Below are 121896 nucleotides of genomic sequence, written 5' to 3' on the forward strand. Positions count from 1 at the left end.
TGACAAAAATTGTGACAAAAACTCAACAAAAAAGTGACAAAAATTCAACAAAAATGTGACAAAAACTCAACAAAAATGTGACAAAAACTCAACAAAAATGTGACTATCATTTTTTGTTGTGTTTTTCTCAAGTTTTTGTTGACTTTTCATCTTCTTTTTCTCGCTACTTTGATGCTTTTCTTTTCAGCTTTTAGATTTGGGTAAAGCTCGGTTGAGGCGGGACCGGTGGCCCTTCTGTGCTCTTCCAGGATGGACCCATGGCCCCTGGTTTTCTCCTGTGCTCTCCTGTGCAGCGGAGCCTGATGACGAGCTGTGAGGGGGCTGCTGAGGGGCAGATCTTTCACAGGGGCAACACCTCCACCCACTCAGTCATCTAACTTCATCCAGAGGTGTGATCAACATCTGTCCACCAAACCGCTTTTGCTCACAGCTAGAAGGTCCTGGGTTCGATTCCCACCTGGGCCTTTCAGTGTGGAGCTTGCATGTTCTCCCCGCATCTTTGTACGTTTCCTCCGGTTTCACCTAGCACTACAAACATGTACAATAGGTTCATCCTAATCGAATGCAGATAACGATTTTCCCAGGGATTAATAAAGTATAAACTAGCTTCATGTTGATGTTTTCCGGCCACATCCCCCCATAGAGGGTCATCGATCACACCATCTTTATCCATCACCATGGAAACGAATGTCACAGGGTTGGGATTTAGTTTTACAGTTGCGGTTTTAAAATTGTTGCGAGAGGTTGAATTTTCATTTTATTTTATTGGTTCATTAGGTCGGGACAGTGCATGTTAATGAACATACATGGGTCTCATGCATGTAAACAAGCCACACCGGATTGTAGCCGTCATCCCCCATGCGCACTCTCAAACATCCTGGCCTATTGTACATGTTTTTAGTGGTAGAGGTAAAATGGTCTCAACTTGTATAGCGCTAGATGAAGCACTCAAAGCGCTTTACAGCAAGGATCCACTCACCCATTCTTACACCAATGCACACAGACACCGGGGGCAATGTGGGTGAAGTGTCTTGCCCAAGGACAGTGCACACTTTCGGGAGGTGGGATTCGAACCCCCGACCTTCCGATTATGAGACGACCCGCTCTACCATCTGCACCTCTGTCGCCCCAAACCGGAGTACCCGGATGAAACCTACGCAGACACGGGGAGAACATGCAAACTCCACACAGAAAGGCCCCGTCCAGGTGGGAATCGAACCCGGGACCTTCTAGCTGTGAAGCACGAGCGCTAACTGCTAAGTTATTAAGAGGCCGTTGTGGATTTTCTTGCTTAATAAAGCTTATGAGATGTTTGTCTAGTCAAGATGTGAAGTTTATTACACAATGCATCGCGGAGAAGTTACACATGACACGGGTTCATGGTGAGCTCTGCCCGAGTCAGCTTTGGCATCACCTTTTTATAGGTGAGTTCACCAAAGACACCAAAGGCACACAACAAGGGAAGCACAGAAACACATAGAAATGGTAATACAGCTGCAGGCCACCGAAAAGGCGCTTTGCCTGGTAATGCATCATGGTGGCGTTTGGAGGCAGAAGGAGATCTTTGTCATGTTGAGGAGACGGGCCATTTGGGCCCTATTGTCCAGAAGTGTGAGGGTCTCGTCTGGAGCACAGGAAGAAGCCGGTCTACCTGGTTTAGTCAGAGGCCCCAGCAGGTGATCCAGCGACCAGAAGCCAGTGTGGTTACTCGCTTAACTTTAACTAAACTTGTCACAACAAGGCTAAGAAGGAAAACAATTAAGACGCATTTGAAGGTCCTTAGTGGGCAGTTTGAGCCGCTTGTAGTCCATGGCTGTATCCGAATGTCCACACTATTCCCTATATAGTGACTATATAGTGACTATATAGTGACTATATAGTGACTATATAGTGCTCACGCCATTTTGTAGGGGTGTCCGAATGTCCAGAGAGAAAAAAGTAGTGCACTCGAAATTTCCCACAATGCATCTGGAAAAGTAGTGAGCATCGATGGTCACCTAAATATAAACGGTTACGGTGAAAAGATGCTAACGTTAGCTGCTAACCTTTAGCTTGAGCTGTTAAATGACCGACAGCTTCCTCTCGGATAATCCAAGCCATTCACGTAAAATCCATGTGAAGTAAAAGCGTATCTGACTCGTGTTAATCCATAAATATTCCAGTGTCTCATGAGTCTGGTTGGTCTTTATCGTAGAAATACTTTATTCCCGGAGTTTTGCGAACTTTTAGCAGATGTAGTCGCTCAATCTGCTGGCGCTTCGGACACCTGCCTGTGACCTACTTTCGGGTCTCTGAGCTCACGCTGGGGTGACTTTTTTTTATTTTTTTTTGCTTTTTTGTGATGATAGTAACGCCTGTAAAAGTGCCAAAACAGTCGTTCTCTTTCATACAATAAACGTTTGTAACAATAAATAAATTCAAATAAAAAAAATAAAAAAAAACATATCTGCAGCCGCAGCGCCCGTGACGTCACGCAGCGCGGAGAAAGTAGTGGCTTGTGTCCGAATCGCCAAGCGCTGTGTTGCTCTCCGTCACCCATCTGTCCGTCCCCTCGGTCCACCAGCTCAAACACCAGAGGCTTCTCGGCACACACGATGCAATCCAACGTGTGCCTCATAATGTAGAAATCACACACTCTTTCATTGAGTCTTCCTCCAGCGTGTGAAACAGTGAAACATTCACATTTCAGAAGGAGGGACTGCAGTGTCTGTAAAATGAGCCGTTACACCTAAAAAATGAATCATTGGACCTTTTCAGGTTTGTTCTTTACTGTCATGTCCATTCCTGTAGCAGGTTCCCTCTGTTCCCTGTAGATGGTCTCACTGGGCTGGATCTTCCACGGAAACTTTCTAAAATGTACATTGTCTATCAAAGGGAGAGCGGTCGATTACAAGCAATGTCCAGTGTCCAGAATAATGGACTCTGTAACGGCCCTGACTGCAGGTGTGAACAGTTATACTGGAAAAAATAAAGGTTCAATGCTGCTGCTTGGTCCCTTAGCTGCATTTAACTTAATCTACATTTAAGGCACAAAGACGACCTGCTTGGGTTTATTTATTCATTTTTCAGAAAAAGTGATACTGCACTTTTTAGCCCAGGGGAAAAATCAGGATTATCCATTCGAGGTGTCAAACAATAGAGACTGGGATTATTGGAAGTGTAATTGGTAATTTTTCAAAGCTGCTTTGATATAAATTTGCCCCCAAGCTTTGTGACTCGCTGCAAAATCGTCTTTTTCAAGCTTTACATCATGTTATTATGTCATTCCCTCATTAAAAACATGCCTGAAGTGTTGCCTTGGCACATTCACGTTCATTTCTGAGTCATCTGTAAAAACTCTGATGGCGGCCATTTTAGGGACAGGTTTGCCTGAGTCCTCCTAGGAACGCCCCCACCTCCTGGAGACGCCTCCGAGCTTTCGTCACCAGCTGAGTAACCAACCACTGCTCCTCAGCAGAACCCCCTCCCCACTGATGCCACAGACAGCGTGTGGAGGGGGCGTGTCTAAAGGCTCAGAGGTTCTTAAAGAGACAGAGGCCTATTTCAAGACATTCACTACAGCCATTTTGAGAGAGACATTTTATACAAGGCAGTTATTCTAATTTACTGCATTTACAAACCAACAGAAGATTTGTCATCATTGTAGTGTGATATAGACTGGTGCTATGTGATTGAAAAAAGCACAACACCCCCTCTTTAACGTGTTGTTCAAACTTCTGTTGCCTGAATGTGGTATTGACAGCGGTCTTACCCACATCAGAGCAACACGACAGAGCTAAAGCTAAAGTAGTTATTCTTTTCACTGGGGCACACTTTCTTGGAGAGACTGTTCCGTGCAAACTCCAGGGATTTCTAATGTAGCAGTTAATAATTCATCTCTAAACAAAATGTCCCTCTCACGCTGCAGCCCAGTGTCAGAGCCGGGCTCTGTGGCGATGCATTAGAGAAGCTCTTACTCAGCGTTCTGTCAGGCCTCCGCTGTTCCAACAGTGTTGAGGTAAGGCGCCAGTTAGCGCAGTGGAGCACTTCTGTACTTCTGTAAACTAACAGGTAATGTAAATGCTTTTGCACTTACATTAGGCACTCACAGAACAACTCACCTGTTCACTCTCTCATTCATGCATTCATGTACACAAGCACTGCAGGTACGGACATTTAAAACTCTTATTGTAATGTATAAAGCAAGCCGAAATCTTCTCCCTAGAAACATCCAAAAATTGTTCAACAGTAGAGAAGGGCATTATAATTTAAGAGGAGAATTTGTGATGAGAAAACATTGTGTTCACATCACCTTTAAAAGTCTGTGTATCTCCCAAGCAGGAAACACACTGTGGAATGAGTTCGACAAAGAGGCTAAACGGAGCAAAACACTCGGACACTTTAAAAGAACATGTAAAGACGTTATCTTTAAAAAGTATGCTAGCGAAGTATCATAATTACTATTACATTCTTAGACAGGCAGACACTTGCGTTTTTGTGTGTATTTGCCTGGATATGAATATCAAAATATAAAGAAAGTTAAGACCCTAAAGCATTATTTTGCATCGACTACAGTACGTTTTTGTTTGTTTGGAAATCCTTTTGTGTGAAAGTGAGGTCAGCTTGTTAGTTCAAGTTTACATGACAATGGACAAAACACATGTTTCCAATATGTTCATAGATCACATATACGTATGTAAACTTCAAGGATGTTTACATGTCTTTTTCTTTCCCTGTCAATCTTAAGTGAATGACTATGGACAGATAGTTTCTATTTCTACATGGTTATACGGAGCTTGTACATTTGGGTATAGTTGGTATAGCAGGGCTGAGCGATATTATATATATTTTTGTGTGATCAGAACGAAAGAGAGATGTGCCTTGGCATAACTCTTATGTACCATATGGTGTATTTATTTACTTACGACTGTAAATGATGAATCCTTTATTTTTATTTTTTTGGTAGACTGTAAATGATGAAATTCTTTGACATTTTGTACGATCATAAACAATGTATATCAACATGTAAGCCCAGACTCATGCATCGGTTTCCTGCATGAGTCTAGCGGAAAATGAATGTGATGATTACTTGAATGAGAGATAAGGGGCAGGTTTACTATAAGTTCTTTGAACTTCTTCCTACTCCTTTTGAGCACACAGTCTTGTTTTGTATGTTTTCTTTCTGTAAATGTTGGCATACTTTTTCTGCTCAAATGAATAAATAAATGAAAAATGAAATGAAGGAGGGGGAAGTGTCTGGCCCAAGGACACTGTGCACCTTCAGGATTCGAACCCTCGACCTTCTGATCATGAGACGACCCGCTCTACCAACTGCACCACTGTCACTAACATTTAGTGCTGCGTGTCCAATGAATGTAGTAAAAAGTACAAAAGTCATCTACTGTCGCTCACTCGCCCATGGGCCGTCTGTGGATTGTTATTGAGGAGTTTCGTGTCTCAAGGTGACGCTGCTCACGAACAACACATGGCGACAAATAAACCAATGTGATCCCTTTAAGTTTGGGGGGAAGGCGGCGTCCTGCCTAGACTGATAATCAATCAACCCTTTATTGTCATCATTTAAATAACAACTCAATTCTGTTGGAGTATTCGCCTTATTCCGACCCGCCCACTTTTGCCTCTTTTTGCTTTGTCTCGGCACTTCCGTTGTCTTGACACTTCCAGTAGAGCGTGAACCAGGGAAAATGTTCTCCGCTCAAATCTGATGTTTAGTAGATTGACTTGTGAAAAATGTCCAATGTTCACTTCCACCAACATGTCAACACTGCAACGTTTCTCTTTCTTTTCGTGTAGTAACTGATTTTATCTGGACTTCTCCAGCCCTACGTTAACTGACAGGAAAAAAAGGGCGGGCACAATTCATGGCGGCGCCCACGAGAACCTCCGGAATAAGGTGAATACAACAGTATGTGCCCTGATGGATGCTCTTGTTACATCCCTGTGTAAAGAGGGAGCTGCACTAACCCCTGTGGAGATAGACATCGCTTGCATGCGGCACTCGCTCCGATAAACACACGCCGTCTGCTCCTGAAGCTCACGATGACAACGATGACCTTTTTTTTGTGACATTGGGGCGAAGGTGGCGCAGTTGGTAGAGCGAGTAAGTTGAGACCATTTAAGAATAAAAATAATAATGCATCAGTTTTATATAGCGCTTCCCTGCTGAGCTTCCAAGGTCTGACGGGATCGGTCATCGCAAAGGCGGTCTGACCACATACATTTAAACAAAATCCCATCCACACCACTACAGGAGACACGGGGCGACGGCGTCAGGTCACATGACCTCACATGCTGCAGGCTCCGCCCCTCTCTCCCCCTTGAGCGCTCCAGTCTGAGCAACTGACTGCCATATCACAGTCAGGGACTTCTTCTTTTCTCAGGACTGTTTTCAATACTGTAGTGTGTGAACGCAGAAAGCATGTTGATGAACAGACGTGCAGACGGCGCTGTTTGTGAAAATCATCTGGATGATCAGAGGAGGAGGAGAGCGGGCGCTTTGGGGAAAGTCATGCTCACGATGACACTCCTGAATATTGTGAACTGTCAACAGCTGAAAGGAACAGGCCCCCGTTTTGACATACTGAAATATGTTCTTACCTGAGCGTACCTGTTGTTAGCGTTTGGCCTCTCCCAATGTATTCCTTTAGCTCCACACGGGATAAAGTTAGAAGCTGCCACGCTCTTCCACGGGCACAAAGACCAGACATGTATGGATCAACTCGTCTAAGCTCAGGTCAGAACATATCTCAGTGTGGAAGAACGGTGGCCTGTTCCTTTTTTTCTTTTTTACTTCTTGCTTATTGACAAGTCAGAACAACAAGTTACAACAAAGGTCATGGATTTTTTTTTCCTTCTCCCCAACAAAACAACAAAAAACAGAAAAGAAGAAAAAGAAAAGAAAAATTAAAAGACATGAAAGAAAAAAAATTAGTAATAATAATTAATAAAAATGTTTTTTTTTAAATGTGGTCCTATAAACAAGCTCATGAGAACTTATCTCCACTATTTAACAATAGCCCTCCATCTGAAATGGGACCCAAAATCATCATAGCATTACATCGCCACATCATTAAAGTCCTCATCAGACATGGATCGACAAAAACAGAGAGAAATAAATAAATAATAATCATTTAAAAAAGTGTTGGATTTATAAATGTCTGGAATTTTTTTTTTTTTTTCACTTACTTTTAGTACTACAGGTTACACACTACAGATGCTGATGTATTGTTATTCAAGTCTTATTATGTTTGGTGAGCGAGAGAAAACAAAACAACAACAAAACCTTCACCCACAATTTGTCCTTAATTCCTTTAATATAACCTGTCAATCATCCCATTTTCCAATACTTATTTTCTTACTTATCGACATTACTTTACACTTTTATGACTAAAACTTGACTAAAAACATCACGTTTAGAAATGACTAAAATGTGACTAAAACTAAAAGCCTTTTCATCCAAAAGACTGCGGGTGAATCAGTTCAGTCTTGAGTGAGCTCCTCTCAGACGTCCCGCTGTGCACGGGGCTGTAGACGGTCACGGCCCTGTGTTCCGTACACTACCATTATTCTGAGTTGTGTTTAGTGAACATGTATTTAAAGCCTGTATACGGCATAAGAAGGGCCTTTAAGTGACCAATGCTTTTCACTTATTCATGACTGACGCTTTATGAAATGCGCTTTGTTTGAACAGATTCATAAAACATTAACAATACACACCACCGTACGGTCAGATTTCCTTTATGCATTATTTCCTATACGCCTTTGTAAACAGCCGCTGACCACAGAGGCGTTCGGAATCCCGAGAATGAATAATGGAGGCGTTTGATCAAACACTGACGAGGCTCCTCTGGGACTGTCCGACACGTCCCCTGTTTGATTAGACGATTATGGATTATTGATTAGGAGCATCAATTATGAAGAACGGGTTTAAAAATTCACGTCGCCGCCGGGAAGCCCGCTCACTAAATATACAATTTTACTAACGCTGGAAACATTATGTGCTTCATGTTCGGCATGTGTGGGGGTCAAAACATCAGACAATCACTGTCAAATCAAAAGAACATGGAACTGTTGCCGTAGCTGGAGAGGACAGAAGCAAAGAAGAAAGGATGAAGTAATCCATCAGTCGCAGGTCGTCTCCACTCCAAAATATATCTCCCAGATGTAGGATCTCAGACATGGCTGCATTGTTTTACCGCTGCCATACTAGTCAACTCTCCTGGTTCCAACGGGAGACTCACCATTTATTTTCCCATGAATCTCCTGATTTTACAATGAAGGAAACAATACGGTTGTGGGGGATGTATTTGTCACAGTGTCTGGCAACCCTGGCCTGGGGAACAAGCTCGCCCTCAGCGATGTTGGCTCTACTCGCCGCCATGGGACACAACCTCCACCCTTTCCTCCAGCAGGTGATTCTGACCAGCGCTCGCACACTGGGGCATCGAAGGATGGGTCAAGCACTGCTAAGGCTCACAGCGGTGGCTCAGTGCGGTCTGACAGCACAGAGCACCTCAGAGGGAAGACCTGACAATCATTAGATGATCAAATGTCAATTCTTATTTAGGCTAATGATATTTTCTGTTCCTATGCAACAATATTGATGCTTTGTACATTTTAACCCCTCCTGGAACCGCCACCTTCACTTTGTTGTTGGGGGCTTCGTGCCCCTGGTAGGGTCTCCCAGGGCAAACAGGTCATAGGTGACGGGTCAGACAAAGAGCGGTTCAGAAGCCCCTTATGAGAGACCAACAGGCCCGGTTAGAACCATGAGGCCGTCCTTCTGTGGACCCACCACCTGCAGGAGGAGCCAGAGCTAGTGCAATGTGATTTGGGCAGCTCGATCAGTTGCCCCCATGACCCCCCATGAGGATGGATGGATGGATGGATGGATGGATGGATGGATGGATGGATGGATGGATGGATGGATGGATGGATGGATGGATGGATGGATGGATGGATGGATGGATGGATGGATGGACATTTTTATTTAATGTAACATTGTTGGCTATGTGTCCTCACTTCTGAACTTAAATGTCCTACTTTTCAGTCTTATAGAACTGGTCTCTGTACTTCTGGTACCTCATGTTGACAACTAAAAGTTTTATCTTTTGCCTCAAACAAGTATTGAATATCAAAGAACAACATTTTCAGAACAAGTTTCCTTCTTCAGGTAAATACAAGGCAAGGGTCTGAGTTACAGACTGGTTACTTTAACCAATCACAGTGTGATAAAACAAAACCATGATATAAAACTTTGCTGTTTGTCCAATACTTGTACCATACATAGCGCTGTAGCACCTACAGCACAGGCGCACACACTGTCCCATTGTCCCACTGTCACACACACACGACCGGCTCATCAAAGAGGACGTGTCTGCCCCTTACTTTGTTTGTTGTTGTTGTCTGCAGAGGCCATTTTCTCATTTTGACTAATTAGCTAAGCTGTAATAAAGAAGCGGGTAAATGAGGACCTGAGACAGGGTTATATCTTGCTGCCCAATCAAATGCACGGCTGCAGCCAAGGCAGGAGGATATGCAATAGTGGAACTGTGAAACTGATCCAGGGACAGTCGCTCCTTCTGACAGCAGATATTATACCTAAGTGAATACGGAGGATAAGTCTGAGTCCAGATCAAAGCGAAAGCAAAGTGCTGCTGAGAGGGGACAGGCCTAGCCTGGCCTTAGCCATCCGTAAGCTCTGGTCAATTATCATTTCCCTACATGTCCTCTCTCAGTGGCCGCGTTACATCGGTTTAATTTTAACCTGCGGGGGTTGTACAAATAGGCCAGGATGAATGTGAGTGAATGTATGGTGGTGGTCAGAGGGACTATTGGCGACTATTGGCGTGTTATGATAGAGCTATGATAGAGTTATGATAGAGCTATGATAGTGTTATGATAGTGTTATGATAGTGTTATGATAGTGTTATGATAGAGATATGATAGTGTTATGATAGAGATATGATAGTGTTATGATAGTGTTATGATAGAGTTATGATAGTGTTATGATAGAGTTATGATAGAGTTATGATAGTGTTATGATAGAGTTATGATAGTGTTATGATAGTGTTATGATAGAGTTATGATAGTGTTATGATAGTGTTATGATAGTGTTATGATAGAGTAATGATAGAGTTATGATAGAGATATGATAGAGCTATGATAGTGTTATGATAGTGTTATGATAGAGTTATGATAGAGTTATGATAGTGTTATGATAGAGATATGATAGTGTTATGATAGTGTTATGATAGTGTTATGATAGAGTTATGATAGTGTTATGATAGAGTTATGATAGTGTTATGATAGTGTTATGATAGAGTTATGATAGTGTTATGATAGTGTTATGATAGTGTTATGATAGAGTAATGATAGAGTTATGATAGAGATATGATAGAGCTATGATAGTGTTATGATAGTGTTATGATAGAGTTATGATAGTGTTATGATAGTGTTATGATAGAGTTATGATAGAGTTATGATAGAGTTATGATAGAGTTATGATAGAGTTATGATAGTGTTATGATAGAGTTATGATAGAGTTATGATAGTGTTATGATAGTGTTATGATAGAGTTATGATAGAGTTATGATAGAGTTATGATAGAGTTATGATAGAGTTATGATAGTGTTATGATAGAGTTATGATGGAGTTATGATAGTGTTATGATAGAGTTATGATAGAGTTATGATAGAGCTATGATAGAGCTATAATAGAGTTATGATAGTGTTATGATAGAGTTATGATAGTGTTATGATAGAGTTATGATAGTGTTATGATAGTGTTATGATAGTGTTATGATAGAGTAATGATAGAGTTATGATAGAGATATGATAGAGCTATGATAGTGTTATGATAGTGTTATGATAGAGTTATGATAGTGTTATGATAGTGTTATGATAGAGTTATGATAGAGTTATGATAGAGTTATGATAGTGTTATGATAGAGTTATGATAGAGTTATGATAGTGTTATGATAGTGTTTTGATAGAGTTATGATAGAGTTATGATAGAGTTATGATAGAGTTATGATAGTGTTATGATAGAGTTATGATGGAGTTATGATAGTGCTATGATAGAGTTATGATAGTGTTATGATAGAGTTATGATGGAGTTATGATAGTGTTATGATAGAGTTATGATAGAGTTATGATAGTGTTATGATAGAGTTATGATAGTTTTATGATAGTGTTATGATAGTGTTATGATAGAGCCATGATAGTGTTATGATAGAGTTATGATAGTGTTATGATAGAGTGCATTTAACCAGCCTTTATCTGGCGATCTGTAGTTATCGTACATTCAGGGCTATTTTTAATTATTGATCGTACTGGGGTCATAATTATTGTACATCTGGCAACCCTGCTGAGCTTTTCATTTTTCTACATTTCCGTAAATTCATGGGGAATTTTCCGCACCTTCGTAACCCCTGTTTAAACATGCTTTTAACAGAGAGAAAAGTCTATTTGGCATTGTACGTCTCCTTTAACGTTCTCTGGTTCAAATTAATCTATAACTACACTGCTTAAAGGTAAGGCTAGGTTTGTAAATGTGTGCAGCCTTATTGTTGACGTGGCGTGTTCCTCACAGCGGCGATGGCTCCGGTGGCGCTGACCCGCTTAAAGCCGCTGTTTCCTACCGTTTGCCGGAGGGACCTGATGTGCCACTTTTTTTTGCCGAGGAGCGTGAAGTCGGCAGAATCTGGGTGATACAGGTTAATGGGCTAAGGCTGATGTCACACGCGGCAGAGCCAACACTCTCCCCCACACAGCTGCACCATTACTCACCCTCCCCCATTATTCAGGTAACGGAACGTGTCGCCCTGGGGTTTCATTACGTCTCAAAGCTCTGGGGTTTAGAGCTTTACAAACAGTTTATATTTCAGTCTAAGCTCTATAAATCTGCTATTGTGGCACATAAAACACAAACCTATTCCCAATGAATTACAAGAAATAAATCAATCATAAAAGTAAACCCACAGGCCATGGTTGCAGACAGTACAGAGCAGAGAGACTATAATGCGTTACTTGCATCTGTTTGGTCGCTGGAAACACAATAAGTCGCATGTGTTCACTCACTTTGTTCCTCCGACACTTTACGCAAACCTCGCCTCTTTCCTCCCTCGTGCTTCTCCCGGACACTCGGACATGCCCTGTCTGTCCCTCCCCGGCTTTATAACCTCCTGCCCCTTTGCTTGACCACAAACCCAACTATGGTGTTAGATTTATGCCATAAGTCCACACCATAGACTGTACATAAATGGACAGCTTCTGCTCACTCCTCCCCGTTTACCATAATGACTGAATGAGCTCAGAAGAAGCATGATCCTAAAAAGGACATAAGGGCGGGATCTTCACTGTAGACTCCGCCCTTGCGTGACGTGTAGCTCGCGCTGCTCCAATGCTAACAGTCCGACCCTCATTAAGTACGAGATTTCTAAAATTCTTCTTACAAAAACCATCCTGGTTTCTTAAATTGTGACAAACCCAGTGTTATCACAGGAGGAATATCAGCCTAGTCTAGTGTTGAAACAATTGAAACCAGGCGTTTAAGTTGTTTTTAAGGTGTCTAAACTACAATGCTTTTCAATGGGGCATGTTGTGGATTTTCTTGCTTAATAAAGCTTAAGAGAAGTTTGTCTAGTCAACATGTGAAGTTTATTACACAATGCATCGCGGAGAAGTTACCCATAACGCTGAGTTATGTTTAAGCTCTACCTGCTCAGCTTTGGCCTCCTCTTTTATAAGGTGGGCACCACAGACAGAGCAGGTAGACAGGGGTCATACACAACAAAGGGAAGCCCAGAAACACAGAGAAATGGTAATACAGTTGGAGATGTTAATGCAGCCACCACAAGGCACTTTGCATGGTAATGAAATCATGGTGGCGTTTGGAGGCAGAAGGAGATCTTTTGCTGTTGGGGAGATGGGCCATTTGGGACCTTTGTCTAAAGGTGCGAGGGCCTCGTCTGGGGTCCAGGAAAGGCCGGTCTCTCTACCTGGTTTAGTCAAAGGCCCAGCAGGGGACCCAAGACAGGACGCCACCTATCTGGTGTGGTCACCTATCTAACTAACTAAATACTAATACTAAAATGCCATAACAGGCATTAGCGGCGATATGGAGGTACTACAGCAATGGCAAGTGTCGTGGGCATAAAGCAGAGCAGCCAGCGGCCATTGGTCCACACGCGCAAGAAATGGGTCGGCCCATTAGTCCGACGTCTCATTATTCCCAAAATGTCCCATTGAGTAGGGTTGAAGAATAAAACCTGGTTCAGGCAAGAGTCCACAGACCTGAAGGTCAGGGCCAGTGGTTGTATATGGCTCTGTAATCCACAACACAACTGGGTTAGAGATGTCGGACTGATGGCACCTCTGCTCAATGGGACATTTTCAGAATAATGAGACGGCAGACTGATGGCATGGCACCTCAAGAAATGAGTTTACGTGCGTGTCAATTAAATTGAACTGCTCATATGTCTCTCTCCACGTGCACTTTGAACGTCCTACATGTGTAGACTCATATAAATGGTAACTTTATACAGCACTTTTCTACCCCTAGTGCTTTACAGTAAGGAACCAGTCACCCATTCACACTCTCATTCATTCACCAGTGTACGTAGACACTGGAGGCAAGGAGGGTGAAGTGTCTTGCCCAAGGACACGACAACAGTGTGCATTTGCGGTAGCTGGGATATATAATTATATATATATATATATATATATATATATATATATATATATATATATATATATATATATATATATATATATATATATATATATATAAAATGATTGCACTTATTACAATAAATGCATGGTTTTCTTTGCAAATATATTGATCAAATCTAATGTAATATTTATTCATATATTTATTTAAACATATATTTATTGTTTTGGCCACGCACACTAATACACGGGAGGGCGCCAGCCTGACGACCAGACCAGAAGAAGATAGGCGTGAACTTATATTATATTATACTTTAGTGACCCCGGGAGGTCATGGGACACTAAAGTGGGGGCCCCAAGATTATTTTGAGATTTTTACATTTCTGACATAATTTTGTAGTATTTTTGATTGTTAACAGCACATCATAGTTTAAATTAAGCCGAATATCACAATACAGTATCCAAACTGACATCACCAGATTTGAAATAAATGCTAATTACATTAACTATCCCCATACAAAAGGAATGGTGAAGCCAGGCACAATACTTAAGTATGGGGAGGTATGTTTTGTCAGATTCCTGGCATTTATATAATTTCTGTGGTTTCTTTATCATTCACATCTTATGAGATGATGGATGGATGTGTATCTGACCCACAAAAAGCAGAAACTTCACTGAATTTGAGCTAGCATTTAGCTCAGAGGACACGTTTACACACTAAAGTCAAATCTCCAAAGGACTGTTTATTCATTAATGATTTCTTTACACGATCCAAGTCTAGTTACACAAAATTAAACATGTGGATTTTCTAAGCGGATTAAAAGGGCAACTATATTGTAAAGCGTAATAACATAGGAGCATTTACGGCGCGGATGTCAAAGTGCTCCTTAGTACGCCTTACAATATAGTTCCCCTTTTTATCCATTTTAGAAAATCCACATGTTTGATTTTGTGTAACTAGACTTGGATCGTGTTATAACTGTACTTAAAGGGGGAAAACGTGGAACAGCTTGGCAGTTTCTAACTTCACCCCAGTTTGGAGTGACTGAGCGCACGCACAAAGACCGGACAGGTACGCATCAACTCGTCTAAGCTCAGGTAAGAACATATCTCAGTATGTAAAAAGGGTGGCCTGTTCCTTTAAAGCTCCGGACTGAAACGAGGTCTTTGCGGTCCCCTCCAGCAGGTTCACTGTCACTCTGAGGTTCCTGAAAGAATGTTCTTGAGCCTCGGTTATGCAGGATACGCCTGGTTTCTTCTCTTTCTTGTTTTACACCTGTCACCTGCCCCGCTCATGCACCAGGCCGTCCAATTACCCGCCTGCGCCCCGTCACCCTTAGCGCCGCGTCGGCCGGCGTTCTGCCCACCTCAGCACCACCGCGCTCTGCAAGCACAACAAACGTCTGCACTTTCTCCTGACTCGCCGCTTCTGCCCCAGAGCCTCTGACAGTAAACAAAGCCGTCGTTCAGCGGCTGTTTTGACTTCTCCGCGCCGCCGTTACTCTGAAGTTTAGCTCCGGCAGAAGAAAACGCACCGGTGTCGCGGCACTTTTGGCACCCCCTGACAGCGGAGACGTTGCCGAGACGTGGCATTGTGCTTTCCTTCGCAAATCGAAACTGCTGTGTTGCTCGGCACGTCAACAAATACGTACTGCTATAGGGGATGAAAACATACAGTAGGTATTAGGAAAAGTTCAGTTTAAGGCGAGACTTTGCAGGTGAACAGGGAAAAGAAAATTTAAAAGTTATCTTTTCATAGCCTTGTCGATATTTTTTGTCAAAATCTGATGTAAGTTTTAATATATGTTTAAATGTATGTTTAAATGTATGGTTTTATTTTGCTGACACCCGTCCGTCCATTTTCTTCCTCTTTATCCGGGGCCGGTCACGGAGGCAGCAGCCTGAGCGGAGATGCACAGACTTCCCGCTCCACGCAGCTCTCCCGCTGTGCAGAGTTATCATCATGTTTTTCATTTTTTACTCCTAATGAGCTCGACACTCTGGAGGCGACAGATGACAGCGACTGGCGAAACTCAGCGCCTCCGAGGTGAAAAGCAACACACGGGACGCGACAGAACTGCAGCGGCTAACGGACGTGACTCACATCACTGTCCCAGCACGGATCACAGGTTTACACACATTTGTTGAACTATGAAAGTAGATGGTGTTTTACATGGTGTGGACATGAAGGAACCCTTTACATATCATTGATGATCGTTTTAAACTGGGAAAACATTGAAGTTGAAGACGATTTGGCTGGATTATCAACAGACTGACTGTTATTTCATCAATTAAACCCCCCCTGATTGGTTGTAGTGTCGGCGACAGCAACAAAAGTTGAACATTTCTCAACGTTCTTGTATCGTGTGTGTTGCAAGCCCACGTGTGCACGTCTACGTGGACGAGCATGAAAGTTCATGTGCACGAATGTCGCTTGACGCGTAGCGGGAGGATGATTTTCCCTTGTTGTGCTGAGCTCCATTGGAAATGAACTGAGGAGCAGCAAGATCGCCTCCCGTGTGTCTGCACTCGAGTTGCCTCCTCTAACCTCTAGCCTGGGCTGACTTAACCTACCCATAAGCCCCTGGGTTAACCATGAAACATAGGTGATTTTGAGGCCAAAACTGGCTGTTTGTTTGTAACTCAGTAATTACATTGTCCAGTAATGAGTAACTTATCTGTTACTCAGTTACCAATGCAGTAACTTTTGCAGAGAAGTAATGAGTAACCTGTAACTTGTTAGTTTTTTAAAGTAATCTTTCCAACACTAAAACACCTCACTTAGACACATAACAGAAGCATATGTTAAAAATGTAAATGAATGAAGTGTTGAGTACCACCTGAAGAGGCCGCTGTGAGTCACACAGGCCGGTAGAACTAGTGCTCCATGTGCTCTGGTTTTGCCTGTGTATCTCCTGTCATTTAATGCTGATGTTTTGACTGATAAAGCAAAGCAAACAAAGTGTGTGTAAGGTCACTTTGCAGCTCAAAGTTCTGCTTCCACTCTAAAGATTAGGTGAAAGCATCAAATAGAAAACATGAAGACTTAAGTTAGCGTTAGCGTAGCCTCATGACTCACATTGTGGGAAAAGCACAGTCTGGTGTGTGATCGGTGATTCGGTTTAGGCCAGAGGTGCCCAGACGTTTTGTCTCCGAGGGCCAAAATGAAAAAGTGCTGGTGAGTCGCGGGCCAAACACGGCCATGTCAAGCACGAAACACATATAACTGCAAATGACATTTGCATTTGATTCTATCTATGCAAATAACATGCTATATTAAAACAAATGGTAACTATGGCAAAAGCCTAGTTTCGTAGCAATTTAGTGCAATTTTTTTTTTTAACATATACTGTTGTTGATGTAACAACCTTTGCAATAACAGTTGGAAAACTGAAAGTTGATGCTACAATGATCTGTGATTAATAAATACCATTTTCGTGCTCCCTGTACTTTCTCTGTCATCATATTTACTTGTTGTTGTCTTCCTTGCATTCCAGTTAGTGCTATGGCAGATATCATTTCCTAACAATCCCCCTGTTGACCTGTGGCATCTTCCACAGGTCACAAACATGTCTTTAAACTAAGAGTCAAAGTTTGACCCTCCACCAGGTCATTCCTAAACCTCGCTCCCAAGTGTGTGTTTCTACCTTTAAGGTGTGTGCGTTACAACTTTAGTTCTATATGTGACTTATACAGTTACTTTATACCTCTGCGATGTGAGTCAGGCTAGAGTAACTTAGATTACATTTGTGTTCTGATAGTAATTGGTGCAGCTCACTAGGGCCTTGATTGGTAATGATATCATGTAGTTGTCTCTCTGTGGAAAAACCTGGAATACAAAGTAGGATGGGCTCAATGGGGAAAAAATGCTTATCATTAGTTCATAATCATGTGTTTCAAAGAGGAATGTGAGGAGTGTTGTGATGTGCTGCTGGAGCACTTTGTTTTCTGACTTTGGCCTGATTAGAGCACCTTTCAGATACAACCGAAACAATGCCACTGTGCTTTCTGGAAGCGGCCTGTTACATTACAATATCCCAGGCGCTTCATTTTCATGTTTAAACTACGTGAAAGTGACCCCTACAACCTCAAACATAAAATAAAAAAGCTTTTTTAGTACAAAACCGTTTATTCACCAACCACACAAGTTATCCAACATCCCCTCTCAAATAATCATGTCACAGAATGATATTATAAATGTCCATTATTCAGAGTATGGTCCATACAAAGCCATGCATTATAATGTCAGTGATCTGTGACTGTTCTAAAGTGATGTGTCTGTTTGTCACCTGACTGTCCACATGCACACACAGAGCCTCCGCAGCAGCACAAGTGACTAAGGCAGTAATATTATTCCAAATGACGCATTTTCCTGCCTGCCTTTCCTTGGGCTGTGTTCATGAAATCATATCAAAGCGATTAGAGTTTGCCCCGAGCAGATATGAATAATGAGTGTGTTCCTCCAGTTGGTGTCAGACTGCGGCGAAATCTGAGGCGCCACAAAAACACATTCTTAGGACTTTATTTACATCGTCAGATTGAAAACATCTCTCAAACCGAGCGCTCTGTGGTTTATTTGGCACTGGAGTTCAAACCTTAGCTCCGGATTCTCCGAGTTTATGTGGACAGAACATAAATGTGAGCAACAGTGTATGAATGTGATGTTACGCCTCTCTCTTTATGTCCGTCCATGGACTTTAACCCCTTAACCCCCACCTGAACCGAGGGAATTTTTCATGCAGTTTGGTTTTACCCAAATCTAAAAGCTTCTTCGAAAAAAAGTGTCAAAATATCAACAAACATGAGATGAAAATAAGGATGACAACGCAGCAAAAAAGCATCGCAAGACAAAACAGAAACGTGACAAATAAAACAGACAAAAATGTGACCAAAAAATGAATTAAAGGTCCTCTATCATCTATCATTTTGGTTTCATTCACACAGTTCTCAGCAATCCTCCTGAATCCTGCTCTCTGAGCAGCTGCTCCGCCCTCTGCTGGAAAACCACTGAGTTGTGACACTGACGGTTTTTTTTTACGTCATAGTGTCAAACAGGAAGAGCCCGACTGTAATGTAATGCCTCACGGTCTGATTTTAATTTATAAAACAGCATTTTCATTATTTCTGAGGAAGTGCCCGACGCGTCCCTTCTGCCCCTGCAGAGAAAACAAACGCACCCCTGAGCGTCTGAACAGATGTCATGTTTGCGCTGAAGGTTGTGATGAAGGAGCTCTTTCTAACCTACTCTGGACACGCCTGTTCTTTTTTCTTACCTAACGATAATGTCACAGAGAAAAGTGCATTTGGCTACGAGAGGACAGGACTTTATACAACCTTCCTAAAGAAGAGGACACTCACCAGAAGTTGGAATTTGTTTCCTGGATTCAGCGACTATCAGCCAAAATAGTGTTTTTCTGTGACTGTCTCTGATGGATGTTTGGTGAACCTTCACCTGAATCAAAGTGGATTCACTTTTATGACCAGTGACGGAGCGGCCAGAGCGATGGTGAGTCATGTTACCCATTTATGAAGCTGTGCTGCAGATGTCAACTCCTTATAACTGCATCGTGAAGTAACTTCATTTATTGCTGATATTTATATTTCTCCTGCTGCAAAAGTTGCATCGACTGCATCAACTCAAGTTATATAAATGCCTATAATGTACTTTGGAATGGCTAAAATAGCATGATACAGATCCTTTACAACAACAACTAAAAAGGGTAAAGAAGTGTCAAAAACAGGTCAAAAAAGCGTTAAAAATAATATTTTATGCTTTTAATCTTCATTTGAATTGGGACAGTGCACATTAATCAACATGTGTTTTTTCAACCTGTAAATGTGCCGGAGTTAGCCATATAAGCTATATATATATATATATATATAATAGGCCATCATTTTTATCCGTAGTCCCATGGCAGGCGGATGTCAGAGAAGTGCCGACAGCGCAGCAACAATGAGAGCAAACAGGCGTTTGTTTATATAAGCTCCAGTCAAGAAGCTTTTAGATTTGGGTAAAGCCGAACTGGGGAAATGTGCTCGTTCAGGCGGGGGTTAAGAGGTTAATCACATCCTCGTCTCTCTGTTGCCTCTGCTTTTACAAGATAACGCAGTCAATTATCATTTTGGCAGGAAGTTGGTCAACAGAAGTTTGGCTTCCTGACGTCTCAGCGTGCGGGATGAGGCAGCGCGAGGCGACGGGCTGCTCAAAGTGTTGGCTTTAGATTCGTCTGGAGCCTATGTCCTACAGACGGATCAGGACGGATAAATATAACAAATAATAAAAGTAGCAAAGCAGCCATAACAAAAGAGTGTTGCTATAATAAACAAAGTTTGTTTCTTTGTTTAAGTCAGTGGTTCTCAACCAATTTTTTGTCTCCAGTACCTCTCGAGCCGTTCATTTATACGCCGAGTACCCCTTACATCAAGGATCTTGCCATTACGGAGGAAGAGAGCACCTCCCGAACGAAACCCTGGAAGAACCAAAACACACACGGCCCCAGAGCAGAAAAGCCCAAACGAAGACTTGAAGAGTTTGAGGATGCGGACGAGAACGACACAAGACGACAATCCAGGAGACACTAAGAAAAGAGCTGCCTAAAGAGACAAGCTACGACTGCCAGTGATGTGTGAGGCTGGCAGGTGAAGAGTGAGGGCCACCACCTCGTGACATCATCAGGTGGAACCGTGTTTTGAGTTCTTGAGAAGGAGACAGGATTACGCAAACATCATTACCGCAGCTACAGCCGCGCTTCCCATTACAAGGTCCTTTACAAATGGTGTTTTTGTAGCATAAAATCAAGAGTCAAGTCAAGTGTGAACAATCCGGGCCCTCCAAATGCGTCGGGACAAAAACTGCTCTGGCATTTGGAGCCCTGGGAGAAATGTCACGCCTCGGATTCCTCTTCAGTCGATCAGTCTGATCTAAATTCCCCAAAAGCCCCGGAGTTGGATGATCATGCAGAGTCAGACTGACTCAGGCATGACAAACCAAATGGTCTAAATAATGCTAAATAAAGCTAAACCCTCTTCTTCTTTAACTCGAGCGCCCAAGGTTTTAACAGTGACCGTGGAAAATGGCTAAAAGACTTCTAGAGTTGGCACCAAAGGACAACAGCAGCTAAATTATTTGGACCTATTTGGGTTGAGAAAGCGCTTTACATGACACAATTGTAACATTCAGTCCACACTCGGTGGTGCTAAGCTCCTGTTGTAGCTTCAGTTTCCCCTGGGACAGACTGACAGAAGCGCTGTCGCGACTTCACACATCTGTGCTGTTACGGGGTCATTTTCACGTAGTTTAATGTGTAGAAACGAGGCATCTGAGACGATTGTAAAGTAGCAGACTGCTTCCAGTAGTAAACAGTGGCACTGTCCCTGTTGCATCTGAAGAGCAGCTGCTGATAAGAGTTTCAAAGCTCTCGCTCCTGCAAGTGGTAGCAAAAGATAAAGACGCATCTCGTCATAGAAGGGGCGTGGCTTCGCCGAGGGGAAAAATACAATCTTCAGGGAAACACAGTTTTTCACACTTTTTAGCCATTTTCTGGTGAAATATTAACTTATTTAGTACATACAAATAAAGTGAAGTCTGAATCAGGTCCATATGCAGTTCAGTAGAAGTGAAAAATGGGCCATTGTAGCTAGTGCTAGCTAACGTTAGCATTAGCACGATGCTAACGTCGTTACACTATGGCTGTATCCGAATGTCCAAACTAGTCCCTAACCCCTCATTCACTACACAGGCCCGCACTATATAGTCGACTATATAGTCACTGATTCTGTTGGCGATTCGGACACAAGCCACGACTTTCTCCGCGCTGCGTGACGTCACGCGCTGCGGCTGCAGATATTTTTTTCTGTTTTTTTTAATCTGAATTTATTTATTGTTACAAACGTTTATTTTATGAAACAGAACGACTGTTTTGTCATTTTTACAGGCGTTACTATCATCACAAAAAAGCACAAAAAAACAAACAAAAAAAGACGCCAAAGTCGGTCAGAGCCCGGTGTCCGAAGCGCCAGCAGATTGAGTCACTACATCTGCTAAAAGTTCGCTAAACTCCGGGAATAAAGTATTTCTGTGATAAAAACCAACCAGACTCATGAGACAGTGGAATATTTATGGATAAATACAAGTCAGATACGCTTTTACTTCACATGGATTTTACATGAATGTCTTGGATTATTCGAGAGGAAGCTGTCAGTCATTTAACAGCTCCAGCTAAAGGTTAGCAGCTAGCGTTAGCATCTTTTCACCGTAACCGGTTATATTTTGGTCGTTTATTCATGACAAATACGCAACACACGACTGAAACAGCTGATTTCATTCAGTCGTGTTGTTTAGTTCAAAGACCTGTCGCTGTCAGGCTCTTCTCCGACTCTCCCAGTGCATTGTGGTCTATATTGACCCGTTAAGTGACCATCAATGCTCACTACTTTTCCAGATGCATTGTGGGAAATTTCGAGTGCACTACTTTTTTCTCTCTGGACATTCGGAGACCCCTACAACATGGCGTGAGCACTATATAGTCACTATGTAGTCACTATATAGTCACTATATAGTCACTATATAGTCACTATATAGTCAATAGGGAATAGTGTGGACATTCGGATACAGCCTGTGTCCATTATGAACATCACTATGGCCCAACATACACATATAGCAACAACATACACGTAACATGACATGACAGTGGGGATCTTTAGGGGGGTGGCGTATCTAAATGAGATGTAAAAGAGGCCTTCAGAGGGGTTTTCCTGCCCTTTGGGCTTTTTGGAGTTGTTACATTCAAATCGCCGTCTCCAAATATGACCAGATGTGAAAAGCTCAAAATGCCCAAGAACCGACTTGTCCCTGGTTCCTGTGACTGGGCACATATTGTCCTTAACCTGCACACACAGCTTACGACCAAAAACAAAACGAAAACAAATCCAATCAACTGGACACACCACGTTAGCTTACAGCACAACAATAATGACCTCAAAGCAAAGAGACACCAGTGAAAATAAACAAATGTGGAAATATGTGTCTTCTTGTGTTCTATTTTGAAAATTATATGTGTTCTTAGCTTAAAGTGAAATAAGCAATAAAGCTAGCTTGCAGTTGTTCACTTGTTGTTACCGCTGTCTGCATGGCATCTGTTTAAAGACGTCTATTTGGTGTCCTGGTAAAGAATGCCTTGTTGTAAACCCTGTGGTATATAAGCTGGTTGTTCTGTTAAACTGCAGACTCTCTGTGACTCTCATCATGCTGTCCTCTTGTGCTAATAAAGGCTCTAAGAACTACTTTGCTTGTAGCATTTTTCTTAGTGTTGCCCCCTCGAAATCACCAGGGAGAATCAGTTGGCTTTTCAAAGTTTATTTCGAGCTCGAATAGTACAGAAAAGAAAAGGGTAAACATAGGTCCCACGTCCCAGATGTAACAAGGCTTAGGCCACGGCCCGACTACTGCGCCACAGCTTCTGCCCTGAGGCTGTGGGCCTAGCTCTTTAAACTAGCATAAACCGGTCACGTGATGGACGCGCTTCCGGTTTCAATTAATAAAAGACAGTGTTTAATTTAGCGAAAAGATTAATACTGTTATTTACAGTGAACCACTTACCAACAATAATAAAAAGTGCTTAAATACTTTGTTGAAAATGGGCGGACAACACCCTCCCCCACTAAAAATAATGTTAAGCCAACATTCCCTTAATCCTACTGGGGGGCCTGACTCACCATAAACTGTAGCAAATAAACACCTTGAAACACAACAATACTTCACAAAAGAGTCCAGGCTAAATGAATAGTGTCCGTTATCCAAGAGTCCTTTGGCACGGCGGTACACACAGGTTTAAAGGTCCATTTCCGTATTTGGGTAGATAGTCCGTTGAAGCATTGGTGGGCCCCAGAATCTTCAGAATTGACTCAAGGAAAATACCTTCTACCCAAGATTTTGTAGCAGCATAGCAAACCAACTAAACAAATGGCATGTACTACTGAAACAATAATTAAAGTACATTTACTACTATTGCACATATCTCTATTGCACACAAGCCACATACTTTAAAGTGCAAAGTGCAAAGTGCAACTCAATTAGCAGGTACATAAAGTGCATGTTACTACTGCATTACGACTGGGAATTAAAAAGGATATAGGTTGGCCGAGGTGCTGAAGAAGCCGTCTCGGACCCTCGCTGGTTTGGACACACCGACAGGACAGGTCTGCACTTCCAGGACCGTGGGCTCACCGAGCTGGTCGTAGGTGTACAAGCGCCTGGGCCGTCTGGTCCTGACAGGTCTTGCAGGTCGCTCCGAGGAGTCAGAGGAGGATGCCTCTCGCTCAGATGAATCCGCTTCCTGTACTGGCTCTGGCTCCGGCTCAGGGTCAACCTCTGGGATCAGGATCACCACTTCAGCTCTCTCCTCAGCAGGTGCAGCTCCCTGTTCCGGCTGTCTTGGAGTGGGGACTCTCGGTTGGAACTCTCTGGCAGTTGGATTGAGCGGCTGAAAAACGGGTTGGGGTGGCATGACGAGATGGTAGTCTTCCTCACTAGAGCTCTCTGTACCTGCAGGCTGGATGTTGCACTTAACACTTGTCCCTCTTCCTGGCGACGTTCTGGTTCTCCTGCTTCTCCTTTTAGGGTTGGGGACGACAGGCGCTGGTTCAACCAGGTAAGGACAAGGTAAGAGTAAGTTTCTGTGCAGCACACGTCTTCTCCCTACAGCATTCAGAGGCTCAACCACATAGACAGGGCTTCCAGGGCCTTTGCTCTCCCTCACCACATGGACAGTTTCCTCCCAGTGACTGCGGAGCTTCCCCGGACCACCTCGAGGCGTGAGATTTCTCACCAATACATGGTCACCCGGGTTCAGTGTGGAGCTCCAGGCGCGCTGATTGTAATAATCTTGGCCCTTTTTTGCAGACTTCCTCATGTTCGTCAGGGCAATGGAATAGGCTTCCTGCATTGCCTCTCTCCACTTCTCCGCATAGCCAGCAGGGGTCCGTTTCTCTGCGTCACCGAGCTTCTTGGGAAACAAGAGGTCAACTGGGAGGGTTGGTTCACGTCCAAAAAGCAAGAAGAAAGGGGAGTACCCTGTCGCCTCGTGGATGGTGGAGTTGTAGGCATGAACTACTTTGTTGAGGTGCTCCTTCCATCTGGCCTTTTGTGTCTCCTCCAGTGTCCGCAGCATACTCAACAGAGTCCTGTTAAAACGTTCGGCAGGGTTAGCTTGGGGGTGGTAAGGTGTAGTGCGAGAGTGTTGAATACCACCATATTCCTGGAGCTTCCGAAACAGCTGGTTCTCAAACTCTCTCCCTTGGTCGTGGTGGATCCTGGATGGAAACCCAAAGCGTGGGATAAATTCGTCAAACAGCTTTCTGGCAGCAGTTTTCCCGGCCTTGTCTTTGGTTGCGTAGGCCTGAGCGTATTTAGTGAAATGGTCCACTAAAACCAGGATATACTCTTCCCCTCCGTTGCTTTTCTCCAGATGTAAAAAGTCTATTGAGACCATCTCGAATGGTGCAGAAGTTTCAATGCTTTGAAGTGGTGTCCTTGTGACTCTGTTGGGCCTTTTGTTTTTGATGCAGCTGCAGACACGTGTAACGTAGTGCTCCATCTCCTGCCTCATTTTTGGCCAGAAGAAGCGCTCTCGGGCCAGGGCCACCATCCGGTCAGCACCCAAGTGTCCCATCTCCTCATGGAGGTACTTGTACACCAGGGGCTTCAAGGGCTCTGGCACCACCAGTTGCAGCCTGTTGTTGGTCTTCCTCCACAGGAGTCCATCTTCACCCAGCTGCAGCTTTGGCCATTCTCTCAGGAGAACCCGGACTTGCTCACTCTCTGCAGCTTTGTCTCTGTACTTCAGGTAAGTGTTTTCTCTTTTCAGGTTGGAGACCCTCTGGATGGCTGGATCTGCATTCTGCTGGGCCTGGATGTCTTGGATGGAGAAGGGCTGAAGGGGTGGTACAGCACTGCCATCTGGTGGTAAGACATCCACATTACAGGTGACAGCAGAAATCCAGTTGATCTCACCTGTTTGGCTGCTTTTGACTGCTTTACAGATGCTGTCCATGACCTCCGGCTCACACTCTTCCGTGCACTCCTGCATGATGGTTTTGATGGGCTTAGGTCTGCGAGAGAGAAAGTCAGCATCTGTGTTAGCTGTTCCAGGTCTGTACTTGAGTGTGAATCTATAGTCTGCCAGCTCTGCAACCCAGCGGTGACCCGTGGCGTTAAGTTTTGCCGACTTGGTAACGTAAGTGAGTGGGTTATTGTCACTGTAGACTGTGAAGTGTGGCGCGTGGAACAGGTAGTCACGGAAACGCTCTGTGATGGCCCATTTCAGTGCGAGGAATTCCAGTTTTCCTGAGTGCAGCTTGTAGTTCTTCTCTGCAGGCGTCAGGGTTCTGGATCCGTAGCCAATGACTCTCAGTGCGCCATCTTGTCGCTGGTACAGCACAGCACCGAGCCCTTGCTCTGAGGCGTCAACATGAAGAATGAAAGGCTGCTCGAGGTCTGGATATGCCATAACAGGTGGATTTGTAAGTTGGTTCACAAGCTTTTCTAAAACTGCTCTGTGTATTTCTGTCCACTGAACCGGAGAGGAGGGTGGGAGCTGAGCACCTGAATGTTTTGTCCCCTTTTTGTGGCAGTGTTTTGGCTCACCTTTGGGCTTTGCCAGCAGCTCATACAGTGGCTTTGCAGTCCTGGAGAAGTCCTGGATGTAAGCTCTGTAGTAGCTCAAGAATCCCAGGAGCTTCCTCACCTCTCTCACTGTAGCTGGGGTCTGGTACGTGAGCGCCTTTACTGCCTCCACCTCTCTTGGGTTCATCCTGTATCCTTCTGCAGAGATCACACGACCAACATACGTTACTTGTGGCTTAAACAACTCACATTTTTCGGCTCTCAGCTTCATCCCACAGGCTCTCTGTCGCCGCAGGACTTGTCTGACGTTTTCCACATGTCGGTCAAATGTGCGGCTGAAAACAAGGACATCATCCAGATAGGGCACACAGACTTCATCCCTCAGATCTCCCAGGCATCCCTCCATGTGGCGTTGAAAAGCAGCCGGGGCATTTGAGAGGCCAAATGGGATCCTGGTCCACTCATAGAGTCCCCATGGTGTAATAAAGGCTGTGTATGGTCTGCTCTTCTCGCTCATGAAGCCTTGGTGGTATGCTTTGCCCTGGTCCAGGACGGTGAACCAGGAGTTTCCACCCAGGTTTTCCAGGATTTCTTGGATCCTGGGGATGGGATGACGGTCTGGCCAGGTCTTCTCATTCAGCAGCCTGTAATCAATGCATAACCGGAGAGTGCCGTCCTTTTTCCTGACGCAGACTACCGGTGAAGAGTAAGAGGAATAGGACTTTTGAACCCAACCTCTACTCAACAAATCCTGAATGTGAGCCTTGACTTCCTGATACAGGTGTCGGGGTATGGCATTGTATGTTCTCTGGACAGGAACAGAGTCTTTCAAATTAATGTCCATTTGCAAACCAGTGACACAACCAGCATCCCACTCATCTCTGGCAAACACGTCACCCTCCTCCACCAGCATCTGACGAACTCTGTGCTGCTGCTCTGCCGAGAGGTGACTCAGATCTACAGGCGGGACCCAGGGCTCCCTCTGTGGTGCTTGACTGGGCTGCTCCGGTGAGGATGTGGCACTGCCCTCTGGTGACTTGGGCTCTAGTGGATAAACTGCATCAACACTGTGTAACCAGCCAAGCGTTGTGCGGCCACAAAGAGTAATATCACAGTCTGTTGTGTTTTCAACAGTTACCTTAATCCTCGTATTCTCTTGATGTTGAATGAGCTGCTCTCTTACTTTGAGTCCTGTGGGCCACGGTGTCTCCGGGTTAGGCTCCAACACGACGTGAGTTCCACAGAGCAACCCTTGCTGTAGATAGTTGCATTGCACTTGGATGGCGTTCCTCTTTGGGACAGTAACTGGCATTCTTCCCAGACGAGCAATGTGGGGGTTGTTTTCAGGTGACGGCTTCTGTAAAACAGTTAGAACAGCCCTCGCAGTTTCCTGACCCACATCAAGTGCTGAACAAAATCTCCTTACCATGTGACCAGAAGGAAAACAGCTCCCAAGACCCTCATTTGCCAAAGCCAGCTCCTCAATTACATTAAATCCAATAATAGGACGTTCCAGATCTGTAGAGGCAACTAAGATGGGAACAACTACTGGTTCATCACTCATCCCAGCAACAGCATCTTGTGACAGTGCAAAGTTCACTTCAATCCAGCCCTGATATGGAATCTTTGTCCCATTTGCTGCGGACAGATCCAGCCCTCCTTCTTCCAGTAACTCTTCCACAGGCCTCACAGTAACATAGGGTAAGTGTCTCTGCTTCCACTCATCTCCAATAATGGACACTTGTGAGCCAGTGTCCCACAGCACTTTGGTGTCGACATTGTTCATTGTGGCTCGAACAAGGCACCTCCTCCCCACCAGCTTAGCAGTTTGATGTTGTTTACCAGTGAGGGGCGCTGTGGTGCAGAATATGTCTGTGTTCTTACCAAGATGTACGCTGGTTTCGATCTTGTTGGTGGAGGCTGTGGTGTTCCTAGGCGCTCTGCGGCAACCAACGGCCCAGTGGTCTATGCTCCCACACTTGTAGCAGTGGTCGCATTTCCCCCCTGGATTGGTCCGCTGGCACTGGTGACACTGCCGGTTGGGGCGTGTCCTTGGTGGTGGTCTGTTGTAGCTGTGGCTGGCTTGTCCCCATGGTGGTGGTTGTCCGGGTGGCTGGTGCAGGCTTGACAGCTGAGTGGTGAGATTCTGAATGGCTTCACAGATTGCTTTGTTCCCCTGGTCTACTTTCTCCATCAATGCGTCACGTTTTTCAAACTTTTGCTTTTTATGACTGGTAGAGTTACTGTCATAACTGCTGCTCTCTGAATCAGTGAAATGTGGATTACTCACCGCTAACACCTTGGCTCTGGATTTGCTTGACAGCTTGCCCTTCCTCTCCATCTCCAGGTTGTAGGCGGCGGTCATTTTCTCCAGCAGAACTTCATCAGTTACTTTTGGATTTTGCAAATGTGACTTTATGTCAATACGGATGGTGTCATCTTGGAGTCCGGTAAGTATGGTTTGCAAAAACTGATTTTGGATGAGCTCTGGGCTGTACTTCAAGCCAGTGTCTGCTCTTTCTGAAGCAAAGAGTATCTGTTGCCTCAAGTCCATAGCTCGAACTAAAAACTGGACTGGAGTCTCTCCGTGATCTTGTGCAGCACGAGTTAAGGAGTGGTACAGCTCATTAGCATCTTTTTCAACAAAATGAGTCCGCAATATTTGTTTCAGAGCTTGCAATGACAAATCATCTCTACTTTCCAGATAACTTCGCAGTTTTGTTCCTGGAATAATAGCTTGAAGGACTGCATCAATAATTTCGCATTCATCATATCCCTTCTTTAATGCTTTTGTAATTTGTCTTTCTAAACTTGCATATCCCAGCTTATCCGTTTGATTATGTTCACCAATTTGTCCATTAATTTTAAAGTCTTTTCTATACATTGGGTGAACAACAGTTTGAGTTCTTTCAGTCAAATTATTAACGGCAGTAAGCGTGGTGGCAGAGGTGCGTGGTCTTACCACAGGTTCCGTGTTGCTGGGCGCAGTACCAGCTGTGTCCGCCAGAGGGCGGCGTGGCGACGTGGGACCAGACGTAGACAGCGTTTTTCTCAGTTCATCAATTCTGTCATTTATTTTCAATAACAATGACATTCCTCCATCTTCAAGCGACGTGACATCCTCACACTCCAAATGCCGCAGAATTAGCCTTCTCAATTTGCGAGGTGAGTTTTTATCTTCATCTTCAACATTTCTTTCAAGTGTAGTGCATATTTTAAGAAGTTCCGAAGCAGGTAAGGCAATTAGCTTTCCCTCGATTTCTTCCAGCATATTTTCCCATTCAGACACTTGTTCGTTAAAGTCTGGCATGGTTGGAAAGTCTTTTACCTTGGATTTGATCGTGACTTGCGGTGGGTTGTGTCGTCTTCCTTGACCTCGCTCCCGTTAGCATTAGCTCCGTGATAGCTTCGTGTTGGCGTCTCTCGTAGCGTATTCCACTCACGAATATAGTCCACACACGCGCTCCGGTAGCCACAATCCACGGTAGCGGTCCAGGTCATCCACAAACTTAATCCAACCGGGCAGAAACACCAAGATTTTGTTGCCCCCTCGAAATCACCAGGGAGAATCAGTTGGCTTTTCAAAGTTTATTTCGAGCTCGAATAGTACAGAAAAGAAAAGGGTAAACATAGGTCCCACGTCCCAGATGTAACAAGGCTTAGGCCACGGCCCGACTACTGCGCCACAGCTTCTGCCCTGAGGCTGTGGGCCTAGCTCTTTTAAACTAGCATAAACCGGTCACGTGATGGACGCGCTTCCGGTTTCAATTAATAAAAGACAGTGTTTAATTTAGCGAAAAGATTAATACTGTTATTTACAGTGAACCACTTACCAACAATAATAAAAAGTGCTTAAATACTTTGTTGAAAATGGGCGGACAACATTAGCATTATTGTTAGCTACAACATCCACACAAACTTTCACTCCCCCGTCTGAAGTAACCTTTGCTGGTCTTCTGCTCAGCAAACTCGTTCACTATTGTGGTAAATCAATTTTCTGCCTCGGAAGGGGGCAGAAAATTGAAAATTTTCTTCTTTTTTTTAGTCGGTGTTGTGTAGTGAACAGCTGTAAACCCGACACTTCTCTCGCTCTCTGGAGCGCGTTTGAAACGAGCCACAGCACGTGTCCATAGCTATAAAGGTCTATCTTATCTTATCTTATAACACAGAATATGCTGTGGTGCTACAAATGTCATGAAAAACGGTCTGGATTGTTGGCACTCAACAGCTAAATCCCCCAAACAGCGCAGCACTCACTGTGTAAAATGCTATTGTGGATTGTTTTGACATTTTTCTGAAAATAAAAATTTCAAGTTTCAAGTGCATTTTGTCACAAATGTCTCAAACTGTAATAAGTTATAACTTATGACATAAAGCAGCAAAATGTATTACATGATGCATTGGGGATGTTTATTACAAAATGCTGTATTTTATTACATAATGTGACTTAACAGCGGCAGAAACTTTTTATTTTTTATTTTTCACAGATGCAGAAAAATTCCCCAGAGCATTGGCCATCATTCCAGTTTTGGATCCGGTCATCATAGTTCAGTGAACCACAATATTCATTTAAATCAGCGTTGTTCGGCTCATCGGGATGCCAAAAGCTGAAAGGAAAACAATTATTGAGAAAATGATTTGTTGAGCGTGAGTGAATATTTATGACCGTCTGCAGGAACCTTGTGTTAAGCAAAGAGCCGTCCACCCATGTCCAAACACCCTCCTGCTCCAAGTCACTCAGTCCAATCCATCTGACCCCATGGAACGTTGTACGTGCAAATTCCTGAGTAAGAGAGAAGCTGTTAGACGATATGTGCAGTTGTTACATGAGGGTCCATGTCTGCAGACCTGCTCCTCAGTGCTGGTGATGATTATGAGGTCTGCTCCTTTCTCCTGACAGAACTTCCTGCTCTCGTTCCAGCTCCGCTTTGTGTTTGAGCCCAGATACCAACCACCTTCAAAATACTGCCAGCCCCCAGAGGTGTGATTCTCTGAAAATATAAACATTAAAATTGTACTTACTTAACTTGGGACTTGTCGTCCCCCGATCAGAGGGCTTGGGTTAGGGCTCGGAACAGCAAATGTAAGTTAAGTTTCACTCACACAGATCTCATACATATTTTTATAAATTAGAAAGTTTTGGCTTTCAAATGAGGCATCACACTGGCATATAGGCTGAAAGCTATCAATACACTTTGAGATTTAGATATATATAATTACTAACAATAACCCTAACCCTCGATGGCAGGTAACAGGCTGAAGTGAATAAATTAAGAGTCTAAAGTAAAGTACACTTGCAATTAGAGATGTACGATTACATCATATATTACAATTCCGCTCTGAGCCTCATGTTTTCTGCCACACGATGCATAAATGCACAAATCTTGCTTTGGTGCTATTATATCTACCTGGATTTGGCATCACTTCTCTCTCATATCAGCGGCAGGCTACAGCAGCACAGGACACAACGACAGACACGCCTCTAGACTCAGTGAAATATGTCTATATTCCACCAGAAGTAATCTGCATGATGTCAACAAAAATACTACAAAGGAAGTAATATTTCATTTTGGAGGGGTAGGGCCTTATAAGTTATAACTAACTTCTTCCTACTCCCTTTGAGCAGCACTAATACCTCTTTTGTTGTGAAAAATTCTGTATCTTATATGTATACTGTACCTGTATATACCAATATTTTCCTTCTGAAACTGCATGGAAATACTTGGGGAGTTTGTTAAAATGAATGGTATTGGGTTTTTTGATCATAATTTCAGTCTTAAAGGCTTTTCTACTACTTGTTCAATAAAAACCTGTCTGGAAAATACAGTATTTTATGTGCTATATGACAAGTAACATGAAGATGAATAGTGTGTGCGCGTGTGAGTGCGTGCCCAGGGCGGCTACTTTACCACCGCCGAGTATAGAGTGAATGAATAATGCACAGAATTGTAAAGCGCTTTATAAAGCATTATGTGTATTTTTCTCTCAACTAAAGAGTGCACAAATAGTGTTATTGTTGTATACAGAACAAATTATAATATACATTATACATAATACATTACAATGTGCAACTATTACATGCAGCTCACGAGCCAACTACACATATGTATGTACACACCATCAAATACTGATCAGTTTGAATCCAACGAAGAATAATGAGAAATTCTGTTTTTTTAAGATTACTGTTCATTTAATCAATCATTTTAACCTTCAAAGCTGAAATCAATATCAAAACCACAATTTTACCCGTTTCAGGTCATTTTTATTTTGTAGAACCATTGAAATAATACTTATTTTTACTTTATAGCAAACTTTGACTCACCCATGTCCTGCAGTTTCTGCTCGAGTGTGTCCCTTTGTTGCTTCAGCGCGTCTCTTTCCTGAAGAATTTGTCGGTTTTTGGTCTCCATAACTGAAAATAAGTCAATGCTTTTGTTTATTTTTTGTTGCTTCTGTGAGCACGACTGATTTAAAACTCACAGATGTGGAGATAAAGGCTGAGAGCTTGTGTAACGCAAAACAGGCCAAATCCAAGGAAGACCAGAGGAATCCATGTCCCTTTAAAAGATATAACTAAGAATGATTAAGACACCGTACCGAGTGCAATTCCATTGTTCAAATTCTCTTACTTTTTCTCCTGACCTGAGGCTCCTCCATCGTTGGCTCACTGCAGCCCCACAGTCGGGGACTAAACTGAGCAGTACGAGTGTAGTAGATGTTACACAGCCTGATCACGATCTGTGTCGCTTTATCTTTCAGCAAAGGAAATGTATTTTTTTAAACACAGATAACTATCTATTTCACACAAGCGCATGCAAATACATACAGGAAGTAGTAGTCAGGGACCCAAACTCTCAAAAGCTCTTTAAATTGGGTTGAACCTGACATGGTCTGCTATATGTTTTATTTGTGTTTTTTCTGTTAACTTTGACCCTAAAGACCAATAATTGGAGGGTCCAAGATAATTCCAACAGTGTGTCTTTGTAGACACCACATGGTTATGCCTAAAATACTACACATTTGTTATACATTAGATAGTAATGTGGTTGGTAATGTATTTGCTGAGGAAAGCTGTGCTCTGAAGTTGGATTTTCCATAAACCACATGTTTACAATGAACAAGAGCCTTTTTACTGTTTAGTAAAATAATAAAGTCAATAATTTGATGTAGTCCGTTCACTAAAGTTGATTTATTACATCACTAATGCACGACGAGTCACCACAAAACTAAAGCTTAGGGCTCGTCCAGGACTAAATCACAGTGGTCGTCTGAACAAAACAGTCCATACTGGATTAAACCATTTCTCTTCGCTTTTCTGAAGTTGTTTAAGTTCTTTGTACATGTTAAAATTGTCACACTTTTTAAAAAATATATATATTCATGTATTTCAGTTTTGGTTATAAAGGACCTGCATCATGCTATTTTACTCATTCCAAAGTAAACTATAAACATTTATATGATATATTGTATCTCTATTTGTGAGAAATTAAGTATTTTCTGGGGTTATATTTCCAACCCGGAAGACAAGACACTTGGACTCAATTAACTCCGCCCCCTGTCTGCGCTCATGCAACATTAGCAGTAAAATAAATATAAATATCACAGCAGTAAGTGAAGTTACTTCATAATGCAGTTATAAGGAGTTGACATCTGCCTGACATTATCGTTAGGTAAGAAAAAAGAACAGGCGAGTCCAGAGTAGGTTAGAAAGAGTTCCTTTTTCACATCCTTCAGTGCAAGCATGACGTCTGGTCAGACGCTCAGGGGGTGCGTTTGTTTTCTCCGCAGGGCCAGCGCGGACGTGTCAAGCACTTCCTTTTCTTTCTTTCTTTTTTAAATTAATTAACTTTTTTTACGTTTTTGATTAGGAAATAGCACAACAAAGTCGATTTTGCATGATATAGCCCCTTTAATGTTGTGTAAATTATTTATTTTATTCGCTGGCACATTGAATCTGTACTACCCACAAGAAATGTGCTTTATGAATGATTAAATAAAAAGTAACTTTTATGACCAGAATTTCTAGGCGCAGCCAGGGACCGGAGGGTTGCTGGTTTTGAAACCTCAGGATCTCATCTCTGCTGTTTGCAGATGATGTTGTTCTGTTGGACCTTCAGCTGCTCTGGTTTGCAGCCGAGTGTGAAGCGGACAAAATTAGTTACCTTCACAAGATGGCTTGGGGTAGCGATCGATGCGCGTCCTGTTCCTCTGGCAGCTCCTCACGTGTTTCTGTTTTGCCCTTTAGACGAGTTAGCGCAACTACACGTAAAATCACCAGGTCCTCATGCTGCCGCGTGTATCATCCTTGCTTCCTGTTTGTTTGGGCTGCATGTTTCCCTGGGATTGACCTGACAGGTGCTGCAGCATTACGGCGTCCATATTTTTTTCCAGAATGCGACAGGATTGGCCAATTCTCCTCGATTAAAACGCACAACGCTATTATCGTGATCGACCTTTATTAAAATCTCGATTAGATTAAAATTCAATTAATTGCCCAGCCCTAGGTGACACCCCATGAGCCGCAGACCTCAGACCTTGGACCACAAGATTGAGATTAGGACTTTGCGATGGCCACTTCAAAACATTGACTTTGTTTTCCTTAAAGGAATAGTTCACTGTTTTTCCATACTGAGATATGTTCTTACCTGCGCTTAGACGAGTTGATACTTTGTGCCTATGGAAGAGCTTGGTCGCTTCCAACACCCCCATTTGGAGATATAGGAATATACTCGGAGAGGCCAAATGCTAACAACATCTTTGTTCTTTTGCGTGACTGAGGGCACGCATTAAGACCAGACAGGTACACATCAACTCGTCTATGATCAGGTAAGAACATATCTCAGTATGGAAAAAAAGGTGAACTATTTCCATAAGCCACTTTGTAACCAGTATTGGCCAAAAATGCATCAGAATACAGTAAATCAAATATGATTTTTCAAATTTTCCTGGGTGGATCTCCCTGCTAGCGTCCCAGGCCACTGCTCACCTACCTCAAAAAGTCAATGCATTTTATTTTTGTACTGAGCATGCTGAACACAATCTGCAAACATTTAAGTCAAAATCTGAGAATATAAGGAAAAAACTCAAATCATTTTCTAAATATCTTAAATGTCTTTAAAGCAAGACGGCTCTCCGACGTTTTTGTTGTGCAACAGTAGCAGCCGGGTAAAAAAGGCTGGAGACCCCTGCTTTAGAGATGTTTGTCAGAGGATAAAGACAAACTGACCCCAACCTTGTAATTGGCCAAATAAGCAGCTCATCTATTTCATCAAATCAAGAGTCTCATTTCAAGTCGTTTCAAGCCTTGTCCTCCGTGTCCTTCCAGGAAACACGCCTAAAACATGTCGTTAATCTGATACATCTGCTCATAAACACAGCTTCTGTTTTGGCCTTGATTAGCGGCATTAGAGGGAAATGCGTCTGGACTGTGCGTTCCCTCCCGCTCAGCCCTCGGTCCTCTCTGCCCGTTGCGTTCCTGGACTTCTTCTTGGAGTATATAGTATTTTTCGTACAGTATTCCCGCCCGGGGCGAGGCGCGTCCTCCTCAGATGTTGGGAGCGATCAGTTCTCGTTGCGTGAACTTCCACGTCTCCTGCTCTCCGCGGCCTCAGGGCGCTCAGCTGCTTTCAGCAGGAGGAGGAGCTTTCACCCAGAGCCTGAGCAGGACACACAAAACCAGGGCGGACAATGTGGAGAAAAACATGTCTCTTCTATGGACCAGGTTTTTACTCACTATTCTGGAAAATAAATTGAAATCTAATCGAAATGGCAATTTGAGTGGCTGCAATTAACAAATCACAGACTGCACAATATGAACAAATGTGATTCATATTAGCTTAGCAGTTCTGCCTTTTATCAGATGTTAGCCTGTTTAACTGATTGCAGTTCAGCATGACTAGGGATGGGCACCGTTAAACGGTTCCTACTTGGAACCGACCGAAAAGCTTCGGTCGGAGGCGGTATCGAAAAATTGTAATTCTTTCGGCGCCAACTTCCGGTTCTTTTTCTCTCCAAACGTCAATATATGACCCTCAGCGAGTCTTAAAAAAGCAACATGAACGTGTGCAGGTACTGAGCGGCTTCAGCGCAAATGGAGCGAAGCAAAGATATATTTCATAGATGTAGCCTAACTTATAGCGAAGCAAAGCTATAACTTGCTAAACTTCTGTAATAGAGATGGCAGAGCCGGTCTGCGTCAGGACTGAGCAGGACTGAGCCAGAAAAAGAGCAGTGACAATAAGAAAGACGTCTTTACCTTTAGCGACAGACCCGGAGGCTGAGCTTATGTGCTCTTGTTTACAACTTTACAGCAGCTGCAGCGTCAGGAATATCAAAGATTGTTTGTTGTTTGTTGAAAGTGAGCGCTCACTCTGTATTAGACATTGTTGGTCCAGTTTTGGTAAATTGTCAGTGGCAGAGTGAGGCTCACACCATGTAAGGATCTTTGACGTGTGAAGTTGCTTTCGCTTCGTCGAACAGCGCAGTGTGTTTAGAAAAGTTTAGCTGAAAGAAAACCATGTCCTGATGTGGATCTGTCCTGTCTCTGCAGCTTAAGAGGTAATAACGTCCTTTCTTTCTTTTTATCTCTGCTTAAGTGGAAATTGTGCTCAAAACACAAAGTCACAGGCGACACTGCTGCTCCTGTGTAGCTTCTGCTGTGCCGTTTTAGGATTTTTTCCTGAACTATACTTTTAATACACGTTATTTTTATTGAATTAAAATAACATAGGTATCGAAAAAAGTACCGTTAAGGCACCGGAACCGAAAAGCAGGTATCGTTAAAGTACTTGGTATCGAAAAAAAACGAACGGTACCCATCCCTAAGCATGACCCAAATCTTAGTGTAACGCCTCATTTGAAAGCTAAGACCTACAAAAAGATCAACACGGATCTTTGTCCTTTTTTTTCTCCATCACTTTTTGTTGCTCTTTAGTGGCTTTTTTTGTCATATTGTTTAAATGTGACAAATCCTCACTATTTAGACACTTTTTTCAAGAAGCATTTCAATTTGGGCAATAGCAAACTGGAGAAAAGTGCTCAGTTAAGGTGGGGGTTAACGAGGGGGTATTCTGCTTTTTTCAGTCACATAGCACCAGTCTATATCACACTACAATGATGACAAACCTTCTGTTGGTCTGTAAATGCAGTAAATTAGAATAACTGCCTTGTATAAAATGTCTCTCTCAAAATGGCTGTAGTGAATGTCTTGAAATAGGCCTCTGTCTCTTTAAGAACCTCTGAGCCTTTCCACGTTCCTAGGAGGACTCAGGCAAACCTATCCCTAAAATGGCCGCCATCAGAGTTTTTACAGATTACTCAGAAATACGTGAATGTGCCAAGGCAACACTTCAGGCATGTTTTTAATGAGGGAATGACATAATAACATGATGTAAGCTTGAAAAAGTCGATTTTGCATAATACCCCCCCTTTTAGAGGTTGATATGCATCATCAAATCAATCTGGACTTTCGAACCTGAATGGCAAACATACTAACTGTAATCTCAAAACTGACAATAAGAAACTGTGTATTTTTTAAACTCATTCGGCTTGACAACATGAAACTCTCTGAAATGCAATTTGCTTTTGTGAAATTGTTCAAATATTGCAAAATAGGATTAAAAAAATGAGGAAAAGACTTTAATGTTTAAATCTAAATGTACTGAGGATAAATACTGAGTCGATATAGTAACTATTGTGCCAGGCCTTAGTCTACAATAAGACTTTCCTGTGTGAGTGAGTAATAACAGTTATCTCTCATGTCCAGCCCAGTCCTGTTTATCATGAAGGCTCCTCTCCAAACCACCTCCTGTCCATAAGCTCTGAACCAGTTCGTAAATGCAAAAACAAATGCAAGTGTCCGATAAGTCTGTCTTCTGGACACGCTCCAGACTCCAGCTTCCTATTCGCTCACAGAACACTCCCACTCTAAAGGAACACGTCTGTATTTTCTTATTTCCCAAGCCTTGAAGGCGGCCTGGGATGGCTAACCGAACATCCAGCCACGTCACTGAATAAGTCCAACAGTGTTTTAATCCCTGCCTTTGAGTTGTATCTGGTTTACATACAGTTATCAAAGTGTGGAACTTAAGCAATTTTCCTCTATCAGAATCTGGATATTTTGGGAAAACATTTGTGTCTTTATAAAGAGTAAGTGTAAGCAAGTGTTTTATTTGTCATGTACAAGCGTACGATGAAATAGTGTGTTAGTCCTGAGCCGCTGCGACTGAGCCGTGCTGCCACTGTGGGTCAACCTGACCAGCATGAGTTTGGAGGTCGGGGAAAACGTAAGCACCCAGAGGAAACCAGGCTGCCTTCAGTCTCCTCTGAAACGCTACAGCACCTCCTGGGTTTGTCCCTGTTTCAGAGCGTGGTGTCCTGCACTGGTCAGCTCCTCCACCTCCGTCCTAGAAAGTAAGAGAGGTTGGGGGTGAGTGCAGTATCGTGGTTCACACACAGACAGAGTGGAGCCTGTAGATCAAACCCCCTCTTCTCTCCTCCTCCCACTCTCTGGACGCTCTGTGACCGGCAGGTTGTTCTCACGTCACAAAAGAGCTCCGAGTTCAGATTTTTCAACTCGAGCGAGGAGGGCGATGGAGGTGAAATTGCTGAATCTCTTTCCCAGATGCAGGTCAAATGGCCATGTTAACAACAGGAAGTGCACTGTTGGTCACAGCGCCGCTCAGTGGATGAGATTTTGGGAGAGCAGAATTGCCCCAATTGTATTTAAAGACGTAACTGACAAGTCACCAGTGGGTGACAATCATTCAATTAAACTGAAATGGGAATCAGTTTACAGAGGAAAACTGGCAGACAAAGTGAGTGTCGACTAAACGTTGGCAAATTCAATTTGATATTTTACATGAGTGCCGACTGAACGCATTATACCCCACGTAGATGAAGAAAATTTGTTGGTGGTGTTTCAGTGTCAAAGATGTATGACGTCGGTTGGAGACCTGGTCCATGTTCTGGCAGTGTGACTGTTTGAAACAGTTCTGGATGTGATAACCTCACAAGTCTGTGGGACATGGAATCTGACCCCAGGGTCGAGTGACCACCTGTCCCTCCTTTGGTCACACTGCACAGTCATCAGACCTTTGTCGCCTGTCCCACCTGTTTAGACAATGTCCCACTTTTTCAAGAATTTTCACCCAGTTTTTGAGGCATTAACCTCCTACTGCCCACCTGAACCGAGAGCATTCTCTCCAGTTCGGCTTTACCCAAATCTAAAAGCTTCTTGACTGGAGAGCATCAGTGTGCCTCATTTGAAAGACCTACCAAAGGGATTGTAACTTTGTTGTCACATTGTCGGCATATTTTTGTCACATTTGTGGCCGTTTTGTTGCCTTTTCATTGCTTATTTTGTCACATTTTTTTTACTTTTTCATCATGTTTTGGTGTCACTTTTTTTATCACTGTTTCGTCGCTATTTCGATGCATTTTTTTAAGCTTTCAGATTCAGGTAAAGCCAAACTGGAGAGATTGCGCTCGGTCAGGTGGGGGTTAAGGGCTGAACATTTAATTGCATTAGCAATTTTATCACCATATTACACAACCAGATTTTGGCCCATGTCGGTGGCCGTGGCCTATAGAAATGAGCAGAACACTCCGAGAACCGCACTCAGTTTTTCCAGTTTTTACCCAAATCCTGAAAAAGTCAAAATAGCAGCGAAAACGAGACGTAAACAAGGATAAAAACGACACAAAAACGTGACAAAATGTGTTGAAAATACAGCAAACGTGTCGACAACATAAGAAAAAGCTCTTCACTGATCACTGTTGTAGGTCTTAGCTTTCAAATGAGGCGCTACACTAGCCTTTAGGCTGTGAGCTCCAGCCGAGAAGCTTTTAGATTTGGGCGAAGCCAAACTGAAGAAAATGTGTTCAGTTAAAGTGGAGAAGCTTATAGGCCTCATTTGAAAACTAAGACCTTCAAAACCGGTCTGAGATTTTTGTCTTGTGTTGTTGTCACTCTTTCGCTGCAAATTTGGTGTGCTTTCACTTTTTTTGTTGCCTGTTTTTTGTGTTTTTGATACTTTTTTGCTGTGTTTTCATCCTCACCTGCTTTTAGATTTGGGTAAAGTCGAACTGGAGAAAATGTGCTCGGTCTAAGAGGTTAAGTTCTATTTGTTCTTATAAAAAAATGTGGATAAAGCTGAAACCGTTATCCTGTGGTTCAAAAATCGTGATTTTCTATTTTTACCGTGTACATGTTTGATGGAAACCCACCCAGACTCAGGGAATTGAACCTGGGACCTTCTTCTCCTCCACTGCCCTTATGGAAGTGTTTAATCTGAAATGACAGTAAGAGACTGAGCCGTGTTTAATGTGCCGCCGGCCCACAGTCACGCACCGACATCATGTAAACCTCCAGGGAATCGAACCCACAACTGTCCTGTGCGGCTCCGCTCCCCGGGGCCCGACCCGGTTCAGTCCCTGAGGAGATTTCACACGCTCATCACTCCACACCTCAGAGCGGACAGCAGAGTTCTGTTACAACACATTCTCTCACTGTTTGTTGCCAACAGAATCAAAGAGATTTCCCAACGGACAAATGTGTTTGACTTATATCCATCTCATCCATTCCCAAAGTCCAGGACATCACAGCCCACTTATTCATCTGGAAATCTCCAACTAATTCCTCTACTCAAAGGAATTAGTTCAAAATTACCGTAAATGCCCTTATATAGGCCGGGGCCTTTATTTACTCAAGGGCATCTAGGACCAGACCTTTATTGGAACCAGGCCACAATTAGAGACAGGCCTTTATTTCTATTTGAGCAAAACCGACGACCAGGAAAATGAAGAAAAACGAGATTTGTGTCCATTTGCACCTAAAATATTATTAATATTATTATATTAAATTCCTAACATGGGGAATATTTCGACCACTATAGTTTCTAATAAAAGCCCCGGCCTGTTTTAGAGACCGGCTTTAATTTGCCTCCGCCAGCTGCGAACCCGACCTCTGTCAGAGACCCGGCCTCTGTCAGAGACCCGGCCTCTGTCAGAGACCCGGCCGCTAATGGAATACAGGCCAGTATTAGAGAATTTACGGTATATAAAAAGCAACATCTAGCAGCGACTACTGGTTAAAAACTGGCACATACACTACCGGTCAAAGGTTTGTGGTCACCCAGGCCAGTTGTATGGCACCTCTATATTTCTGATTCATTTAATGTTATCCTCATTAACAAAAGCAGTCAAAAATAAAGACATTTTAAAGAGACTAGATGCAAGTTCATCCAACTTTGTCATTTTTATGCTCACTACTGCCACCTCAGGTCTTATGTGTAACTGCAGTCTCTATATTAAGCTCGTGCATGGCGGCACTACTGACCCGAAGTAACAATTTTCTGAGTGCAGGATTTTAGAGGCAGTTGTGGTGAACAGGTCTGAGCTCATTCGGACATGGCTGGAACATGGAGGGGGAGGAAACTCCGTATAGTCCCTTTAAGTGACCCCACACTTTTGAGCTGTAGTTTATGTGCAAATAAATATATGTGTCCTTTAAAAATGAATTTATTTCAATGTACTTATTTTGAATACATGCTTTGGTGACCCCCCCTAGTGTGTCTGAGCCCCCCACTTTGGGAACCACTGATAATTCATCTCAATATGTAGTTTGTTTTTTAATAAATCGAGACGCTAAATATAAATAAGCTGGTTGTTGATTCTTTTCATGAGCAGCGTAGAGTAGTCCTGTATTACCTCTTCAATACAAAAAGAAAATATGACAAAATGCTTTTATAACTTTGCGGCTTTTAAAGGTTTTCGGTGAATCTTCAGTTTAATGTGGTGTGTTTTATTGTAACAGAGGTCCACCGATATACAGGTGCTCGTCATAAAATCAGAATATCATGAAAACGTCCGTTGTATTGACACACGGGAGTATCCGAGCATGGGATGGCCTCTGACATACAGGCGTAGGGGGGGGGTATGGAGGTGTGTGAGGCGGGGGAAACAAGCCGCACATGTGCCCAGACCGAGGAGCGTCTGGAGGGGGAGGGAGCGCAGGAGCCTGGGTCCCTGTGGAGGGTCCACTGTAGTAAATCCCTCTGGACTTACACTGTTTACACCCACACCAGGGCGGAGCATTCTGGAAAACATGTCACTGTGTGTTTCTGAAACAAGTCTGGCATGTTTGGTTTTAAAGAGGACACTTTAGGGGGTGCTGGGATAGGTAGAGCAAGAGAGAGTTCCTTCATGTTCTCAGCGGAGTTTAGCTGGCCCCATTCTGCTTTCTGATTGGATAATTATCTTGAGAACCAAAACATAAATAACATCTACATAATGTATACTGTATGTGTTTCTAATTGTGAACCAAAAAAAAAAAGATAATATGTCTGGAGGTCACAGGTCATATCTACTGAAGTGGTGCAAACACAACAACACGATGGAGCCTTTTGAGGATTTTGTTCAAAAAAACTGATTTTTTTCTGCCTGACACAAATGTTTACAGTTGCTTTTGCAAATAAAAGGTAAATGAGTGGGCTTATGTCGCGATGTGATTCTCATACTGATGCATATTTTTTTCTCTCAGTTAGTGGTTGTGTGAAGCCATTAAAGCAGTACTAAGTAACTCTTCCCCCTAGAGCCCATAAGCGCAACTGCAGGTGTAGTAGCAAGTTACGCTTTTTTAACGTATTAATTGTCTTGGAGAGTAAATACTACGCTGACAGGAAAGGCGAAGGGAGAGAGGGATACTGTGCATCCAATTATACAATGGAAATATTTCTTTTCACTCAAACTTGGCTGTAAATACTGTTTAAAGTCACGTTAGCCCGCAGTTAGCTTTGCCCGTTATTATGTTAGCTTCTTCTTCGTGATTTCATTAGTTCTAGTTTCTGGTTAGAGACACCAGGGGGAGATGAAAGACCCTCCAATCATCCCATAAACACTTGTATTGCCCCCACAGGGACTACGGAAAGGATTTATTAAGGTAAACACGTTACTTAGTACTGCTTTAATGGTCAAACAAGTGAGTTTACTCTTTTTAAATCATAATGACAAAAGAAAGTACCAAAATGACCCTGATCAAAAGTTTACATACCCCAGTTCTTAATACTATTGCCTAATATTGCCCTTTTTTATATTAAAAATAATAATAGTAATAATAACAATTAAAGCCGCGCGCGGCGATAAAGGCCCTCGCCCCTGGCGCACTCCCCGCTCGCTCTCGTCTCTTGCGACCACCCCGCTCGCTCTCGTCCCTTGCGACCACTCTTCATCACACTAGGTCCTTGCGAGCTCCATGATTGAACTCGCTCATTTTGACGCGAAAATCCCTATGAAGTTGCATTACAGTGCATTATATGCGAAAGTCCCTTTAAGTTGCATTACAGTGCATTATATGCGAAAGTGCCTTTAAGGTGCATTACAGTGCATTATATGCGAAAGTCCCTTTAAGTTGCATTACAGTGCATTATATGCGAAAGTGCCTTTAAGTTGCATTACAGTTTATTATATGCGAAAGTCCCTTTAAGTTGCATTACAGTGCATTATATGCGAAAGTCCGTTTAAGTTGCATTACAGTGCATTATATGCGAAAGTCCCTTTAAGTTGCATTACAGTGCATTATATGCGAAAGTCCCTTTAAGTTGCATTACAGTGCATTATATGCGAAAGTCCCTTTAAGTTGCATTACAGTGCATTATATGCGAAAGTCCCTTTAATTGCATTATAGTGCTATTGTGAAAATCCCTATGTAGTGGCATAATTGTGTTGTAATTGCAAAAATCCCTATTTTGTTGCAGAAACTGTAAGAACTGTTGAAATTGCAGAAACTCTTAACACTGTATAAACTGCTAAAATCACAGACAGACTTCACTGTATCATAATCCTATTAAAATGCCGGCAAGAAAAGAGAAAGCATTAGAAAAGTGTCACAGCCATATTTGAACCAGCAACCTCCTACACCAGAGACAAGCACACTATCACTGAGCTGCAGCTCCATGGTACTTGGACTGTGATGTGGGCTAGTTTTGTCTAAGTTATCGAGCAGAAGTTAGTTCCCAGCATCCCACTGGAGGAGAGAGGTAGCTTAAAGTCATGCCCCCCCCATACATTTCCTCGATTGTTTTCGACATTTTCCCTAGTGTTGCCTCAATTGTTTTCCTACGATCCCCCCATTTCTAGCTCTTTAGTGACGCATATGAAAGCGTTTTTCATGAGAGTGGGACCGTAGGTGCGGTTAAAAAAAAAAAAAAAAAAGAGCAAAGGTCAAAATTGACCCAGCAATCTCATGGTTGGAAACCCAATGCACAAGCAATAACGCTACACGGGCACAGCAAATCTTATGAAACGTGCTGTACTCATGTGACAATGTGTGCAGTGGCCCATGTAAAAGGTGAAAGCAATAGAAAAGTGTCAAGGCTGTGTTTGGACTAGCAACCTCCTTCACTTGAAACATGGGCCTGTTGACAGCTTGGCTTATTTAAATTCCCAGGCTGCAATTTTGTACCAGCAACACACTGGAGGAGAGTTTTTTTTTCCGTTTTTAATGAGTGTGGAACCATAGGCAATGATTCATGTTCTTACCGGAAGGTGCTGAGTCCAAAAGAAAAAGGAAATAAAAAACAGTTTAGGTTGGGAATTGATCCAGCATCCTCCTGCACACTAGCTCAGCACTCTACCAATGGAGCTACTCAAGTTGAGTGAATAAATCAGCAGATGTAAAGTTAATGTCATGAGAGATCCCGTACTTGAGTGCTTGCAAGAAACGGATTTACAGTTTAGAATTCTTCAGGTCATGTCCCCCCCCCCCCCACCGCCAACCCCCCACCTCACACCCCCCGACACTTCCCCAATTGTTTTGGACATTTTCCCCAGTGTTGCCTCAATTGTCTCCCTACTATCCCCACATTTCTTTCTCTTTAGTGACGCATATTTTGACAGCGTTCTTCATGAGGGTGGGACCATAAGCGCGGTAAAAAAAAAAAGAAAAAAGTTAAGTCAGATTTGATCCAGCAACCTAATGGTTGGGAATCCAACACTAAAGCTACGATGCCACACAGGCACAGGAACTTCTGGGAAACGTCCCGCAATCATGTGTTTTAAGCTGTGACAATGTGTGCTGCGGGCAATGGAAAAGGTGAAGACAATATTAAAGTGTCAAGGTTGTGTTTGGACTAGCTACCTCCTTCACTTGAGACAACCATGAGCTGAGCTGTAATTCCATGCAAACATGGGCCTGATGACTGCTTGGGTTTTCTAAATTCACAGGCTGAAATTTGATCCCAGCAACACACTGGAGGGGTCATTTCCCTGTTTTTAATGAGTGTGGAACCATCGGCGACGATGCATGTTCTAACCAGAAAGTGCTGAGTCCAAAAGAAAAAAAAAATGAAAAAGAGTCAAAGTCAGGATTTGATCCAGCAACCTCCTGTACACTAACCCAGCTCTCTACCAACGGAGCTACTTCGGCTGAAAAAAAAAACAGCGGATGTGAAATAAATGTCATGAGAGACTCCGCACTTGTGTGTTTGCAGGAAACGGATTAACAGTTTAGAAAATAATATATTGTATCATTTTGTAATTGGGGTACATTCCTGGCTGCCCAAAGAATCGTTGAGAGGGGGTTTCAGCCCTGCAGCACCCTCGATATTGAAGCAATTATTTGGTAAGACCCATATAGTATGAGGAACACACAGAGAGACGGACAGGAAACAGTCAAATTGGACTTCCTGTGATTGTACGGTTGAGAGAAACGTGAATTTGGAGGCAAAAACGTCCAAATTAAAGCTGATGTCTGTGACAGAGGGGTAGTATAAGTATATACAAGTCCAAAAGTGTAGATTTTGTGAAGAAAGGGGGAAATTTGGAAAACTGGCGAATTTCAGGAGAGACCTCTGACAGAGGCCAGCATACTGCTAGGCTAAGACCTCTGGCGATTTTCACGGAGGATGGGCGGGCCACTTACAAGCCACTTAAAAGCCAATTAAACGCATTTTTGGCGATAGGGGCTGCGTGTGCACACCATTAGGTCCAGGTGGGGAATGTGCACGCGCGCCGGATTGGGTCCTTTCCAATCCGGCCGAGTCTGTGAAAGATATGAGGCTTTGAAATTTGCTGAAAATGGCCTCTCAGTTGCGGCCTTGTCATGACCACGCCCAATAATGGAACAAAATTTGAATTGATGATTTTGAAAGCCACATGGGTTGGGGACATGTTGGCCAAAATTGGAGGCTTTCCATAGAAAACTCGAGGATCAGGGACCAGAAGTTCAAGAGGTACGATTTTGAAGGTTTGAGGTTCGGGCCAAGATGGCCGACTTCCTGTAGCATTTAGGGCGGGGTCGTAATATCATTTTTGACATGTCTTGACGTGGTCTATGTCCCTGGCCAATGTCACTTTTGTACCATGATTTTTTTTGCCACCGGGCTCTCATTGACTCAATGTAAACTGCGTGCTTGAGGGGGCGCCACTGAGCCATATTTTATTATTTTCTCTCGCGAACCCCACCCAAAATTAGAGCTTGCGGAGCACTACGTTTTGACCCCTGTTACTTGCGAATCGGTTCACGTTTGCTACGTGAATTCTTGCATTTTCGTCCCCCGTTAACGGTTTTAATTAGTCCCTCGCGGGACACTGCGTGTCCGTTGCTCGGGCCTAATTATACAGAAAATTAAGCGAGATAGAGGCATGTTGTAATAGACTTTTTTGATCAGTGCGACGTGCCGAATCAGGATATCACCTTTGTTTTCACTTTCGTGCAAGTGTAATTTTGAAGGTATAGGTAGGGGGCGCTATTTTTGTGAAAATTGTACAATTATCAAGGGTAATCAGTACGATCCACAGAGGGGCTTATGTGATCCAAAGATGAGTGTGATCTGAATTTGCATGCCCTTGTGAGTTGTCGTCAAAGAGGCGCGGAAAAAGCATGTTTTTTAGCAGAGCGGTAGAGACACACCGTAACAGATATCTGAACAAAAGAGCTTGATTATTGTAGCTCTACGCCTCTAGATTGCACTCACCAAGTTAAATGTCATTTGGTCCAAAATCCTGGGAGTGACTTGAAAAAATGTCAGGCGAAGAAATGCTGGGTAAAATTTTCAATCCAATATGGCCGACTTCCGGTTTGTCAGAGGAAGTAGCTATAATGACGTTTTACGTTTGTCTTGATGTGCTCTATCACTGTACCGAATAACATAGGTTTAGGCCAAAAACTCATGCCTCCATTTGAATAGGGGTCAGACTTGAGGGGGCGCCACTGAGGCATTATGCACAGTGTGATTTTGCAGACTTCAAAATATTGAATTTTTCACCAACTTTGATCATTTAGTCAAATAAAATTGAGTTTTCGTTAATATTCAGGGGGTCAAAATTGGGGTCAAAGGCGCACCAAAATAATAATAATAATAATAATAATAATAATAATAATAATGGAAATGATTTTTCGGCTATTATTTCTCTCCCACAAAGACATTACTCAGAGAGCCGTGGCTTTGATATGTTGTTCCCCATCACTGACAAGGTCTGTATGATTTTTTCCACACCTCCATGCCATCCCGATTTTTTTATACGAATTTTTAAAGTCAAAACTTTGAGGGGGCGCCAGTGGGTCATTTTTGGCGATAGGGGCTGCGTGTGCACACCATTAGGTCCAGGTGGGGAATGTGCACGCGCGCCGGATTGGGTCCTTTCCAATCCGGCCGAGTCTGTGAAAGATATGAGGCTTTGAAATTTGCTGAAAATGGCCTCTCAGTTGCGGCCTTGTCATGACCACGCCCAATAATGGAACAAAATTTGAATTGATGATTTTGAAAGCCACATGGGTTGGGGACATGTTGGCCAAAATTGGAGGCTTTCCATAGAAAACTCGAGGATCAGGGACCAGAAGTTCAAGAGGTACGATTTTGAAGGTTTGAGGTTCGGGCCAAGATGGCCGACTTCCTGTAGCATTTAGGGCGGGGTCGTAATATCATTTTTGACATGTCTTGACGTGGTCTATGTCCCTGGCCAATGTCACTTTTGTACCATGATTTTTTTTGCCACCGGGCTCTCATTGACTCAATGTAAACTGCGTGCTTGAGGGGGCGCCACTGAGCCATATTTTATTATTTTCTCTCGCGAACCCCACCCAAAATTAGAGCTTGCGGAGCACTACGTTTTGACCCCTGTTACTTGCGAATCGGTTCACGTTTGCTACGTGAATTCTTGCATTTTCGTCCCCCGTTAACGGTTTTAATTAGTCCCTCGCGGGACACTGCGTGTCCGTTGCTCGGGCCTAATTATACAGAAAATTAAGCGAGATAGAGGCATGTTGTAATAGACTTTTTTGATCAGTGCGACGTGCCGAATCAGGATATCACCTTTGTTTTCACTTTCGTGCAAGTGTAATTTTGAAGGTATAGGTAGGGGGCGCTATTTTTGTGAAAATTGTACAATTATCAAGGGTAATCAGTACGATCCACAGAGGGGCTTATGTGATCCAAAGATGAGTGTGATCTGAATTTGCATGCCCTTGTGAGTTGTCGTCAAAGAGGCGCGGAAAAAGCATGTTTTTTAGCAGAGCGGTAGAGACACACCGTAACAGATATCTGAACAAAAGAGCTTGATTATTGTAGCTCTACGCCTCTAGATTGCACTCACCAAGTTAAATGTCATTTGGTCCAAAATCCTGGGAGTGACTTGAAAAAATGTCAGGCGAAGAAATGCTGGGTAAAATTTTCAATCCAATATGGCCGACTTCCGGTTTGTCAGAGGAAGTAGCTATTATGACGTTTTACGTTTGTCTTGATGTGCTCTATCACTGTACCGAATAACATAGGTTTAGGTCAAAAACTCATGCCTCCATTTGAATAGGGGTCAGACTTGAGGGGGCGCCACTGAGGCATTATGCACAGTGTGATTTTGCAGACTTCAAAATATTGAATTTTTCACCAACTTTGATCATTTAGTCAAATAAAATTGAGTTTTCGTTAATATTCAGGGGGTCAAAATTGGGGTCAAAGGCGCACCAAAATAATAATAATAATAATAATAATAATAATAATAATAATGGAAATGATTTTTCGGCTATTATTTCTCTCCCACAAAGACATTACTCAGAGAGCCGTGGCTTTGATATGTTGTTCCCCATCACTGACAAGGTCTGTATGATTTTTTCCACACCTCCATGCCATCCCGATTTTTTTATACGAATTTTTAAAGTCAAAACTTTGAGGGGGCGCCAGTGGGTCATTTTTGGCGATAGGGGCTGCGTGTGCACACCATTAGGTCCAGGTGGGGAATGTGCACGCGCGCCGGATTGGGTCCTTTCCAATCCGGCCGAGTCTGTGAAAGATATGAGGCTTTGAAATTTGCTGAAAATGGCCTCTCAGTTGCGGCCTTGTCATGACCACGCCCAATAATGGAACAAAATTTGAATTGATGATTTTGAAAGCCACATGGGTTGGGGACATGTTGGCCAAAATTGGAGGCTTTCCATAGAAAACTCGAGGATCAGGGACCAGAAGTTCAAGAGGTACGATTTTGAAGGTTTGAGGTTCGGGCCAAGATGGCCGACTTCCTGTAGCATTTAGGGCGGGGTCGTAATATCATTTTTGACATGTCTTGACGTGGTCTATGTCCCTGGCCAATGTCACTTTTGTACCATGATTTTTTTTGCCACCGGGCTCTCATTGACTCAATGTAAACTGCGTGCTTGAGGGGGCGCCACTGAGCCATATTTTATTATTTTCTCTCGCGAACCCCACCCAAAATTAGAGCTTGCGGAGCACTACGTTTTGACCCCTGTTACTTGCGAATCGGTTCACGTTTGCTACGTGAATTCTTGCATTTTCGTCCCCCGTTAACGGTTTTAATTAGTCCCTCGCGGGACACTGCGTGTCCGTTGCTCGGGCCTAATAATAATACATTTTATTTGAGGCGCCTTTTAAGACACTCAGGGCCACCGTACAACACAATATGAAAGGAATTAGAACATTCAAATCCCCAAATCACAACATATAAAAGATAAAAGCCTAAAATACAGTGTAGGGTGTAGACTCACGAGGGGCCTCGATCTGTCTGAACAGCTCAGTTTTAAGAAGGGTTTTGAAGTGACTTAACATCAATGACAGCTTAGATTCTTTAGTGGCAGTTGTGGATGAGCCTCTTTATTTCCTCGGATGGTAAAACTGTTCATTCTTTTTGGCAAAAGTCTCCAGTTCCTGTAAATTCCTGGGCTGTCTTCATGAACTGCACGTTTGAGATCTCCCCACAGTGGCTCACTGATCCTGAGGTCAGGAGACTGATCCACCGCCGTGTTTCACTGTAGGAGAACGGTGCTGTGTCGACTCCTCCAAATGTAATGTTAATGGATGTGGCCAAAAAAGTCCAGTGGTGGAGGGGTTTGAGCACCTGAATGATCCTGGAGCTCTGTTGTCGGGGGCTTCGTACCCCTGGTAGGGTCTCCCAGGGCAAACAGATCCTCGGTGACGGGTCAGACAAAGAGCGGTTCAGAAGCCCCTCATGAGAGACCAACAGGCCAGGTCAGAACCACGAGGCCGTCATTCTGTGGACCCACCACCTGCAGGAGGAGCCATACAGGGCGGGTGCAATGTGATTTGGGCAGCGCCAACAGCGACCCGGAAACGGACAAGTGGAAGAAAATGGATGGATGGCATTCCAAATGACATTGTTTCAGAAATGTTGAGGATGTTCTTCTGGTGACTTGGCCTCCTTATTGTGCCTCTTGAAACACGTCTTTTTCGAGAGTCCTGTATTCCAGGTGAAGTTATCTCTTGGTTTTTCTTTTCATCCACAATTTTCCTGTCAGTTGTTGCTGAATTCTTTGTCGGTCGACCTGACCATGGTTTTGGTTTCAACAGAATCCTGCATTTTCCACTTAGAGTTTGAACACTGCTGATTGACACTCTCAGTACCTTGGATTTCTTCTTTTTTATATCCCTTTCCTGTTTTATACAGTTCAACAGCCTTTTCTTGCAGATCCTCTGACAATTGTTTTGCTTTCCTCGTGACTACGAAACCAGAAATGCCAGTCCAGCAGATGAAGGGTCTGTCAGGAGCTGAAAACCTCACTGACCTTTTATACACACACAATAATCACAAACACAGGTCACAGGTCACAGGTGAGGATGCTGACCTTTAATAGACATTCAAACCTGCTTGTGTCGACTCGTGTGCATATTATCAGGCCCAGATCACCAGGGCATGTCAACTTTCGATCAGGGTCATTTTGGTACTTTCTTTTTTTCAGCATGATTTAAAAAGAGCAAACTCTGATGTCTTTTTGTGCTATCACATATTCTCTGAAAAATAGTCCAAATATCTAAAACTCTGCCGGGGTATGTAAACATTTCAGCACAACTACTGTATCTATGGGTGCCTTTTTACCGTGTAGTCTTGCGGCGTTTTGAGAAACACAGCAGAAGTTCACTATGGAGGAGGTTGGAGAAGGAGTTATGAGATGCTCCGGGCACTTTGAAAACTCCACATTGGCTTTTACAGCAAAGGTGGACCTGGATCATTATAAAGCCACCACCTTTGCGCATGTGTTGCTTTTGCGCTGTGATCCTCTCACTTTCTCCCCTTCACCGTCGCGTTCTGGCGTGTTGGTTTAACCACACAACACGAAACATTAATTTATCTTCGTAGCATTTAATTACGGCATTAAAGCCGAGGGGAAACTGAACACAGCAGGCTCGTGTTAAACTCGTGTTAAAGTTGTGTTAAAGTTGCGTCCGGTTCGTGTGAACACATCAAGATAACGAAGACAGAGAGCTCTATACTTCGTTGTCACGGTGATGCACATGTTGTCATCATGTCCCTGATCTAATGCACAGATGAGCCACACCCATATATTTTGATGGGTGAAACAGACTCAGTTCTGTTATTACTGATCACTAAGGACCCAACTATACAAATGCTAGAAAACGTGCATCCCCAGTTTAGTTGGTTTCATTCACTGATCTTCACCCAAGAAATCTGTTTTCCGTTCAAAGTTACATAACCAGCATACAACACCACAGTCACATGCACATTAGTTGAGGGAAAAAAGCATTTGTAGCATGTTATACACAGTATAGAGAGATATAGAGAGAGCGATAGATGTTTCCAAAGTAGTAAAAAAAAAAAAAAATCCCAATAATCTTCTAATACTTCACAATCAGGATTGTATTGGGACCTATAATTGTATTGCCAGAGACTAGGCAATACACACCTAATACACACACCTAAGGTAAATTATAGGTTACACTGACACAATGTACTGTGCGTGCATTGCAGTTGGAAATAAATAAAGAAACAAAACACTGAACTTTCTGAAACCGCCCCAGGCAGTAACTTAGTAACACCAGTCTGCAGTCTTTCTGGCATAACAAATAACACTACTGCACAATTACATAATCAGGAAAATGATTCTGGAACAACACTGACACTGCTTTAGAGGAATCGGCGTCCAGTGACCTGCTGATGTTGCATCACAGAGAACTTTTACCGCCAGATCTGAACAAAAAGGGCAGTCTAGCTTCTCTTTCAAGAGGCTCCACTGGGCTCACACTGCAGACTAGTAAGAACATCTTCAGCTTAGAGCTCACACAGAGGCTCAGATCAGCCCAGAGTTGTTCCCATGTGGAAAGGGTGCCTTGTCTTGTTTAATAATGTGTTTTATCTTTGTAACCTAAAAGCCCCTTATGGACAGGTGCACATGTGTTATAAACTCTAACCAAGCAGTAGGATACACGCTGCATTTCATATTTATATATACTTATGTACTGACATGTAGCCATGGGTTCTGAACAGTATATAGTATTCATACTGCACAATACAAGGTAATTGACACTGTAATTCTTTTATTTTCCAATGTTTTTTAAGGAATTTAATTATTTTTAGATATCCTTTAGAAGGTTTTAACAATCATAAATGATTGAGGGTCTGTGTGATTTACTAAATGAACAAATTCTGCTTTTGCCAGATCCACTCAGTTTATCTGTTTCCATAATCTGTTCAGCTCCATGTGGTCTGTAGTCCTACGTCTAAGAAGAACATGTTTGTCAGGATCCACTTATTTAAAGGAGGCCCAACCAAAGATATGAACATGAGTGCTGAAACATTACTTATTAACCATTTTGGCTTGTTATTATGTTGTTTATCTAGGGCTGAATGATTAATCGCATTTGCGATTTTATCGCGATATTACACAACGCGATTTCGAAATCGCACAGACACGCGTTTTTGGCCCATGCAGCTGATGCCGCTGCCCATAGCAGTGAGTGTAGTAGCGAGAGACGCCACAGACGTCCGGCTCCGGGCTCCACCGCGTGCTTTTGTTTACTTTCTCTGTCTACCTAAGGTGCGCATCGTGGATATACTGTGAAGGACAATTGCTGATGCAGCTGATGCCGCGGTCCATAAAAGTGAGTGTAGCGGCGAGAGACGCCACCGACGTCCGCTCTGCGCTCCACCGCTTTCTTTTATTTACTTCTCCGTCTACATAAGGAGATCGTGGATGTACTGTGAAAATATCAGCGCATATAAAGCAGCCACCGCTCAGGACTATTGCTGTTGCTCCATTAGCATTGCGTTAGCTGCAGCGCTACACGGTGTCATGCTCTGATCACAGAAACTTTCCTCCGGATTCACACGTCTCGGCTCCACACAGATGAAGCTGAGCCTGAGCTGCTTGTTCAGAGTCCTTTGCGGCTCACTTTTCAAGGCTTATGTTTGGGAATGTTTTGGATAAAGATAAGAACTTATCTCACAACCACTGATTAAAACACAAGAGCAAATAGCAAGAAATTATTTAGGCTATATACAAAAAAAAAAAAATTCAATACAAGCTTATTGGAAATGATGTAGGCTAAATGACTATGTGGACTACCTGGAATTATCTTCATGTGATTATAAAGGACTTAAGAGTGAGTAATACTTTATTAAATCAATAGTAAATATTTAATTGTATTGCAACAAAAAGTTATTAGCGGAAAATCGCAATAAAATCGAAATCGCAATATTGATTGAAAAAAATCGCAATATTCATTTTTGGCAAAATCGTTCAGCCCTACGTTTATCTGAGAAAATCCTCTTTCACAGTCAGTGGTGCTTACAGCAGGGCTCTTGCAGTGGCGTGCACAGACATTTTGAGGGGCAGGTGCTCAACCAAGACAAAAGGGCAAGGGCATCTGCCGCGGCCCGCGAAGAGTCCTGCTTCTGCACGGGAAAATCCCAGCAAAAAAACACGATTCACACTGTCCTTGTGCTCGGGTCAGTCCGTCCAACGATGAGCCTCCTGTTTTCTCTGTTTACCGTTTTACAGAGCCATGTTTTCATTTGAGCCCAGATGATGGTACCGGAGCCACACTGCTACGCAAAGTGGCGCGAACTCGCAAATGTGGCGCGGATAATGCCAAAAAAAAAAAATATATATGGAAAATGAGGCGCGGATCAGATTTTATTGTCTGGCCCCCGGGACGCATATTGAGTGGCCCAACCTAGTATTTTTATTGCATTGATTTATCTCACAGGTAGGATTTCATGAATAACAAAGTTGCAATCATTAACTTTTGGTGTGGAAGCGCCGTTCCCGCCCACTTTAACCCCTGGTTATAACACTTTAAACAGTGCATCTGGTTCGTCAATGTTATTGCTATGTCCATATGAAATAAATACATAGTTCTGTGCTGAGCAGTGGGTTACCTCCTCCCAGACAGCAAACAGAAAGCTTTAAAGGCCCTATACCTGATTATTTTTTATTACAAAGGGTTTCATGCACTTTAACTTCAATTTTATGTATGTTTTGTGAACGGCACTTTGATCAAATGTAGTTTTTAAAGTGCTTTATAAATAATATTGGTATGGCACAAACAATGACAGAGGGTCCACTCAATGAAAATGTTAGCTGTGGCCCAAACTCTTTCCTCATTGAACTCGTTGAAGCTGCACAGAGGTTGGTTATTTGGACTGTAAAATCAATCTGGCTCTTGAGAAAAGAGAGTGAGCAGATATTAGCGTTAGCAAAGGGGCTATAGTGGCTACATTTGACCAGAGCACAACAGCAAATCACCCCTGTTTAAAGGAACATGCCACCGTTTTTACATACTGAAATAAGTCTTACCTGAGCTTAGACGAGTTGATTTGTATCTGTCTGGTCTTTGTGCGTGCACTCAGTCACGCAAAACGACTAAAGATGTTGTTAGAATTTGGTCTCTCCCAATGTATTCCTATAGCTCCGAACGGGGGGTAAGGTGGAAACTACCACGCTCTTCCACCATACCATACCATACCAACTTTATTTATAAAGCACTTTAAAAACTTTAAAAACAATTTGCGTTAAACGCCAGAGAAAAAAGGTGCGTTTTTAGGAGAGATTTAAAAACAGGAAGGGACTGGGCCTGTCTAATCTCTAATGGAGCTGGTTCCACAGCCACGGGTCAGCACCAGAGAAGGCCCGATCTCCCCGAAGTTTGCGCTTGGTTTTTGGAACAACCAGTTGCAGCTGATCCGCTGACCTGAGAGCACGAGAGGGGGCGTGAGGCTGAATCAGGTCAGACAGATAAGAGGGGGCGAGACCATTCAGACTTTTAAAAGTAAAGAGAAGAATTTTGAAATCAACTCTAAATCTGACTGGGAGCCAATGGCGAGAAGCTAAAACCGGTGAGATCTGGTCATGTTTCCGTGTCCCTGTTAAAAGCCGAGCTGCAGTCGAGAGAGCGCCCCCTGGCTCACACCAGCATAAAGGCCGTTACAGTAATCCAACCTGGTCGTTACAAAGGCATGTAACAGTCTCAAAATGCTGCCTTGATAAAATGGACTTCAATTTCGCCAGTTTTCTCAAGTGGAAAAAACTGGACTTAACGACTGCGTTGATTTGTTTCTCAAATTTGAGTTCAGGATCCACTCTTACACCCAAATTGGAAACAACCGGCTTGACAAAATCAGACAAAAAGCCAAGGTCATGAGGGGTGCAATTAGGGCCACTAGGGTCAAAAACCATGACTTCAGTTTTGTCCTGATTTAGGCATAAAAAGTTAAGGGTCATCCATGCTTTGATATCGCTGATGCAGTCGAAAAGGGGCCTAGCAGCATGTGGATCACCCTTCTTTAAAGGCAGATAGATTTGACTGTCATCAGCATAACAGTGAAAAGTCATGCCATGTTTTCTCAGAATGGAACCAAGTGGGAGCACTTGGTTCCACGGGCACAAAGACCAGACAGGTACGTATCAACTCGTCTAAGCTCAGGTAAGAACATATCTCAGTATGGAAGACCTGTGTGCCCTCATTCATGCAAAAAGACCAAAGATGTTGTTAGCATTTGGCCACTCCCAGTATATTCCTATAGCTCCAAACGGGGTGAAATGAGATGAGACCAAGCTCTTCCACGGGCACGCACACGGACCAGACAGGTACGCATCAACTCGTCTAAGCTCAGGTAAGAACATATCTCAGAGTGGAAAAACACTGGCCTGTTCCTTTAAAGGCAGACAAGAGGCTAATGGGCCAAATGCTGTTTTGGCCCATTAGATTTATAATAACAACACATTGATAGTTCTAGTCCTGATCATAATAATCAGAACACACAGAGCTCTTAACTACAAGGTTAGCATGGAGACACAGAGGGACACAGGGCTCTGCAATCTTACTTCTCAGATTGCATCTTCAATTCCGATGAATTTTCCAGCCCTATAGGTGAAGAGTTGAGCTAAATAATGCAGCCCACAGCGCACAGCAGAGAGTCTCGAACCAGTCTATGCACTGCTTCATATACCGAGAGGACACATTAGATCCATCACACACACACAAACTGAGTTACACTGTCAGCCAGTCAACACAAACATCATTTCACCAAGAGAGGGGGAGGGAGCGCTAAGCCCCCCACACAGAAGCCACCACAGGCAGATCGTGATCCCAGGTACAAGGAACTCAGGCGGGTTCGTATCGTGGTTCAGTCAGTACAGTGTGGGGCCCCTCTCTGAGATGGAGCAGGAGCCACTATTCTATATCATCCATTCTCCGTGGAGTAATGGCGCCATCCAGTGGACATACGGCTCACTACAGGTTTGGCTGATTATTACTTTAAACAGGCTTTAGCTTTTAGCTCTGCCTTTGTAGCGTTCAGAATGTTGCAGTTTATTCTTCTCAATTCAATCTATGTGCGTGCAAATGAACGGAGAAGCCAGGCCCTACATTAAAGTATGGCGAGGTATGTGAAAGTAAAAAACAAAACAAAAAACACATTTACTCCCAATTAAATATAGGCTTATTGAATGTCATTTATTTTAAAGCTTCTGTTAAAAAGCACAAAGTTGTTTCCGCCCGGTTTCGAACCGGGGACCTTTCGCGTGTGAGGCGAACGTGATAACCACTACACTACGGAAACATTGAAATAGCAACAAAATGAGCTGAAAATGAGGAATAAAACAACAAAAGAGCCACAAAAACATGACAAAAATGTGTGACGAAGATGCAACAAGAAAGAGCAACAGTAAAATGGCAAAAAAGTGACAATAAGCAATGAAAATGAGGCAAAAATATGACAACTGTTGCTGTTTATGCCATGTTTTTGTTAATTTTTCCTTATGTTATTGTCGCTTTTTGTCACTTTTTTGTTGCGTTTTCATTCTCGTTTTTAAACGCTATTTTGATGCTTATTGAATGTAATTTATTTTAAAGCGTCTCGTTCACATCGATAAAAAGCATAAAGTTGTTTCCGCCCGGTTTCGAACCGGGGACCTTTCGCGTGTGAGGCGAACGTGATAACCACTACACTACGGAAACTGTGTGTGTATGTGGAGTTCACGGACACTATGTAAATCTGAGTGCTCACAACACTAGTGGTCACACAACACAACACAAGGGTTCACCCTTCAGATTTACATAGTGTCCCTGAAAGCATCGTACTCATGTGGTTTCCGTAGTGTAGTGGTTATCACGTTCGCCTAACACGCGAAAGGTCCCCGGTTCGAAACCGGGCGGAAACAGTATTTTTAATCAAGTTTACGTACTTATTATGTATCCCACCATAGCCCTTTATTCATATCTGCACATATTCTCCATGAAAGAAAACATGTTACTTACCCTTTAATATGACAATAAAAAAGGAGATTCTCAGTCGCCCTTTAATATCGATATAGGTGCCCATCTAATCTTTGAAATGGAAAGCAGTTTTCTTAAATGAAACATAACATAAATGACATGCCCCCATTTTAAATGTCCTGTGTCCCGGGGAAAAATAAACTCAACTTCAGCTGCAACAGAACAGTTAAAATGATACATATTTAATAGACTGACATCCCATTGCAAATAAACAAAATGTAACACTGAGAAATACGAAACAACTGGGGTGATTTTTAACATATGTCATGGCACCGTGCAGACATCACTGTGGCCCGTGTCCCAGTGTAACAAACGCCCCTGAGCTGAGGGCTTCAAAGTTTAATGCGTTATTAAAAACTATGATGCAACGCTCCAGAATTCAGAAGTATTCTACAAATAACATATACATGAGAGGATAAAGCGCACTCTTAGTTAGATACTACACAAAGTTAACGAGCCTTAGTTAGGAAGTTTATCGCGGTGGGAAAAATAAGCAGTGCTTAATTTGTAAAGGAGTATTTTCAGGAACACTTTTGGTCTGATGGATTGGGGGAACAGGCCAAAACATTTGCCGGAACACTCTCATTAAACACCATTGTATCAGATACATTTTTTTTGCCGGATCCTTTACCCTGAAAATGTTTTAATGCGTTCCCCCAAACGGGAGATCACATTAAGGACTGAAAATAAGTAAATAACAACACTAAAACTGCACACACTTTCTCTCTCAAATGTAACCCATAAACACAGTCATACTTCAATTCTGTTACTCACTTTATCTCGATGTTTTCCGTCGTTTCATCGCGTCAACAGCTGAAGTTTCTCTGCACAAAGCTGCGGCAAACGCGCCCTTGTCGCCCGCCCCCTGGACTGAGCGCGGCAAAGTGCAGTGGGTTCACCTCTGACCTCTAACCTCTTAACCCTCACCTGAACCGAGCACATTTTCTACAGTTTGGCATAATCGAAATCTACAGGCAAACAAGTGGCACAAGAGCGACAAAAACGTCCCGGAAAAGGAACAAAACCACGACTAAAGAGTGACGAAAACACGCAACAAAAAAGTGATTAAAAAAGACGAGAACAGAACAAAAACACTTCCAAAATGTGACAAAAACACTTCCAAAAGAGCGACAAAAACGGTCATGGAAAATAACAAATAACACAACAAGAAAAGGGACAGAGCCATGGAAAAAGCAACAACAAAAAACAACAAAAAAGCCACGAAAGAGCGTCAAAAAAGTGACTAAAACACAAGAAAAAAAAGGCTCAATTTCTCTTCGGAAACTAGAATAAAACGCTTTTGCAAATATTTTAAGCTTCTTAATCATAAGTCTAAAAGTAACCTTTCCACGCAAACGTTGGGGGAAAAAAATAAATAAATATTAGCATGATGCTGCATCACAGGTAAAAGAGGCGAAAAGAGAAAACAAAAACAAATAAATAAGGATACGGATAAACATTCTACATAGGCTACTGTATATATATTTTTTTTACCTTGATTTGTGCAGTAGGCAGAATTCCCGTGCGCCCTGAATTAGTCCCATGTGGTGTTTCTATTCTGCGCATGCGCACCAAACAGATCCAACCCTTCGAGAAACAGCTTTCTTTCCATGTGAGTGCATCGTCCTTTGACTTTATCGTCCAGAACTTTCGCCGAATCTTCCTTACGATGTTTGGTTAAAGCTCGTTTTCATGATCTGTTCTTTCTTCGTTCGGTGTTTTTTTCCCCCCGAAGTAAGTGTCCATTTTATTCACAACGTAGCATTTAAGTCCCGATATGCACTCTGCAGCTCGCACCCCACGCTAACCAAGCTTCTCGTCAAAGAAAAGATCCCCCAAAAGCAAAAGTTAATCGTGTGTGTTAGTAATTTAATGTAAGCCGCCATGTTGGTTTACCATAACAAACCATTGCACAGAGAGAGAGAGAGAGAGAGAGAGTTGTTTTGTAATCTACGACTGCTCAAAAACAAGCATTTGCATCTCAAATATTCTCAATAAATGTGCTGATCCAAAGTCTCCATTCAAATGCGTCTTTATCTTGAAAATAAAGCGTTTTAAACTCGTTGCAGACTCTTATGTTGCCCAACATTGCCATCTACAGGATGAAAGCGGTAACTGCAGGCAAAACTTATTAGGATTTCTCCACATTGTGGTTTTGGGTTAGTTTGATTATTACCATGTAACTTTGGCCTGATTCATACTCACTACGAGCTGCGAAATATTCCACTGATTCTGATTCTTATTCCATAGAAAGAAATGGCACTTTTAGAGGACGTTTTCTCACACTGCGTATTTGTACATTGTGGTGACAACAATCGAGTACATTTTATCCAGTTTGGCTCTACTTAAAAAAAAAGGGAAAAAGTGTCAAAATAACAAGAAAATGAGACGAAAAAGAGGAAGAAAACGCAACAAAAGAGCGACAAAAATGTGACGAAAATGTGACAATAAGCAATGAAAATGGCACAAATCTGATAACTGATAGTAATTTTTTGTTGTGTTGTCGCCGTTTGTCATGTTTTTGTTACTATTTCCTTGTGTTTTTTTTGGTTGCGTTTTCATTCTTGTTTTCATCGCTATTTTGATGCTTTTTTCGCTAAACTTTTTGGTAAAGCCAAACTGGAGAAAATGTGCTCGGTTCAGGTTAACAATATTTTTGACTGATTTGGTCGGTTTGAACTTCAAAAAACAAGGAGGCAAAATCTGATCATCGTTGTTCACCAGTGAAAGGGAATGTTTAGAAGGAAATACAAGTCACAACCTTTACATGAAGATATAGTGCAAGTATTTAACAGTTTCCATTTTTCCAGTTGAAAATATTTAGACCTTTTTAGTAAAGTTTCAGTCCAAAACACAGCAAGAGGAAAATCTTCATTAATTGCTGATAATAGCCGATATCCTCAGGACTGAAAGAGATGGAGACTTTGCGTTTTTTGCATTGGAAAGAGCCAAGTCAGGGCTTTAAAGCGTGTCCTCACACAACTAAACTCGCTGAGTTAGTTTTAAACTCTGCAATTGTATTTTTGATCACTGTACAAAATCCCACAGCTAGCAACAGTATGCTAAGGCTAATGGCAGCATGCTAATTTTAGCGGCAACTAATCAAAGCTGGGACAGAAACTATGATTGAATCACCTAAAGTAATCAAATAAAACCGGCCTCTGCTGGAGTGGCCAAGCATTTCTCTTTTTACAGGATTATACACCAGGCAGTTGTAATAATCGGCATCGGTTTATTTAGTTGTTCAACCCTAATTGTTATATACTGTTTTAAACTTAAAAAAAAAATTGTAAACAGTGTAATTTTCTTATTTCATCAGTTTTCTTGCATTAACTTAGCTTTTCACATTTCATTCATTTGCAAAGTTAATGAATATTCAAGTACAAACAAACCTACATAACTTGCCTTGTCTTGTTTTTGCAGACTAATAAAAGACATCCGAGTGTTTGAGAAGACCAGCAGGGTGTCCATGTTTCCCAGCCAGGTGTGCTGAGTAAGTATCGGTACATCAAAGTATTGGTACATTGCACCACAAAAGCAGTATTGCAACATTTGTAAAAAGATACATCACCAATTTTGTTCACACTATAAGTTTAGTTTAGCCGATTAGTCGGGTTCAGACTTTTCATTTCGTTTTTTAAATTCCATTAAGGTCTGCGTCCCAAAGGTCCCAAACTTACCTGTAAGGACACATGGTGATTTTTGTCCAAGTGAGCTAGAATGCTTGCGTTTTGGGCAGCAATTTGAACTATCAAGTTGATTTAATCTCATAAATGATGCAGCATAGAAAAAAGTGATTGGTGAGTGATCAGGATTGGTTCTGAAATTCGTTATTTTGTGTCATTACAAATTTTCATATAACTGATGCAAGAATATTGGCTTCTGCGTCACAGACACTAGGGCTGCACGACTTTGTCAAAACACCTAATTGCAATTTTTATGACACACATTGTGATTCGATTTGTAATTTTAATGTTTTCGATATTTTGTATGCATTGAGCTACAGTTAAACTTCTAAAACTGTTGTTAAACATAGTACTCAGTTTTTACATTTCAGCTTCATCAGCAACAAGATGCGAAACTGTGAGAGGAAAAGGGGCATTTTTTTCTGCATTTATAAAGATTCTATTTCTAATTCTATTTCTCCCTATTCAGCTACAAAACGCTGCTAGTTTTATGAAAATTGTCAAACACTGGCTGTAAAGATGTTACAATTAGACACAGCTCATTAGAGTACAGTGATACACGTCGTCGATGAGCTTTTGTGACCATCTCATGAAATGGTCATTCAGCGGTGAGAATAGTTGTGCCAGACACAAGTGGACTTTGTGCACAGCGACTACAGCGTAGACAAACATGAAGCCTTCTGAAGCCACTTCTGATTGGCAGTGAGGCTCGATCATTCTGATTGGAGAACATGTCTATCACTCAAAAGCTGGGGGTGCCAGGCAGAAAAAGAAAAATAACTCAGCGCCTTGATGTTATCGCAGTAGCTAAAACCTCCATTTGGATTGGGTAAAGGTTAATGGTGCAGCCCTACAACATACAGTCTTTAATTTTGGCCAGTGTTGGTAACACACTTGTTTATTTTCTACAGGCACATGATGGACTCCCATCCAGGACAATGTGAATAGACATCAGTGTGAAACAATGACGTCTCAACTTCAACAAAGACACTCTCCAAAGCTGCATTGGATATAAGAAATATTAAAACGCTTTTTCAACATTTTCTTACAATGGATATCGACATTGACTACATCGATAAAAACTATGTTTGGCAGCGCCGCATCCAAACTGTCTTCAAAAATCGCAAAACTCCAGTGCCTTTCCCGGACGCTGCAGCCATCGGCGTGGAATACAACCCCGCGTTTGAAAGAAGCGACAAAATTGACGTGGAGTCCATCACCAACGGCGCCATCTTGGACATTAACGACTTCTTAAAATGCGTCACTAAAACCGCCTCTTTCCATTTGCTGGATATATTGAGTTTTAATTTTGATCTCGGGTTGGATGCGGACAGCCCACTCTGCTGCGCCTATGGCTCCAAAGTTTACAGCGCAGCAAAGAGTTTCAAGGACCAGTTCAAGACTCGTCCGCTGCAGCTTCATGCAACCCTGCAAGAGGCCTTCCCTCTTCCAGATAAGACTTTGGAAAACACAGATTTGTTAGTGCAAAAATCCAAACTTGAAATTCCATTTGATCTTGAGTTAAATGACGAAAGAAAAGGCGACCCAATCAGTATAAACAAAGGTGCTGGGCGAACTGTTCAGCTCAGCATGGACTACTATCCGCTGTGCAAAAAAGGAGGAGTCGCGTTCGTCCTGTGGCCGTCGAACGCACCTGCGCAGAAACTCAGCACAGCCCTCCTGACCGGCGGGATGATGTTGGAAATGCTAGACTTTGCTCGAATTTTGAGCGGCTCGTACTCTCAAATGCTAAAAGAAGTCATTTCGCACAACTTTGGGGAGGTTTATGAACCATGTTACCTGAGCGCGCAAGTGAAAACGCTTTCCGAAAAGAAGGTACACCTACCGTCGAGGGAGCTCAAGGAGTCTTTTTGCAAGGAACCGTTCAAATTTATGCTCCGCAAAGTAAATAGGCAGGAAAAGATTCACAAAAGACCTCACGATTTGGACGGCGATGTTGAGATCGTGCCGGAAAAACGTCCGGCGGATATGGCACAATCCAGCACTGACTTCGTTCAAGACGAGGAGATAAACGAGGCCTCCTACATGTGTCCGGTGGAATTCGAGCCAGATGCGCAGCCAAATGCAAGTCAAGAGAACGAGACAAACGAAGATGTGTTGTTGGATGTTGTGGATGTGGTTGTTTCGGAGGAAATTCCACCAAGAGAGAAGCCCCCGCAGAAGAAAACGGCAAAACCGCGCTACTTTGGCTTCCACTACATACGAAAACGGAAAAACACTCCCACGGTACCGATTTCAAAGATATTCTGCGAAGATACTTTACCCCTGCACCAGAAAACAGTCAAGCAAAGAGAGTGGACCAGGCGCACAACTCGCATCATAGACGTTTTCAACAAAGGCATCCAGGACCTGTTTTGCCGCTGCAGCGAGATCGGCCTCGATTTCAACGTCGGGTCGGGACGAAAGCAGAACTTGGACATGAACCTCATGACCAATCACACGCTGTACGAAGTGAATCGCTTCTCGGTGCATTTGTACAAGAGCGTGAGCGTCTTCTTGATGGACATCATGGAATGCAACTTCAACCTGTGTTTCCGGGACGAGGCGCATGAACGGAACTTCATGTCGTACCTCCTCGGCAAAGAGAGGACCCTGTACAACCAGGCGCACGATCAAACCTTCATGAGCACGGCGATCTCGTTTCCCGAAGGGTACAACGTCGTAGACCTTACCGAAGAGCATGGCGACAAAGGACAGTCAGACAATGTGCCGGGGGAAGATATATCTGACGAATTTCCATATTGCAAAGACATCAACTTGAATCTGTGGTCGCTCGACGGAAAGCCGGTGGACAGAAAGCTGGATTTGACGGCAATGACTTGCGGCGCATTGCTGGAAACGATCGCTTTTGTGAGGAGACTGGCGAGCAATCCACGAGACCTGTTCAATGACGTCTTAGAGCACAATTTTGACGTGGATTTGCAAGATCCCGCGACCGAAGACTCAAATGGCCTCGACAAGTGGTTTGCCGCGAACAAGTTGCTGCTCAAAAAGTCATTTTGCTTACTGAAAGCGAACGTTTGGCTGACAGAGGAGGTTAGCTTAAAGCAGTACTCGTTACCCAAACAAGAGCTTTTAATCTCCGAAACGATGACGCCCGTCCCGGTACGGAAAGCGCAGGAATATACATATAAAACTTGTGAAGATATCGGTCTGGAGCTTAATGTGAGTCGCAAGTCGCCGTCGAAACAGAAGCTCGATGCGTGCCTGCTGACGAGGGGTGCGCTTTTCGAGGTGCACAACTTCGTCAAAACCAAATGCAACCGCTACGTGCCGGCTCTGTACGAGATACTGGACTACAACTTTGACTTGAGCTCACAGAAGCATCGGAAGGTGGAGTTGGCGTGGTCGATCGGGGCGCAGGTGTTGGCCATGGTGCGAAATGGCGAGCGGAAGGGGCAGTACATGCAGCAAGTGTTCGAGCTCCCCTTCGAGTCGAAGGCAGAGGTCTGCAAAGAGGAGCCGCAGGAGGCCCAGATCGAGGAGACTGAGCCCGCCGGAGACGACGTGGTGTTCGTTCAGAAACTTATCCCCGTGGATATAGCCGTGGAGATCGAATAAACGGTCAAAAGGCCAACGCGCATTGAGCCGCACTGGGACTAAATCTAGGGCTTGTGTCGAGATACTTTTCAATAAATCTCTAAATAACAATATATTTTTTACCGATATGTATTGTCTGTATTTCATTATGTTTTGCAGCTTGTGTGTTATTTAAGATACGGTTAAAGGAACAGGCCACCATTTTTCCATAGGGTTAGGGTTAGGGTTAGAGATATCTTCTTACCTGAGCTTAGACGAGTTGATGTGTACCTGTCTTCGCTTCTAATTTCACCCCGTTTAGAACTATAGGAATATACTGGGAGAGGCCAAATGCTAGCAACATCTTTGGTCTTTTTGTGTGACTGAGGGCATGCACAGAGACCAGACAGGTACGTATCAACTCGTCTAAGCTCAGGTAAGAACATATCTCATAAAACGGTGGCCTGTTCCTTTAAGAATAGGGCTGGGTACTGTTCCATTTTTCTCCCGACACCGGTACTTTAACAATACTTTTTTATTCATTTCGTATCCTTAATAATCCTTAATTTTCAGACCCCAATTTTTTTTTCTTTTTTTTTTTTTTGTGTGCTTTTTGTTCACTTTTTTCCTCCCCAATTTAGCAAATGTTTTCCCCATTTTTTCTTTCCCAATTCCCTCTCCACACAATTCCTAATTTTTTCCTCAAATTTTGATGACCAACGGCATCAAAACTTGGATCTACCTGCTTTTCAACACTGTTACTACCTTTTCATGGTACCCAGCCCTAGTTAAGAACATTTTGAGAGTTTCTGGCATCTTCATGCTTTAGGTTTACCTGACATAAAATGGTCATCAATGAAGCTCAACCGTCCAAGCTCCTCATGCCAGAAGTAAAAATCCCATTGAAGAAAATCTACAGTGTGTGGTTGTTAATTTGGAAACACTTTTCATGTTTTGTTTTTACTTTTATTTTCAACACTTTTTTCCATTGTGTGATTCTCACTGAAAACATTAACCTCTTTCCCCCCACTTTGACTGAGCGCACTTCCTCCAGTTCGGCTTTACCCAAATCCAAAAGCTTCTCGACTGGAGCTTATAGACTATAGAGTAGTGCCTCTTTTGAAAGCTAAGACCTACAAAACTTATCTAAGCTTCTTCCTCGTCACGTTTTTGTTGCTTTTTTACATTTTTGTGGCTTGATCACAAACAACAAATGCAGCCAAAATGCAACAAAAAGGTGACAGAAATGTGATGGAAAACGTGACGGAAACATGCAACAAAGACGACTAAAACGCAACAAAAATAAGGAAAAATCTTAGCCCTTTTTTGTAGGTCTTAGCTTTCAAATGTCGAGAAGCTTTTAGAAAATAGGCCCGGTTAAGGTGGGAGTTGAGGTGTTTTAAACTATGACTGAACTTATGGGATTATGTAGGAAAACAAAATGGATAAATGAAGGCCTTCAGTGAAAATTTACAATGGACACAGTCTTTAAATAAAAGAAAATAATACAGACATGTTTCCAAACGTTTGTACTGTATATATTACTTCAGAAGAATGAGCAGCTGTGGTAACATAAATGATCCAAAACTTGAAGCAGAACTAGTAACTTGTTTACCTTAAATCCTTTCCGTAGTCCCTCTGGGGGTAATACAAGTCTTTCATCTTCCCCTGGTGTCTCTGGCCAGAAAACCACAATTGCATCTTTCCTGCTTACGGGTCGGAGTCACCAATACACACTGTTCACGAAGAAGCAGCTAGCAGGCTAACGGGCAAAGCTAACTGCGGTGCTAGCCCCACTTAAACGATTTACTTCCAAGTTTGAGTGAAAAAAATGATCTCCATTGTGTAATTGGATGTACAATATCCCTCTGTCCTTTTGTCTTTTTTGTCAGTGTAGTATTTACTCTCATGGACAATTAACAAGTAAAAAACTGCACCATGCTACGACACCTGCAGCGGTGCTAATGGCCACTAGGGGCAAGAGTTACCACTGCTGTAAAGGTGCATTATAAAGGGGTTAGCCTTTACTTTCCATCCTGGTGGCCTCTAGGATTCTGCAGGATCAATTTAATTTTGTTTAAATGTTTAGGGTTTTCTGGTAGGTTTTCTGGATGGAACGTATACATAACTATGGAGAAAGTTACATCAGCGTCTCAAACCTACCAGAAATCCTGAAAAACCTGAAATAAAATTGAACATGGAGCTTAGAGGCCACCGGGATGGAAAGCCAACCACCTGCATACAGCTGCGGGGTCACTGAAAGGGCAAATACAAACTAATATCTACTTTTTCCCCCATAAAAAGTTACATAAACGCACCTTTAATAATAGCTATAAAAGCATTTGACCTTGTTTTCTATTATTTAGTATTTTCTTTTGCTACCTTTGAGTCGTTATATTGCAATTCTAATTTCAGCTCACGTTGGCCTAATGCTTCTTTACTACAACAATGTTCTGAAGTATTACTAAATACTCAAATACCTTTGTTTAGCTCCTGAAGGGTTGTTGACAGAGATGTAAAAATGAGTTTGTCCAGTAGATGGCGCAAGAGTCACCCAGTGTCTGTGGAGAATCAACCTTTATTTGTATAGCGCTTGACCTATACCTATGTTGGACCTCCAGCAGGTGTTGTCCTGCAGACTCAGCCTCTACTGAGCTGATGTGCAACGAGCAGTTCACATAAATAGGAAGGAAGTCCATGAATGGATTTAAAAACAAACATTAAAAGTTTAAAATGAACCCTGGCATGTACGGGGAGCAGCATTGGAGTGATGTGAGTGTTTGAGCAGACGAGCTGCAGCGTTTTGCACTAATTGTAGCCGGTTTAAAGTGCTCTGGTTCACACCCACATAAAGTGCATTACAATAGTCAATGCAGGAGCTGATAAAAGCGTCACATATCTGTCATTCTGGCCAAGAAGACGGAGCTGGAAAAACAACAGTCAAGAGGTCGTCAAACTTAATCCCTAAATTTCTCACCACTGTTTGAGAAAACGTGGCAAGAGCTCCAGAAGGCGCTCACTTTAAGAACACACTTGAGATTATATGCATGATATTTACCTTGAATATGCGATAAAGACGGCAACATTTAGTCTTTTTGTAACATCTGTAAATATGCAACAGGGAGAAACCAATATGTCTGAAATAATCACTGTGGTCTGATGCACGACGGTGTCTGATGTCTGCCGGGCAGACCTGGGAGCAGAAATCACAAACATGAAATAATATCATGTTTTATTGATTGGTTTTATTTTGAAGCAATAGTCCAAAACCCGGGGTGTATTCTTGGTATTCAGTGAAACATTTAAACGTATGTACTTAAACTACAGTATATAAAACAGTTATTCATACAGTTCGTACACATCATGCACACTGGTGGTGCGGTGGCTTATGGGATGGGACATTCTGTGGCTCCTAATCGCCGGTGAGGAACCCCATGATAGGAAGCATTTCCTACCTCCGTCTTCACTGTCAGCACTATTCGGACGCTTCTTGTCATGGCGGACACATCCGGTTAACCAATTTACTGGTTTCGGATTTGTAACCTTAAACTCCTCCACTTGAAGCAAAAATGCCCCTAATCCCGGCTCACTGTCCCGGGGCACGTTTCCAAATGTCAGGTATCTGCGCGATGGTTTGGCTCCGTCCCGGTCCATAATGTGGTTTTCTGTGAGGCTTTTTCGCTTCCACACACTACCTGAGGCTGTAGTGAAGAAATCTGACTGCAGATGGCGCTGTTTTCCTACCTCTGCTGGCAGGAAACATCTGTAAATCAGTATTGTATTGATGGAGTGACCCTCGAGAAGTGCCATCATGGATCTATTATAATGTGTGCCGGCCGGGGTCCATAATCAGCTGACGGGACACGTCACGGTAACGTCATGTGACCATCTCTGAGGAACAGAGCAGACAGTGAGCCGGCCAGACTGTAATCACACTACAGCCTTATGCAATAGAAATGTAACCACTTATCCCCTACTTTTTCTCCAGTTCGCCTTTACCCAAATCTAAAAGCTTCTTGACTGGAGTTTACTAGCCTGATAAACCACACCCACCTTCTTTCTGCACGAAAGAAGGTGGGTCTGGCCACGCACGGTAGACAAGTTGTTGATTGGCGGCTAAGGCCGAGCCGAACCAATCACGACCGTCACAGAGAAATGAGAAGGTTACGTCACTCGCTGCACCTCTATGTTTTTAGTTCAATTAACGTTAACATTAGCCAAAACTAATCATTGGATGAAGTAGTCAAGGATTTTGCCTCGCGTTCTCCGCGTGAGTTTATATTCACTTCATATTTTTTAAATTGGACACAGCTGTCGTCACGTCCGCTAATCGCTAATTGGTTTATTTCACTGACAATCTGTGCGCGTTAGGCCCGCCCATTCAAACTGCTCCAATTGCTCCGTGACCAGACTAACTCCCTGCATGGAATGAACAGGGAAGAGTATGGCAGAGCCAGGCAAGGAGTTTACAGCCTATAGGTCAGTGTCATTTCTCATTTGTAAGGCACCTACAAAACTGATCTCAAAGGATCTTTTTCCGTGCGTTGTTGCCGTCACTTTTGGGTTTTTTAAAATGACTTTTTTAGTAACTTTTCTGTTGCTCTTTTGTTGCTTTTTCTCTGTCACTTTGTCAACGCTTTGACTTTTTTCCAAGAAGCTTTTAGATGTGGGTTACATTTGGACAGATTCTTCAATTAATGAACGCTGAAGATCCAAAATCCCCTCTGAAAGAGTCTTTGTAACTAATGCGTCACAAAGCACACAAACGCACACACACACACAAACACACGCACACACGCACACGCGCACACACACGCACACACAATCTTGTACCTCTATCTTAGTGAGGACCCTCATAGACATGTTTTACCCAGACCCTAATCTAAACCCAATTCTAACCCTAAAACCACATCTTGACCCTCAAACAGTCCTTCAAATAAGTGAGGATCACCCAAAATGTCCTCACTTTACAAAAATGTCCTCACTCTGTTGGTAAAAACTCAAACTGTTCCTCACAATGTCGTAAGTACAAGAACACACACACACACAAACATTTAAACCTGGCTCTGTGGCCAAAAGGATGGGAAATTGTGGGCCTTTTGAGGCGTGAAAGGACATATTTCTACATGAAAACATAAAATGACGGAAACCTTGCAACACATTTTCTTCCTCATATTTATGTCGGTGATTTTCAGCAGAAGTTTCAAATTGATATCACTATTTTTTCACTGTAAGTTTCCCGATTCACCTGCAGCACATAGTTCCCCCAGAGCAGGACGGGAGGGCATCTGACGTGCTGCAGATTGCTGAGATGGTTGACTTGTGCAGTAACCTGTTTCCCGGTCCAACAGGTTAAGTCATGAGACGCAGGTGAGCGCCGCCGCCGCCGCAGGTAAGACACGCTCAGCTCACACACATTTATGATTAACTTTACTGTGATTTACACGCGAGTATCAATCACATTTACTTACGTACATGTACCTGAGTAACCTTTTCAACTCACTCTACTTCATGGAGTTCTTTTTACTTGTACATGAGGTCATACTGTTTTGAAGTAATTATACTCTGACAAAAGCTTCACATCGATGAGCAAAAATGCGTCACAGAACTGTCTTGTAGCTTATCTTGAAAATGATTAGTTGTATGACTGAAATTATAAACAAAACTGAACATTTGCACATTTTCAGTTCAATACCTGTTTGATTTCTTTGAAAAACATGCTTTCCGCCTGGTATTAAAGGGATATTTCTGGATTTTTGACATAGAGCCTCATTTTCTAGTTATCCAGAGTGTTGCTGATTTCTGGAGATATATTTTTATCAATTTCATGCAGTTGCTAGGCTAGTGCTAAGCTAGCAAATGTCTATGGTAGCTAGTGGCCTGCATTAAAACAGTCTGATCCACTCCACACAGCAGGGGCGTAGCACCAAATTCTGGGCCCTGGGTACAAACCATCTTGGTGGACCCCCCTTCCCCCCCATATAAAATTCACATTTCATATTCTATGTTCTTTAACCACATAACAGTGGTTTAGTGGTTTGACAGTGCAGTTCATTTATTTTCAATTATAACTTTATTATATATACCTTAACTAAGGGAAAAATGGGTTGGCCAAAAAAAAGTGCTTCATATAAAAACACACATCCAATGAGTACTTAGTTCATGGTTTGTTTGTTTGTTTCAAGTCAGTGTTTGACTTGAAATTGCATCTGATTTGGCTTCAGTTACAGAAAATTAATAACTTTTAATCCTGTAGTGACATAGATATTTAGATTAGGATGAAATATTCTGCTTTCATTGGGCCAGTTGAAATGGCTAGTTTTAGGTAGAGCATAATGATTAATAGCATCACATTAAACAGAACGGCTGCACCAGGGACATGGGATATTTGGGCTGAGAATAACACATTTGTGACTTTAAAATAGGCATTAAAATGCTATTTTAGATAAAATTATGGTACTATATGATGTCTCTGTGGCCACAGGCCTGAACAAAAAACTCAAGGCTTCAGTCTGATTTAGTCTCTCACCATATTTGAAGCCTATACCTAAGTGTATTGTCAGTAAATTGTTGTATAAAGTTACGTTGGAATCATAGGCTAAACGCCGTGTGTGGGCTGAACCATTTGGCACATTTTTAAAGGGGTGTCCGGGCCCTGAGATATTGTCCATCATTATTGTTTGTGCAAAATTCTGTGTAGCAACCATTGTATTTTAGCCGGTTGTTCAGTTCTTATAGTATCAATTGTGAGGAAACTTAGAAAGTACAATACAGAACGCTTTCTGCAGCATTTTTGAGGGCCCCTACCCTGCTCTGGGCCCTGGCCCCTTTACCCCCCCCAGTCCGACGCCCCTGCCACACAGTGCACCTGAGGCTAATCACTTGGCGATAGAATCATTTTAACCATTTTGCATTTAAAATAACTTCTATTTGAGCAGTATCAGCTTCGTGGTTGTATAAGCTACGCAGCGGCGGAGTGATCTGCTAGAAAATAGTCCCTCTAAGTGCGATAACTCATGTGATACAAGGTCAGTTATATTTAAAAAATGATGGACACAAACATTTATATGGTTAGTCTGGTGTTGTAAGTGATTTGCCTCAGGTGCTCTGTGGAGCGGGTCACACTCGTTTTAATGCAGGCTAGCTGATACCATAGACATGCGCTAGCCTAGTATATAAGGAATGCAAAAATAAAAATGAAAAAATATCTCCAGAAATTTAAATGACATTAAATGAACTGTGCCAAAAATCAAGGCCTTTGAATGTCATTAACCCCTTAACTCCCACCTGAACCGAGCACATTTTCTCCAATTTGGCTTTACCCCAATCCAAAAGCTTCTGGAAAAAAGGTGTGAAAATAGCGACAGAACTGAGACGAAAACAAGGATGAAAATGTGACAAAAAAAGTGAGAAAATTGACAAAAAGTGACGAAAAATCGCCGAAAAAATGACAGAAATTGGACAAAAGAATGACAAATGTGACAAAAATTTATGAAAAAGTGCCAAAAATTTCACACAAAAAATACAAAAATGTGACAAAAAATTGACGGAAAAATTGACGGAAAAATGACGAAAAAATAACAAAAAAAATGACAAAAATGTGACAAAATTTGAAAAAAAAATGAAGAATTTTTTTTACTAAAATGAGTTGAATACCCCAAAAAAATGATGTGAGGAAAAAGATCCATTTAGATGAGTTTTGTAGATCTTAGCTTTCAAATGAGGCGTTACACTGGCCTACAGGATTTGGGTAAAGCTGAACTGGAGAAAATGATCTCGGTTCAGGCGGGAGTTAAGAGGTCTATCTATAAATCTAGGTTTATTGGAAAATTCGAACATGGCTCAACAATGTTTACTGTATAAACACAGAAGTACATGCTCAGTTGCAGTTCCATGTTTTTGCTAAAATGTTGCCCATTTTGTCCAGTTCTCTTTCCTCTGTTTAATCAAATGTTTACAAATCTTAACAAATTAAATATGCACTGATCTTTCTTCTGCGATTGTGGCATGAAAACATAGCATTTGGTCATTAAAAAGCATTACATTTGACTTAGGAACCCTGAAAGAACGACGGTTCATGAAAGAATCAGTTGGAGGTTTGATTCCCTCTGTTATCGTGGTGTCTCATGTCCCTCCTCAGATCCAAACCAAGTCCTCGTCCAGACCGGGTTTAGTCCAGATGAACCAGTCCATCTCGGTCCAGCCCCAGTCCAGGGTTTACCAGCAGGACGCCTCAAAGTGGTCCACGGGGATCTGCCACTGCTGCCGGACCTGCAAACAATGTAAGACCTGCTTTAGCCCTGGTTCTCCACTTAAAGGGATATTTCAGGATTTTTGACATAGGGCCTCATTTCCTAGTTATCCAGAGTGTTGCTGATTTCTGGAGATATATATTTTTTTGTAATTCATGCAGTTCTTATATTTGAAGAGTTTCGTGGCGCTAGGCTTGTGCTAGGCTAGTGCATTTCTATGGTATCAGCTAGCCTGCATTAAAAACAGTGTGACCCGCTCCACAGAGCACCTGAGGCAAATCACTTATAACACCAGACTAACCATATAAATGTCTGTGTCCATAGAATCATTTTTTTTTTTAAATATAACTGACCTGCATCACATGAGTTTGCATTTTGAGGGACTATTTTCTAGCAGATCACTCTATAGCAGATCCAGAGTGTTGTTGATTACTGGAGGTATTTTTATATTTTATTCAGCTTTGTGTTATACAACCACAAAGCTGATGCTGCTCAAATATCCATCCATCCATCCATCCATCCATCCATTTTCTTCCGCTTTATCCGGGGCCGGGTCTGCTCAAATATAAGTTATTTTAAATGCAAAATGGTTTAAATTACTCTATGGACACAGACATTTATATGGTTAGTCTGGTGTTATAAGTGATTTGCCTCAGGTGCTCTGTGGAGCGGGTCACACTGTTTTTAATGCAGGCTAGCTGATACCATAGAAATGCATTAGCCTAGCGCCACGAAACTCTTCAAATATAAGAACTGCATGAATTAAAAATATATAAATACCTCCAGTAATCAACAACACTCTGGATAACTAGGAAATGAGGCCCTATGTCAAAAATCCTGAAACATCCCTTTAATATCACAATCCCTGAGAATGACAATTTGAGCAAATCAGGATAAACGGAGTCCAAATAGGCTGTAAAACTTACCTCCACTGGACTAAATTTAGTCTAAACTGGGTATAAGCCTAGCTATATGTCCGATGAAAAAAACAGCTATAATAAAAGCATAAAGCACAGATGACAGTTTGTTACAGATGAAGGAGCTCCTGTAGAAGCCCAACTTTAGTTACAGTGTTTACCAGAACATCATGAAAAACAATCATGTGTTAAAGGGGCTAGATGCATGTCAGCCATTTTATGCTCACTACTGCCACCTCAGGTCATACGTGTAACTGCACCTTCTATATTAAGCTCGTGCATGATGGCACTTCAGATCCGAAGTAACACCTTTCTGAGTGACAGTGCAGGATTTTAGAGGCAGTTGTGGTGAACAGGTCTGAGCTCATTCTACACATGAGGACATGGCTGGAACATGTAGGAGAGGAAAATACTTCAATACTTTCAATACTTTCACTAGAGTATGCTACTTTTGACTTATTAATGTTTATGTTTATTACAGACGTCACATACACATTGGACTAACCAGATTTTCGGCACCTGTCCATGACAATATCACTCAAGGAGAAGTATCCTTGAGTAGTATTCTAATGAAGTATCTGTACTCTTACTTCAGTAAAGAAAATAGTCACTCATTCCACAGTAAGTAAATGTTCAAGTGGAAAAGTTTCATGGGACTCATAATAATGTGTTTCATGTACTTCCTGTATTTCTCTGCTCTTTTCTTCGGAAATACTCCAACATCAGTTCATGTCTTGTTTCTCATCATTAACGACTCAATTATAAATCTTTTACGCAGTATCACAGAACTCAAGTAGCACTTCCCCCTGGTACTTTCAAAATTTAAAACTATTTCAAAGTAAAGTTATTCTGTGCCACCTCGTCAGGCCCTTGTAAAGGTCCAGTCGACACACATGAAGCAGGACTCTCCTTGGGGGCCTTTGGGACAGAGCTTTCCTTTGGGGCCCCTCAGTTGGGGCCCTTGGTGGCTGCCTGTACCTTCCCGTCGGTAAAGCGCCCCTGTCCACAGGCTGCCGGTCCGTGTGGTGTTTCCCGTGTATCGCGTGTCGAACGGCGCAGCGTCACGGCGAGTGTCTCTGTCTCCCCCTGGTGGACATCTGCAGCATCATCAACCCCATCGCCATGTCACTGAGGGCCACCACCAGGGAGCGCTACAGCATCCAGGTCAGTCTGACAGGTCAGAAGTGCTGAAAAGGTTTCTCGCTGCGTCTTTGACCTTTCAGTGACCCCGCGGTGGTCACCATGCCGCCTTTACTTTCTATCCCGGTGCCCTCCAGGACGCTCCAGGACAGACTGTTTTTTAGAGCTGAGTTGGTTTTCACTGCTGATGAATGGAGACATGGAGACTGCATGGTTACGCACACGTTCCATCCAGAAACCCTGCAAATCTAGTTGGTCCTGCAGTGTCCATGTTACATCATCTGTATCTGGCTAAACATGCTGTGGGACACAGACAACACTCAGATGCCAGCTCTGATGGTAATTATAATACACATCTGTGCACATCTGTACATTACAGTAGTTCTGCTTTATCCAGCACCTCCCCTCTTTAGTCACAAACCTCCACACTTTTCAAAATCAGCATGGCCGTGCACATTTATTTTCTTTTTAACAATTTTTCAACATGCGAAACATCCATAATAAACCTGGACTTCTTTTTTTGTAAAACGTTTCTTTTCAGTGAACGCCTTTACCACTTTTATGAGTAACATATTATGTTCTTTTGCCGTGAACTTACAGATTTAAACATTTCAGTGCACGGGACACTCGTCCTGAGGCTGTCACATAAGGTGTACTTGTACATGTGTTACTGTGTGACTGCTTGTTTGTGTGTGTGAGGACTAATAATAATAGTAATGCATTCATTTATATAGATATATTTCCAGACGCTTAAAGTCACTTTACAATGTGTGACCTGTAGGAGCAGTGAGCTGCCAGCATGGACTCATCTTATAAAGCGCTTTTCCACCTTCATCAGGCACTCAAAGTGCTTTCCACCAATGAACCACTCACCCTTTCACACACCAGTGCACGCAGACACTGGAGGCAAGGTGGGTGAAGTGTCTTGCCCAAGGACACAACGACAGTGTGCACCTACAGCACCAATCAGGCCCTTCCTGCTGACCTGCAGAGGTCAGACGGGGCCGGGCAGAGCAAAGGCAGTAGTTCTGCTGTAGTAACTGATGTTACTGTTGTGTTTCAGGGAGGCAGTATCTGCCTGGCAGTATATGCAGTATGTGCCTGTAGTACCTTGTTCTGTTGTAGTAACTGATGTTACTGTTGTGTTTCAGGGAGGGAGTACATGCCTGGCAGTATATGCAGTATATGCCTGTAGTACCGTGTTCTGCTGTAGTAGCTGATGTTTCTGTTGTGTTCCAGGGAGACTTCTGCGTGGACTGCCTCCTCGCCGTGTTCTGCTGTAGTAACTGCTGTCACTGTTGTGTTCCAGGGAGACTTCTGCGTGGACTGCCTCCTCGCCGTGTTCTGTTGTAGTAACTGCTGTCACTGTTGTGTTCCAGGGAGACTTCTGCGTGGACTGCCTCCTCGCCATGTTCTGTTGTAGTAGCTGATGTTTCTGTTGTGTTCCAGGGAGACTTCTGCGTGGACTGCCTCCTCGCCGTGTTCTGTTGTAGTAACTGATGATACTGTTGTGTTCCAGGGAGACTTCTGCGTGGACTGCCTCCTCGCCGTGTTCTGCTGCCCCTGTGTGTACTGTCAGATCCAGCGGGAGATCCAACACCGACAGCTGCCCATCACGCTCGGCGACCTCGTGCAGAGGAAGTGACATCATCCACCGTCTCAAACACCTACTTTCCTAACGCTGTGTTACCTAACTTGTTTACAAAACGTCTCAAATAAGAAATCGGCCAAAACGCTTGATTCACTACAATCACTAAACCTGTCTATGTAATTATAAATCTTGTAGACACCTTTATTTGCACCCGTATGTGATTATGTGTTATGTTTCTGTAACTGAACCTCTGTAAATGAATTATTGTTTTGCCTCGGAAGGGGAAAAAAAACAAAGAAACATACTGTTTAGGTGGCGTTCACAATGTAGAATGTGATGATTTCACAAAGAGAAAGAGAAATGCCGTTTTTGTAAGAAATCACAAAAGTCAAATGACAAATATTTTTCCTCTTGTGTAACTGTGACTGGATTCTCGGGCCTATGATGTTTCGGCGTCTGAAAGTTCATTCTGTTGGACAAGATCACGGTCATGTTTTCATACACTGTCACCTCCTTTTGACGTTTTACTGAAGAAAAAAAAAATCCTAACGTTGTGTTTTGTGACTTTTCGAAAACATTTATTCCTGTGTCCGTCCCTTTAGACCATAGATTTTTCAAGCTAATATTGCAATTTAATTTGACTTCATTTAGTTTGTATTTGATACATTTAAATGCATAAACTGCTAAAATGATGAGTGATGGAAGTCGTGTCACTTTTAGACTTTAGTTAAACACTATGTTCAAACTACCCCACATTAGAACAATAAACAATCTACTGGTTTATGTGGACAGCGCCCTCTTCTGGGAGAGTTTCCCCAACACTCAAAGTACCTCTGGGGGACAGCCACGTGACTGAAACAAGTCTGGGATGGAGTCCCAGAGTCTAAACACTTTAGAATCTGCCTTAGGGAAACTCAGACAAACCTGAGATCAGAGGCTCCACATTCAGTCGTCAGAGACAGAAGAAAACAAAAGCCCTCAGTCTCTTGACGTTATTGGAGTTCAGCTAATGCTAAACTGGAAACAAATAATTGGCACGTCATAACATGAGTGTTTAACTGATCCCCGAGACACTGTTTGGCCATAGAATGGTAATTGTAACTTTGCCCTTTGTAGCTTGACCCCAACAATTTTCTGATCTAGTACTTAAAAGTGCATTATGCAACTTGATGTTTGTGTGTATTAGACCTTGTGGTGACCCAGTGGATGTATGAGTGGTCAGCATGGCGCCTTTATCTTCCAGCACAGTGGTCTCTAGGATCAATTGTTTTGTAGGTTTTCTGGTGAGAGGTCAGCCGTGAAAACCTTCCCAACAGCTGATCCTAGAGACCACTGTGATGGGTACCCAGTACCCAGTATACAGACACTGTAAACTGGGTACTCTCCCAGTTTACAGTGAATACAATTGCCTACATGTACATCATGTGGTGACAGAAGCAGCTCAACATTTCCAGTGTTTTGTGTCATGTTGGACACTGAACTTATTTACCTGTGCTTTCTGAAATATGTACAATCCCCATTTTTCATTATAAAACCTTTCCCACACACTGGAAACCATCCAGTCACTCAGATTTGTCCATAACTTTTGGAAACGCTGACAAAAAAATTAACATCTGAACCAGTCCGACTTCTATTCTCTCAAACATTCTGAAACTGTTGATCTTCCTTGTGTTTTCTATTACAACCTCTTTTTGTCCCATCACCGTTTCCAGAGTGAGTTACTTTGTTCCACAGTTAAAAATGACTCAGATCCATTTGGACTTTATTTACAAAAACTCAAGTTACATTTTTAACAATTAAACATTTTTAAAGAAATAACTGCAGTTTCTCGTCTTAATAAAAAACTCAAAGTATCTGTTCAAAAGATGTACGATCCATAAAATCATCAAATTAAACTGGAGCAAAGTTCAGACCCGGCTTACGCCCAGGTTAAGTCTTGGTTTATTCACAGAGGTTTGGGCAGTGTGGACACCTCGTCACAGAGGTTTGGGCAGTGTGGACACCTCGTCACAGAGGTTTGGGCAGTGTGGACACCTCGTCACAGAGGTTTGGGCAGTGTGGACACCTCCTCCAGCACCTCGTCATACTGCTCCTGGTAGTCTTCGTGAGGTTTTATCAGAATCACACACGTCGGCCTCTTGGATCCAGCGGAAGAGCCCAAATCCTGCACGGAGCCACAAGCAAACCTCGTCAGTGATAAAGTAGGTTTCTGTATGAGTGGTAACCATGACGCCTTTACTTTGCGTCACGGAGGTCTCTACAACGCTCCAGGATCATTTGTTTTGTAGGTTTTCTGGTGAGGGTCAGCAGTGAAAACCTACCAGAAAAATGTTTTTTTTCTTTTTTTCCTGGAGCATCAGAGGCCACTGTGGTGTAAATAAAAGGAGCCATGCTGACCACTCACACAGTCAACACTTTTCTCCCACATAAAAAGTTGCATAATGCACTAGGGCTGCAACTAACGATTATTTTGTAATCGATTAATCTATCGATCATTTTTACGATTAATCAATTAATCGCTTGGCTGTGAATGGTGTAGGAAAATTTCATTTTTTAATTTTTTTTTAATCACATTATAGCTTAAGTGGCGCTGTTTGAGGGTGTGTTGATGGATTAAACTAAAAGGAAATGTTTTTTGAAGGTTCTATTAATGAAATTTACAACGTACAAAACACTACAGACCCTAAATATAAAATCAAAGTAGGTTTTCATCAAAAATACTACATTTTTTATGTCATTTTTGCTTCATTTTAGCCTGTGTGAACCAGAAAACGATTAATCGATTACTAAAATAGTTGTCGACTATTTCAATAATCGATTAGTCGTCGATTAATCGATTAGTCGTTTCAGCCCTATAATGCACCTTTAATGCCTTCATGCTAGGGCTGCAACTAATGATTATTTCGGTAGTTGATTTATCTATTGATTATTTTAAAGAATTAAGGTGCATGGAAACAGTATACTCTCAATGTTTTCTACCACATAAAGCTAAAGTGGCGCTGCTTGAGGACATGTTGATAAAGTAAACTTGAAGTGAACGTTTGTAGGAGACTCTTTGTGCAAATTCTGCTTGTAACTTGTAAGTTGTAACTTGTAATCTGGCATAGAATTGAAACAACTTTGTATTCAAAGTTGTTACAACTTGCAATCAAATCAACTGTCTTGTAAAAGAGCACAAAACAAGTATGTGCTTATTATACTTTTAGCTTATGAATCAAAACCAAATCAAAGTTATACAGTTCAACTTAATACAGAAACAGCTTGGTTTAATTTGAAAGTGACAGTCTGTTGGGAGTGCAGGAACAGAATTTTCAGAAGTAAATGATCAAGCTCCTCCCCCTATCTATCTTCTAATCTATCTAAATCTATCTAAATAGATAGATCTATCTATCTTACATCAAAATGCAAGACCAAGTGATCAGTTTTGGACATTCTTATAAAACATGTGAAACATTAACACTTCCAGACTGTCACTTTAATGTCGATCCACAGAACCAACAGCAGCAGGAGTGCAGCTCTCACCAGTTTGGACGGGATGTAGGCGTACGGCAGGCTGCGGTCCTCACACATCACAGGCAGGTGGCAGTATACGTCGATGGGCAGCGTGTCTCCGGCCAGAACCACGATCCTGAAATAACAAAGACTTTGACTACACCACAACATTGGAAAGTGTGTATTTGTCGCCTGCCTAGGGACTCCAGAAACTAGCATCTCTGCTATAATGAGTGCACAAGTGCAACTGGTCATTAAGATGCACTGTCCCCATCAAACAAATAAATACAATTAAAATAAAGAAACAAAGAACATGGATACCTGATACCTGAAAGCCGGTCTAAACTTGGACCAATGAATAAAAAAACATACTTTGAAACAAAAATGTATTCGAATTATAATTACATGATCCTAAAGCTTTACCCTTTCTCTCCTTTGTTGATGAACTTCTGCACTTCCTTCACTCCGCGGCGGATCTGCTTCACTTTAGACGCTGTGGAAGAAAACAGTTACGTTTAGTTAGACAATCTTCCCTTCACCAAAATATATATAATCTGAAGTATTTCCAAGTATTTCTCGCGTACCCCCGCCCCGGTCAAGGCAGCCAATGCGCAGACTATGCAGCTGAAAATACGCAAGTGACCCAGCTCCCTGAAGTGCCCTAAGCACGCTACTGTTCAAACTATCTCTAGTACAAGTTGAACTAAAAATGACCTTAAAACAGAGCGAACGCACTGGGCTACGAGGCGAACCACCAGAGGACGCTTGTTTTCTTAAACATGAGCATATCAGAAGGATAAAGTAAAGTCTTTTCATGTTGTTTGGAGCTGAAAAGGACTGCCTGCCTGTGAGTCAGTGAGGCTAATAATGTTTCTGTTGTTGACTTATTTAGTTATCTAGGAATATAGCTTGAATTAGGTCATAAACAGACTTTCTAACCCGGCTCATTAAAATACGCATTGCTACCACATTAATGCTTTTAATCACCCGCTAATTATCCCTCCTAACGTGAGGAGCAAACAGTGTTTAGTGGCTTAAGTTGATGTGGACCCTTTATTGGCTATAGAAGAATCCCTCAGAATACAGAACATTATTTGGAAATGTATTTTATGGGTAGGTCAAATAAACATACACACTTGACCCAACAGTTATATTATAAACTCACCACCGAATGTTTTATCCCTTACTGTACATTAGGCCTAGTTGACCTTGTGCCTTATTGATGGTGTTTTGTAAGGGGAGATGGTGACAGCTGTGGTGTATACTATAGAATGTGCTCATCAATTGTTAAATCTGTGCGATGCTGACGCCATGAGGGCCCCCCAGTGAAATAGTGCTTAAGGCCCCGGTTGGGGAACACTGGTCTAGATCAGCAGATCCCAACTTTTTTTGTCTTGTGTACCCCTTGAATCCTTCATTCCTACTCAAAGCACCCCTTGTCTTGAAGGTGCCTCCGATTATTTAGAAAATGATCAAATACACTCAGATGTATGAGTATGTAGCAGTGTGTTGGGTTAAATAAGGCTCTGAAAAATATGACTAAAATTATTTCACCCCCTGCCAAGCGCTCGCATTTAACTTTTAATCCTTTTTATGGGCCAGTGTTTGTTTATATCGTCAACTTTTAAACAGTTCTATTTTATAATGTAACATCTGTCAGAAAATAATCAGTCTTAACCTCTTACCACCCGCCTAAACCAAATGCATTCTGTCCTCTTTGGCCATTATATAGGCCTGTGTAACACCTCATTTGAAAGCTAAGACCCACACAACTGATCTTTTTCCTTGTGTTGTTGCTGTGTTGTGTCACCTTTTTGGGTTTTTTTTTATATTCTTTTTGGCACATTTTTGTTTTTGTCACTTTTTGTTGATTTTTTTTGTCACTTTTTGGTTGATTTTTTGTCACATTTTTATTGATTTTTTTGTCACTTTTTGTTGATTTTTTTGTCACTTTTTGGTTGATTTTTTGTCACATTTTGTTGAATTTTTGTCACATTTTTATTGATTTTTTTGTCACTTTTTGTTGATTTTTTTTGTCACTTTTTGGTTAATTTTTTGTCACATTTGTGTTGAATTTTTGTCACTCTTTGGTTGAGTTTTTGTCACATCTTTGTTTTCTTCTCATTTTTTGTGGCTGTTTTGGTGCTTTTTTCCCCAAGAAGCTTTGATTTTGATTAGGGTAAAGCCAAACTGGAGAAAATGGGATCCGTTCAGGTGGGAGTTAAGAGGTTAAAACGTGTCAAACTCAGCCTAAGATCCTCTTTCTGCATTTGTCGTGTCTGTTTACCCCTGATGCTAACACGTGGTTAGCATACCGCTCTGCATTTAGAAACTTTACGTTCTCTATTTTCAACAAGTGCGCCAAGTAACGTAGAATTAAATCAACCGGAATCCTCAACAATCTCATGTTAGGTCGGAATATTAAGTGTTATATATATATAACGTTACTTTACTGCGTGATTAAAAGATTTACATTTCTAATACGCGCTTTTCTAAACGATGTTCAGGGTCCTATAATGAAGATGGATTTAAACGCTGTAACAATGCTCAGTGACGGCTGTAATGAAATAAAACCACAAACTGTTCCTGTGCAGATGGTTTGTGTCTGTGTCGAGTCAGATCTTACCCTTTTTCACGCATTTGTAGAGCTTTTTGCTGAGTTTCTTGGAGGCTAAGGGCTGAGCTATGGGGTTGATGTTAGCGATGAGCTCGCTGTAGCTCCTCTCCGCGGGAGCAGCCGCTTCCTCCTCCACCTCCGCGGGCTTCTCCTTCTTTACTTTGGTCATTTTGGGACAGAGATTGGAGAGAAATCGAAGAAATGAAGTTTGAGTTCCCGAATGTCTGTGCCCTGAGCGAAAACAGCAGCTCCACGCCGTGTAAAGGAAGGAAGGAAGATACACGTGTTTACGGAGAGTGAGCCCACGAAACAGCGACTCCAGCGGACAGGAGGAGAAGTGCAACACGGTAAAAAGATCTTTCAGGGTGCGGGCTGATGGATAAATAATAAAATGAGTGAACTTGAACTATTTACAATTGAAGAAATTATTATCTATAATTCTAAACTGACGAGGGACATTTCACTCTCACATAAATAGATAAAACAGCTGCCAAATGTAAACTGTTTTAAAAATGAATTTCGTAGTGTTTCCTCCTTGCAGTATCCTCCTGGAATTTTGTGAAAAAATAAATAAAAATCCATTCAAACTATGGAGGCAATTTGCCAACACTTTTTTTATTTGAAAAAAAAAAGCCTTATTTTCTTCCATCCATGATCCATTTTCTTCCACTCTTCCGTTGCTGGGTCGTGGGGGCCAGTGTTAATTTAGTCGACTAAAATATTTAGTCTTAATTTTAGTCAAAGTGATATTTTTGTGACTAAAATTGGACTAAAACTAAATTAAAAGTTTTTCATGAGACTAAAACTATGACTAAAATGTCCAGATGTTTTAGTCGACTAAAATAAGACTAAATAAAAATGAAAAGGAGAGACTAAAATCATCCAAACTTCTATTGAGCGTCTGAAAGAGCCTCAGATCATGTAAATTCTCTGCCAAAGGACCAGCTCTGAGCTTTGTTCATGAGGAGCAGCTCCATGAAGCAGAGGAACAACATTAAATATGATTATAATGAATATTATCAATGCAAAGTCCACTAAATTAGTCTTAAATTTAGTCGACTAAATTGACATTCAATTTTAGTCGACTAAAACTAGACTAAGATTGAAAAGATTTTATGATTACATGACATTTTAGTCAAAAGACTAAGATTAAAACTAAAATAAAATATGTTGTCAAAATGAACACTGGTGGGGGCAGCTGTTGAAACTGCCCAAATCACATTGGGTCAGGTGTGTTACTCTATGCCTTTGAGAAGTTTAACACCTTCACTGAGCGCATTTTCTCCAGTTCAGCTTTATCCAAATCTAAAAGCTTCTCGACTGGAGCTTAAAGTATAGGCCAGAGTAAGTCTCATTTGAAAACTGAGAACCACAAAACTTATCAAAAGTGTAACTTCACTTTTTTCGTCGCTTTTTAAATTGTGTTATTGTTGCTTTTCCAGCATGTTTTTGTTCCTCTTTCGTCACGTTTTTGACGCGCTTGCATCCACGGTTTTGTTGCTATTTTCAGTTCAGGTGGGTGTCAAGAGGTTAAAGTGTGGGCCGAAACATGGTAAACCCAGATTAAACTGGCATTGATTGATGATAAATTCAATTTTCCCTATGATTTATTACCCTTTACTATGGATGCTATACATGTCTGTTATACAAATCTTTAGTATTTTTGTCATAAAGTTCATATTTAATGCCCTACAAAAGCTTGTAACTTCATATCAAACACAAAGATCAAATGATTAGTGTATTGATTTGTATTTTTCCAAGTTGTGGGGATCCAAAAACAGAAAAACAAACTTAATTTTTCCACACAATTATACTAGATTGGATTTAACATTTTAAAATTGTAAACTGGATATGGCAACAATAAAAACATTACAGGGAGAAGCGGTCCTGTTTACTGAGGTCCAGGTTTGTTCTGGGTCAAGACCGGGTTTGGTCTGGGTTGTGCCGGGTTTAGGTCAGGTATAGGAGTAGCCCAGGCCGTGTAAAAGTGTAGTTCTGAGGAGGAACTGTCCATCCATCCATCAGACTGAAAAAACTGAAATTACTGAAATAACCGGAAAAACAATTCAACCAGGTCTGAGTCCAGAACTAACCAGGATGACTTACCCGGATGCTGTAGCGTTGGCGTACAGCGGCCCGGAGAGTCATGGTCATGGTCATGGTCAGGGCCCCCCCCCCAGCCCCCACCATCGAGTGATTCATGCGCAACCGCTGTTGATTGACAGGTGCACATTTAATAATAACAAATATGGAATACGATTCTGCAAACTTTATAAACGTGGCAAAATACATGTTAGTTTATTTATTTGGACACTATGTTGTTTCATATGCAATACAGTCGGTGGCGGCATGTGCTTTTGTTTGTCAGCAGCCAATAAGAACAGAAGCTGTTGGTGATGTCACTTCCCCTTCCCCTGGGTAAGGACGGTCAAATTGGACAAATGCTGCTGAAGCTCTAGTTCACTAATTGCATAGAGATCAAACAGTTGACCCCATGAAAGGTTAAGGATCAGGAGCTAGAGTTAGGACAGAGGTTATAATTTGATGGTTTCGGATGCAGCCTATATCTCAGCGCAGGCTCAGGGGACTGCCTGTATTATTGACATGGAGCTGTTAGCAGCTAGTTATGATAAATAACCAATCAAATTGCTCCTCAGGGTGATTTTTCAGGCTTTCCTGTGGCCTGAAACATTGGGGAAGTCCGTTAGCATTTACCAACCGCTAGAATTTTGTGGACGTTAGCATTTTGCGGACGTTAAGTTGCGGTGACCACTAAAAAATAACTCACCGATTCTCTCCAAAATGTGCAACTGTTCAACTGTTGGCTTTACTCAAGGCAGAAGCGAGGGGGAGGGGGGAGCAATGAACTGAACCTGACGTTTTGTTTGTTGCTGAGTATTTTACTCACTCCTCGGTGAGTCTTGGTTTAGTCCTGCTTCAGTCCTGGCTCAGGTGGCAGAGCAGTTGCCTTATAACTGAAGAGTTGGCAGTTCTGCAGCACTGTTTTCTCGTTATTATTACATTATTACAGTACCTATAATTGAGCAGGAAAGTTCCACTGATTTTCCAAATCTATTATTCAGGACACCTGCACCGACACAAGGAGAACGTGATTGTGGCACTCTAAACTACAGGGTTGGCAGCTTTTATACACCAGAAGGCCTAACTGAAACTAGACATGTCAGCGTTTTCGAAACATAATGCACTGCGTACACTGCGTTCCAAATTATTATGCAAATTGTATTTCAGTGTCATAAAGGTAAAAAAAAAAAAAAAGGTTTTCAATGAAACTCACAGATGGTTTTGTGTCTCACTGACAATAATATCAGAGACCTGTGATGATTAGTTCTCAGGTTAAGCCCAGTTAAAGGAAAAACGACTGAAAAAGAACGCTCCACTTTATTATGCAGATCATCATTTTCAAGCAATATGGTAAAGAAAAAGGGTCTTTCTGCTGATGAAAAGTGTGAAATAGTTGAATGCCTTGGTCTGGGTATGAAAACCTTCGATATTTCATGAAAGATTAAGTGTAATCATCATACTGATAAGAGATTTGTGGATGATTCAGACACACTCGGGTTTGTGCAGATAAAGGCACAATATGGACGGTTTCTGCCAGACAAATACATCAGGTTAAGAGAACAGCTGCTACAAAGCAGCAAACAGGTATTTGAAGCTGCTGGTGCCTCTGGAGTCTCCTGAACATCAAGGTGTAGGACCCTCCAGAGGCTGCAGTTGTGCATAAACCTTCTATCCGGGCCTCCCCTAAACTGTTCATTGAAGCTCATGAACAGAAACGGCTGCAGTGGCTCAGAAATACATGAGGACTCATTTTCAAACGGTCTTGTTCACTGATGAGGCCGTGTGACCCTGGATGGTCAGATGGATGGAGTGGTGGGGAATTGTTGGTGAATGGCCACAATGTCCCAACAAGGCTGTGACGTCAGCAAGGAGGGGGCGGAGTCATGTTTTGGGCCAGAATCATGGTGAGAGAGCTGGTCGGCCCCTTTAGGCTCTTTTAGGCTCCCTGAAGGTGTGAAAATGACCTCTGAAAAATATGTGGAGTTTCTGACTGACCACTGTCTTCTATGCTGAAGAGCCGTGCTTTCCCGAACAAAATCATCTTCATCATGACAACGCACCATGTAGCGGCCAGGATTTGCCCTGTGCAAAGTTCCGCTCTAGCTACAGTAATTAGGCGTCTTGGACGCGTGTCTTCCAAACAAATCGTCGTAAATACAGTCTTTTCAAAGGTTTATTTGGCGTTCCTCATCAGCCTTCCTCGCCCCTTATATAGGGCAGGTAATTATGTAAACACACACACAGCGCCACACGGTGGCAGGAGGCTCAAACGTGGCTGAAATGGCTCCAACACACCGGCCCCTTAATTGCTGAAGCCAGATGTGAAAGCAATTACCAATACAAATACACAACTAAAAACGGAGCCATAACAAATACATTTCATACATTTACATTTTCAACAGTTTACTTTATACAGACATCAATCCAAATTCCAAAATCATGTCAGTAGTTTTCACATTAGCGTGGAGTTTTGCATCCTAATTATCTTAGTAAATGAATTTCCATTTCTTCCTTTTGAAGGTTTTGTATTGCTTAACTTGGACTAGTTTGTGGGTCTGTCCAACAAGCAAGAACATAGAACGGGTCAACATGGAAACGGTACAGATTTCAGAGTTCATTGAGCAACCCTTCACACATGTGGGTTCTACAGGAGTTTGTGCGAACATCATAGCTACAAACACCAACATTTTCTCTGCGTTGAAACAGTCCTTGTTCACGATGTTCTTTTCTGGCTCCTTATCCTTGAGCCAGCAGCAACCACCTCAGCAGTAGGTTGGTCGACCAGTGATCCATTTTCCCAGTCCAATCTGACCAGAGTGTCCTTCTGATCAACATCAGGAAGTGAAGGTTGTAATTCAGTGGAGTTAGCGGCCGCTGTATCATCGCAGGCAACACACTGTGGAACAAATATCTCCGGCCCTTCCCAGTCCACCTCATCAAAGCCATCACTGGCCCCTGTGTCTTCACAGACAGCCATTAAAGGGACAAAGATAGCTGGCCCCTCCCAATCCACTTCATATTCTTCAAACAGAAAGTGTGCATTTTTTGCAGTGTTCAATTTTACAGTGCACTCACTGTCCCGTTCACAAAACTCATACAATTTTCCATGCGCCATCATTAGGAAACTGTGCTTCCACGATCGAACTCACGAAGTTGCATACCAGGTGTGTGATCTGCCTTTGCTTCGTGTAGTCTCCGAAATGCGTGGCGTGGCAGGCTTCCACTGCGGGCCGCTCCCTCGTGTTCCAAGCTCCCGCGCAGAGCCCGTCCCGCGCCAGTCGCCACCACCGCTCCTGGTAGAGGACGCACATACAGTCCCCTTCCTTCCTCTTCCTCCTCCCGCCAACAGTCCGCCGGTTCGCCGTAGACCTCGCGACGATCACCGCCACGGTAGTTGGTGGGTCCACTCCACTCCAGGAAACCGCGCTGTGCCACTCACAGCCGGCGCAAGCTCTGTACGCCCGGTGCCCGAGGCTATCTTTTTGACAAATGTAGCGGCCAGGATTTGTCCTGTGCAAAGTTCCGCTCTAGCTACAGTAATTAGGCGTCTTGGACGCGTGTCTTCCAAACAAATCGTCGTAAATACAGTCTTTTCAAAGGTTTATTTGGCGTTCCTCACAGCCATCAACAAGTACGCAGATTTCCGACTCCATAGACACGGTCAAAAAGATGTATGCCTCCATACTGCAACACCTGAGTGCGCCTTCCTCGCCCCTTATATAGGGCAGGTAATTATGTAAACACACACACAGCGCCACACGGTGGCAGGAGGCTCAAACGTGGCTGAAATGGCTCCAACACACCATGTCCTGCTGTAAAGAATACCTCTGCATCACAGGCTGCTTGCTATGGGCATAAAAGGAGAGAAGAAGAATAAGATCTTTATTTATATAGCGCCTTTCACAGACATAGTCACAAAGCGCTTTACATGAGACAATTGTACATTCACTCCATACTCGGTGGTGTAAACTACGTTTGTAGCTTCAGTTTCCCCTGGGGGAGACTGACAGAAGCGCTTTCGCGACTACACACGTCTGCGCCAACGGACCCTCTGACACCACCATACATTCACTCACACACATCATTCATCCTGGCCTATTGTGCATGTTTTTAGTGGTAGGGGAAACCGGAGTACCCAGAGGAAACCTACGCAGACACGGGGAGAACATGCAAACTCCACACAGAAAGGCCCGTCCAGGTGGGAATCGAACCCGGACCTTCTAGCTGTGAAGCGAGAGCACTAACCGCTGCGCTACCGTGCCGCAAACTGAGAGAAACCCTCAACCTGTGGACCCTCAACCATATTGAGAACCTTTGGAGCATTGACAAGGGTGGGAGGCAGTTTTCATCCAAACAGCAGCTCTGGAAGGCTATTCTGACGTCCTGCAAAGAAATCCAAGAAAAGAAATAAAAAAAACTCACAAGTTTAATGGATTTAAGAAGCTCTTAATGAAGCTCTTATCAAAGAAGGGCTCCTATGTTAAAATATAACTTGACCCGTTATATTTTGGATTGAAATAGCTTTTGATTTCAGTAAATAAGACCTCCTAATGCTACAAATTCAACAAATGACCATTTTCAGTTAAATACGAGCTTTAAAATGTATTGAAACTACTGTATGAGTTGCATAATACATTTTTACAATATTTATTTTTGAAAAAAATACTGTTATCACTGGGACGTTTTTTCAACCACATTCAAATGATCCTCTAACAGTGTTAAGGCTTGAAAATTATGCTGAGTCTCATTTGAGTTGATAGTTTAGAAAATCAGAGAAAAATATCATTTGCATAATAATTTGGAACGCAGTATAAGTAATTGTAGTGTTTGTGTGTAACGCCCCCTCTGGGTCCATCACCAGGGCACAAGGAGACCGAGACCAGGAGAAAGTTTTAGGTTTGTTTATTTCGTAAAACCACTACTAAAATTGATGAGGAGCAGGTTAGGCAGATGGGGTTCAGCTGATGCCCTCAGGAGTAGGAGGAGCTTGGTGGGGACATGGTTGGAAGGAACTTGAATGGGCTTTGTGAAGGGCTCTTTTCCAGGGGTCCAGGCTGAACGGTCGGCATACTCCGCAACATGGCTCCTGGTCTCTGTGCTGGTCAGGTACTATGACCCCAGCAACCACACGCCGTCCCAGCGGAGCAGCCGACTTGCCCTCAGACTGGCCTGGACCCCTGGTGGACAAGACCAAACAGAACAATGAGGCAATGTTAAGAAATAAAACATTCAACGAATACATCTTCATTTATGAACAAGCATGAGTGAGGCTACTGACCTGGTGGACAAGACCGAACAGAACAATGAGGGAGAACAAAAGGTGCACAGGTGTTTTTATGATTAAAGTCCCGCCCCTACTAACTGCCCACTTAACTTAAGACGTGGCCATTGGCCCACTGCAAATAAAGAAACACCCACAAAAGAAAATCACACCCAACTTAAAGTGGTAGTAAGGGAGATAAGGGAGACAACCCGTTACATGTGATTTGCTAATTGAGACCTTTCAAGGCACGAATACAATTCAGTGTTCAATGCTGCCTGTGACTGAAGGCTTTTGAGAAGATTGTCACAGTTTGTCAGCCCATGCCCATGCCGTAATTATGAATGCTTTGAGGATCTTGAAAAGGGCTCAGGTCCTGCCGTCATCCGCCTCTGTGTCAGTTTGGGTTACAGATTGAATTTAATCCACAGTTTGGCCTTGGTTTAGTGCTCTGGCCTGGGTCCGTCCTGGTTCAGGTCTCTTACATAAGCTTGTGCAGTGCAGTGTACAGGAGTTAAGCCAATCTCATTAACACCGGTTTATTTTGGTTTGACTTTTGTCTCTAAGAGGGTAATACTCCACTGGCCGTGTCCTGCTTCTCTGCAGCCGCCGCGGCCGCTTCACCACGAGGAGTGAAGCAAAATTCTTACCAAATTCCGAGACAGTTCGACAAAAGAAGCCAATAAACATCTTTGTGACCAACCGCAGACCGCCACAGCATCGGGATTTTGCAGCAAGACTCGGAGAACAAGCAACTGTGGCAAAGGAATGGACTCATTACAATCAAAGAGCTGGAATAGGCTTTTGCAAACTTTCCAATCAGTGAACGCGAACGAGAAAAACTTACTGCAAAAGATCGAGGTATCTACAATTGAAGTAGCCGCCATTTTGTAAATCGCTTTATTTTGAAGCTTATATTGCAAACGTTCAAATCACTGGCTGCCATCGAGAAAGACGACTTTTACAAGATACATTCAAGAAAAAAATATTTGAAATCATCAAGAAACTTTGGGGAAAATTCAACATCGCTGCATGAAATTTCAACTCTGCAACAAAAGGACTGACACCTGCAGTGGACATTTACATTTTTCTTTTCCAAATCATTAGCCATTTGAAACTGCATAGCTGTCGTGAGAATAGAGCAGAGGAAGCAGAGCTGTGGGATCACGCCGGCTAACGCGCAAAGCTGGGAAATCCACTTAAAACTAAACTGAATCCTCAGGGGAAAAGACCCGCGGCTGCACACCGCAACTGAGAAGACGCCGGCAAAAGCAACAGAATCGATCAAAAACGCCGGAAACAGCTGCACAAGGGATACCAGGATTGCTAGTTGCAATTTCAATTCGAAATTTGTTTGAAAAATCTCTGAAATATCTGCAGAAGGGCTGGAATTGTCCGATCGATCAGTAAGTGAAGGAAAAATGTTTAAAATCCGGCTTAAATGTTGACAAGGCTAGTTGCGGCTATGTAGCTAATGAAGCTCTACCTGCAAGAGCCAGGGAAAAGTTTCAAAAATTAATTGAATTGAAATCATTTTTACTGGTTTCAAAAGCTACTCCAAAGCTGAACAGTTTTTAAAGACTGCTAACTGCTGATGCTAAGCTAACAGACAATGGTGGACGTTTGAGGGGGTTTGTGAGAGGAAGCTAATTGAAGCTAGCGAGCCGGCAGAAGGATCCTGTAGGGGGCCGCCGCGATGGGGAACCACGGCTCCAACCTGGAAGAGATCTTGTCCGAGGACATGCACCACTGGTACAACAAGTTCATGAAGGAGAGTCCGTCTGGGCTCATCACGCTGTTCGAGCTCAAGGCCATCCTCGGACTCAAAGGCATGAGCGAGAACGCCAGCAGCTACGTAGACCAGGTCTTCTACACCTTCGACATGGACGGGGTGAGTGTTGGAAATACTGTACTTCACTACTACTACTACTGTAACAAACATAAAGTCAGCAGCTCCGTAGACCCGGCCTGTGTCCGAATGTCCTCACTATTCCCTATATTGTGGTCACGCCATTTTGTAGTGGCGTCCGAATGTCCAAAGAGAAAAAAAGCAGTGCACTTAAAACTTCCCACAATGCATTCTGAAAAGTAGCGAGCAGCAATGGTCGCTAGACAGGTCAATATAGAGCACAATGCATTGTGAGAGTCGAAGGAGAACAGACAGAGACAGGTCTTTGAACTAAACACAACACAAAAGACAGAAAATTGCTGTTTCATTCACGTGTTGCGTAAAATCGTTACGGGGAAAAGTTAACGTTAGCTGCTGACCTTTAGCTTGAGCTGCTAAATCAGGGGTCCTCAGTCTTTTTTCTCTGGGGGCCGGACCGGGTTGGCTATTACATATAATTGTATGACCCAGACCAAAAGGCCTCATTGTAAAGTAGAGATGACTCGCCTGCACAGTCCCCACGACTATATCCACAAGATCAACACTTGATTCAGGCTCATGTTTGTTTCACTGTAGTGGTTTGCAAAAATAGTTATCAAGTCTTCGCACTTTGTTTTAGTTTCCATTTATTTTTATTTTCAAATAAAACATCATTATGTAATGTGACCAAAGTAATAACTTCTTACACTTGTGCTTTACAAGCCTGTTCACAAGTTTCTCAAAGTACTGTAGTCATTATTCATTCTCTCCGCACTCTGTGGTGTTAAGCTTCATTTACCACGTGGCTCTAATGTGTTTATATTCTGATCTCTTATGTAGGTGCCCTCTGCTGGAGGAGTGAGTAAACTGGTTATTTAGTTAAAATATCCTAACTCCGCACAGGAATGGGCCCGCTGGCCGCAGTTTGAGGACCCCTTTGTTAAATGATCGATAGCTTCCTCTCTCAAATCCATGTGAAATCCAGCGTTTCTGACTAATATTCATCCGTAGATATTCCAGTGCGTCTTGAACTTGGCCGGTCTTTATCACGGGAATACATCATTCTTGGAGTTATTCTGCAGGCGCTCCGGTCACCGGGCTCGCTACTTTCTGCACACTGCACCGCACGCGATGTCCCAAACGCCAACAGAATCAGTGCATAAAGTATATAGTCTACGGTATAGTGCGGGGTCAGTGCTGCACATACTGTACTACTACTACTGCTACTACTACTACTGCTATATCTGCTGCTGCTACTACCTCCACAACTGTTACAACTAACATTCTTATCATATAAAATGTGGACTTGGCCATTTTGACCTTTGACATGGATGGTGTCAGTGCCACAAATACCACAATTGCTGGAATTACTGTTATCACAAATACTATATCTATATATAACAGAAAACAGCTACGTTGACCAATTCTTCGTCACCTTCAACACGAACACTGAACAGGGTCAGTACTACTACTGCTACTATACTACTACAACGGCTTACACTTGCATTGTACTGTAACAGTTTCTCAAAGAGCTACACTACAGTCCTTTAGTCCTTCCATGCTCAGTGGTAAGCTAACTATTGTAGCCACAGACACAGACAGACACAGCACTACACATACTAGTGTGTGCAAATGCAATTTCTCCATCTGTGAGATCAATAAAGTACCATCTTATCTTATCTTACTGCTTCTAAACTAAGGCTTACTATTACTGCTACAATACCATACAAAACATTCAAGAATGCATAGGAGCGCTACAACTACTAATCCCACTATTACTGCTACTGGGTCAGCTTTGATGTTCTTACTTATTTATTTAGTCCCTTTGGCTTAGATCATTCTTTACAAAAACAGTGTGGTAGTTATTGCCAGAGGTGGGTGGGAGTAACCTTTCTATAAAATAATGATACCTAAGTAGAAGAAAAAAATGAAACGTTTGTGACCCAAATAATTGGGTACTTGGGAAAAAGGCTACTTGAGTAATGTGAGTTCTGAATTCTGAACTGTTCATGCGTAAAAGTCAAAAGGTGTGAGAAACAAAATGTGAACATCTATGTCCAAAGAAGAATGCCATAAGAACATAAACACAAGAATACTTCTGAATGATATTAGAAGAGCCGCATTTGGTCCCGGGGCCTTGCTTTGCCCACCTCTGCTGTAGGGTGAGGTTTGGAGCTACTGCTACACCTGCGAGTGGTTGGCTCCATAAAAATAAAAAAGGAGAAGCAGCATTTTGATCCTAACAAGTCGGCTAGTCCAGTAGACTTTTCAGAGAGGGATTTCCCTATAGCTGTTCAGCCTGGCTAATGCCAGACTAAATAGCACAAGTGATATCTAGTCTGGGAACCACTAATTCACTTTCTCGGAGAGGTGTGGTTTACGATTGTCCATAGTCGTTTATTGGGCGCTGCAAATGTCCATCATATGTGTCTGCATGCAGCCATAGCCAATCATATCAGTGTTACCCGATTATGTGTGTCAGCCAAACGCTGTTCTTCTTTTAAAATAAACTTTTGAGCTAAACTATTTAGCACGATCTAAGGCTTGTTTGAAAGATGGCGTCTGCTGCTGTCATGTTGGATCCGTAAACAAAGTCCAAGCTTCTGTGTGTCGAATAGTGCGTCTTGCCGTCCCTCCTCGTTCTGGGATTGGTCCCCAAATGAGCACTTTCTTTCTTTCTTTCTTTCTTTCTTTCTTTCTTTCTTTCTTTCTTTCTTTCTTTCTTTCTTTCTTTCTTTCTTTCTTTCTTTCTTTCTTTCTATTGAACATTGGGGATCAAAATGGGGATTCCCAGGCTAATAGCCCTTAGCATTAGCCACCAAACATAGCAAATGAACGATACAGAGGTTTTCAGCTGTTGTCAACCATAGACCACATTTAGGTCAAAGCCTCGTTAGAAATCATTAATGAATGTACAAACTCCAGACTGCAGTTTATCGTGACGATATTTGGTGAGAAAATAATATATTTGCATATTTTCAAATGTTATTTTCTAGGAGGCACTGACTTTAGCTCCATTTGTTCATGGATTTTCCAGCGTCAAACTCTTCAATTCGGTTTATATCAAAGATAACATTTGTTTCCTGCTTTAAAAGAGTGTTTCTGTACTTTTTAACACCACATGACTAATATTGAACATGGGACAGTGATACAGTGAAAACTGAACCCGGGGAATGAATGAAGTAAACAAAGCTAATACGGCAACAACACAACGTTTCAAAGAAATGAGCTGATCCTGACTGAGATACGAGACTTGGTAATATAAACCAACACGTCCGATCTAGAGTTTTATTGAAGATCTTTGGTACCAACTTCAGATACAAATTAGCATCTAAAGGTGTCCTCTTAGCTGAATGCTAACTGAAATTCAGCTACGTTTCTGTTTTTTGTGGGTCAAATACAAATCCAGTGGTCACTAAACATCATCATATAATATGCTCATGATAAAGAAATCACCTAGTCTGTATTGGGATGGAACGTTCAATCTAAATCTGGTCTGGGAGCCGTTGCCTAACAAAATGTGCACAGACTCAGAGCTAAAGGCATTTCTGGGATTCCTATAGTTGGCTCTTTTGACAAGGTAATCACAGCTTTTAGTGGATATTTGAGCTGAGTCACTGTTGCTGTGAACTGATCAAACCTGATCCTGGCATAAATACTCTCCTCGATTTAACCATTCCCCCGGGAGCGGTTCCAGAGACCTCGTTAACTTGGCCTTGGTTCGCTTTGACCTTGTTAGCGCTGCGATATCAGTCCGGATTTGGACAAAGAGTGGACTTTTTGATCTCATCAGATCTGTGCCCAGTGGATTAACGTAATGGAGACTTTTAGATTATTGGATTATTCAGCTCAACCGAGTTCACCCAGGACACAAGTACAGCTGTAGAACTGACTCAGGACTGAACCTGCAGTCATGAAGCCTTCATGAAGCCTTCATGACTGCAGGTTCTATAATACTATTTGATCCTTTCCAGTCGAGTGGAGATTTTGAAGCAAAGTGAAACATTTAAAACACACATAAGTCTGTAAACAAGTAAAATCATGTAAGAAAGGTGGCCACTAAGCTGCACCTGCTCTCTGCTCCATAAAACACAAGTGACGCTAAGTGGAAAATAACGGATGACATGCTAAGAGCGTCGCTAAATAAATAGCGCTGGCTTTATATAACAATCTCATCCCGGGAACTCGGGTATGAACATGAATTCCCAGTTTCCCAGAGGAAAATCCAAGAGGAAGAGGCGTTCATGTGCAACTTACTGTTATCTACGTTCAGGCATATTAATACTGTATCACAGCAGCATCATTATTGGGCTGCAGTGATACAGTAACGGCCTTCATTTGGGTCCAGGATCCTCCAGCTCATTTAAACAAATTCAATAAGCATTGCTCTCTTAGTGTCTGACAGTAGAGTTGGGTTTTAGGAACTGTGTGCAAAGCCTAAATATTGTTCAGTTCAGTTTGGACAAGTAAGTTGTGTTTTTGTAAAAGAAGTTGCAGAGAATGTGGTTTAGTGACTGACTATCAATGGGATTGTTTAGTAATTCATGTCAGCCGTCTATCCACCCTATTCACTCTGGGATTTAGCTGATTTTAACTCAAATTTACTTTTTGAACATTTCAGATTTGCTGTGTTTGTCTACAGAACTCTCAACAGTTTGGAGGCAGAATTAGCTGTGTTATGGAGTGGAGTGTCACACTAACCCTATTGTCATTGCCCAACCACTCTCTGGATCTCCTGCCATAGAAACAGTGGAGTGCTGAGTGTTATTCCCTCTCAAAGCCAAAAACAAAGCAGGAGCAGTGCCTGCTAACTTGTAAGCCAATGTAAGACACATTTACCACACGTCTTGTCGTTTGCCAAGAGTTTCATGAGCTGTCGTTGCTGGAGGCCGCTGGAATATCTGACAGAAGCATTTAGTTGCTCAGAGCTTTGAGCTTTCAGCCGCGGTTTGTTTTGTCTTGTCCGCGCTGATGGCACATGACGCGAGTTCAAAGAATAATCCAGGGATGTCCAGACTTTTGTCATATCAAAGTGTTTACGGCTGGAGGGCCACAGATGTTCAGTCAGTGCAGTGAAACATTCACACGGGTGCATTTAAGAGAAGTTCAAACCGTGCTCCACACTTTTATTGAGGCGTGGAACCTTAATCTCAGCTCTGTCTCGCAATAAAATGTGACTTTTTGAGGTCTTAATTGTGTGGAATTAGAAAACATGCAGTAAAAAGTACCATCTTTGGAGATCTGAGCCAGTTCACCAAGACGGTTGATTGGCCTGATGGCCGCATATGGCCCCCGGGCCGCATGTTGGGCACCCCTGGAATAATCTATTTGATTAACTTTGAAGTTCTTAACACATTTTTTGTAAAAGTAAATAGGTTGAAATATTTGACAGAGAGAAAAGTGTAGTATTTCCAGTATCCGCGTCCATCAGCGTGGACACCAGTGCGGTCTATATACAGTATGTACAATCCTTTGTTTCTTTTGAAATGTAGTTGGTGAAGCTTAATTTCAGGTGTGGTCAATTGTCCGAACATTACGTTACTACAGACATTTTCCAGTCTCGGATTTAAAAACACTCTGAAGGTGACCCGCTCAGAGCCATCCAAAGATTCTTATTAAGATGTGGACTCTTTGGCAGCCGATCCATTGAATGATTTATTGAGTTTTGTGCCCTGCTACAGAATATTTTTGTGTGAATGTTTTCAAAGACAATATATTTAAGGCTGTAATCTACAGTAAAAGGACAGGTCACCCACATCTGAGCTCAGATGTAAGGTGAATGTCTGCACAGCGTGTTTCATTGAGCCGTCCGTTGGAAAGGTCAGGTGTGGACGTCCAACATTGTGTAACCGCAGCAGTTTAAAAGGATGAGGTCTTCTTTTAGGGATTTGGCTCCGGTACACGCTTCACTTTTGGAGATCAGACCTTCTCCTTCAGGACACTCCACGCACTGTGCCAAAATGACCTTTCCAAAATAGCCCCGCCCGCATGAAGCGCGTTAGTCTTTTTGGTGCAATACCAGCGCGATCTCCTCTAGATCGAAGCTAAATGGGATGGAAAGTGCAGTGAAGGAATATTGTATGAAAACATGCAACAAGGACCAGCCTCATGTGGAATCAGAAAAAGCCTGGAGCTCCTTAAATGTAAAGTGTGTGGGCTAGTCCTGCTCTGGCTCTACCGGGTCAATACTCTTCTTATGTCAGTCCAGCATTGATTTAATAAGAGCATTATTGTTAAGTTAGCTGCTAGCTAAACCTACAGAGGCAGAGTGCATCAGATGCTCATAGACTGCGGTGGCTCTGTCTCCCCCGCGGAAGCCGTGATGTCCCGTCGCGTGTGTTCAGTCAAACTGAAGCATGACGCAGAACCTCTTGGCTGAATTTAGAGCCGCCCTCCTCGGCCCGTCGGCGGACACTGCTCAGGAGTTTCCTGGGGAAGGCTGTGGTGGGTCTGTGGTGAATCGTTCAAGGCTGACTTTGGATGAATCGAAAAAGACTAGATGAAAGTTTACATTTTTATACTCACCACTGCCACCTCAGGTCTTACGCTGAACTGCAGTTTCTGGTGCATCATCTCGTGAGCTCTACATCGTCTCAACGGCAAATCTTTACGTTTGTATGTGGAGCTGTTATTGTGTCTTCCTCACATCGGAGTTCTTTCATTTTAGAACTCAGGGGTGTTGTTGATAACATGACACAATATTCACTATGACCTGCCGCTGTATAAGCCATAGGATTCAAAGCTCATGAAAAAAGTAGCGGCTTGTAGTTTATAGTTTAAACAACTGTCACTGGACTAAATGTTGTCAGCACAATGACGGACATTAAGACTGACCGTAGCAGTAAAACACCTTTGGGAAGATCCGTTTTGATCAAACTTCCCCAAACTTTAAACCTGTGTCGCTGCAGTGTCTCTGGTTCTGACCTGTCACGGGGCTGACTCCTGGATCTGGCTGAGTAGGGTGTGTTACTGTGTTGGGGATTGTAGGTTTGACTCCTGACCTCTCTCTCTCTCTCCTTTGCAGGACGGATACATAGACTTCGTGGAGTACATCGCGGCGATCAGTCTGCTGCTGAAGGGAGAGATCAACCAGAAACTCAAGTGGTACTTCAAACTGTTCGATCAAGACGGCAACGGAAAGATCGACCGCGACGAGCTGGAGACCATCTTCACTGTGAGCCAACTCTGACCCTCACAGGGGTTTCTGAATAACATCTTGTTTTTTTTTATTTGGGTGCAAGGGCATTAGCCCGTGCAGCTATAACACATACCTTCCCTATTCTTTCTATTGGAGAAACATATAGGAGAAGTCAATAGTCAATAGTTTCAATTTGAGGTGGAAGGTAGGTCAAAATGCTGACTTTTTGTCTTGGTTTTTGCTAATATCTACGGTCACAGTGTTCAAAGTCTACTCTGTCACTTCTAACCTCCTAAACGGTGCAGAGAAATATCAGACTGGCTTGAACCATTGTCAGGGGCCTCACCTCGGCTCTTTCAAAACAGTTTCTCCAGTTCGGCAACAAGCATGAAAGCACAACTAAAAAGCAACAAGGTTTTTTTTTTTTAAAACATAACAAAATCTTAGCTCAGTTTTGCAGGTCTTAGCTTTTTAGATTTGGGTAGATTTGAACAGATGTGCTCAGTTAAGGTTGAGATTCTTTATCCAGATGAAACCAAAGCTCTAAATGTATTGTTTGTTGTGGAGAAAAGGGTACAGAGTGGAAGCAGTTAGTGCTCATTCTTCACAGCAACAAGGTCCCGGGTTCGATTCCTGGACGGGGCCTTCCTGTGTGGAGTTTGCATGTTCTCCCCATGTCGGCGCAGGTTTCTTCTGGGTACTCTGGTTTCCCCAACAACTAAAAACAGGCAGGAGTCTCATATGTTAACATGCACTGTCCTGAAATCAACAATAAACAGAGTGTGTCCAAATGGTGGAATAATGAATAGTAGCCAATCGGTCAAATGAAGACACGTGACCACCGACTCACCTCGAGGTCGCCATTTCGGCTGCGTGTCATATGACAATCGTTGTGTTGACTGTTGGCATGGAGAGAAGGTCATCATTGCGCTCACAGCTGAGGTCCAGGATATCTGCGTCCTCTGCTAATTTGCTCGACCTGCTCTCCAGGGCAACAACTGTTCACCATTCTCTCTCTGCACACTCTTCTGTTTAGCGGTAGCTAACGTAAAGCCTCCACAATGGCGCTCTCCTGGGCCGAATGCCCACATTTTTTTGACCGATAAACAGAAAGTAATCTAGGAAAAGCTCAATAGTGCACCTAGTAGGTTAGGGCCTGCCACTTCTTCCTCAGTGCCCGGTGACACTTCACTGTAGAGCTAACTTGAATCCATTCCAGGAGAACCTACAGGTGCTTTAATGAAGCCCTGCAGTGGAGCGTGACTCAGGTCAGATGTGTCACGGTCGATGCTTGACCGTCCTGCCTCCCCCTTAATCCTACAGCCAGCCCCTGACCTTAACCCCATGTCACACACCATTAGCCTTAGCCACTATGTCACACAGGCAGTATCCCTGATGCAGAAACCCCTCGGCCTTAAAAGTCATTAAAAAGCATTCATTTGGATTCAAACTGGCCTACAATCTACATTTCTTAGATAATAGGATTTTTCTTTAGAGACAGAACCCACAGCACTGACACTGTTTAACTCTTTTTACTGCATAGATTTGTCAAACACACAAAAACTTTGGTCTAAAACTAATCCAGCTGCAGTTCGGACTGAAATTTGCACAATCTTCATTCAGTTTTTTTAAATTCAGTTTTGAATATCAGAATTTCTCATTTCATTGTTTGAATTCTTACAAATCTTAAGAAATGAAAAACGTCTTGATGTTATGCATTTACGGCATCAAAAACATAGTATGTAGGGCATTACAAAGCGTTCCATTGGACCTGCAGCCGCCTGTAGAAACCCTGTAAAGGTGTGAGTCAGGCGGAGGCGTCGTGACAGAGCAGGGCAGGACGCCGGGTTTAACGCTCAGATTAGCTCCAGGATAATCTGCTGACGAGCACATTCTGTCTCCGCTCTTCAGGCCTCCCACTGGGACCAAACTGGGGCATTGGTTCTCCATCGACGACTGATCTGCAGGTCCAGATACATGGGGCGGATAATGAGGAAATGGCTCCAGTTGTAGAATGTGATAATGTCAGATAGATGCATCATCTTTGGGATCGCTCGTAATCGTAAATGGTCATGTTCGAAGCAGCTGCAGAGAGCAGACATGTCCACAGAGGAGCTTCAAGATGAGGCTGGAAGGGGCCTTTCGACTAACAGGGAGCGTGCTAATCTGTGGAACTTGTTCCCCCAATGTCACACTCAAATGTTTGACAAGACTTACAAGTTACAGTCTGTTACAGTATGTCTATGTTTTTCTGTCCTTCCAAATAAACCAAATGAAACCACGAGTAAAGACTAAACTAAACCAGGTTTAAATTCATTTGAATGTATGTGTCTATCTAGACAGTGTTTGAAAGCAGAGATGTTTGTAGACTGAACCTCCTCCTCTCCATCTGAATACTATAAGTGAAGACAAACTTAACAAATTGCCAAATTAAATGAATTTTACTTCGCAAATTCAGCTATTAAATGTCATGATAAACCCACCAGAGTGTGTTAAATTGTTAATAAGGTGTTTCTGTGTGGTCTTCCCTGTGGTCTCCCCAGGGCCAGCCCTAGGCAGGATTAAACTTTGTCCTCTTGGGCACTTTTTGGATATGGTTTAGGTTTTCAACACAAAAGCCTGCAAGTCTCCATCACTTTCTGTTCCAATAATATGTCAGAAAATCAGCACTGTTGTAGATGGCGGGAGTATGGGGTTCAAAAATTCAGACACAATTCGGCGACCCCTGCAGCAGATGGCGCTCTAGGCGGCCGCCTGGGTCGCCTATGCCTAGGGTCAGCCCTGGGTCTCCCTGTCCCTCCAACCCAGTGTTGGTCCCTCAGAGCTGCTCCTCCTGATGCTCCTCAGTGACTGTGAGAGCAGCATTAGCTTTAGCTTTAGCTTTAGCTTTAGCATTAGCATTAGCATTAGCATTAGCATTAGCATTAGCATTAGCATTAGCTGAACGGAAGCTGGTGAGTCCAACATGACAGAGATGAACTATATTTCAGTCATGGCCGACATGACTGACACTTTGAAAATGTACTTTTGTGGATAAAAGGCTTCTGTGGAGTGTTTCTGGTGTTAGCTCCTCCTGATGTAGCTTCTGTTAGCCACATACAGCTACATCCTGACACAAGCACAACAGCTCTAGTTAGCCCTAATATGGACCTGGTTTCAGTCTTTAGTCCCAGTTTGGACCTGGTTTAGTTCTGGTTTAGTCCCAGGTTTTCTTCTTAGTCCAAGTATTGTTTACTTCACTTTAAACCTTGTTAGCATGTCCTAAACCAAGTCCTACTGTTTGGACTTGTTTAGCGCTGATGTAGGAAAACTACATTTTCCTAGCCTGGCTAACACCAGACTAAAATCACAAGTGATATTTAGTCTGGGGACACCAATTCATTTTCTCGTAGGAGAGGTGTGGTTTACGATCGTCCATAGTCGTTTATTGGGCGATACGGAAAAAAAAAAAAAGTCTATCATGCGTCTGCACGTGGCCACAGCCAATCGTATCATCGTATGAGATGACGTATGACGTACCCGCTGTAAACTTTTGAGCTAAATTATTTAGAACAAGGTCTAAAGCTTGATCGAAAAACACCATCGTGTCTGCTGCTGTCACGTTGGATCCGTAAATACACTTTTTTTTTTTATCCGTAAATAAACTACAAGCTTCCGTATATCGAATAGCGCGTCATCGTCTTGCCGTCCCTCCTCGCTCTGTGATTGGTTCCCAAATCCACCGGAAAATTTGGGCCATGGTCCCCAGGCTGCTGTGCAGTTCGAAATAATTCGAGCGCACACAGCAGCATGGTGTTAGCCAGGTTAACATTTTCCCTGAAATGTTCGGCATAATTCAGTTGTTGAAATGCAACATTTTGATTTGAACTATGAGTCTACAGTCTTAATAGATCCTGTTTGCACAAAAGGCTGTGTGTAAAAATGTAAGGTTTATGTAATGGATGTTTTATATGTTGCTGCAGGTTTATGCAGGTGTGTGATAAAGAGTAACGAAACATATAATGAGCATTGTTTGAAACACCACCGGCCGCCACTAGCTGAACGTCACCATAGAAATCTGCCATTTTAGGGGTTGCTATAGCAAATATTGTCCATAGCTAAAACAATATCAAAAAGTAGAGAAACGAGCCTGTCGGTACTGGTCACTGCAGTGTCCACATCAGGCATGGGGAAACTCTGTGGCTGGAGCAGAGCTGATCTGGGACGTTTCAAACAGTCCTCAAATAAACTCCTAAACAAGTTCCCAGTTATATTATTTAATATTATGGAATGCACCAAAATCCCACAAGTCTTGATTTGACGACTCAGTCCTGCGCTCTGTTGAAAAGTGTGTTTTGTTGTTTTACAGGCGATTCAGGACATCACGAGGAACAGAGACATCGACCCAGAGGAGATCGTCACCCTCATCTACGAGAAGATCGACGTCAAAGGAGAAGGTACAGCCGCACACAGAGTAGGACGAGGATTCTGTCGCACATAATCTAAACACCTGCTACACACTTGAAAAATAATATCGCAAATTCCTTAAAACACATGCCGTTTAATCTTTACAGGGAGCCCACAGTGTACAGTGAACAGAAATGTAAATCCTTTTTCATGGGGTGAACTTAAAGACATGAAACTTTTTCTAGAAACACAACAGACCCATTTATGTCAGAATAGCCTCCCAGAGCTGCTGTTTGGATGTGAACTGCCTCCCACCCTCATAGATGTTTTGCTCGAGGCGCCAAAGGTTCTCAGTAGGATTGAGGTCAGGGGAGGATGGGGGCAATGTGACACCTAAAAATCAGTTCACACCAGCCATAAGACAGCATCCTGATCTGTTGAAATAGAACTTAATGATCAGACCAGGCTGTCGACAAAAGCCACAGAGGGAGGATTATGACGAATCCCAATTTTCGATATTCAAGCACTTTTCCAATCCCTTTTGGTCGGCACATATTATTGCAGAGGACAGCGGACTTTTATTGGTATATTTAAATACCAATCCAGTAACATAAGTGGACCCCCTTGCCCCACCCTGTGAAAAATTCCTGGCTACGCCCCTGGCCACACCTGTGAGGGTGGATGGATTCTCTGGCAAAGGAGAAGTGCTCTCTAATACAGATTGGTGGACAATATTTGGGAGAAATTGGTCTGTTGTGTTTAAAGAAAAAGTTGTGTGTCTTTGAGTTCACCCCCTGAAAGAGGAGAGCAAAAACTAAAGTGTTGTGTCTACATTTTGGTTCAGTGTATGTACATTGCACTACTTAAGTTTGGGTTGAGGTTTGGCCCCATCTCTGGACTAGGACAATAGTTTGTGTTTATAGGTTTTTCAGCCTTTTCTGTGATTGGACCGCACCCTTCTCCAGGTGGGACCCTTGTCAAACCTGTGCCTGTTGTATGACTCTGTGTATGTGTGTGTGTTTCAGGGGAGCTGACGCTGGAGGAGTTCATCGAAGGAGCCAGGGGCCATCCGGACATCATGGACATGCTGAAGAACCTGATGGACCTCACGCCGGTGTTAGTCATCATCGTCAACGGGAGAGGCTCCTGAGACGCACACACCCCCGATCTCCACAGGACTGGGATGAAACTTACCTCAGACTCACCAGAAAACTCAGCCCTGCGGGATTTAGGTGTTTTAAAATGCTTTGAACCACGTCTTTTCCACCATTAAGTCCTGGAAGTCGCCAAAAAAAAAGAGATTGGATCTATCCGGGCGCCATTTCCAAATCTGAATATTTCTGACCTGAACAGACTTGTTTGAAATTTTAAAAAACTGCAAAACGCCACCGATGTTTCCCTCCTTTTGGCCAAAGACACTGCGCTCAACCGTGATTGGCCAATTTATCTGTAAAGGCGGGTCTTGACTGTGATTGGCTGGATGTCGCTGTCAATCGAGTTTATGTTTTCTACTCAGGAGGAGGATTACGGGGGGTACACGGAGTACTTCGAACTGTACTCGGGTAAATGTATTGTTACTTTAAAATGATTAGTGCTACCATGAAGTAAGAGTAGCTGGAAAAGTACTGAATACTGAGGTCAAAGTTGTGTGTTCAAGTTTTACGTTCAAGTACTTACAATCAACATACTACCATACTACTACAGATACCTAATACTGTTGTTATTAGTGCTACAACTACTGCTACTACTACTACTATTTAGAATTATAGTGCAGTATAGTTTAGAAACTATACTGCACTAAAAAGTATGAGTATACATTTGAACGTAGTAGTAGCACAAGAAGTATTCTGTGACATACTTTCACTGGAGCCTGAAGGTGAAATCCTCTTTGGTTCAGTGATCTGTAACGGATCACATGGGCTTAACCTGACTGTTACTGTGGCAGAGTGGTGAGCCTAAGCTACTGCCATGACTGTAACTACTACTACTGCCAATGTATTCATGAGTGGGCGGGGCTGGTTGTCCCACTGCCCACACTAGGCATAGAAATCATAGAAATGCATTTAGCGATCGGACCCTCTGCTTACAAATGTCCCAGTTTACAGTGAATGTTCTATCCCCACACAAATGCATGGTGAAGTCAGGCGCAATACTCATGTATGGCTGGTTCATGGCCATAACCTATGATAAGATGAAGTGTAGTGGTCACTGGACATGAGTTAGCATTTAGCTCAGAGACAACGGGCTCTGCATACGTTAGGATCAAGCAGCACTTCTATGACACGAGGGGGCACTGTGACCATGACATTGTTACTGACCATCAAATTAACCTCAGTTGACTTTCTATTGGAAAAACATGTAATAAAGGAAGAGAGGCTGATGTCAAGCCCAGGCTTTCAGGGGTAATCAACGTCAGGTCCGGGGGCCAAACTCGGCCATTCTGGCCAAAAAACAAATGGTAATACAAACACTCAGACCCTCCTCCAATTCATATTATCTCCAATAAGTTGCTTTCACATTATACTGCATTGTTAACAGCCTGCAATTTGAAATGGAGTTGGTGCAGCTAAGAATTGTATAGTGGTAACTATGGTAACCGTCAAAATGCGTCATTTCAGACTAGGTTTATAGTTGTGACTGCTCTGATGATCATGACATTAGGGATACACTGATACCAGTATCGGGTATCGGGCCGATACCACATGCTTGTACTCATACTCGTACTCATTAATGAGGTCCCGATACCAGAAACCGATACCACATGACGTGTGGCCGGCGCTCCTACAGGACACGAAAATAACAACAAACTGGAGAATAGTTTAGTGTAAATCCAATAATCCACATAGAGCTGACTTTATTACAGATACACTCCCTAAACCTGAGCTGGATTTAACCAGAGCTACATGTTGTTAGCGCTGCAGCGTCTGCAGTGTTGACAACAGACAGGCTAATGTTGCTAACTAGCCGCTTACTCGCGGCTAACAATTCTGGCGATTCTTACGCCGTTTCATGCCCAGGGACTTATTCATCTGAAAAAAACTAACCCAGCGACTAAAAAGTCCTCCGAAAATCCAAATTAAAAAGATGCAGCATGTTTATATTGAGCCAAAATGAGCTGAAGCAAAACAATCAAAATGCTGAAGCTACTGGATAAGTTACTATAAACACACGAGAAAATCCACACAGAGCTGAAGTAAAAGAGAAAAGAGACCATTTAGAAACATCTCAATACTATTGTTAAATAAAAATACATAAATGAATAAAGCACAGGCACTGAGGAACTTTTGGACATGAGCTGTTCAGTCTATGATGGACAGTGCAATAAAAATGTTTAATAATATTGAATAAAAAATAAAATGGCATCTGTACAGATATAGCTTCTCCTAAAAATGTCGCCTACTTTACTCAAGGAGATGTAAATGAGTAAATTAACAAATTACTAACCAATCTACTGTGAAAAAGTCAGTCTACAAACCGTCTCTTCACTTCCAAAAGTCTGTTGAAGAAAATGCTTTGTACTCGTATCGGTATTCGGTATCGGCAAGTACTTAAATCGAAGTACTCGTATCGGTTTTACATGAAGTGGTATCGGTGCACCTCTAACTGACGTTGATTTCCTGGTTTCCATGGCGCTGCCTTGTGTTCTAGGCTCTCACAGGTCATACATGTTATTGACCCATCATGAGCTAAACAATGTTCACGTCTCCAGAGAAAGAAATGTTCTCTATCGTCTGCGTTTTGAAACACAAGATGGAGTCCTTTCTGTTTGGACATGTCTTTCCAAACCATTGAGTTGATGAAAGTGTGCCTCTTGAAGGACGTTCTGCTGACGACCAGCCCCGCCCTGCTTCACTCATCGTCCTTTGCCACTAAATAGTTTCACACTCTGGGACAGATCAAGCTCAGAGCCATATTAGCGCGGCCATTTTGTCTTTGGCATTTGTTAAGAAGTGCAGGAAGGGGAAACTTAGAACTTAGACCTGTCTAATCCCCCCTCCAATCCAATCAGCGTGTCACCAAACGAGAATCCAGGCCAGACCCAGGCTAACGCGGGGCCGAAGCGGGCTAATCCCGGACAGGAGTAATTAGGGCTAAAAACGGATCCACATGAGGATTTTCCAGCGTCCAGTTTGGAGGAATCACATTCAACAGTATCTGACATGAGGAGGTTTCATGGAGACATTTGTGATGATGATGATGATGATGATGATGTGTGATGTGTGAGGTGCTGATCACTGCCCCTGCTGCTCTTCTGGATATGGTGGGTTTAAGATGGAAAACACAGGTCAAAGGAGCAGGAGTGTAATAGAAGTATTGGAGCAGATTAAGCCCAGTTTGGGCCAAATCGTTGAATTTGTAATACAAGCACCAAATTCTGCATAAATGTTTCATGATGTGTAACGTTTTCAAAGAGAGTTTTCACTTGGGCTGGAACGATACGCTTTAGTCATGATGCAGCATCACCATACTTAACACACACTGCATTTGACACATCAGACACCGTTTCTGCTAAAACATAGTAAACACAATCATACTTAGATTTTCAAACATTTTTGAAGCGACCATGTTATATCAGTGGGATTGTCTTTGTGTCCTTGGGCAAGACACTTCACCCTACTTTCCTCCAGTGTCTGCGCACATTGGTGTATGAATGAGAGTGTGAATGGGTTCCTTACTGTAAAGCACTTTGGGCCTGATAAAGGTAGATGATTGCTGTATAAAAAGTCCATTTAACATTTTTTACCTATTAACTTCATGACGCCTTCATCTAAAAGTAAAACTAATGAATTACAAAAATAATCATTAATATCCATGATCTCTGTACAACACCAACGCCCTCCACCTGTATGAAGTATAGGCCTTTAGAAGGCGGTTCTATTGAGGTAGAGTGATGACATCATCACTATGGGACTTTCTTCTAAATGATTATTACTAATACAGATGTTATTCATCAAACTCAGGCATAATTACAAAAACATTCAAGGCTCATATGCAGCGATCACTGTGGCTGATACAGCACATGCTAGATCTTACAGTGCAGATGACAGATTTGAACAGAGGCATGCTGGGTAACCGGGAGAGTCGGGACGTTTCGCAGTGGGCCGCTCGATAGCGGTGCTTTTGGGTCGGCCCGTCAGAATAAAATACTACATTTATAACAGACTCACAGTTGTGCCATTCCAGACCTAAAGGCTTTACTGGGCTGTTCCACATATACACGAATGTATCAAAAATAATGACTGTCAAAATCTGAAAATGGTGGCCGGGAGAGACCATTATACATTGAACTAACTCAGAGGGGTTTAAGGGTGTTTAAGTGGAACAGACTGTGTGTGCAGTGGCCCATGGGAAAAGGGAAACTGGAACCTGCTCATGTACCTTAGACAGTGCATTACCTCTGTGCTACTAAAATGAACTGCTCTTCTCTAAACTCCAGGCCCCAGCACGCGCCTGCATTAGAATATACGGCTTATTTAGAAGGATGACATCTGGTGTGAGAAATAATGATAGTTTTATTTCTGTGAAGCACTGATGGAATGAAGAAAAGCTCTTTTTATTAAAGTTCTCAAGTTATTGACAAAGAGGGAAAGTTGTATAGAATCCTGACTCACTCATTTCTCACAGGTATAACATGGTTGGCACGGTAACCGTTAAAAATGGTTTGCCTCTATCTATGTCACTTCCTGTCAGTGTCCGATAAGAAGTGAAACAAAAAACAACACAAAAAATGTCAAACTAACGAAAACGGGAAAAGCAAAAGTATTATTGTGTTACAAATATGTCTAATGTGTCAAAGAGAAATAAATGTGAACATGAAGCGTTAAGATGGAAGAGTGGGTGAACACAACAGAAGGACTGATCCACCTCTCTACTTTAGGCACAATAGGGCATATGGTTATTATTATTAAATATATCAACATATGTTAATGAAATAATCTTTCATGTGATCCATGTTGTTGATATAAGGGTTTGTAAGAGATTTTACAAGCTGTTGATAATGTGATCAACCTAGCTGAAATATTGGGGCCTGCACTTCTGTCAAATGTGGCACTTGTATCTCATATTTAACTTTTTGTTGCCTAATCTACCACGGTGTAGTACTAGTAGAAGTATTCGTAGTAGTAGTAGTATTCATAGTAGTAGTAGTAGTAGTATTCTCTGCATCACTGGCTGTACTGTCTGCTTCCTGAACACTGTCACTGTAACAGGGAGAACCTGAGCTCCAGGTGTGTCTTTAGATCCAGATCCCGTATCGCTGAACTCTATGTCACCTATAGATACAGACGGCATCTCGTCATAGAAGGGGGCGTGGCCTCGCCAAGGGGGAAATAGAATCTTTTTCACTGTTTTTAGCCATTGCTAACATGCTAACATGTAGCATCATGTTAGCATTCTCCGTTTTTTATGTATTTATGGGCTGTTGAACCACTTTACTCCTCTCCATGTCTTTGAATCTTTATTTAGTTTAAAACTATTTTCATTATTCAGCATTTGTTAAAGTCGTTTTTCAATAATGAGAGAAAGTTTAGATTTTTCACCAAATTGTTTTCCCCCTTAACTGTTGCGATTCCAGAGATGCCGTCTGTATCTATTCATGGATTTCAATAAGTCATGTGACTGAACACATGAACCGTTGTCTTGGAAACATCTTGTCTGTGTTGCCTTATCAATAAAGTTTTTCAGCAAAACGTGAGTTTCATTTTGTGGGACTAAACCAGGACTAAACTAAACCAGGACTAAACTAGACCAGGACTAAACTACACCAGGACAAAACTAAGCCAGGACTAAACTAAACCAGGACTAAACTAAACCAGGACTAAACCAGGACTAAACTAAACCAGGACAAAACTAAGCCAGGACTAAACTAAACCAGGACTAAAGTAAACCAGGACTAAACCAGGACTAAACTAAGCCAGGACTAAACTAAGCCAGGACTAAACTAAACCAGGACTAAACTAAACCAGGACAAAACTAAGCCAGGACTAAACTAAACCAGGACTAAACTAAACCAGGACAAAACTAAACCAGGACTAAACTAAACCAGGACTAAACTAAACCAGGACTAAACCAGGACTAAACTAAACCAGGACAAAACTAAGCCAGGACTAAACTAAACCAGGACTAAACCAGGACTAAACTAAACCAGGACAAAACTAAGCCAGGACTAAACTAAACCAGGACTAAACTAAACCAGGACTAAACTAAACCAGGACTAAACTAAACCAGGACTAAACCAGGACAAATCTAAATCAGGACAAAACTAAGCCAGGACTAAACCAGGACTCGACCTGGTCTGAGTCTAAGCTGAGGTCACCTGTTGCTGGTTGGACCTGTGTGAGTTTGGCTGAGTCATGTTTAAAGTCAGCCTGACTCAGCAGATCTCTGACCTCAGGTAAACGACAGTAACTCCCTGTTGACCAGAGGATCAGAGCTCACGTGTAAACATTAGAGAAGTGGTTCCCAAAGCAGGGCCAGAGTCTGGACTGTGCTTCACATGTGGGTTTTAACATTAGGACGACGCTATTACACTTTTTAAAGTCCATCTATATCAGGGCTGGACCGGCCATCGGGAGATTCGGGAGTTTTCCCGGTGGGCAGACGTATTTTTGGGCCGGTTGGGCCAGTCAGATCGAGAAATGGCCCATTTAACCTGACACCGGCCCACAATTAGAGGGAAAAGCCATTAGAATCTCTATCATTACATAGATGCAATTACACAACTCCTCCACTAGAGGGATGTGACATTCATACCCTGCTGGTGGCCTTTCTTGAGTCATGGTTCCCAGATAACCTCGTATAATGAGCGATGGGCCTCTGGGACATAACACTCATGCCCCTCACATTGTGAATATAAGAGGAAATAGTTTATTGTTACTCCCTCCAGGACCCACAGAACCACAGACCTCTATCGTTTATACATTATAGACAAATGTTTGCAAAGAAGTGCATGCTGGGAGTTGTCAGGTGACTCTGTCGTGCCCCTCGTCGTCAGTGCAGTTTGGAAATCTTCTAGTTTCCATTGAAGGGATTTAATGTTTGGCCTTTTTGGTATTTCTGTTCTCACTCCACACCTCTCTGACTCTGTGGTGATTTTAACCTTTCATCTTCATCTACAGTCGCGAGAGGAACTTCATTAACGGAACGCACATTTTAAGATTGTTAAGTAATTGTACAAAAGTTCCTTCAAGTTGTAAATGACAAGATTAAAATATTTGAGTTCTATGAGGTGTTAGCTTGAATTCAGCAGAAACAAAATGCAACTATTGTCCTCGATTCGTAGCTTATACCGTTTTAGTTTAAGGGCTTATTGTTTTGCTCATCACCTCGACTATTGCATTGAATATGACAGTTTGTTTTCTTTAGAGGGCCGGTCTTGACCCAAAAGTCCCGGGCCGATTTTTTCTGCCAGTCCAGCCCTGATCTATATACAAGTAGAAGAAGAAAAGGCAGAAGATCTTTATTTATATAGACAATTGTACATTCACTCCAACATTTTGAAACATGTTTTCCTTTATAGTTTTCTTTTGTGTGTGTGTTAAAGATAAATGGACACATTTCTGCTAGTTTTTTCCAGTTTTATTCCAAAAACATTCACATGACAGTACAAAAACTGAGTTAAACGTCCTCATATAAAAGTTCCTCATATAAAAGAATAAATAAAACACAATGGAGCTGAAACACAGAAGGAAAACTGCCAAACATTCATAAATAACAGATAAATATCCACAACGAGTATTAAATAGTAGAAATAAATAAATACAAATATTATTTTTTAGGAGGAGTGAACACTGTAAACTTGATCTTCAGTGTCTGAGGGCTGAACCCGTTCAGACCCAGAGCCTGGAGGAGGAGGGGCCCTGGGGCAGGTGTCCCGCGCTGTACCCAGAGAACAGGGCCTCGCACTGGGCCTGCAGCTGCTCGGCCTCCTGCAGGTCGGGGAGGCTCAGGTAGGACAGGGGCGAGAGGGCGGGGTCTGCGGGCGGGACGACGTAGGACAGGGGTGAGGGGGCGGGGACAGACGCGGCGGAATCAGCGCTCCAGCTCAACGGCACCACGGCGGGAGCGTCGGGAGTCACACGGACCACCCCGCAGTCCGGCACCACGGGGAAGTAGTGCTCGGCGAAGGTGAAGGCGCGGGAGTCTGCGGCGTTTGGAGACGACTGTCCCGACGAAGAAACGGAGGAACACGAAGAAGAGGAGGAGGAGTCGTCGAGGAGCGGGTCGACAGCGGCCAGCAGGGGGCGCTCTGGGCTGCCACGCTTCCATTTAGGACTGCGCTTTTCTCCCGATTCACAGGAAGTGGGTTTGGCGTCAGAGGAGGCGGGGCTAGTGTCGCAGGGAGGGGCTTCGTCGGACTTCCTCTTCCGCTTGCGGCGGAAGTTGCCGTTGTCAAACATTTTCTCGCAGTTTGGGTCCAGAGTCCAGTAGTTTCCTTTTCCTGAGGGCACACAAACGCATCGTCAGTTTGAACCAAAGCTCGTTATAAAACATTGTTGAATAAAGAGAATTTTTGGTGGTAAACGAGTGTCGGTGCTGTCTCTACAGAGGAGTCTGTCGTTATACATGCGCTTCCAGTGACATCACACATGGTTCTGGCGGCCATTTTGAATACTGAAGTAGCATTATGCAGTACTACAACATGTAACAATATCTCTACTCAGGATGAAAATGAAAGACAACTGATTGACAGCTGCATTTTTATGTACTCGTAATCATTGCTAAAGAAGACAAGAAGTAAAGAAGTAAAAACACGGCTCCAGAGACGCACGTTTATGTGAAGAAACCAGCAAATATAGCAGAGCCGTCTGTCGAGCTACAGCAGGATTTACTAAAGATCTGCTTCACTCTGAAGACTAAATGAACACATCAAAGAGAAATTACAATTTGTCATGTCGGCAGAGTCTCAGTCTGAGTCAGTGTTTAAGCTGCTCAAGACGTTAGCATGCTACTGGTTAGCAACAGTTGACAGTTGATTCAATCAACTGTGAGGAAATACTACAGTAACAGCTCAGCTCTGACCTCTGTCACATGGTGTATCCAAGGTTTGGAGTGTGGTTCTCTTGGAGAGGTCAGAGCTGAGCTGTTGAAGCTAAATGCTAAGCGGTAGCATGCTAATGTCTTGAGCAGCTTAAACACTGACTCACTGGTTTCTTCACATAAACGTGCATCTCTGGGGCCGTGTTTTTACTGTTATCTTCTTGAATCAATCAGTTGTCTTTCTTTTATATCCTGAGTAGAGATATTGTTACATGTTGTAGTACTGCATATTTCTATTTCGGTATTCAAAATGGCTGCCATAACAACAAAAGTCACATGAGCGAAAGGCATGTATAGTCACGTTCCTCCAGCTCAAACATTCCACATGTCTCTGTTACAGCACACATACGGCTGGGCCATATTCATCCAAATCACAATATTTTGGGGGCGGATATAGTATATGCACTATATCCCACTGCCAGATTTGTTTTGTCAGAATCACTCAAATCAAGGTCAAACATACTTAATACTAGTCCTGTTTGGCAGTGGGGAGTTGGGCTGTATCAGGAAATACATTTAGGTACAACTGGTATCAATCAATCAATCAATCAATCAATCAATCAATCAATCAATCAATCACTCAATCAATCAATCAACTGTTATTTGTATAGCGTAATGATATGAAGTTCGATTCATTTTATTGACTGGAGTTAAAATGAATCCCTCACCAAAGTGAATTGTGTGGTTTGATTCAGTCGGTCATATGTAAACTACTGTCTGACTGACTTTCACACAAAATGAAATCCAACCAATGTTGTTGAAGGTAGATGGTAAATGATGGTTAATGTTTGTTAATGGGTGCTATTTTACAATTATGCAACTGGATAAAGCACTTAATGTAATCCACAATCTTGGGATTAAATGATTTTCATATATATTTATCTATTTAACCCCACTCTGCCTGAAACGACCACCTTGATTTATTGACACTTCAGTGCGAGTGTAGCGAGACGGGTGTTGCGCGCCACCCGTCCCATATAAAAAGTGCTCCTTCTCTCCTGCTCGCCCCACCTGACCTTTCCCCTCGGATGTGAGACAGGAGCAGAGCGATGGCGGCGCCCGGTACGAGAAGCATGAGTTCAGCTGAAAGTGTCGTCATCGCTCAAAACGTGGGTCAGGAGCGCAGAGTTCTGGCTGGTCGGTTATTAATCTGGTGATGTCGACTGGGGCCAGACCATTGACGGCCTTGAACATGAACATCAGGACCTTAAACTCCAAACTGAACCACACCAGGAGCCAGAGGAGAGAGCGGAGGACCGGGGTGACGAGCTGCTGTGTTCTGTATAAGCTGAAGCCGACTGAGGAGGGAGAGTTAAAGGGGGGGGTGTTATGCAAAATGGACTTTTTCAGGCTTTCCATTATGTTATTATGTCATTCCCTCATTATGGCACATGCACATATTTTTGAGTAATCTGTAAAAACTCTGATGGCGGCCATTTTAGGGATAGGTTTGCCTGAGTCCTCCTAGGAACGCCCCCACCTCCTGGAGACGCCTCCGAGCTTTCGTCACCAGCCGAGTAACCAACCACTGCTCCTCAGCAGAACCCCCTCCCCACTGATGCCACAGACAGCGTGTGGAGGGGGCGTGTCTAAAGGCTCAGAGGTTCTTAAAGAGACAGAGGCCTATTTCAAGACATTCACTACAGCCATTTTGAGGGAGACATTTTATACAAGGCAGTTATTCTAATTTACTGCATTTACAGACCAACAGAAGGTTTGTCATCATTGTAGTGTGATATAGACTGGTGCTATGGGACTGAAAAAAGCAGAATACCCCCTCTTTAAGTCCAGTGTAAAGGGCGTTACAGTAATCTGTCCTCCAATCGAAAAAATACAAATATTGAAAGCATGTGCTGACAGCCTTTAAGAAAGTGACTTGGTTTTTTCCTTATTTTTGTCCCCATTTTTTGGCAGTTTTTATTACTGTTATTTTCTCTATTTCCTCCCCATCGTTCCCCTATGCTTTCTGAATATTACACTATTTTCCCCCATTATTTCCCAAATGATCCACACATTTCTTAACGTAGATGAGCCCGACTTGTAAATTTGCAGATCTTCCAAACGGTAATGTTGTGGTTCTAGACGACTAATGTTTTAGTATGGGCATGGTGAGCCCAGTGTCATGTTTGGGGGTGTGGGGGGGCACCTGGGTCGCTGCGGTCGCGGGGCACTTTGATGAAGCAGTCGTTGAGGCTCAGGTTGTGGCGGATGGAGTTCTGCCAGCCGCTCCTGCTGCTGCTGTAGAAGGGGAAGGTCTCCCTCACGTAGCGGTAGATCTGGCTCAGCGTCAGCCTCTGGCCCGGGGCGCTCTGGATCGCCATGGCGATGAGGGCCGAGTACGAGTACGGCGGGCGCACGGCGTTCAGCCATATGCCCTCCCAGGCCCGCTGGTACAGGGGGGGCAGGGCGGGCTGGGCGGGCACCCCGGGAAAGAAGCTGGAGTCTGGGCTGCAGTCGTACTGAGCGCCCCCTAGAGGGCGACAGGACCTTGTTACTTCTAGATAACAGGGCTATGTCGATATGTGGCACAAATGACAAACACGGTGTTTCAGAGAGAAAGCAAAGAGCAAGACTCTTTCACCACAACTCCTGCACTAAACGCTGAATATCAATATCAGAAACACGGAAAGGAGCAAAGTGGTTCAACAGCCCAAATCTGACATATAGCAGTGAATGCTAACCACAATGCTAACAGCTTAGCTTTGTGCTAATGCTACATAATCGCTAACTTTTTTTTTACCTTCTAGTAGACAATCTGCTATGAAGAAACATTTGAAACAAACACTGACACTTAAGCTAGCGTTAGCATCTTTAGCATTACGCTAGCGTTAGCATTGTCCAATTGTGTACATTTTGTAGTTTCACACACACATTGTTCTGTTCAAATTGGACACAACGGGACATTCTAAAGCCCAAACAATGAAGTATCATTTCAGCCAAAAGTGTTTTTGATGGACTGTAGTAAACACAGTTAAAAACAGTAATGCCATTTTGTAAAAGAAATTAAGACTCAATGCCAGTTGGAATCTAATTTCATACTTTTCAAAGACATTAAGAATACAATTCATAACCTTGAAGGCAAGACACTGCAGGTGAACAGGGAAACGTTTTTAAATTTAGTGATAACGATTTAAAACCTTTGCTGTAGATTACTGACATAAATATGAGAAAAGTTATCTGTCATTTTCAGTTTTCATTTAAAAATAAGACATTTTATGCCTTAAATAGGTCAAAATTGCCAATATTTTCAGCGACGATTTTAAATGTATGGTTTTATTTTGTTGATAAAATAAACAAATAAAATAAAAATAAAATACTTTTTCGGATGGGATTTTGGATATCAAGTTATGCATGAAAAGAACAAAGTAAAACGTCAAAAAAGAAATGTAATCCGATATTCAAGTGCATTAAGTACAATTTCAGCCAAAACCTTTTAGGGTTTTTGATAGACTATTGTAGTAAAAACTGTCGAGGAATGTCATTAAGAAATGAAGCCTTAATGCCATTTGAATCCCATTTAATGCCTTTTAATGCCATTTCAGACCCGAAAACAGTCGTTCTAAAGTCCCTTGAGGAAATGTCACCCACCTGCGTCCCCTGGGTGCGTCCACGTCGGCTTGGGCGGAGGCGAGGGGCTGTAGAGGCTGAAGTCTAAGGTGTCCAGGTCCAGGGAGGGCAGCTCGTCCTGGGGCAGAGAGTGTGCGGAGAGGGGCAGGGGCTCCATGGTGGACCTGCTGCTGTGACGTCTGCCTTCACCTGCGCTCACCTGGGCCTTTATAGGAACTATCCCCCTGCGGAGAGGACCCACCCCCCTGCGGAGAGGACCCACCCCCCGAGGAGAGGACCCACCCCCCCAAAGCCAGCGCATTAGTCAGGAGCCGCCCCTGAATCTGATGGCGTCCTATTCTCAGGAGAAGGAGACAGTGTACCCAGTCCTTACTTTAGTAATAGTCTTGTTCACTGTCCCATCTGGATCCATACTAGGGGGGTATATTTACTCAAGTAAGAGTAATGTTACTTGGAAAGAATCTCATTCAAGTAAAAAGTAGTGACCCCAACAATTACTCAAGTAAAAGTAAAGAAGTGTTTGGAGAAAATGTTACTCGAGTAATGTGAGTAACAAAGTAACGGTTTGAGGGAATTGTGTGAAACGAAACATAAAATCCTGTGAATATCGTGATGTTTACACAGAGAATTCCAAGAAAACGGCAGAAAATACAGAAAAAACTAAATCATTCTAAAGAACACAAGACGATCGACATCGGTTTCATCAAAATGAAACTTTTGCCTCTTAAAGATTTAGTAACAATTAATTTTACTCAAGTAAAAGTACAGATACGTCTTTAGAATTTTACTCAAGTGGAAGTAAAATGAAACCGTGTGATAAAACTACTCTAAAAGAAGAACAGTTACTTTCAAAAGTTACTCATGTAGTAAATGTAACTGAATACACACATACAAACTTGTTCTCCCACTTTTGAAACGCATCTCACTTCACGCCTGTTTAAAAACGGAGCCACATAAGGATTCTACCGCAAAGAGTTTTCTGCACAAACCAAAGTGAGAGAGATTTATTTTCAAACATTCCAAGAAATCTCTCTAATTTCATCTGATGAACTATTTCTTCATGCCCTGAACCTGTGGCTCACTTTTGGTCTAAGTCCTGCCACTTGTGCTGGAAAGATATAAATGGCTTTGTTTTATCTTCCCAGGCTTTCATGGCGGAAAGGAGGATTGTGGGAAAACTGAAAACGAGCTGTGTCAAACAAAGAAACCCCCACAAACCGGCCAGATTAAGCCTGTGATTTACAAATGCAGACGGACTGAATTCAAATGTCTGCAGACGTTTGGTTTGAGCTCTATATTTACACTGGATTATGAGTTTGTCTGTGTTTTTCTATGTGTTTTTCTATGGTTCAAATCAAACATCCAATCAGATTGAATTCATTTTAATCTGATCCCCAGTGGTTTTGAATGGTGTGTTTGGTGGTGGGGGGGGTGTATGATGTTCCTCCCACTGTGTAGCATCAGCTTTTTCCAAACCGGCTCCAAAGTCCTGACTCAGAGCCTGGAGGAAAACGTCTTTGAAAGGGGACACTTTCTCCCCCTCAAAACAAACACCGGGACTGAAGCTGTTCTCATGCTAACGCCGCCTCAGAGACGCTCCGGAGGAATCCTCTTCCTGGGCCCGTCCACGAGGAACAGGAACGGGCACGAAAACTGGGCCCGCAGTACCAGCTTCATGTGGGCAGAAGGTCATGAACCTGTGGCTGCACCAGACCCTAAAAGGAAAGGTTCAAAAAGAAACTAAGACGTTCAGGTGTCATTGGAAATCCTCCTGGAAAATGGCGTCGTAACTGGGGGTGGGATAAAGTCATAACCCCCACCTGAACCAAGCAAGTTTTCCCCAGTTTGGCTTTATCCAAATCTAAAAAGCTTCTTGAAAAAAGTGTCAAAATAGCGACAAAGATGAGACAAAAACGAGGAGGAAAATGCAACAAAAGAGCAGAAAAAACGTGACTAAAAAGTGTCCCTGTTCTTAATTGCACATTTTCTCAACTATTTGCACCCGAGTGTTTTTGAGAGCTGATGTACAGAAACAAGTCATGTTTTTCACTGTGAGATCAATATAATTCTATCTAATCTTAAATGATTTCATTCACACCACATGATGGTTGGTCACCCAGCAGTGCAGTTCGCTTACAGGCCGAAACCAAGCTTCATCTGCTCCTCAAACACTTGGAGGGAAAAGGGGCTCATGCACACTCTCTGACCAGTGCACTGTTTCGACAGGCTCACCCCAAGGTTCTGTTCTCTCACCCTTGTTGTTTATATTGTGTACTAGCATGTGTCAGAGTGACCGTGAAAACAGGATCCTCTTAAAACACGCAGATGACTCAGTTATTGTAAGTCGACTTCACAGAAATGAAAGTCAGCTTGGCCCAGCTGTTGAGGACTTTGTTAAATGGTGTGATGAGTCGTATCTGCTCTTAAACGTTGCAAAAACAAAAGATATGATTGACTTCAGGAAGAGCTTTCTCTCACATGATACAACATATATAAAGGGAGAACCAGTGGAGTGTGTGGAGTCCTACAAGTATCTTGGAACAACTCTAGATTGTAAACTGAATTTTAATGAAAACTGTGCTGTTGTTTGTTAAAAAGGGTCACCAACGCTGCATTGTCTTCAGAAACTGTCCTTCTTTCATGGAGATAAAACTGATGACACTTTTTTATCGGGCATTCATCGAAGCGACCCTAACTTTCTGCCTGGTCGCCTGGTATGGGAGCTCCTCTGTTAGAAACAAAAACGCCCTGAATCAGCTGTAAAGTCATCGGCCTCAGACCAGTTTGGACTTTCTGCACGATAAACAGAGAGGACGGCACGAAGCATCATAAAAGACACTGAGCATCCTTTGCATTCAGAGTTTCGATTGTTTCCATCTGGGCGTTGGTTTTTGATGCCAATAAGCCATAAGAAGTGTTTTAGGAAAAGTTTTGTTCCCGCTGCCCTTTCCTTGATGAACAAGTAAACAGTTTCTTTCCTCAAGCTGTGATCACTTTACACAAGGCACTTTAAACAGGCACTTCTATTACATTTATCTGTGTGGACTTTTATTGTACAATATTTTGCCCTTAGGCTTTTAATGTGGCATTGTTTGTTTGTTCTGTTTTTTATATTGTGTCTTTTTACGTGTTTTACATATCGCACTTTGAGCACATTTTTTTCCGCTGTGGTTTTTCAAACTGCAAATGGCCGATAAATGAATCTGAATCTGAATCTGAAGTAGGGATGTAATGGCCCCTGACACGACTTTTTATCTTTGTTTCTGTCTAGTGGCTTAAATTTCAGTTGTATCTGTACCAAAGGCACATCCTCTTAGTATCTGGAGCACTTCCAAGCTTTATATTTATATATGTGTGATGTTTTATCTTTGCATAATGTGTTTTCATGTTTTGACTGGTTCTCAGAATTGCAAGACGAATTTACCCACGGGTATAAATAAAGTAACCAAGCCTAACCTAACCCCATGTGAAGTTAAATCAAAGTTTAGAGGCTAATAATGAGCCACTTGAACAAAACCAGCAGGCCAATCACAAAAGCCTGCCAAACCACATGATGCGTAAAACTGGACACTACATACCCACAGGTTAAAGAGGTCATTTTTTCCTTCACCCATTTGTCCTTGACTAGTTTGTGTATGATGCTACTTCCTGTCCTTCAACCAATTTCTAATTAAAAGTCCTTTTTCGGCAACTTCTTGATGGTCACGCAACTATGAAATAAGTACTGCATATACACATTTTTTATGCATTTAAACCTTTTTTAAACTGGAATAATAACAGTCGGACAAAAAATTGAGGCGTCACGTCAATGACCCATCTACTCCTGTGATGTGGCTTTGGTGCAAAACAAAACAGAGAGAGAGAAGAGATGAGGTTTTTTCATTGTTTAATTTACAAAAGGAAAGAAAGAAACAATACGCCAAAGACACTAAATGTAGTCAACAACATTTTATCGATGAACAATGAGCTTCAATACATGCAGAATATTCCGATTA

General features: G+C 42.6%; 3 protein-coding genes and 2 long non-coding RNA genes across 5 annotated transcripts; 3 read left to right on the plus strand and 2 right to left on the minus strand.

Moving 5' to 3' along the window:
* Positions 1-30805: 30805 nt before the first annotated feature.
* LOC306970820 lies at positions 30806-31282 on the minus strand. The gene is made up of 3 exons (XR_013793419.1): positions 31141-31282; positions 30972-31075; positions 30806-30899 (listed from the first exon to the last, which is right to left on the minus strand). It is a non-coding gene; the product is annotated as an uncharacterized lncRNA (long non-coding RNA).
* Positions 31283-59893: 28611 nt separating this feature from the next.
* LOC306970499 lies at positions 59894-62979 on the plus strand. Its single transcript, XR_013793401.1, has 3 exons — positions 59894-59940; positions 61752-61821; positions 62926-62979. It is a non-coding gene; the product is annotated as an uncharacterized lncRNA (long non-coding RNA).
* A 10659-nt stretch (positions 62980-73638) lies between these two features.
* LOC306970571 (cornifelin-like) lies at positions 73639-77514 on the plus strand. Its single transcript, XM_079566563.1, has 3 exons — positions 73639-73836; positions 75733-75887; positions 77383-77514. Exons 1-3 carry the CDS (start codon positions 73734-73736, stop codon positions 77506-77508), a joined length of 384 nt encoding a protein of 127 aa, XP_079422689.1. The 5' UTR covers positions 73639-73733; the 3' UTR covers positions 77509-77514.
* A 1941-nt stretch (positions 77515-79455) lies between these two features.
* nhp2 (NHP2 ribonucleoprotein homolog (yeast)) lies at positions 79456-83856 on the minus strand. The gene is made up of 4 exons (XM_079566536.1): positions 83573-83856; positions 81370-81439; positions 80977-81082; positions 79456-79618 (listed from the first exon to the last, which is right to left on the minus strand). The coding sequence occupies exons 1-4, from the start codon at positions 83730-83732 to the stop codon at positions 79493-79495; spliced, it is 462 nt and encodes a 153-aa protein (XP_079422662.1). The 5' UTR covers positions 83733-83856; the 3' UTR covers positions 79456-79492.
* Positions 83857-92601: 8745 nt separating this feature from the next.
* Positions 92602-105446, plus strand: guca1d (guanylate cyclase activator 1d; the record flags this gene model as incomplete). The annotated part of the gene is made up of 4 exons (XM_079566833.1): positions 92602-92796; positions 99797-99946; positions 104259-104346; positions 105322-105446. 4 exons carry the CDS (start codon positions 92602-92604, stop codon positions 105444-105446), a joined length of 558 nt encoding a protein of 185 aa, XP_079422959.1.
* Between the last annotated feature and the right edge of the window lie 16450 nt (positions 105447-121896).

Source organism: Gobius niger (assembly GCF_951799975.1).
Source record: "Gobius niger genome assembly, chromosome: 11".
NCBI lineage: Eukaryota > Metazoa > Chordata > Actinopteri > Gobiiformes > Gobiidae > Gobius > Gobius niger.

Excerpts from the sequence above, each read along its gene's own strand:
- LOC306970571 (XM_079566563.1), top strand. The coding sequence starts at position 73,734 with ATGAACCAGTCCATCTCGGTCCAGCCCCAGTCCAGGGTTTACCAGCAG. Across the intron at positions 73,837-75,732 it reads CTGCCGGACCTGCAAACAAT|GCTGCCGGTCCGTGTGGTGT; the intron begins GTAAGACCTGCT and ends CCCTGTCCACAG. Across the intron at positions 75,888-77,382 it reads GGGAGCGCTACAGCATCCAG|GGAGACTTCTGCGTGGACTG; the intron begins GTCAGTCTGACA and ends GTTGTGTTCCAG.
- nhp2 (XM_079566536.1), bottom strand. The coding sequence starts at position 83,732 with ATGACCAAAGTAAAGAAGGAGAAGCCCGCGGAGGTGGAGGAGGAAGCG. Across the intron at positions 81,440-83,572 it reads CTACAAATGCGTGAAAAAGG|CGTCTAAAGTGAAGCAGATC; the intron begins GTAAGATCTGAC and ends TTTCTTCCACAG. Across the intron at positions 79,619-80,976 it reads CCTACATCCCGTCCAAACTG|GATTTGGGCTCTTCCGCTGG; the intron begins GTGAGAGCTGCA and ends GGCTCCGTGCAG.